The sequence below is a fragment of the Xenopus laevis genome, chromosome 8L (assembly GCF_017654675.1).
Source record: "Xenopus laevis strain J_2021 chromosome 8L, Xenopus_laevis_v10.1, whole genome shotgun sequence".
Taxonomy (NCBI): Eukaryota; Metazoa; Chordata; class Amphibia; order Anura; family Pipidae; genus Xenopus; species Xenopus laevis.
In genome coordinates, this window is record NC_054385.1 from 63,132,530 (window position 1) to 63,258,125 (window position 125,596).

A 125,596-nucleotide genomic window follows, 5' to 3' on the forward strand; every position below is an offset into this window, starting at 1 on the left:
TCTCAAATCTCCAAACAGTTTCAGCTACTGTTCCTCATGTGGTTTGTATTGTATATACCATTCATAATATGTTTTAGAGCCTCAAACATAAAAATTGCATATGGATACTGTACATTAGGCCTGCAAACACAATCAAATAATCCAATAAAATGCAAAAAAGGGCATAAGACAAGGGCCCATTGGTCATTCTTTTGTGTGGCAGACATCCCAGATTAGGTGTGGGAATTTAATATTGAAAATTACCATCAGCTGCTATACAGTATGCTTGCTTGTAGTTAGTAATGTGATATTTGCCTACGGTTAACAATGTCTCAAAGCAGTCCTGTTTGGTGCATTGGTAATACAGTATGTCCACAGTAATTTAAGAAATATATCTTGCCAGATGGCCTCAGAATTTAGAGGCTGATTTTGAACAGGTGCACTCTGTGAAACATACCAATAAGCTTTAAATGAATTGTAACACTTTGTAAGAAGTAAGAGTCAAACTGCAAGTTATAAGGACAAACAGTTGGCTCATTCTGTGTGGTCAACATTACAAGAGTGTCATTCTCAGCTTTAACTTAAATACCTACCTAAGGGCTATCATGCAGGAATTGTGCAGTGGCTCTGCACAAAAACACTCCAGTTAATACACTAGAACTCAAAAACACAATGCTACAATGAATACTAAAAATAATTTGTCTAGTTAGGTGTCAGAGTTTAGGAATGCAACTGTATGAAATTTATCAGTCAGCTGAGTAAATTTGAGGAGAATATTGACATTAATCTAAAATTTAAATGCATGCCAATAATAGAGGCACATAGAAAAAAATTAAAGGATAATTAAAACTTAACTAAAGACATAGAAATGCTGTACATGTATATATATATATATATATATATATATATATATATATATATATATATATATATATATATATATATATATATATATATATATATATATATATATATATATATATACACATATACATACACATATACATACACACACACACACCCAGGACCGGGTGCTGCAGCAGTGCTTCTCATACATCAAATCCACAGTTGTAAGCAGCGCACACCGGAGTTTAAAAAGTTTGTTTCTTTATCAAAAGATTAAAACCATAGTCGCAAGGATCGACGTTTCGGTCAGGATCTAAGACCGTTATCAAGATCCTGATATATATATATATATATATATATATATATATATATATATATATCACAAAGCAAGGCTGATTAGTATTAGTTTATGGTAGCTCTGAAACCAGTGCAATTAGAATGAAAATTCAATAACCAGTCCTATAGCATCAGTTTATTTGACAGGCAAACCTCATTTTCTGCTTGATAATTTGCACTTATAACAATAAGTTCAGTATATATAATAAAGCATTTCTAGCCATTTTAATTTTTAGGGTTTAGACAAAGATTTAACACCCATGTATAATAATCATACAGGAAGCTCCTGTAACACTTGACAATTGGAGGACTACAAAAATGATAGTTTTTTCACTCATGGACAAAAAGGTGCAATTCACAAATCTTTGCAATACGACCACAGAGACTTGTTTTATTTCACTCAGTGCTTTGTAATTAATAATCCCTTAGACACAGAAAGAGTAGGAAATGATGTCGGGTCCCCGGATAAGTGCCTCCTTCTGCACACCTATAGGAGTCTGTAAGTCAGAGACCTGAAAATTGTGTCCTTCCATGTCACAGGCATTGAAGCGAGTCGCACTGACAGTTACTCGCTGATAAAGTGTGAACGTGACAGGGAGGCCAGCAGCTGCAAGGAGGCTGCGGAGGAAGAGCTGGCGAAGAAAAGAGCGACACTTTTGGTGATCTTTGGGTGGGCAGTGAGCAAGTGCTCTGGGTGAAGAAAGGTCAAAGCCACGGCCAGATGGTGACGGTGGACGTGGGAGGCGCAGTATGGGTACCTGTGGGAGAAGAGGTGGGTCCTGGATGGGAGAAGAAAGAAAATGTAAGAGTACAGATATCTAGAGATGTTGAAAATGGTCTAAAACAATGGGTTGGGAAAGGGCTGTGAGGGCAACAATATTACTATTGTTTCCATGGGGCTCAGTGGTGTGGAGCCCTCCTTCTAACATTTGAATGGAAAAATAATGTACAATTTCCTATATTCCTATAGTTTGTAAAAGCAAGTCTAAATTGCTACAAGGAAACACTATGGAAATACTACAAGGGTGGTGGTGCAGCACTCCTTACGCAACATATTGGTGCAGGGAAAAAAGTTAGCTATTTATTGGCACCTCCCCCCAGTCTATTAATCGTTCCTTGTCCTTTTAAAGGGATGCATAAATGCAGTTTCATCTGCATGTAATATTGCACCTAACATTTAAATATTAAATATATGTACAATTTAAGCCACATCAGAAACACTCTGACCACATCTGCTTATACCACCCCTTTTTCAACTGCTTCAATTTCCCTTTGAGGCCTGTGATTTAGTACTGCCCTGCAAAATTGGGACCATAGGAAGGTATGTCCTTGATCTGCAAATATAAATATTATGTGTTCTAATGTTTCTTTAGAGTAGGCTACTGAGAGCCCAAGTATCCAAATGCTGATTAGACTACATTCCCCATAATTTTTTTTCCTGTACTGGGCTGAAACAAGAAGGAAGTGTGTAATTTGAGATGAGGAAAAAGGGTAAGTCACACAGATGATAGCATTTCTTTACCAGAATAATACATTAAGAGAAGAATCAGCTACAGGCAAGGACACTAAAAGAGAAGCAATTATCTGTAAAACTGCTGTAGGCACAAGTGTAGACAGTGATCCACAACTGTATCCATTATCCAGAAAACTGGATCCATTATCCAAAGAGCTCTGAATTACGGAAAGGCCATCTCCCATAGACCCCATTATAATCAAATATTCCAAATTTGTAAAAATTATTTCCTTCCTTTTTCTCTGTAATAATAAAACAGTACGCTGATTTTGTTTACAATAAGGATTAATTATCTCTTAATTGGAATCAAGTACGAGATAATTAATCCTTATTGTAAACAAAATCAGCGTATTGGGTTTATTTAATGATATATGATTTTCTAGTAAATTTAAAATTATGGAAATATCCATTATTCGGAAAACCCCAGGTCCTGAGCATTCTGCATAATAGGTCCCATACCTGTACAAGCAGAGCTGCCCATTGAGACAGGTGAAACAAGTGAGTGCATCAATTCGGTTTTGTTGACAGAGAACACAACTCCCGGGAAAGAGGACCAGGTACAATGTAGGGAAAAACAAGACACTACATTTTTTAGCTCTCCTCTTGATAAATCATTATTAATTTTTTCCCTTATAGTTAATGTTAATAGTAGTATGCTCTCTCAATCTTTTTTTTCTGCTGCAGTGAGAACCAGAGCGTGGCAGCAGCAATTGGTTGTAGGTGGATAAAATATAAGATAAAACTCCTTGTAGTTAATGCCCTGGCAAGAATTAAAGGGGTCCTTTACCCCAAAACTAATTTTTCTTCTGCATAGTAAAAAAATATAATTTACACTGTCTAGTTCCCATTCATTTAAGGAAATGTAAACATGTACTAGAAATTTATGGAAATGTTTTAAATTCCTTTTTTTTTTTTAAAGATTCCATGATATTAAGAAAATATGTACTGCTAATATGATGCATTTTGAACCAACAACGCTACCGGCTGGTCAGTTTTGTGACAGTGTTTTGGGTAAGGGCATATCTCTCAAGAAAGAAAGAGAATTTTTATGATGTTGCTCTCTTTGGGGAAAACACAAAAAAACTCGGAAACTTTCAATAAATCAACCCTAAACTTTTTAAAGCACATTCCTTCTGTCTTTAAAAGAGTATAATACACTGGCACATTCATGTTTTTCTCACAATATTTCTCCTTTAAAGAGGACCTGTCATGCAGACATTAAAAGCTATAAAATAACTGTTATAAAGTCATTTAAAAATCTGAGCTGTTAATCAAATATTGCCTGCCCCTCCTCGGGCAGACAATTACTTTCACTTTCCATTCAGCGCTTACTAGATGTCACTGCTCTCCCCACATTCCCCCTGTTCTCGTCAACATTTAATTGTGTAGCCAGGGCATGGGGATGGACATCAGGTCCCACATTCTGGTGCACAAACAAGATTCTGAGATGATGCAAGGCTTGTCTTAATAACAGTGTCCACAAAATGGCTCGAGCCTGCTTGTTATAATTATGAGTCCCAGACTGATGGAAACAAGATTCAAATAATTTATACAGTGTAATTAAAGTTCATTTTGTTTGACTAACATCATAAAGTAGGATTTGGAATAATTTTTCTGGGTGATGGGTCCCCTTTAACATCTTGGAATCTTTAGAAAACATGCAAATTACAAAATTGTTTACACTAGCACTCTGGAGAATTGTACATGTAGGTTTACATTCCCTTTAAAGATTTCCATTGGCTTTTATAGTTATGTGTCATGTCTACAGTTGCTGTTGAAAGCAGTATCTGATCTGACTGAGGTTTGCTATGAAAACAGTTGTCAGTTTTCTCCCAGGTCTTCTAATCAGCTTTTGGGTGGACGACCACGTGACCAGCACTGTAAGAAAGCAATGGAATCATGCAGAGAGAGTGCAGGGGAGAGGATGGTGTAGGAAGATGAAAGAGAGGAGCTACAAGGAGTAAGGGAATGGAGATGCACATCTTACGCTTTTCTCCTTCATACTGCGAACATCTGTCTCTTCCTTTACCGCTGCCTTCATTCAATCAATGCAAAGTTTTCCGCGTACAGGTTTGAGCAGAGAATCGGTGCAGTCACAATCACTCCCCCACCGAAAACACAAACTCTGCTGTTTAGTTCCTAGCTGTGGTATTTTATATTACCGCCATCTGCTGGGTAATGTCATAACAACACTACAGTGGAATAGGAAGCTATGTGCAAATTCAAAATACAGATACTTTTTTTTCCATGTTTATTTCTATTTTTTTTTTTTTTGTTTCAATATTTTTTATTGAAGACATTTAGTGTTATAACATTGCATTTTCCCCCCTATCACTATTCCAGATTAAGATATGAAACCATATATTCAAATTTGACATATATTCAAGGTTGAACATCCATTGTCTTGCACATTATGGCAACATTCACATCAGGGATGCCATTGTGATATCACTATGTTTGGGGCAATTGTGATGATTTATACAGTAAAGAAGTCATAAGTAAAAACTGGGGTGAAGGAAAATAAAAATAAAAGGTAAATAAACAGATGGTACCTGCTCTGAGCCAAAGTAATTCTGCTAAACATTGTCTGACCAATTTTTCTGATGAGATCAGTCTTGTCCCCTTCTTAATAAGATAGTGTAGAACGGTTGAATATTTCTATATTTTTTTTTAATTGTTTTTATTGATGTAAGTACAATATATAAATGTAAAGGCAGCCTAGCAAAATAATATTCTTACTTAGGCAATGTAATTGAATGTACAGTGTAGTAAACTTTAACAACTTGTACAGTCGGAGTGGGGAGAAAACTATAAGGGAGAAAAGGGGTTTTCACAACCATCCTTCTGTAGGAAAGCATAGAATGTGGAGCTTGGGTCTGAAGCTGTGACGGGTGAATTTAGGATAATGGCTGAGCAGCTGATTTCAAGCCTTGACATTGTTGTAAACTGGGGGACAAAATTCTCTGAATTGCATCCTCTTTTGGAGGAGTCCCTACCAATGACTGGTCCTGTCAATTGTGTATTACTCAGTAATGGAGCACAGATCCAAGACTCTGGCTCCCACTGTTAATTCTGTCATTCTGTTTTGTCACCTCTATGTATTAATTACAGAACATGCATTGTAGGAGTTTGGGTTTACTTCCACATTGAAATTCTTTCTGACTGATGGGGTCATAGATACCTGACAACCAAATGTCATTTGAAGGGATGGGTCAACTTTATATAAAGGTTATTAGTATAGAACAGCTAATTCCAAGCAACTATTCAATTGCCCTTCATTTTTTATTTTTTTTGCATTACTTGCCTTCTTATTTCCAGCTTTCAAATGAAAACAAATTGCAGATTATCTCAGAATATCACACTCTACATCATACTATAATTTAATTGAAAGGTGAACAACCCCTTTAACATTTTAGATTGGTGTGAGGGAACTAATAGAAAAAGTACACATTCCACACACAAAGGCTCTGAACACAAAACACTTTATTCAAATACAAAAAACAATTAATTTACATAAAAATATTAAGATCTAGTCCTTTGCTCCACTTTTAGGTGTGAATAAAGGGGCTCATTTTTTAAGCAGGCCACCCGGGGCAGAACTCAGGGCCTGCTGGAAGATTGCATTGGGACATGTGAGTGGCCTGCACCCAAATTTGGAAACTACTAGTTCTGTTACTGGTTGCCACAGCCCCTTTGTTAAACAATCACTGTATGTGACTGGTGCAGTGTATAAGCCAGTATTACACTGGCCAAGTAAAGGATATGAAAGACAGGTTAATCCTGGCATCAGTCAGCCAAATGCTAGAGGGGCTGTTACATTCAAGGGCTCAGATCTATATCCTCATTTTTGACTAGAGCAAATAAACTGAAATGTACTGTATCTAGAATACCCTGGCTAACTTTCTTCATTAGCCTTATATAAAACCAAATGCTGCCTCTCAATAGTGGAAGGCTTTTTTTTTTGCTTTGTGTAAGCTTTGGTTTTATTTACTTTTTTTAAATAAACTTGTCTACCCAGAACTCCAACTATACTTCAATGAGCCTTCTTTTTTAATGCCGCTGATCGATCTCTGCAACTCAAATATATAGTAAATAGTAAATCATGTAAATGTAAAAGGAAGCTTATAAATAGTGATCCATTTTAATATGCCTGCACGATATATCTGAAAATGGATTATAGATCATTTGAAACCGCAAAGTTTGTTTTCTGAAAGCAGTAGTTTTAAGACTTTTTTCTGAAGCTCCTCAAACATTTTGCCAGGCTCCTGTTTAATCATTACAAGGTTACATTGGAATATCAGCCATAGTTCCAGAAGTATCTAGGACACTACATTCATATTCAGGCCCAAATCTTATCATAACCTTAAAATGGAGCAATCTGGGGGTATCTAGGAGAGTAAATAAGCATGTTCACCATATCTCATCCTAACTGTCCCTGTGGCTATGATCAAACATCCTGGAGCTGTTCAGTACTTTGAGATTCACCCCATCTCTTTTGAACCTGCAATGCATAACCAGCTTCCTCCTCTACTATGCAGAAAACGGCATCTCTTGACTGCGCCTCCATAGTAGTTGGAGCATTTTCTTTTTTCTGTACTCTTTCAAGTGATGCATCCTCCAAGTCTATCTGAACTTCTGTTTTACATTGTTCTTGCTCCTCATTACCATCTTTTGTACTATTTCTTTTTTTACAGCCTTCTTCCCTATACAAAGCAAATTCTTTTGCATTTTTATTTACATCACTGACTTTGTTTATACTTCCCCTGCACCGACTGCACTCCCTCCCAACCTGTTTTCTGTCCCTATCTTCTTCTTGTACAGCATCAACCTTTCTGACCTCAGGCTCCTTCCAGTCATTCTGAAGATTGTTTATTCCCCTTAGAAGTCCCATTTTATTTTTTATTGAAAAATCCAGATTAACTGTGAACCTCATTAGTCTTCTGGATTCCTCTGCAGTAAAGGGAAAATCTTGTGACAAGAATTTTTGAAAAATTTCTGGGTCTTCATCCAAGTCTAAGAGGTTTTTTAGACCAGTTTTTAAGGAAAAGAGCTCCTTGCTGTTCTCTTTAAAAACATCCCATAATAGGCAGCTGCAGAATGCTTCTTTTGAACCTCTCTGCTCCTTATCCTCTAAACATTGCAGTATCCAACTCAGGCGACAGGGCCACTGATTGCAAAGTACAACCCAAGCAGCTAGATCCTTGGGAGATAAATTGTCCAATGGGATTTTACATAGCATCATTAAGTTAACCATGACTGGAATAGTGTTAACAATCCTTTTCATTTGGCAAATGCTATCAGGAATATATTCATGCAGAACTTCCCTTTCACTGTACAGAGCATAAAATGTCTCCTGAATGCAGCGAAGTGTTTGAAAGTAATTTGTCTGTACTGCTGGTTCTTCTTCCTCTGCTAGCTCTTCTTTAAGCAATTTAACTGTTTCAGCAATACCTGTTTTGGTGACTCGAAGGGCATCATTTCTGCAGGGCCAGTCTATGAGATCTTCTGTCCTCTGAACAGCCTTTCTTAGAATCTGAAGTTTAGTCTTTTTACCCAAAGCTGGTACTGAAAAGGGCAAAGTAACTGTACGGTTAAGGAACATGTAACCATTGTCTGCCATGCCTTTGAGTGAGTTGGCATTCTCTAGGCAGGTAACAATAATACTAGGATCAACCACTAAGATGGAAATAAACGGTGCTCTTCGGTCAGACAGTAGTGTGTTCATAGCATCAAGCACACCTACTACCTTATCTGGTGCACAGAGCTCCAGACTAGTGATCTGAAGAACAACACGGATTTTTTGTTTCTGGAAGATCTCCATGGTCTGGACCATTTGGGTGATCAACTCAACCTCTTTTTTGACCTCATTCATGAAGCCCATCTGGGAACTAAACTTTTGGCTGTTGACTAGACGCTCAATTTTATGCTTCTGACTTATTAGGACACCCTTTATTAACTTATAGAGTGTCATAATAATACCTGAGCCAGATATTAATGTAGCAAGACTTCCAAATACAGTTGTGACCTTATCATCTCCCCCATGGGATGCTGAATTCACAGGCACAGTAAGAAGGAGTAACCCAATGATGAGTAGGAGTAAAACTATCACAAGCTTAATGCAGAAAGACTTCTTAAACTTCCACTCTGCAATGTCAGGTTCAAGACTCCTTCTCGGAGCAGTGCCCAAGACTTTAAAAACAGTGAGTGGGATTGCACCAAAATGTTTCCGGACACGGTCACAGAGAGTGGTTACTAAGCCAGCCCAAAGTCTGTCACTGCCGGCATACTGCCAAGCACTGAAGTTGACAAAAATGAATTCAATACTTTTTCGTTCCAGGTGGTGTTCCGTAATCACAGGGCAGTAGAAAAGAAGGTGCCAGAGCAGGTACATAAAGCCCCATCCCACTGGTTTTCTAGGAGTCTGTCCGGATATTGCCTCCTGCCTTTCTGTTACATACGTTGCCACCTCCCTCATACATTCTGCAAAAGACAGATTAGGATAAATATAACAGCAGGATATAGATCAGATAATGGGAATTGGAGTATATATATTGGTTAGACTTGTTATATTATTAATTGACTACTGACTGTATGTATGTGTTACTGTACTGTATATTATTCTTTCTGATCTCAGCTGGGACACTTTAGCCAAGCTGGGTTAACCTTGGCCTTGCATTGACTTTTGCTGGTGTGAGTGCATTTTTTACCCTCATGAAAAAAATCTCCCTTTTATTTTTTAAAATCGGCCTTTTATTTTTTATTGTTCAACCAAAGGGCTCTATTTTGGTGCTTTTAAATGGCTAGTCCACCTTTCAACTAACTTTTAATATGAATATGATGTAGAAAATGATATTCTGAGGTAATCTGCATTTTCATTTATCATTGTTCACATTTTTTTAAATCAATAAGCTTTTTGTTCAGCAGTTCCTAGCAACCAGCAGTATTTTGAATGATATGGTGGAGAATGAATAAGACTAACCAGAAAGATAAGAAGATTCTAGAGGGTACAGACAATAATGCAAAAACTATATATATATAAAAAAAAAGTTAACATGAGGACCAACTTAAAAGTTTCTAAGAATAATTCAATAATTGTGAACTACCCCTTTAAGGGTTTCTGTGTATTCTGTTATTATTAAAATATAAAATAGTTTTGCATGCCAAACTCAAATCTTTTGTAACAGTTAGAATTTCTCTCCGCTACATTGGCTCTTGCAGAGGATCATGAGTGATGGCTGCCCCATCAGCAAGGAGCACTTCTAGCTATGCAGAACTCTGCAGAAGGACCCTCCTTAGATACCAGCACCCCTCCTTCTGCATAAAAGGAAGACATACATTCATTCACTTTTACACATTTACACACATACATTTACGCACTACACACAATTTGACTTGTTTTGCCTACTTTTGCCCATATTTGCCTACATATCTATACACACAATCAAACAACTTTGTGGGAAACTTTTTTTCTCCTATGGTTTCTCACTTTCCTTATGTTAATCTGTATGTGCAAATAAGGGTTTCAATTTGGTTTGGGATTTGGCCAAATCCTTCAAGAAGGATATAGGATTCCGTTGAAATCCCCAATAAGTGGATTTTGTGCATTCCTAGTTGAATATTTGGAATTGGTATCAGGTTTTCCAAGCTAGCCTAACGATTGCCCCCAGAAAATACCCCTAAATTGAAAGAGTACAAAATATTCAAATATTGCATTGCTGTTTTTAACTGTATGTGTGAAAGGTTAAATATTAAATGAATGTGTATTTATACAGTGTATATGTCTCTCAATATCAGAAAGTGACATCTGGCTTTTATATAGTATTGGGACAAAGCAATAATAAACATGCCCCACCCCCTAAATTTCCCAGCACAAACCCCCTTATATTCCATTATGTTATCCATAAATTAAGTTAGCATACTTACTAGTTATTCGATCTAGAAGCATGTAAACTCGGCTTCCAAATGGGGCATATAAACCAACAGTCACTGGTGTGGAGATTTGGCATAATGACTTGGAGAGGCAGGCACAGTAGATATCATCTTCCCCCAGTTTTCCTGCAGAAAGGAACAACAAGGTTATGCAGAAGATTGGGAGGACCCTGGTCCTGTGACAAAATTACTAACCAACTAACTAACTTAAGCTATACTTAAATAATAATTTAGAGGCAAGCGAGGCAATTTTTATGTCACCTGTCCTATAATTTGCAAATTTGCAGAATTCACTAGCTGTACACATGCTATGGCAAAGTGAATAAGATCACATGACATCGAAGGCACTTCATATAATTACAGAAGAGAGTTAGCATAAGCTGTATTAATCCATATAGGCTCTAAATCAATTCTTGTAGTGTACTGTACTGCATTGCTACAGACACTGCTTAAATATTACAAACAGATCCTTCTGTGTTGCATCATATGAAAAACGTGTTGCAATATGAAAACAGTGTGCACCATTTAGTCAAAATAGCGTTAACAAATCTTAATAGTTTTTCTAATGTAGCCATATTTATTGCATAAGAAAATATAGTTTGTTTTGCCTCCTTACAGTCACAGTGATCTAGTTGTTTGTATGGCAGAATTTTTGGCACCATAACATACTAATTACTAATGAACATGGTAAAGCCTGGTATAATAAGCAAATGTAATTGGATTTTGTAATTTTGCAATATTTTTTCTTAATTCCCCACCTTGTTTAAGCAAATCATACATCAAATCAAAAACAAATATCTATATACATGATAATTAAAGTTATTTTACCATGGAGTACCACTTCAGTTGCTGTGAATTTACTTTTTTGCATACAAAATATAATGTCTGGGTCACCATTCCAGCTATATCTTAGTGTTTTGACTTCTGTTTAACCCTCCTCTTGTTGGCTGACACTAGGGTACACATGATTTATATTTGTTTAGACTCATACAAGCTAGGAAGCACGAAATCAGCACATGGATAAAGGGAAGTGAGAACAAATAGATTTTAACAATAAGACTGATAAGTGACAACATAAAACAAGTAATTCAAAATACCTTTAATGTGCATTGTGACCCACAGTTGTTTCGAAGAGCAGTGACAGTGTTAATTATTTTGACTTTTCATTGCTGCAAAGCAAAAAGTAAATAGATGATTAATTTGATAATATTTGGTATGATATGACCCTACCACGATCTGAAATATGTAGGAGTGGCTGGTAAGCTGATTAAGGGTGGCCACACATATGTGTGTGTGTATATATATATATATATATATATATATATATATATATATATATATATATATATATATATATATATATATATATATAAATATATCTATCTATATATATCTATATATATATATATATAAATATATCTATCTATATATATATATATATATATATATATATAATATTGTAATCACATTGAAAATGTAATGCTTAATCATGGGCAGAAAGAAAAGTTTGTATTCGTTCAATTGTTATTGTCAGATTAAACTATATGTACCAATAGTCAAATAGTTATTAGCCCACTTGTCACCTTGGCTCCCTGTCACGCTTATATGGATGGCCACACCCTGATCCACCTCAGCCAAAGCCAAATTATATTAAACTCTGCCTGCTCCTCAGAAAGCCCTGCCCCATTTGTCACTCATACTTTTCCATCCCCACCTATGCTACTGGACCACAAACTGAAGTAGCTCCTCTATCTCTCGATGCATCTGATATTACTGCTCTTTTTAAGGAAAACTATACCCCTAACAATGTAGGTCTCTATAAAAATATATTACTTAAAACATCTTATATGTAAACCCTGCTTCATCTAAATAAATAATTTCATAAAAATATATTTTTTATTAGTATGTGCCATTGAATAATCCTAAATTAAATAATTACTATTTTAAGTACTAAGGGATGTCCCCTGTGATCATAAAATTCACAGTGCACACAAACAAACTAAGCATGTTAGGTCACAAGAGCCAATTAATGGACAAAGTTTTGTCTTTTACTCCAACACTTCCTGTTACAGTTAGAGCTGCATTATTTCTGGTAAGGTGTTTTCTTAGGGATTACACAGACCATGACAAAATGGTGGCTCACGTGAACAAATGTAAAAGGGCAATATTTACTGATATATATTGTTTTATTTTGTGGGTGTAATTATTTAATTACTTTTTCAGCAGCCCCAGTTTGGAATTTCAGCAGCTATTTGGTTGCTAGGATACAATTTACCCTAGCAATCAGATTGTGATGTGTATGAGAGACTGGGAGTTGAATAGTAGAGGTCCTGAATTGAAGTATATGGAAAATTATTTAAAAGTAACAACAACAGTACAATTATAACCTCAAATAGCAATATTTTTTTCCAGCCGCCATAAGTGACCCCATTCTCAGGTGGCAGGTGGCTCAATGTGTGCCATTTCCAAGGCGAGTATTTACTTTTCATCTTTAATTTTCTGGCTTAAAGAACAATAAAGTAATGCAATGCTTAAGTGATTCACTAGAAGAATTAAAATATGTGGGTGACTACCAGGAAAATACATTTAAGTTTCTGGGCAGGGAGGTTTCTCCTAGTTTAATCTCCCTAGGGCAAAACACTGTACAGCAAAACAATAAATTAGTAGTAACAAACAAGGGGTCACTGCAATAATAAGTAACAATAAGTGCATTATTAGAAATACAATTCACATAAATATGAAATATAACTACAATACAGATTAAGTGATCAGTTACAAGGAGATAAAAGGATGAAGGATCCTACCCCATAGGGCTTACAGTCTAAATGGGAGGGTAATTTACAGACACAATTCAGTTCATTTGTTTTCAGGCTGTGCACCAAAAATAAAGACCTATTTCCATTGTTTTTCCAAACTGTCTCTAGTGTTTCAGTGTAGCAGCTCCGTAATCCAGGTGCAGATTCGGAACTGTTAAAATTTGCAACATTAGTCGATACATTTCTCAGCAGCATCTGTGGAATATTAGCAACTATTGTATCAATTACAACATCTGCCTTTAATGAAACTTGTGGATTTTGCTCAGCAGGGTCAAAGATAAGAACTGTATCAACTAAATCTATCAATGTAGAACAGTTAAAAAGTTGGCGACCCCCTCCCGAGCTGCTTTAGAAAGTGAAAAATGAAACCTTAAACTCCAATATAAGAAAACAGTCACAAAGAGTGCCTGTAGCAAAGCACTGTGGGATAGCTGGTACAGTAGGGCAAGATGGAGAAACAGTTTATAATAATACTGCGCACCCTATGGCAGACTTTTGCCAGGGTATCTGTATGTTGTAGTTGAACAATTTCTATTGATCTTCCCTCACCATCACTAACAACCGCCCTGGACTACTGTGGCAGATACATGCCTACTACTCTCGTGATCCCCAGACAGACTGGGTAGCAGAATGACTCCAATGGCCCCCCTGACTTTTATTTGTTTTATCAGCAGAAAACCAATGTAGAATCAGATTTTAATTATATAACTCCCCATATAAATAAGAGAGATACCTAACTGAGATGAGCAATCCTGCATATTCATTTGTTTTGCAATGTAGTTATTTTTATTATAACATGCACATACCTGTCTGATTATTTTTTATGATTCTTCACTTAACTATCTGTGGTTAAATAATGACTCCCACCAAGTGTCTTATCTTGTATGTCCTTCTTCCTCAGCCTGTGGCCTCAATTAATTTCCAGTAATAACTATGAGCTTCCTGTTTGCTGAATTTATTCCTCTATACCATCTCACATCTAAAATATATATTCAGGTGTATGTTTTTAATATTTCCTGTTACAGATTTCCTGTGGGAAACCACATGGAATCAATAATAAAACCACAGATAATTAACTGCAGAATAAAAGAAGACAAGATAACCTGACTGGTATGTTCAGGTCACTATAAAAATATCAGATGACAACCCAAGCCAGCCTGTGTGACATTAAGTCATTAATCAGTCATGCTTATTTTGGCAGATTGCACACGAGAATTCCCTCCCCTGGCCTTGCGGGTACCTGTGAAATTTCAAGAAGCACTGATGCTAGCATGTGGCCCTTAGAACCTGCGTAATGCTAGAAATTATCAGCTGGAGCTGAATCTGGAGCTGTGGCATGTTGTTTAGGGTGGCGGGAAAAAGAATCCATATATCTCCACCTCTCATATGATTAGAAATCTGCCACCCCCAAACCTTCTAATTGTTAATACCATTGTTCTTATTTTCATCTAATAGGTTTTGTCTCTATTAATGCCCTTACAGTAACATGTAATTTGTAATGTAATTGTTATTTCAGTAAATTCCAAACAAATCTCATGACATGCCCAAGCTAATAATTACATCATTCTCTAATGTTTGCATCTTGTCTGACTGGTTGGAAAGATATTGTAATAAAATAGTTATAGATTGCTTATTAGAGGAGCTGAGGAGGCACAGGATACATAATAAAATATAGATTCAAACCCAAACACCATCCAACATGATACCCAGGTTTAGCTTCCACTGATAGTGGAACCCTTTCAGTGCTTTCCAACTGGCAGCCTGCGGGCCACACATTAAAGTCTGCCAGCTGTGTCTGCTAACCATGTGTAGGCTTGTAAAGGTATCACTGCAGATATTAACTGGCCCCTGCATTATTTAAACCTTAAATTCAGACTGTACTCCCATGTATTGTCCACACATGTAATACCCCTGCATTGTTCACACTTGTGACACCTCTATTGTTCCCACCCTAAAGCCCTGTTCATACCTCAGTCCCAAACGGAAACTGCCTACTTTGTTAATTTGTTCACACTCATACAAACTGCTGAAGGGACACCAGCACCGTGTCACTGTATGTAGTATATCTTAGATGGATAGTTTCCCTGTCTCCTGCTCTGTTCTGCTTCCCTATGCTCCCTGTGTGTGCCATACTCTGCCTGTGTGTGCAGAACTCTGCCTGCACTATGCTCCCTGTGTGTGCCATACTCTGCCTGCCCTAGGCTCCCTGTGTGTGCCATACTCTGCCTGTCCTATTCTCCTTGTGTGTGCCGTACTCTTCCTGCCCTATGCTCCCTGTGTGTGCCATACTCTGCCTGTATGTATATGCAAATCCCTGGCAAGGGTTTCCAGACTGCTTTGCGCCCAACCCACAAGGTTAAATAAGGTGGTTGAATCACACACAATATTGACTACTCTCTGTTCTACCTGCCCTATGCTCCTTGGGTGTGTCATACTCTGCCTGTGCGTGCCCTGCTCTGCCTGTGGAACATAAGCCTGGTATTTGTTCTGGGGGTTTGTTAGCATTTTAAAATTATTAAAATTATTGTTAGGGGGCCCTAAGGTGTTTAATCATGTACTGCAGGGGGAGGAGTCAGGCGGGGGGGGCTAAGGCCCACTGGGGCTTTTGTCGAAGGGCCCTCTCTGAGCCCCTGTGGCAAAGCCTTGCACACTCCTACCTTTCTTCTTTCGGCGATCAGGCAGGAGAGGGGGTTGGGGGAAGCAGTGGCAGATTCGAGCTGGGACCGGGTCTGGGCCCACTGGGTTTTCTCTCAGTGTCCCGTCGGCCCAGTCTAACTCGAGGGGGGGTGCTATCTAGACTATCTCAGACTATCTAGACTCAGTGCCCATTCTGAAACTGTCCCCTCTCCTTGCCATGTACAGTGGATGCCATGGATGCAGTCAAAGAGGCTATAGCCTTTGTTTCATCCAACAAACACCAGGTCCTGACAGTCTCCAGTTTGACTGGTATAAGCAGGGGAATAACTACAGAGGAAGCAGGGGGCCCAGGAAGAGGGGGGCCTGCACTGTTGGGTCTACTTCCTCTATAGCTAACAAGAAATCCCCCCTTTATCCACCCGCCCTCTTACCTGTGACAGGGAGGCAGAGTGCGTCTGCAAAGTGTGGAGGGTGGGTGGGGTATGTGCAGGGTCCGGGCGGTGAGTGGGTGGGTTCCAGGCAGAGAGTGGGCGGGGTGTGGCAAGGAAGTGGGAAGAGCCGGGAAGTGGGCAGGTGTGCACTGGGCCCCTCTGAAGATTTTTTGGCAAGGGGCACGGAGTACTCTTGTTACGCCACTAGGTATAAGGCCTAATGAACATTTTTCTCCCTGACTCCATAAAACCCTCCTGAGTGCTACTGGACTTTACCAAGTTCCCCCTTAATTTATAATAATGCACTTACCATGAAAAAAGGCAAATATTACATTTCACTCATCAATACTGACACCAAGGTACTTGCAAAAATCCTGGCCAAAAGAAACTAGTAATTAAGAATCGATTAACCTTGATCAAACTGGCTTCATGCCAAATATACCTACTAACATAAATATCCGCAGGTAGTTGACTAATATACTCATGGACCATATAAACAGAGGCTCTCAAGTTGTAGTCTTAATAAACACAGTCTGTAAATATGTTGAATGGTCTAACCTTTGGAATGTTATGAGAAAATTTACACTGGGCATACAATTCATAAAATGGGTATGCTTACTGTACAAATCACCCTCAACAAGATTAAGAGTAATAGATACATCACACCAGAACTCAGCTTTCTAGGGGTACTTAAGAGTGCCTATTCTCATGCCTCCTTTTTGCCCTAGCTATAGAGCCCCTTGCCATCCAAATATGACACAAGGGCTCTGACTGATGGGTGGCATTGTTGAACACATATCATTACACACAGGTAATGTCCTAAATACCCCAGGCATATCCCTTTAAGCTGTTTTTCATGTAGTAGGCAACTTCAGAATTTTCTAGGTAGACAATAGGGAAAACTCTACATATTCCCTGTAAACAATGACATTGATACATTCATTACATTTCCTTCAACAGCTTTGAATGGAGCGGAATCATTTAAATATTTAGGAACCATTTATAGCAACCTAAATGCTTATCTTCCTAGCAATCTCTACTTCAAACTACAGGATATAAAGTAGAAATTATTGATATGGGCCAAACTACCTGATTACCTCTGGAGTGGAATTAATTTGCTAAAAATATTTTCCCCCCACATTATATACACACTTGTATATATTTCATAATTCCCATGTCCATATTAACATACCTACTTTATCACATTAGACATGGCACTTACAGTCCTCCTCTGGGCAAACAAACCCTCAAGGCTCACCAGGACCAATTTTAGGGCACCAATTATTGCAGGAAGCCTGGAATGCTTTCCGATTGGCCAGAGACCAAATTAGACACTCACAAACTCAAGATGTACTTGTCTTATGTCTTTAATTCACAGTTCCAAGGGACCACTATATCTCTTAAATACCCCAGGACAAATTTCACCCTGAGAGGTGCCTCCTCCAAAAAACAAAATACCACTAATTACTCACTTTTAACTATAAAATCCCAATTTATTGCTGCTAGTACAACGTAGCAAAGGGACTTGCTGGTGATAGATGGTGCTTATTTGGATGAAGCAACTGATAAAAATATGACTAGTTGGTGTCAACTAGAGATAGACTAGTACAATTCATGTTCATACATGGGTTACAACCCCTTATCTTATTTTGCATGGCCCTGAAGCAAACTACCTCCATTCCATATTGCAATGCCCAATGAGAGAGACATTGAGAAAGACCTTTTGGGCAAAGCTACTAGCATGTATACAGGGCAATATACCCCTGCCTAACATACTTTTACCCAAGGTTTGTCTGATTGGAATTGTGGATGATCTGATCCCAAAGAATGAAACCAGAATCCTCTGGCACTATCTTGCTATATCCCAGGAAATATATTCTGATTCACTGGATGGCACAGTCCCCCAGCACTTACCTAATGACAGAATCTGATCAGATCCTTACTCCTCTTAATAGGCACCCCAGGGGCTGCTCCTAAAAATATGATAAGATCTGAAGGGATTGGATTAAGGCTACCTCCAAAAGAGTATGATACCTACTCCTCCCACTGGCTCTGATTTCCTCACTATTGCGAAAATGAGAATTTAATATAAGCTTCCTCATACTGAAGTAAGAAACTTTCTAAATACAATCAATTAAAAATTATGCGTTGTTTCTAATACAACCTAGTAGATGTATTAGAGCTCACTGAAATGACTAATTCCAGTAAAAACAAATCTAACAAAATAACTGCCTTTTGCACAAATTCTGCATGTAGAGAGACAGGATTTCTGGTGATTTTAATAGAGTGAGCTCTAATACATCTTCTAAGCAAAAGGAGCCCCCCTATAAGATAAATTGGATTTAAATGTTAATGAATATCTGACACCCAACTGCTGCATGAAGACAAAATTAAGAGAAACAGATGCTGAGAGAGGAACAGTGAATATAAACTTGATTATTTCAGAAACAATGCTGAATTTTTAATTGATTTTAGAAAGTTTCTTATTTCAGTATGCTGAAGCTAATATTACATTTTTCATTTTCGCAATAGTTCCCCTTTAAAGAGGGCTACCAGTCCTAACTCTAATATCTGTATATCTTGACTAAAGCTGATTTGGAAGTACTAGATTAGACTCCCTATGATTGAGAGAGTGAGTGAGGCTCCAATATACTGTTTGAAAAAGCCTGTTTATCTGTGCCCCCCTCAGTATTAATTACACACCCATTGCAACTCAGTTTCTGCCGATAACATTCCATAAATTAAATCAAGCATGTAAAGTGCTATGCAAGGCCCAAGACAGATAAGCTATAAACTGGACTACTTACCATTTAACTTATGTTCAAGATGTTTACTTTCCATGTGCCACTGATGCTTACTGACTGACGCTACCAACCTATGTGAGGAGTAGGTGACTGCCAGTCTGCCATCCGAAGTGTTTTAATTCCAGAATATCTATCTTCCAAATTGTGTGTCTTTTATAAATGACGACTCATAGCAAAGCCATGCCCATCTTTTAATATCTCTCCACCCTATGACTTTACTAGTATCTGTAAGCGGTTAAGCAGGTTTGGCCTGACTCAACACCCACTGAGATTGAGATTTTCTTATGGTTATATTACATTAGTGATACGTCAATATTTGTAGCACTACTGACTTCATGTAATGTTGCAGATATGTCATATTGACTTATATGGTAGACAACCCCTTCGACGCATTGTTGTCTCACTGAAAAAGAGAGGGATTACTGTCAGGGCCCGAAGGCTCCGTTGTAGTGAGGACCAAGGAGGAGACACAACACCAAGTTCGCAGTACAAAAAGGGTTTATCAGAAGAATAGTCGTAATCAGGCAAATGGTCAATACAGGCGGCAAGAATCAGAATCGATGAAACAGGCAAGAAGTCGGTACACGGTAAACAAGAAGAATCAAGAAATCACACCCAGGAACTATACGAAATAGACCTATAATTGGGCAAGGACAGAAAGGGAACATGGGAATAAATAGTCCAAAGTTGGCGCCAAAACTTGACGCCGTGACGTCATGACGCTGACGCCGGCGTCCTCACGTTGACGTCCTGACGCCGACGCACGTTTTGACGCCGGCGTCCATTCCGTCGCCGGCGCCCAATCCTGGGGCAACACGTTTCCGTCGCAGGCATATCACAACCAGGAAGAGCCGCATGGTGGAGCAGGAAGTCGCCATCTTGGACGTTTCGTGAGGTGAGTTCTTTATTTTCCATTACAGTACCCCCCTCCTTAGGGGGGACCTCAGGACCACCGAGGCTAGGAGAAGAAGGGAAAAGTCTGTGAAACTTACGGACCAGGATGGGTGCATGAACGTCCGAGCTTTTCACCCAGGAACACTCTTCTGGACCGAACCCCTTCCATTCGATAAGATATTGAAGAGAGCCCCGGGAAATACGAGAGTCTAAAATCCTTTTGACCTCAAATTCCTTGTGATCTTCAACCAAAACAGGAGCTGGAGAAGAAGAAGAAGAAGAAGAGCAAGACATGGCAGGTTTAAGCAGGGAAACATGAAAAACATTAGGTATCCGCATCTCAGGAGGAAGTTGAAGGCGAACAGCCACAGGGTTGATGATTTCGATGATAGGGAAGGGGCCGATGAATTTAGGACCAAGCTTGGGTGTCGGAATCTTGAGACGGATGTTGCGTGTAGAAAGAAAGACTTTATCACCAAGACTGTAAGGAGGAGAAGAAATCCTTCTATTATCGGCAAACCTCTTCTGCACCAGGGAACTCTTGTCCAAGTTTGCGGCAGTAGCGTGCCAAATAGCTAACATGTGGGCAGCTTGGTCATTGGCCGCCGGTACATTGGTAAGAAGAAAGTCTTGGGAGAAGGCCAAAGGATTGAGACCATAAACGCAGAAAAAAGGAGACTTTTGGGAAGAGGAATGCAGAGCGTTGTTGTGGGCAAATTCCGCCCAGGGGAGAAGATCCGACCAATCATCCTGACACAGGGACACGTGGCAACGAAGAAACTGCTCCAAAGCCTGATTGACCCGTTCTGCGGCTCCATTGGACTGTGGGTGGTAGGCTGAAGAAAATTGAAGGGAGATGTTAAGGGCTTTGCAAAGAGATCTCCAGAACTTGGAAATAAACTGGGAACCCTGATCAGACACAATTTCAGCAGGAAACCCATGGAGACGAAATATATGTTTGATAAAAAGTTCAGAGAGTTCGTGAGCAGAAGGCAATTTCCACAGTGGCGTGAAGTGAGCCATTTTGCTAAATCTGTCGATCACCACCCAGATGACAGTGTGACCAGACGAAACAGGAAGATCGACAATGAAGTCCATCGCCAAGTGAGTCCAAGGTCCGGATGGAATGGGAAGTGGCAGGAGTAAACCCTTAGGGGGAGAATGTCCGGACTTGGAAACAGCACAGGTGGAACAGGACAAGACGAAATCTTTGACATCTTTCCTAAGGGTCGGCCACCAGACCAAACGAGATAGGAGCTCAGTTGTTTTCTTAATCCCAGGATGACCAGCCTGTTTGGAACTGTGGGATTGAGATAAAATAGCGTGCCGAAATTCCGGAGGGACAAAAGCAACACCAAGAGGAGTCTCTTCCGGAGCCGAAGACTGAGCCGAAAGTAACTGGGAGGCACAAGAGGGAAACAAGGCAGCAATAATCTTGGTAGAGGGCACAATGGGTACAGGAACTTCAGGGCAGGTATCTTCAGGGGCGAAACTTCTGGAAAGAGCGTCAGCCTTTCTGTTTCTGGAACCTGGATGAAAGGTGATTATAAAATTAAAACGAGAAAAGAAGAGTGCCCACCTGGCTTGCCGGGGATTGAGGCGTTTGAGGGTTTGAATGAATTCAAGGTTCTTGTGGTCGGTGAAGATTGTCACTGGAGTAGAGGAACCTTCAAGCAAATGTCTCCATTCTTCCAAGGCCAACTTAACAGCAAGTAGTTCCCGATTGCCTACATCATAGTTCTGTTCTGGGGAAGAAAATTTTTTAGAGAAAAAGGCACAAGGGTGGAGTTTACCATCGGAAGAAGATCTTTGAGATAGGACTGCTCCAGCTCCCACATCAGAGGCATCAACTTCAATGAAGAAAGGTTGGAGAGGTTCAGGGTGTCGAAGAATTGGAGCAGAAGAAAAGGCTTCCTTGAGGGTCTTGAATGCTTCGAGAGCTTGTGGAGGCCAGTGCTGAGGTTTGTTCCCTTTACGGATCAGGGCAAGGATTGGATGGATCTTGGAAGAAAAGTTTTTGATAAATTGTCTATAATAGTTGTCGAAGCCAATGAATCTTTGAACTGCCTTGACACTGGTAGGAAGGGGCCAATCCAAAATTGCAGAGACTTTGGCGGGATCCATCTTGAAACCTTGAGGAGAAATGATGTAGCCAAGAAAAGGAATGGAAGAAACTTCGAAGGTGCATTTTTCTAATTTGGCAAAAAGATTGTTTTTCCTCAACCTGGAAAGAACTTCACGAACTTGGCAACGATGAACAGAAAGGTCTTTGGAAAAAATAAGAATGTCGTCTAAGTATACGACCACACATTGTCCCAGAAGATCACGGAAAATGTCATTGACCAATTCTTGGAAGACTGCAGGTGCATTGCAAAGACCGAAGGGCATGACGAGGTACTCGTAATGGCCATCACGTGTGTTAAAAGCAGTCTTCCATTCATCCCCCTCACGAATCCGAATAAGATTATATGCCCCTCGTAGATCCAGTTTGGTAAAGAATCAAGCCCCCTTGAGTTGATCAAAAAGTTCAGAGATGAGGGGAAGAGGATATCTGTTCTTTACAGTGATTTTATTTAACCCCCTGTAGTCAATGCAGGGCCGTAGACTACCGTCTTTTTTTTCAACAAAGAAGAATCCTGCTCCAGCAGGGGAGGTGGAAGGGCGAATAAAACCTCTTTGAAGATTCTCCTGAATATAGGACTTCATAGCAGAAGTTTCTGAAGGGGAGAGCGGGTAAGTGCGGCCACGGGGTGGAATGGAGCCAGGTAAAAGTTCAATAGGACAATCATAAGGACGATGAGGTGGGAGAGTCTCAGCGGACTTTTTATCAAAGACATCGGAAAAAGCTTGGTACACTGGAGGAAGAGAAGAATTTGAAGACACTGACGAAATTTTGACAACAGGAACAGCAGGTAAGCAGTTGTGTGTACAAAACGGGCTCCAGCGGGAGATTTGAGAAAAGGACCAGTCAATAACCGGATTATGAACACACAACCAGGGCAATCCCAGGACAACGGGAGTAGAAGGGCAGTCGATAAGAAGAAAAGATAGTCTTTCCAAATGCATGGTGCCCACCTTGAAGGAGAGTTCCTGAGTAGACTGTGAGATGATGGCAGAAGAAAGGGGGCGGTCATCAATCGCCAGGACTCGAAGAGGAGTTGCCAGGGGTTGAAGCGGAATGGAATGCTTAACAGCAAAGGCACGATCCATGAAGTTGCCTGCAGCACCGGAATCGAGGAAGGCCTGAGAACATATCTTCTTGGAGCCGAACTGGAATTGAATAGGAAGAAGAAAACGCTGATCAGAGGAATGGGGAGGAGAACAAATTCCACCCAGGTAAGTCTCCCCGAGCTTACCTAGGTTCTGGAGTTTCCCGGCTTCACTGGGCACTCCTGGGCGAAATGGGCTCTTCCGCCACAATAGAGGCATAACCCAGCGGATCTTCACCGAAGCTTCTCTTGTTCGGATAGGCGTGCCCGTCCGATCTGCATTGGTTCTTCAGGAGGCAGTGAAGAAGTAGCAGGTGGCACAGGAGAAGAATAAAGAAGATTGGAGGCCGGACTAGGAAGTAAGGGTCTTTGGAAGCGTGGGGCCAGGGTGGGTTGGAACCTGGAAAACTTCCTAGTACGTTCCCTGTCAAGTTCAACTTGGAACTCCCTCTGTCGGGTGTCGACCTTCACAGCCAATGCAACAAGGTCCTCCCATCGAGGAGGAATCTCACGAGAGACAAGATCGTTCTTAATGCGCATCGCCAAGCCGTTGTAAAAGGCAGCATGGTATCCGTCATTATTCCACGAAGTCTCTGCCACGAGAGTTCGGAAATCGATAGCGTATTCCGAAACAGAGCGAGTCCCTTGCTGCAGCTGGAATAAACGAGCAGAGGCAGACGTAGCCCGACCAGGGGCATCGAATACAGTGCGGAGGTCCCGGATGAAGGCCCTGGCATCGTCAATTACCGGATCCTGCTTCTCCCTGCTTCTCCCTTGCAGGCGGGTAATAATATAGCCCACCTTCGCTCGTTCCGAGACAAACTGACCAGGAAGCAGGGTGAATTGGATTTCACACTGGTTGATGAAACCACGGCATGAATCCGGATCACCACTGTACAAAGGAGGTGCTGGAATACGAGGCTCGGAAACCTGGAGCGGAGCAACCGGAACTGGCATAGGGACTGGATCCGCAGGAGACAGGGCAGACAACTTCTCCAGAATTGCTTCAAGGGCCTGGCCGAAGTGGGTTTGCTGGGCTTCATAGGAATGCATACGGGAAGCCAATCCACGAACGGCTCTGCCGACGTCAGTAGGGACTTGGGGCTCCTCAGAAGGGTCCATGGCCCAATTATACTGTCAGGGCCCGAAGGCTCCGTTGTAGTGAGGACCAAGGAGGAGACACAACACCAAGTTCGCAGTACAAAAAAGGTTTATCAGAAGAATAGTCGTAATCAGGCAAATGGTCAATACAGGCGGCAAGAATCAGAATCGATGAAACAGGCAAGAAGTCGGTACACGGTAAACAAGAAGAATCAAGAAATCACACCCAGGAACTATACGAAATAGACCTATAATTGGGCAAGGACAGAAAGGGAACATGGGAATAAATAGTCCAAAGTTGGCGCCAAAACTTGACGCCGTGACGTCATGACGCTGACGCCGGCGTCCTCACGTTGACGTCGACGCACGTTTTGACGCCGGCGTCCATTCCGTCGCCGGCGACCAATCCTGGGGCGACACGTTTCCGTCGCAGGCATATCACAACCAGGAAGAGCCGCATGGTGGAGCAGGAAGTCGCCATCTTGGACGTTTCGTGAGGTGAGTTCTTTATTTTCCATTACAATTACTAGGGGCAATACTGAGTGCACAGAGGTGCAAATAATGGGCAGCCATTCCCTAGGCAGATAGCCTTTCAAACTGGCAAATTACCAGGGTCAGATCTGCAGATCAATCTATACACGTAATACTGAAGTGGCATATCAATACTACAGGCTTACACTTCACAGGTAATGGATGTAGAGTGATAATTTTGGTGCATTCAATACTTTTACAGAACTTTTATGCACATTTCAATACTGGGAATATGTAAATCAGACTAAATCAAGAAAGCAAATGAATGGTAAATGAGGAAATTAAGCCTATGTTGCTTATTGCACAGAGATGAACTAGTGGTTACATAATTCACCTGGATGTAGTAGGAGGAAATGGAATGGCAAGTCAGATATTTTTAGGATCAGGAAGATTGCACAATAATTATAACTGCAATAGAAGAATTCACACTAGAATTTATTTTTTGGAAGCATAGTTCCTTTTAAAGTGAATAGTCTACCCCCCCTTCCTCATTAGGCTGACAGAGTCCTTGATTCTCTCCAATTCTTTGTTCTATGTTGAAGTGATGGACTCTGGGACTTGAATTTCCTCTGTTTTCCATATCCTGTCTCGGGGAAACCAGGAACTTCAGGTCTCAGACTTGGGAGCAATGATGTTCTTTTCTCCCCTAAAAAACATTTATTGATGCACCCAGTTTCTGCAGCATAAATGAGAAGTAGTGTTACCTCGCCCAACAGCAAATTTATTTAAGCTCATCTACATTTAGGGACTAGGTAAGCATTAAAAAACATAATTTATTAAAATTAGTAATAGATGGTTGTATACAGATAATTGGTTTCTGATAACATTGTTCCTAGTGTGTGTGAATGTGATAGGTACCTTAGATTGTGAGCTTCATTGGGGCAGGGACTAATGTGAATGATGTACTGTATAATCTCTATAAAGTGCTGAAGAACAAGTTAAATATAAATAAACTACAGTGGAGCCCCCATTTAATGTTATTCAGGAGACCAGAAAAAATGATGTAAAATCTGGGTAAATGTAAAATTGGGGAAATGTATTATGCACTGGTGAGACCACAGGAAAATAGTGTAAAATACAGGAACATGTAAAATCAACTTTCTGTAAAAGACTGATCTATTTATTGCAGAATTGTTTGCCACCAGCAGAGGGAGGCATCACATTATATAACAGTTTTTTTCATTACTGTTTAGTACCTCTTATTCCATTCTCTACTCCCCATAGCTTTCTCCAGCATTAAAATTAACCCCTGCTATTGTAAATGCCTGGAAAGGCTCACAGATATTACTGCAGTGCTCAATGGCATAATGGGGTGTGACCAAAAACTTGTGAAAATATACACAGGGAGGTTAAAGTCCATGCTGTTCAAGGCCTTTGGCTGGTTTCCACAATGCTTACTTTTTCATCTATTGACCTCAGCCTGAATCTAATTATGCCACAATACTTCCATTCATGGCCAGGAAATTGCACCAGCCACTGATTGAATATTCCCCTAACAGAAAAATGTAATACTGTCATCCTTACATATGTATTTTTTTGCTAGTCAATTAATAGAAATGAATAGCTGATTAATGGAGAAAAAATGGAACACATGGGATGCCAGTTGTTAATATTGGTAATTTTTACTCTGGTCTGCATGTCTCTTCTTTAGAAAATGGACCACTTTGGGTATGTTGCTGCAGAAAGCAGCAAGAGCATGTTTTTGCTGGTTTATTTATTGTTAAAGAAGCAGAATGAAAGCTTGGCGTTAAATGTAAGCAGTTTTATTCAATGGGGTTTGTCTACCAAGTTGGCACCCACCCTCAATGTTTTTATTTTCCTTTGCCTTTAAATGCAGATCCCAATAGTCCTCTTACAGCCTTAAATTCCATGATTCTTGGTTCTCTTTAGGTTGTAGATAATGCCCCCTTATACGAAGATCATTGATAACCTCTGCTTACCCCCTCCATAATTAGCACATGATCAGACCAGAAATGCCAGGAGAGAAAACAATCTGTCTGCCATTAGCCTGATATCCTAGAATCTAAATCTGGCCACATACAGTATCTCTTCCTTGAATGCATGCCCCCAGGGTGTGCCTTCTAAACTTGGTGGCTAATTACTAGTCACTATTAAATGGATGAGCCCAATGGTAGCATTGGGTTAAAGGGAGGCTCCCAGTGCTAAGGTTGAAATATGTAAGAAGATGGCCACAAAACATTGGGAATATATTGAAGTCATAGTCAGATGCTTGTACTGAAGATTTAAGGTGGCCATACACGTAGAGGTCCACTCGTTTGGCGAAATCTGAGCTCTCCCTGTTATGCCCACATTGAGGTGGGCAATATCAGGCTGATCCGGTTGTGGGCCCTATGGCCCAACAATTGGATCATAATGTAGGCAAAACAGGCAGTTGAATCGTGGGACCACATCAACAACCTTGTACGATCGACATCTGGCTGACTTTCCGCGAAGATATCGTTCGGGAAGTCCGTCAGAGGGCCCCACGCACGGGCCGATAAGCTGCCTGTTGGCAGCTTTTATCGGCCCGTGTATGGCCAGCTTTACCCTAATGCAGAATCTATAGTACTCATAGCATGTATTTAGCAACTGCAGCTGCAATATATGAAATATCTGTATCTAATGTGTGCTGTCAACTGTAAACCATGTAGTAAGTAGTTATTTTATATGTTAATGATCAAATGTAGGGTTAGGATTGCACTTGTCACTTATTTAACTACATTAGTACACTTAGTACAGTCGGTTAAAGTGGAAACAGACATTCCAACAAGTTTATCAATTTATAGAAAACTCTGGCTGTTGATGTTGCCAGTTAATGTATTATGATAAACATACTAGCTTGATTCCTTTATAGAGGGTATCATACAATTTGTATTCAATGCTCTATGTGCTTCAACATTTGGTCAGCGCCCCCCATGGTTACTGAAAAATGAACGCATTGTAAAATCAATCATCCTTGCAGTCTGCAAGTATTGTATATGCCATAGTGGAAACCTGTAGTTGTGGACTTCAAAGTTGTCAAAATCTGTGAAACTGGGTATAGCCAGTTTTGTCAGGTGCATCCTGTTACTGTCTCTGTATCTTTGCTTTCCCCTCCCACCACCAGTGCTTCTATTCTGCAGGCATTCCAACTTCCATTGCTTGGGTAGAGTTGAGAGTAGAGTCTTACACAATATCCATTGTCTGGATGTGATTTCAGTGTTGTGTTCCCATTCAAGCAGTTGGTTTGCCTCTTATCGCTTGATTTATCTTAGTCACGCACTTCACAGAAATGCAATCCGGGAATTAGCTATATAATTACTGTACATTCTTATTGCTGTAAATTCACAGAAGTGACATACTAACATACATTATAGGAAGTCCCTAGATGTGTCTCTGTAGTGCCCTCATATTCAGCAGCAGTACCAGAGCAGCTCTTGAGTTAATGTTTGTAGAGGGTTAATGTGTATTCATAAGGGACAGAGGGCCTACTTGTGCTTATGTAACACAGGGAGAAGATAAAGGAGTTTACTGCTATGATTATAAACCTAGTACGCAATAGTATACACACAGTAGCTCGCCTTGGGTGGCAGCATCAAACGAGTTGCCTGGGCCAGCAATCTTCAGAATCACTCCTGCCCTTGAAAAATAATGACAATATCAGTTTTGCATGGATAGAAACCCAGGAAGGTCACTTTATTTGGCAATAATCTTTCCAACTGGGTTTGCGATGATCTAAACTGCAGAACTAGAAGAATCCATGCATGAATACAAGACTGCAGGGTAGAAACGTAGCATTTATTGCTGGCTGTGCTCTGCATTCTCTCTGCACCTCCTCCCTTCCACTTCCTGTTTTCAAATCCTTTCTCAATATCCTCCTGAAACACTGTGCTGTGCCCCTCTTCTGCTAAACCTTCATTTAGTCTCTGCTGCAAAATAGCCGGCCTTACAGTTTGTAGCAGTTTGTACACACAATACACGCCACTCCTTGTGTAAATAAATGGTGCAATATGGCCAGGACATCATTCTTCCAGTCTGAAAAAAGGTAAATGCAACTTGTTATGGCTTGATGGTAAGCAATCAGCTATGCTGCATCATTAATGGTGATGGGAAAGGCTCCATACAGTCACCCAGGAGGGGATTCATTCTCACTAAGTTTTGATCCCTTGCTGTTACCTATCTGTAGAAAAGAGCCCCTTGTATCAACAAGGGCTGTCCACCAGCAAGCCAAATTAAAGTTTTGTGGCTGCTCAAGAACTCTCCATTGACCTCTGGATGACATTTTCATTTTATTATTTCCTGGACCCTGGATATGCAGTGTAACTGGCTAACAATATGGAATCTGTTGGGCGCTGGTCTGAGAATATATCTGAGAGATGAACCCCCATCTTTTCTGCACAATTGCTAGCATCTAATGTCAGTGTCAGGAGGATGCCTGTCTTCATGCCCAAGGAAAGCGTTAGTTAATATTGTTAACCTTTGCTTTCTATGTTAACCTGATATAGCACTTGCTCATGGCTTTAACTGGTATATGGGTTATAGCAAATGGTGCCTAGAGTAGTTGAATCCTGACTAATAAAGGCTTCCATGTTAATGTTGGACACAGTTGAAGACATGAATGTAAATGTGCACCACAGTAGGGTATGTCCGATGACCTATTCAATTATTAGCATGGCCAGTGGAGTAACTTTAAAGGAAGCAGACCCGCTGTTGCAAGGGGGGGTTAGGGGGATAGAATGGTCCAAACTGCAGGGTCTGCTTCCTCTACTGTCTTAGAAAACACCCCCTCTCTAGTCGATTCTCTTACCCAATGCAAGGAGAACATCGGGGATGCAAACCGGAGTGTGGGTGAGGGAGGGCCCAGGAATGATCTTCTGTGCAGCTGGCTCCTCTAAAAGGAGGGGGCCTAGTGTGGAGTTGTTAAGCCACTAAGCATGGCCCTGTTGGTGCCAGATCTGCCTACCTTTGGAACTATTTGGTGGATGACAGATAAAGAGTTTGCTGTTTATATGGATCCATGATACAAGGTGCTACAACAGGCATATCCAAAGTGCGGCCCGAGGGCTAATTACAGCCCTTTATCAAATTTACACCAGCCCTCAGCCTCCTTCATGAAATTAATAATAATGTGGCCCGCCAAGATAGTACGATCAGGAATCATGTAGATGTAGCAGTAATATTTGGGTACATTAGTGAAATGATCTGCCACTTGGTCTATACTGCTGCCTGTGTGCTGAAGGTGTTAGCTATAGATGCGTACTGGCACGTAGTGATGCGCCGCTCTCACATACTTCTTTACTTTACTGTACTGGCACGTCACTACTTCTATTGCACCTTCAGCGCTAAAGAAGTATGTGAGAGCGGCGCGTCACTACGTGCCAGTACGTATCTATTGCTAACACCTTCAGCATACAAGTGGCAGATCATTTCACTAATGTGCCCAAATACTACCGCTACGGCTACGCGATTCCTTGTTTAAATGAGTTAAATGGTGTTAATGGTTCAAAGAATGTCGGGCTAAATGGTTGGCCCCCACACATTGTCACCTCACCAAATCTGGCCCTCGTTGCAAAAAGTTTGGACAAGGTCAGTGTCTGGGATCCCTCTGCATAGAACTTTCCCACCTTTACAGTGTGAGGTGGGCACACTGCACAGTCGGTTAAGGCAAGACATTTTGAAAGATGAAATAGCTATTGAAAACAGTGTCTGCCTTTCCCTTTCTATTCTCTGTCCTGATGGTTCTGACCTTTGAAACAATGTAAAAGAAGCCAGCCAATAACACACCTGTCTTTGTTGGAGAAGTGCTGACGTTTGCAACATTATTTAAAATAATCCCAGCCAGACATAGAGAAAGGCACAAGAAAGCACTGCTTTAAAAAGCAAATACAATTACTAGTAACTTTAAAACCATGACAAATTTGTAATAAATGTATATTTAATTCAGCTTTCCACAACCCCTAGCCAATGCCATCTCCATTTTATCATAACCTGCTTCTAAATTCTAACTCTTATTCCCGCTCACTGTTATGCACTTTCACTTAGTACAAAGTGGTGTAGGCACAATCATTCCACATTTGAGAAGCAATAAAGGGAAGTTCACAAATGAATTTGCGTTGCACAGACTGTATTCTTAAAAGTAGTTTCATGTTACTGTATATTGACTTTTGAATATTTTTGCTTTTCTGTATATCAACACTAGAACTGCAGGTGGATTACTAAATTAAGCAGTCAGACAATGGTTTGAATATGAAAATAAGAGGACCTGAGCAGCAAACTTGAAAAGAAATGAATTGTCAACATTAAAAGGCTCCTCTGACATGTCTATTGCTGGGTGTGAAGGAAATAGGGAAATGTGATGTAGAACACTATAGAATAAAGATGGCCATACACTATAAGATCTGCTCGTTTGGCGTCCTTGCCAAACAAGCGGATCTTAACCCGATATACCCACTAACGGCTGGGCGATATTGGGTGAATCCGAAATTCGGCCCTGGGGCGAACAATCGGATTACAATACTACGAATGGGCTCCGACGGGTCGCAGGACCGCATCAACTAGCCGATGCAGTCCTGGATCGTATAAAAAATCAAACTTGACCGATTGATATCTGCCCGATTTTTGGCCTGATATAGATCGGGAGGACCCGTCAGGAGCCCCCACATATGGGCAGATAAGCTGTCGAATCAGTCTAAAGGACCGATATCGGCAGCTTTAATCTGCCAGTGTATGGCCACCTTAAGACCCACAGTTAAAGACAAATTGCCTTTTTAACTATTGATAACTAAAAGTAGATTTTCTGTTGACAACCAGAGAGCTTCTCCATTTTGTACCTCTTACAAACTGAGCAATTAATTAATCTAATAGTACAACTAAAATCGGTCTGCTTTCTTGGTAGTTATAGAGTTTAAAGGGATACTGTCATGGGAAAAACATTTTTTTTCAAAATGAATCTGTCAATAGTGCTGCTCCAGCAGAATTCTGCACTGAAATCAACTAACAACACTGGTCCAATTAGGAAATGCTCCTTTTACCATAACTTTTTTGTAATCTATCCTTCAGCCAGTTCTCCATCTAACTATAACTATTATGTCCCAAGCCAATATTCTTTAATTTAGCCAGTAACCTTCTGTGTGGAACTGTATCAAATGTTTGAGCAAATGCTATGTAGATCACATCCACTGCCACCCAGTGTCTAGGCTTCTGCTTACCACCACATTGAAGGCAATTGAATGTGTCTGGCAAGATCTACTACTCATAAAACAATGGTAGAACAAACTTATAGTATTGTGATTAGAAATGTATTTAAGTATCTTATCGCATATTACCCTCTTCAAAAGCTTTCCAACCACTGCTGTCAAACAAGATCCCTTTTATAATACTGGCACCAATTCTCCGGCACCATGCCAGGCCACAAAGAATTCTGAAAGATTAAGTGAAGTGAAGTAGTTTGGCAACCACAGAGCTGAGCACTTTTAGCATATTTGGTTGAATATAATCAGCTGGAGCTTAATTTACATTCACATATTTTGCTCTCTTTTTAATTTCCTTCTTTGCCAACCAGTCACCCATGCTTAAATTAATGGCTTTATTAAAATGTAGGGAAGCAGCAAATTCTCTTTTTTGGGATTGGGCCAAAAACTAGTATGATCTCTATGCATATCCCCCATTGCTAAAGTTAAAGAATGCCTTGGCAATATCTTGTTATTTCAGACAACTGTATTTACTGTATAAAGAAATAGTCTAAAATATCTGACACATACCCCATCTGATGTATATAGGCCTGGATGGATCTTTTAGTTATATGCAAATTTAACAAGTTAGGGGCAAATTCACTAAGCGCCAAAGCGCCTAACGCTAGCATTAATTTGCTAGCGTTGGGCATTTTCGGTACTTCGCAAATTCACTAACGAACGCTGGCGTAAATTCGCTAGTGTTACTTCGCACCCTTACACCTGGCGAATTTTTGCTACGGACGCAACTACGCAAATTCACTAACGCGCGCATTGTACTGAACGCTACCTTTTACGCTAGACTTCCTTCGCCACCTCAGACCAGGCGAAGCGCAATAGAGTAGATAGGGATTGCTTCAAAAAAAGTTCAAAGTTTTTCTAAGTCCCAAAAAACGCTGGCGTTTTTTCTATATTATGGGTGATAGGCTGAAAAAGATCGAAAACATTTTTGGGGCTCCCCTCCTTCCCCCCTACATTTCCTAACTCATGGCAACTTAACTATACAGTGGGCACATGTGTAGGGCAAAAAAAATAAAAATGTATTTGATGTTTTGAAGGTTTGCCAGGCATTTGTAGTGATTGTACATATTCCTCCATTGAAATTTGAATTTGGCGCCGTATGCAAATTAACCATCACTAGCGTAACTTCGCTTCACTTAGCAAATCATTGCTAGCGCAACTGCGCAACCTTACGCTACCCCTGGCGCAACTACGAATCTTAGTGAATTTGCTCCTAAGTCTCCAACAAGATTCTGTGACGACTGCACATATGAGTTCAGTGACAGGAATGCAATCATACTTGGTCATATGTTGTCCAAAAAACACATACTTTAACACTTATGGAACTTCATTTGTAAATACCGCATTCAGCCTCTTATGACCTTAACTGCAGCCTTATCTCACAAGATACACAGCTTTAATTGCACAGCCATATTGTCAGTTCCATATACTGAGTGCAATATATAATTTCTTTAACAGATAGCTGTGCGCCATAAATTGTACATTCGTCTATTTACATTCCTTTACTTCTCATAAATACACTCATGCTAACCTACTGCCCAGGATTAAAAATGTGGCACAAGCTGCATATTGTAACATTGTTATGTGCAAGAGAGACACAAATTTAATGCTTGCTCCCCAGATCTTCACTCTCTAGGTGATTGTCTTTGGCAGTGGTGTCCAACTTCTGTGGTACTCAGCGCCGGATTTCTTTGCCGGCCGCCCCTAGGCCGCGCGGTCCGACCAGGCAGCCGCATGGTCCTAGCGCCCTCCTACACTTTCCCTTACCCGCGCAGGCTAAAAAACGCCGGCGCAGCTGGTGTAATTGAATGGGGACGCACACGTCCCCATAATGCGGCTGGGCAGCATGCCGCCCCTATTTTTTGCCGCTTGCTGCAAATCCGGGCCTGGTGGTACTGAGGGCTGGAATTTTTCTGGTATGTGTGGTGGAGGGCAAACAATGAAAGCCAGTGTTAGCCACTCCCCGTTTCTAAACCATGCCAATTTTAAACCACTCCCATGTTATTACAAAAATGTTAAGACCACGTCCACATTAATGGTGTTAGCACACAAAAAAACAAATGGTTGGTGCTCACTGCAGGGATATCACTCATCCCTCACATGTGAAAAAGTTTATATTTGATATACCCTTAAAGGAACAGTAACACCAAAAAATTAAACTGTTTTAAATAATCAAATTGCTACACAGCAGTTTATTTATATAAACAATAGCAAACACAGCAGTTTTACCAGTGCAGGGCAACATTGCATTACATTTTTCATTACTACTACATAACACTTTTTTGATGTTGCTGTTTCTTTAAATCCATATGCCTCCTTCTCCTTGTGGATAACAGAGCAGCCCCCCCAGCACATAATTAAACAACTTGAGGACCCCTAACAAGTATTTCCAAATGCTAACCAATCCCCACCAGCTTCACCTACTACAGGCAGAGTATGGTACACACAGGCAGAGCAGGCAGAGAATGGCACACACAAGCAGTGTAGGGCAGGCAGAGTATGGCACACACAGGAAGCATAGGGCAGGCAGATTATAATACACAAGGAATTATAGGCCTGGCAGAGTATGGCACACACAGGAAGCATAGGGCATGCAGATTATGATACACAAGGAAGTATAGTGTAGGGCTGGCAGAGTATGGCACACAGGGAGCACAGGACAGGCAGAGTATGGCACACACAGGCACTCTAAAATGAACAGTTTGCCAGTGCTGCTCCTACAGTCTAAATGAGGTGGGAAATGGTGAACAATGTGGGCACTAACAGCTTGGGGGGTGATCAATGCAGGGCATTACAATTACAGGTTTGAAGAGTGGGGGGGGCCTTAGAGGTATGAACAATATAGGGTCTTAAAGGTGTGAACAATACAAGGGATTACAAGTGTGCACAATGCAGGCCTTTTACAGCTTTTACAGGGGCCAGTTGATCTCAGTTCTGATACTTTTAAAATATTATACAAAGGTAAGCAATCAAAGCAACCAGACTTCAGTGGAGAGCCACACAAGGGGGGATGTGGGCTGGATGCGGTCCATGGGCTGCCAGTTGGACAGCAGTGGTTTATGGCATCTTACAGCAGCCCTTCTGGCATTTGCTAGAAGATTTGGGAAATATGTAACTGCTGTAGTGCTAATGGGAAAATGGTTTATCTTTCGAATGTTTTGTAAGTGCATATGGACTGTATTTAAAAGTGTCTAACACTAACACTAGTCTCGGGTACTCCCTTGCTGTGTGTAGCTTACTAAGGTAAAGGTTTGTGTGAGTCTATGGAGTACATAAGATATATTTATCTCACAAAAGGGTAAGCTACAGAAGCGGATATAATACAAGCTGCTACACTACAATCCCACTCCCCTCACCCCTCCTGTTTGTTTTCACATATTCCTTTCCACACAAGAAGAAACGAAAGTAATTTCAGCAGCAGCAGCAGCAGCAGAGACACTGCAGAAGTAACATGGCCAGCTTCCCTCCTATCTACAATCCAGTAAGTGTGCTATCCCCAAACTATAATCTCTTTTAAATTTTCTACAGGGACCTAGATTAGGTTAGGAATATCTGCTGTGTGACCCAAAATTAATTAAGAACTAGTTATGCACTTAATTTATTTTGTAGAAAGAATCTCATATTATTAAAATTCAGTACAGAGGTCCTTCTGAAACTGCATGGGGACCCACAGTTTAAGAATCTCAGCACTAGAAGGCTTCTGCCCAAGCTCTTGACAATGGGGCCCCTTAACTGACTCTTTATATCCTTTCACCTTCCCCGCCTTTCTGGCATGCCATGATGCAACTCTCTGATAAAGTAATGGCATAAAATTGAGCATGTCTTTACAGTGACAGCATGAATAACTAAGACCAAGGGTGTAACTATGGATGCCCAGGCCCAGATGGTGAAGGGAGTGGTTACGTTGGCCCTTCTTATTGGAGCCCCCCACTGCTGAATCTATTGTATCTATAGTTATGCCACTCAATAGGACCTTGCCAGCATATACTAAGAAATATATTCCAAGAATTTCAGAAAAGATGGCTACTACACTCCGCTGTTCCTCATCATATCCACATCCAGGGGCGTAACTACAGAGGAAGCAGACCCTGCGACTGCAGGGGGGAACAAATAGAAGGACTGACTCTACCTAACCTCCCATTTACATCAGAGTGCAAGGTTCACCTCTGCCTCTAGGGAGTAGATCCCTGCATTTCTTCTTAACCCCTTGCTTCCCATATGTAATTTCCAAATCTGATTCTAGTTCCTTAATTTAATCTGTAATCTGGTACCTTGTCTTGCTTTTCTTTCTTGCTAATTGGAACTTAGAGCAGCAACATCACACTTACAGCTATTGTGACATGTCTCAAGAGGAGGCAGATGTCATCTATACTTAGGGTTGCCACCTGGCCGCTAAAAATGATGGCTGATCCCAATGTTATTAATAGGGAAAAAAGATAAATATATAGGAAGGCCGGTATTTTTTTTCCAGAAAAGGTGGCAACCCTATCTATACTATACTACACCCAAAAACATTGTTTTAAAAATTGCCAGCAAAAGAAAAATTAGACATATCTTATTTACATATACAGTATATGAAGAAAAGAAAAGCACATCTCCACACAAATGTAGCACATTTGTAACTTATAAGAATAGTACAGGAAAGGTGCAGATAAATGAATACAGAGGTTTGTTCTTTGTTCCTCCCAACCCCCTACTTCCTACATGAATAGAAACGAAAGTAACTGTACATTCAAGATAACAGATACAACATGGCCAGCTTTGCTCCTATCTACAATCCGGTATGTACATTGCATTGCTGGATCTCTCTCTATCTGTTATAAAATGTAACAACGCAAAATGATTTCTTAGTGAATTATCAGCCCGAAAGATTGTCTACAGTTCTTATGAATAACATATTCAATGTATAATATATCATTAATGGATTAACCTATGTGGTGTCATTAGCAGTAAATAGTGGACTGTGACTGTAATGGTTACTGTACTTGCTTCTTCTGTTCTATCCTGCACTGCAGTGACCCTGAGCTTTTTGCTCCTGTGTGCACGTTGAATTCAGCAGCCATTGGGTCTGCTTTCTCTGTTTTTACAGCACTGCCATCTCTCATTTTTAAGCTACAATAAAGGAAGTTTTCACATAGATATAAATACTGTACAAGTGATAGTTAATCTATACATTTACATATATGTAAAGCCATATGTGCATTTCCAGTGCACACAGAAACAGAAGAAGCTAAATAGAGAATTAAGGGAAGTACACTAGTTAAATAACAAAGCAGGCAAAATTGGTCAAAGGTATCTAACCCCCAAAAACAAATGACTGTAAACGGACTCAGGGTGTGACGCTGAAATATTTGCATATTTGCATCACCAGCCTTTCAGCTCAACAGCTGTATTTAAAATCAGTCTGTCTTTTTTTGGGGAGTTTGGTATCGTTGGTGTGGGCGACTGTAAAATATCCTGGATAGTTAAAATGGCAGTTGTGCTGGATGTCGTCCTTTAAAGGAATGGTAAAAATCAAAGTGTTTTAAAGTCATGAAAATATCATGTACTGGTAAAACTGGTGTGTTTGCTTCAGAAACACTACTATAATTCCTATAAACAAGCTGCTGTGTTGCAATAGTGCGCAATAGATCTTGCCAGACTAACTTAATTTTTTTTTATGAGAAGGGTCCTCGATTCTGGGATAGCAGTGGATGTGATTTACTTAGACTTTGCTAAAGCATTTGATACAGTGCCACACAGAAGGTTACTGGTTAAATTAAGGAATGTTGGCCTGGAACATAGTATTTGTACCTGGATAGAGAACTGGCTAAAAGATAGACTACAAAGAGTGGTGGTAAATGGAACATTTTCTAATTGGACCAGTGTTGTTAGTGGAGTACCGCAGGGCTCTGTACTAGGTCCCTTGCTTTTCAACTTGTTTATTAATGACCTGGAGGTGGGCATTGAAAGTACTGTTTCTATTTTTGCAGATGATACTAAATTGTGCAGAACTATAGGTTCCATGCAGGATGCTGCCACTTTGCAGAGTGATTTGTCTAAATTGGAAAACTGGGCAGCAAACTGGAAAATGAGGTTCAATGTTGATAAATGCAAGGTTATGCACTTTGGCAAAAATAATATAAATGCAAGTTATACACTAAATGGCAGTGTGTTGGGAGTTTCCTTAAATGAGAAGGATCTAGGGGTCTTTGTAGATAACAAGTTGTATAATTCTGGGCAGTGTCATTCTGTGGCTACTAAAGCAAATAAAGTTCTGTCTTGCATAAAAAAGGGCATTAACTCAAAGGGTGAAAACATAATGATACCTCTTAATAGGTCCCTGGTAAGGCCTCATCTGGAGTATGCAGTGCAGTTTTGGACTCCAGTCCTTAAGAGGGATATAAATGAGCAGTTTAACTAAACTGGTAAGAGGGCTGGAAGACTTAAATTATGAGGGTAGACTGTCAAGGTTGGGGTTGTTTTCTCCGGAAAAAAGGCGCTTGCGAGGGGACATGATTACACTTTACAAGTACATTAGATAGAGGACCTTATAGACAAATAGCAGGGGACCTTTTTACCCATAAAGTGGATCACCGTACCAGAGGCCACCCCTTTAGACTAGAAGAAAAGAACTTTCATTTGAAGCAACGTAGGGGGTTCTTCACAGTCAGGACAGTGAGGTTGTGGAATGCACTGCCGGGTGATGTTGTGATGGCTGATTCAGTTAATGCCTTTAAGAATGGCTTGGATGATTTTTTGGACAGACATAATATCAAAGGCTATTGTGATACTAAGCTCTATAGTTAGTATAGATATGGGTATATAGAATTTATGTGAAAATATGGAGGGATGTGTGTGTATGGATGCTGGGTTTTCCTTTGGAGGGGTTGAACTTGACTTTTCAACCCAATTTAACTATGTAACTATGAAATTGAAAAAAGGCTATATGGCACAGGTTAAATAGTGGATAACAGATAACACCATTATGTTCTATAGAGCTTATCTGCTGTGTAACCTGAGCCTTTTCTCCTTTGAGTTTCTGCCCCCATTGCTACACAGCAGCCTACTTATATAAACAAAAGTAGTGTTTCAGACACTAACACACCAGTTTTACCAGTGCAGGGCAACACTACATTATATTTTTATAACTTTAAAACATTTTAATTTTTTGATGTTACTGTTCCTTTAAGACTGTAGCACAGCAATGTCTGTAGGAGACGTTAATGGGAAACCCTTCCTAAAATGTAACAAGGAAGATGCGTTGGAAAGACAGAATCATTTGTAATGCTGTACTGGGAGTGTCTAAATTTGGTCGGCTTGTGCATATAGGATAGATTGGCAAAACTGTGAAAATGTTCTGCCAATCCATCAGACTTTCTCCCAATCAGTTTGCCTTTAAGCGATCTTTTGAAGTACATTTCTTAAATGAGGCGTACCCTTACCTTGTCCAATGTTCTTTCAGTATACACAATATGCTACAACCACCGGCTAAGTGCAATATTTAGTGCCATTGACCTTGATGACTATCAAGGGTCGAATTGAAAATTCGAATTTCAAGTTTATTTTAGTGTAATTCGACTAGGGAATAGTCCAAATTCGATTCAAGTTTGCGGGTTGATCCTATTCACCAACATTTTAAGAATTTGATTTTTTTTTTTAAATAAATTTCAATTGATCATAAACTCTAAATTCAACCCTTGATAAATCTACCCCCTTGTGTCTCATACTTACTTTTGTTTTTAGATTGTAAGCTTAATGGAGCAGGGACATATTTCTTCCTTATATGTTGTATTTTCGTGTGTAATCTGTATGTTTTATATTGATACACACTTTTATTATACAACACTGCAGAACATATTAGTGCTTTATAAATACCTGTTCATAATAATAATAGTGTCTTTGAGGTTACCATCATCTTTTGATGTCATTGTAGAGTGTGCCTTTCCAGAGTGCAATACTTGGAGGAATTTGTGATGGCAAAAAAGTGACTATTCAGGGTTTTGTGCACAGCCACTGCACAAGGTAAGTGGTGAAAGGAAAGAGTGTTTTGCATTGAACAGTCTTGCTGAAAGAAAAGTTACACTGTAAAGCTGGTCATACATGGGCCAATATAATCTGCTGAATAGGCATCTTCCACCTTATTGGTCAGATATGGGTCTCTCCCAACCTTCTGCCTCACAGATATCACTCTATTGAGTAGGTTAGAAATCCATGTTGATGCTGATCTGATCATTGGTACAGGGCCCAGATGCAGACCAACAGGAATTCTTTGAACAAGGACCATATCAATGTGTTCTCATATGATGAGAAGGGTGACATTTTTGTTTGAAGAGATTACAACTGGAGACTAAACTTCCTTTGCCTGATCTTTGGCCAGATCTGGGCAGCCCTTCAGGAGGCACCCATACATGGTGTAATAAGCCAACTTGATCTGAAGGGGCTGAGCTGACAGCTTTTTTTGGCCGATGCATGTCAGCATAACTTACAGGATAGAAAGGAGACTTCATTCAAGAAGAGAGAACTATGCACTTGATTTAAAGGATAGTTCCGTAAAAGGAAAGAAGAACACTTTTTATGTTTTATTACAATTTCTAGTTTTTCAAAAATAGACTCTGCCCAATTAACTTTCCTTAAAGGGGAGGTTCACCTTTTGGACAATAGAGCTTTAAAAGTCCATGCCATAAAAAACATTTTTGTAATCATCTCTGCAAAAACTCTCTCAGTTCTCTCCTCTGTTATGGGATCGGCAACATGCTCTGTGTAAGAGATCTCAAATCCATTTGTTGGCAAGATTGAGCCAATCGGATCATAAATATGCAAATGAAGAAGGAAGGAAAGCACAATAGAGCAGATTCAGTCCTTTCCTTCCTTATTTGGCAGCCTGCATCTCTTACACAGAACGTGTCCCCGGATCACTTAACAGAGGAGAGAACTGAGAGAGTTTTTGCAGAGATGATCCACAGCTTCTATGGTATGTATCTCTGAAAGCAAACATTTTAAGTAATAAAGATAAATTACAAAAAAAAATGGGCTGTTAAATTAGCTTTATTGTCCAAAAGGTGAACCTCCCCTTTAAGTAACAAGCTGTCATGAAACCAGGGCAGAGAAACCATCTCTAAATACGAGGGAACTTCTTGTTTCCACGAAAAGTGGCATTTCTATTATTTCTAACTATCTTTATTCTGTCCATCTGAAGAAACTTCTGTAGGGATCATTTTGTAAAAAGAGTATGTATACTTGCACTAGTGCAGCAACCAATAGCGCTGAATGGAATAATAAATGAAAATACGTTTTTTTGTGTGTTTTCAAAATTAGGCCTTTGTGACAAAGGACTGCAGGATGATTGGAGACTGTGGGAAGGGAAGACAATTAAAACTATTCTTTTTTTTAAGGTTTGCAGTGAACTTCGTTTGTTTCAACAATGACATTGCATTTCACTTTAATCCACGGTTTGATGATGGCCTTGTTATTGTATGTAACACAATGCAGAGCTCCAAATGGGGCTCAGAGGAAAGAAAAAAGCATATGCCCTTCAGTAAGAATGGCGCCTTTGAGATCACAGTACTTGTACTGGGACATGCTTTCCAGGTGAGACTTTTAGGTGATAGTTTGAAGTATGTATGTCTGTATGTATGTATATCTTTATTTGTATAGTGCTCCTTGAGGGCAGAGCACTGTACAGCAAAACAATCAATTAGTAGTAACATTGAATCATTGAAATAAAAAGTAACAATAAGTGCATTATTAGAAATACAATTCACATAAATATAAAATATAATTACAATACAGATTAAGTGCTCGGTGTCAAGGAGACAAAAGGCTGGAGGACCCTACCCTGTAAGGCTTACAGTCTAATACCCCTCCGAATTGTGTCTGTATGTTACCCTCCCATTTAAAGTGCTGTAGGTTACAGTGTGTGACACTGTCATATAAGTGCCAATTCCCAGTTCAGGTGTTATCCAGGTGCTCCCAGAGGTAGTCTTTGAGTTTCGTTTTAAAAACACTTAAGGTGGATTCTCTCCGGAGAGTTTCAGGAATGGTATTCCAAATATAAGGAGCTGCAAGACAGAAGGGTTTGATACGGGAAACAGCACTAGTAGTGGGGGGTACAACCAAGCGGTTGCTCTGAGAGGAGTGGAGGTTTCAGCCAGGAACATATAGAGAAACAAGAGATGAGATGTAGAGATGAGATGTAGTTAGGTGCAGAGGAATGAAGGGCTTTGAAGGTTCTGAGGAGGAGGAGATATTCTTTGTTTTACAGGAAGCCATGATAAAGACTTCAGCAGCGGAGGGGCCTGTACCCTTTTGGATGAGAGGAGGATAATACTGGCAGCAGTGTTTAATACAAACTGTAGAGGGGAGAGATGGTCACAGGTTTTGACAGTGGTGTTAATATGATCAGAAAAGCAGCGAGAGAGGAGTCAAAGATAACCCCAGACAGCGAGCTGAGTTGACAGGATTAATGAGCATGCCATCAATAGAGATAGTAAATAGCGGAGTAGGACCAGGCTTAGGTGGAAAGATGATAAGTTCAGTTTTTGTTAGGTTGAGTTTGAGGTGGCGCTGGTTCATCCAATTTGAGATGTGTTTATAAGTAATCGCTAGATTCCTGTTCATTACAGTTTATATAGCCTATTAAACCCACATCAATTATGAAGGAACCACTTTTTAGAATGAGCAGACAATTTTGCAAAGGGGGGGGGTTGATACTTTCTAATTCCCTAATGATCAGGTTTTAGTCCCATGTTCATAAGTAGTAATTTGCAGAAGGTAGTTCACTCCAAACTTCAGTCTTTCTTGATGTTCATTCAGATAGAAGTTTGTTTTTCCATTTAGCTGCCCATACCTGTACTCAATAAATGTTATCTTTTCCCAGTTTCTCAACGTGGGTTCCTCTCTTTTTTTGTTATTTTCACCAGTGACTTATTCTGGTTTCCGTCTTTGTCTTCTGTCTCATCACTTTTTTCATTCCTGTCTCATTCTAATTAGGTGTCTGTGAATGGGCAGTATATCTTGGAATACCGTCATCGTACTTCTTACCAAAGCATCCAGTCAGTCCAAGTCAATGGAGATGTCACTCTTAGCCAAGTTACCTTCTCTGGACCCTCTGTAAGTGAATAAGAATAACAGGTCCTGGAAATAGAGTAGCAGAGACTGAGCATTCATCAGAAGATGCACACCATGACTTTTAAAGCTCCACACCCTTGGACTGGTCTCCAGAAAGTAATCCCATAATAAAAGCAGTTACTATAGTTTTAATACATAAAGTAATGATGAAAGCAGTGGCTTTGGGTTGTCTGGGAGTAAACTAACATATTAAGTGACTCTGTTATGTGTATTTTTATGTATAGATTGTAAGACCATATGCAACACATACATTTTAAATGAATGCTCTTTCTATTACAATTTCAGACTCATATGTCACCATTGCCACCACCCTATTCTGTCACCCCGAGTTATGTGAGTATGTCCATGACCCTTATGGTTTGCCTTACATCTTGTCTTTGAATGTAGTTAGAATACAGATGTATAAAATATGACATATTCTGTAAACAGTGAATATGATGTTTTCCAGTTAAAAGGACAGTAAACCCAGTGGAGGCAGCTACCACAACGCTGCAGCCTCCCTCTTCTGCTGCAATCTTAAAACTTTAGTGATGGAGATGTTCAATGGGGGGCTGGAAATCTTAAAGTCTCTTAAAGTTACAGGTGGCGTCTTTTTGCCACCCCTGGTAACTAGCCACTTGCTGCTGCCTGAGGCAAGTTTCCTACCTTCCCTCATGTAGAAAAAAACCAGCAGAACACTGATTGTAGTGAAATAAGTGAGATTGTTGTTTATTTAGCCCATGTACATACAAGGTAAGGGCAACGTTTCGGACCCCACTGGGCCCTTTATCAAGCCTAGTGGTTAGATACAAACACAGTGTTTTATAGAGTGTACATTGGGAGTTGCATGTAACTCCTCCCTTTCAAAATGACATCATAATGAGCAACATGAAAAAAAAGTCTTTATAGTGTCCATTTTTATAATAAAAAATCAATTTGTGTAAGTCCATAAACCTGTGTACTGAATAATATAAACTTAGTATATGGCAGGAGCGGCCCTGAGTACACCCCCCTTTTTTTAATAAATATGGCTTGTGCTGAACACATTATATCCATTATTTTAATTGCAGAAATATATGTTTATATGTTTTTTGTTATTTCTTGAGCTAAATAATCAAACAGGGAAACTGAAGCCCTATTCACTGAAGTCAAGTTGACCAAGGGAGTATGTTGCCCCTTTTAGTAAAAGAAGGATACTTCCTAATTCCTGAAAACAGATGTATAATACAAATCACTTGACAACAGAAAACACGCATTTTTTGTGGCTACCATGGGCAATATATTTGCTGAAGACCTTGAAAAACCATAGAGAAGAACTGTAATCGATCTGCCATTTATATCAATTTAGATAAATAAAGTGCTTTTCCCAAAATTACTATGTCCATATGCAGGGGAACACATGACCAAACTTTCATCTGTAAGTGCCCTTAGAGGATTTTATATGTGGCCTAGCTTTAATTTTTTTGGATGGCACCCCAAACCGGATCTGTACTGGATGTGAACTGTACTTTGCTCTATTCTATTGTAATAAACCCATAGAAACTGATAAATCTGGAAAAATTCTATGGCTTTGACACCTCATTTCACTGCCTACTCCCTGACATTATAGCTCCACCACTTTTATGTCATCTGCTTGCACTGGGGTCATTGTTACCCCATTGGGTGCTCATGCAAATGGCCTAGCAGCCTATTCTGTATTAGTTTTACTTGAATTTACTATATTTTTAGAACTGACAATTATAGGTAGGTGGGACGTCAGTCCTATTCATCGCCCTACTGCTTACATATCCCCTCCCAAGGAGGTGTTTCTTCTACTTTATAGCTTATGCCCTAAATAAAAATTCTCTCATTTTGTTTTAGGCACAGAATTCATTTATGACTTCAGCATTCGCTGCTCCTGTGGTAAGATCTCAGCCTCAGATTTATTTCAGATTGATAAAGCTTATTTGAGGGGGGAACTATTTAAATACAAGGGTAATGGAGAAAAACGTGTTTGGAAATAAAGTACATAAAAAAGGGCATAAATTCAAAGGATGAAAACATAATTTTGGCTCGTTATAGGTCCCTGGTAAGGCCCTATCTGGAGTATACAGTGCAGTGTTGGTTTCCGCTACTTAAATGAGCTGGAGAGAGTGTAGAGACGTGCAACTAAACTGGTTGGAGGGATGGAAGACATAAATTATGAGGGTAGACTGTCAAGGTTGGAGTCGCTTGTGAAGGGACATGATTACACTTTACAAGTACATTAGAGGACATTATAGACAACTAGCAGGGGACCTTTTTACCCATTAGGGCTATTCCACACGGGGAGATAGCCAGGCGTTTGCGGTCGCGGCGACAAAGCGCCGCGCCAGTCGCCGCGACCGGCGCAGGCGACAGTTTTGTATGGGCGCCTATGTAAAAACGCCTGTGCTAACCACACGAGGCGATGCGCTTTTCAACAGTCGCCTGAAAATGCCTCGCCAGGGTTTTTCAGGCGACTTTTGAAAAGCGCATCGCCTCGTGTGGTTAGCACAGGCGTTTTTACATAGGCGCCCAAACAAAACTGTCGCCTGCGCCGGTCGCGGCGACTGGCGCGGCGCTTTGTCGCCGCGACCGCAAACGCCTGGCTATCTCCCCGTGTGGACTAGCCCTTAAGAAGATCACTGCACCTGAGGCCACCCCTTTAGACTAGAAGAAAATAACTTTTATTTGAAGCAACGTAGGTTGTTCTTTACAGTGAGGGCAGTGAGATTAAGATTAACAGCTCCATAGACTTCACTATATGACAATTTTAATTTAATCTGGCCTTTAAAATGCTGTATGAGAAATAATCATCCCACTATGTGTAATAAGTTTTATGGCATTGCTTTATGTTATTATACCTGCATTGAGATTTCCAGCTTGGCAAGAAGGTGGCAATACACTTCCAATTCCCCCTCCACAGACGTACACAGATTTCTGTGTTTCGAAACGCTCCGAGAAGAGATTATTTCCTAACCATTTTATAGTAATTAAATTTAGTTTCCACTTTTCTTTTTTAGGGTTCATGTCCATCAGCAGCTCCATTGTTTGGGGCATCTATGGTAAGTCAGAATCCTCTCATATCAGAGGAATATTGGAATAAAGAGATTTAGTTACACAGAAAGGAAAGTGTTTGAATAATCCAACCCATTATCCATGTATCAGCCTCTGTTTAGAAACAATATCTAACTGTTTGGGTTGTAGTCTGTATAATGTACTGTGTATTGGGACCACTATACCCAATGCCTTTGCACCATGAAGACCACATTAAATAACTAACCGTTTGTGATATAATGCTGTCAATCTACAGCTACACTTTCAGTAATAAGGCAAATGGCACACAATAAATTACTTTACACATGTTTTTCAGCTGGCAGTGAAATACTCCATACCCATCTGTGCCACATTTAAGGTCTTAAAATCACCTTTCACAAAGGATGATTGTCAGTTTCCTTTCATGATAGGCGACTTGGAGAGATGTCAGACATTCCTGAACTATTTCTTTATTCTGTATAAATGGGCTAAATTCCATGTTAACAAGCATACCAAATATTTGTCGTTTTTGAAAAAGTTAATACATATACAGAATCAAAAGGCAGCACAGAATGTGTATTGAGTCTGGACAATCCCAATTGTTTGGTTCTTTTTATGAGAAGGTGAGCAGGGACCTTGATTCTAGAATGGAAGTTGATGTGATTTACTTAGCCTTTGCTAAAGCATTTGATACAGTGCCACACAGAAGGTTACTGGTTAAATTAAGGAATGTTGGCCTGGAACATAGTATTTGTACCTGGATAGAGAACTGGCTAAAAGATAAGACTACAAAGAGTGGTGGTAAATGGAACATTTTCTAATTGGACCAGTGTTGTTGGAGTACCGCAGGGCTCTGTACTAGGTCCCTTGCTTTTCAACTTGTTTATTAATGACCTGGAGGTGGGCATTGAAAGTACTGTTTCTATTTTTGCAGATGATACTAAATTGTGCAGAACTATAGGTTCCATGCAGGATGCTGCCACTTTGCAGTGTGATTTGTCTAAAAAACTGGGCAACAAACTGGAAAATGAGGTTCAATGTTTGCACTGCAAAAATAATATAAATGTTATACACTAAATGGCAGTGTGTTGGGAGTTTCCTTAACAGAGAAGGAGCTAGAGGTTTTTATAGATAACAAGTTGTCTAATTCTAGGCAGTGTCATTCTGTGGCTACTAAAGTAAATTAAGTTCTGTTTTGCATAAAAAAGGGCATTAACTCAAGGGATGAAAACATAATTTTGTTGACTTTATATGTACCTTGTAAGGCCTCACTTTGAGCATGCAGTGCAGTTTTGGGCTCCAGTTGTTAAAGGAGAACTAAACCCTAAAAATTAATATGGCCAAAAATCCCATATTTTATATACTGCACTTATTGCACCAGCCTAAAGTTTCAGCATCTCAATAGCAGCAATGATACAATGTATTGTGAAGAATGGGAATCATTCACCGTGTGGTGACACAATAAACAGCATAATTGCAGTTAACCTGCTGTCGTGAATGATTCCCATTCTTCACAATACATTGGATATATACAGGGTGCCGGGGACGGAGCATCCAGGGAACCATCACAAGAAGTAAGGCATAATCACTAATCAGTGTAAAACCCTCTGTTATAGCAGCAATGATACTGAAGTTCAAACTTATCACAGAAGGTCACCGTCTTGGAAAGCGTCTGTGACATTCACATGCTCAGTGGGCTTTGAGAAGCTAAGGTTAGGGGCCGTTGCAAATGATCAAACTGAAAATGAGGTTGGTCTGTAATATAAGCTGATGCTACAGGGTTGACTATTAGATGATGATGCTTGTTGCACTAGTTTCTGAGCTGCCATGTATTAATTATATGTATTCATTATTAATCAGCCTTATATCATGAAATTTATATTCTATGGGTACTGTATATTTTGTGTCAGTCCCTAAGCTCAGAAACTTTTTTGGAGGCACAGATCTTTTCTGCTAAAGGACTGTGGTTGCCTTGGGCTGGTGTAAAAGCTCAAAACATAATGTACAGCATTACTAGCTTACTTCTTTAGTTAAGCTTTAGTTCTCCTTTAAAGGAGAACTAAACCCCCTTTAGCCAAAAGGTCCCCACTGCCCCAGACCTCCCTGCATATCCTCTGCACAGTCTTAACCCTGAATTGTGTCCCCTCTAGAAATACTGACAGCACATGCAGAGTCAGTGACGTGGAGCTCATGGGGACCATCTTCCGGTGCTTTCGATATTCTTTGGGTCCCTCCTGCAATTTCAGTTACTTTTGGCACACGCGCAGTTGTCGCAAGCTGGAAGAATGCTCCAACTGCGCATGCACCAATACAGCGTTCACATTATGAAGAATACTGAATCGCCGAAGATGGTGCCCGTGAGTTCCATTGCGCTGACTCTGCATTTGCAGTCAGAGGGGGACACAATTCAGGGGTAAGACTGTGCAGGGAGGGGGGCCAGTGTGGACTTTTGGCTAAAGGGAGGTTTAGTTCTCCTTTAAGAGGGATATAAATGAGCTGGATATTGCAGAGACTTGCTACCAATCTGGTTAGAGGGAAGGAAGACTTCAATTATGATGGTAGACTGTCATGGTTGGGGTTGTTTTCTCTGGAAAAAAGGCGCTTGCGAGGGGACATGATTACATAAAGAGAATCACCGTACCAGAGGCCACCCCTTCAGACTAGAAGAAAAGAATTTGAATTTGAAGCAACGTAGGTGGCTCTTCACAGTGAGGACAGTGAGGTTGTGGAATGCACTGCCAGTTGTACCTATGCTAATTAGGCATTATTGGTTTTGGTAGCTAGTGCCTTTTTATGATGTCCCTCTAATCCTTTCACTATCTAGAACCAAGCTCACTGCATTCATTTTAAAGCCTCTATGTAATTATCTTCTGTGATACTGAATTATAATAAATACAAGCATGTATTTGTCCTCTTTCACAGACTCAGAAGGGACCTATGACTGTACATAACCCGGTATGTATTTATATATTTGGAGGTTTGTGTTTGAGTAAAGGAAAAGGCATAAACATGTCATTATTCCTATATTTCTTACTTTGTAATGGAACAATTGACCATATAAAGCTCACCCCTCTAGCCATTATGTTAACTGTTTCACTGGCAGTTGAGTAGTTTTTCAACATTTTGTAGTCTTTCACTTTCTCCTGAGGAGAACATTTAGTTTGTCTATTACTATATCATTTTCTCAGTACAAAGTTAGCTTTCCTAATATACCTGAATTCCAAATATCCGACAAGATAAATTTTATAAATACAAAAATGTAATTAAATTTTTGTAAAATATACTGGCTTCATTTCCACTGTGTAGTCAATACAGAATATGTCTCGTATTATGGAGATTGCCGACTTGCAGATCAAAATCCCATCAGTACAAAAGAGAATGGCTATATCACTGCATCTGAGTTAAACCTATCTTCACTTCATGTACAAAACAAATGGTACATTTCCATAATATGTCCCCACAATCTATAATTTCAAAAATAGTGCTTGAGCTACCATGTGGCTTTGGTGTATGTTCTAACACAGTACTAAAAACAATTCTAAGAACTTGCACATGTGCAAAATGGCCAGGAAACAATTGTAGCATGATTGCTTCAGATCTGTAAATGGCTAGCAATAAAATAGAATACCGTGGAGTGCATGGTTTCCATATAAAGAGCCATAATTCCATAATATTGGTGTATAAAAAAACCAGTCAAGGATGTTGTCACAAAGCAGCTTTTACTGAAATCTATCAGATTTTTGCTTTTGTTTTCTAACTGTTGAAATCAAATTGCTGATTGGTTGCTCTGTGCAACATCACTGGTAATGCTTCACTCCACTTTTTAAACAGCTTGATAAATAAGCCCCTTCGTGTCTGTCAATTATAGGGTTAAATTAATTTCAAGAGGGAGTAAACATAGTTTTTTAATCTTACAAGTGTCTGTTGGTAGTTTTGCCTATCTTATCTTATATTGGAAGTCTCCTTGATAAGGCTTTTCGTACAACAGATGCTTTATATTGATTTATCATGTATGTGAAATACAGAATCTTAGGGCAAGGTCACATTTGGCGTTTTTACGCTGCGTTTTTAAACATCCAGCAGAGTGTAAATATTACAAATGAAGCCCTATTGAAAATAATGGAATACGCACTATAGCAATTCCCACGGGACGCTTGCGAGTCAACATCTGCTATGAAATGCAAGTATTTGCATTTTTCAGCAGAAGTGCCAATACACCAAGGAAACGCAATATTATTTTTAACTATGAGATCCACAGGTTTGGAAATATACTTTGATGCGTATTTTCAATATGGCGGCCATACTCTTGCGAGATGGATTGTGCGTTGTTTGCCGGTGATGTAATTAAGCTGCGAATTGACGATCAGTACGGCTACATTTTGCATGTATATTGTTTTTCCACTTGGCTTTTTTTTTTTTTACAAAAGTTTACGGAAATTCTTATGAATGGAATTGTCGGGAAAGAGAAAAAACAAATGCATTTTGGGAAAAGAAAACTACAGGCTGAAAAACGCATATTATCATGCATGTGGTTTCATTGGTGTATTTACGTTCAACCGCGTGTTTTTAAAAACACAACGTAAAACCGCCACTTGTGACCTCGCCCTTAATGGAAGCATTCAGCCACATAGAATAAAATGTATCCCAGAAGGCTTTATATGGGGTTTTGAAGTCACTGCTTTTTGTAGGCTGCTTGTTTACAATGTAGCCAACATTTGCAGATAACATGAGATGCACAAAATGACTTGTAAGTAACCTATAGTTTGATGCTATCCCAACAACAATGTTCTGTGTGGACAGTGTTTTTGTCATGGAATGCTGACTGCTGAACTGCAGGGGAGAGATGTGGGAACTATAATAATTAGTGATGTCTATAAGGAGTTTCCAGGTGGATTACATGCTGCTGGCAGCTAATTCTAAGTAGTAATCATTTGGAAAAGCTTTCACTCTTTTGTTTTTCCTACACGGAGTTGTTCCAAACTCTGTGCTGTTATGTTGGAATGTTATTAGTTCTAAAATACATATTATTAATAAGAATACATGTGTTTTAAATCTAGATAATGCCCTTTCAAGCTGCTCTACAAGGGACATTTACAAAGAACCGCAAAATCATCATGGTGGGATCTGTGGGTTATGGAGCAGACAGGTCTGTAAATACTCTGTGGGACATTCACTAAGATTCTTAGTTGCGCTGGCGTCCACTTCGCCAGGCGTATTTTCGCCAGGGCCCCGCAAATTCACTAAAATACGAAGTTGCGCTCAGGGGTAGCGTAAGGTTGCGAAGTTACGCTAGCATTAATTCGCCAAGCAAAGCGAAGTTACGCTAGCGATGGTTAATTTGCATACGGCGCCAAATTCAAGTTACAATGGAGGTATATGTAGCAGAACTACACAAGCCTGGGAAACCTTCAAAACAGCAAATAAAATTTATATTTTGCCCTACACATGTGCCCACTTTATAGTTAAGTTGCCATGAGTTAGGAAATGTAGGGGTGAAGGAGGAGAGCCCCAAAAAAAATTTCGATCTTTTTCAGCCTATCACCCATAAAAAATGAAAAAACGCCAGCGGTTTTTGGGCCTTAGAAAAAATGTTAACTTTTTTTGAAGCAATCCCTATCTACTCTATTTCGCTTCGCCTGGTCTGAGGTGGCGAAGGAAGTCTGGCATAAAAGGTAGCGTTCAGAATCATTCGCGCGTTAGTGAATTTGCGTAGTTACGTCCATTGCGCAAATTCACCAGGCGTAAGGGTGCGAAGTAACACTAGCGAATTTACGCCAGCGTTCGTTAGTGAATATGCGAATTAATGAAAATGCCCAACGCTAGCGAATTCACACTAGCGTTAGGCGCTTCGGCGTTTAGTGAATTTGCCCCTCTGTGTTTATCTATGTTGCAGATTACTAAAAAATCATCTGATTACAATTTCCCTGTATCTTAATATAATATTAATAGTAAAATGGGGAAAGATATATTATTAATAGTAAAATGGGGAAAGATATAATATTAATAGTAAAAATGGGAAAAGATCCTTTGGAAATAAATTACATATACAAGGGCAAAACATTTGTTCTAGGCTCTCTAAGGCCTACATTTGTTATATTTATGAAGCCTAACTCTTTGCGCTGCATTGTAGAAGCAAATTCAAGTTGGGGCGAAATTTAACAGAATGCTGTTTTCACTAACCGAATATTAGTCTAATCCCAATTGGCACCCTAGAAGTCAATTATAATCTTGCCATCTAAAAACCTGGTTGGGCTTATTAGCTAGATGACTCTTCATATTGCAAACCTCTCCAAATATATGCTAACAGCACGGCTTCCATCAAAGGCTTTTCTTTTCTCTGCAATCTCCTGCCCCATCAGCTAGATTGTGCAAAGCCTTATAGAAATACATTGCTTGAATTCTTTCCTATACTAGTGGTTGGGGAGGCAACTTGCCAATAACCGTAATAATGCAGAATTGTGATAACTTTAGTATAGTTTTATTTAATCAGTTTTGAATCCACTTAAAAAATATGATAAGGAGTCTTTTTGTCTTGCATAATAAAAAAGTATTTTTAAGTAACTTTACCATGTATATTACACACAATAAAAAAAATCAATGGTTTTAAAATGATTTGTAGATGTAATTACAATAAAAAGCATTATTTGTTTATCCCTTTCTGTTCTCTGGTTCTGACTCATGAAACAATATCGCTGAAATCAGTTCTCTGTTAATAAGCTGTTTTTTTGCTACATTGTTCCTTGAGTCAGAACCAGCAGTGTGGGGGATATAGACAGCAGATGATACTTTCAATAGCTATTGCATGTACTTATAATGTTAAAACCACTGTAATGGTTTTGTATTTAATATGTATTGGATGGCTTCTTGACCTTGGGTAAAGGGGTGCTATGGCTGTTAAAGATGAAGCCAGGCCTGGTCTCCTTCCACAAACCAGATAAATGTACAAATAACTGCAAATCTTAAATCCTGCAACCCTGCCAATGTTATTAACAGATTGCATGGGAAAACATGTATTGTCTCTCTGAGATATTTGTAAACTGTGGCAATACCTCAATCAAAATCACGAATAATATAAAACCCAGTTCATTTTTGGTGTGAATAAGAAAGAAACAATTATTGGTTACCATCATCTGTACTTTTCAGGTTCCACGTTAACCTCTTGAACAGTAGCACACGAAATATCTACCTCCATATTGCCCCGCGCTTCAAAGAAGGAGCACTAGTGCGAAACACTCAGGACAGGGGGACTTGGGGGCCCGAGGAGAGACATATGTCCTACATGCCTTTTGTACCAGGACAGCAGTTTCAGGTAAGATAACAGAATGTGGTCTATCAGCTGTGAGTATGCATTCTCATCCGGGTGTACATACCATTTGCGCTGTTGGAAGAATCTGACCCATTTTGCTAATAATTCGAGTAATGGCAAAATATTTGTCTAATGTTGCATATTTTATAATAAATATATATATATATATATATATATATATATATATATATATATATATATATATATATATAGAGTCAATGGGCAAAATATTTTGTTAGTCGCGCATATTTTTTTTCACTCATTGAAGTCTATGGGAGTTTTTTGTGGCGAAACCTGGTAAAACATTTCACTCTTCACTTAAAGCCTCTGGCCTAAACACTTTTCCAGCACTTGGTTCCTATGCCACTGCTTTGTATGTGCCAATCTTACATATGTTGTTCCATCTAGATGGAGATCAGGAACGAAGGAGGCTGCTTTGGGGTCTATGTTAACAGTGCAAAGGTGTTCACTTACGTTCATCGTTTACCTGCCAACCAGATTGACATGATGGAGGTGAATGGAGATGTTTCCTTATCCTACGTACAATTCTGATATGCCCTGGCTAAAATGGCACGAAGAGGGAAGAAAAAAAAAAAGCCATCAAATCTTTTCTAAATATTTTTTAAAATTTTAAAGAAATGAAATCCATTAACCAAAATGAAGATCCAATATGGTCCATTATATGCATTAGACAATATTTTTTACATAGGAATAATTTAAACAAATTCATGCTATGTCTAATTAATTAGTGATTATTTAGAGCTGGAAATAGTTCAATATAATTATAAAGAATTCTTATACAGGGAGTTATCAGGCTTGATGTTTAATTCCTTCATTATAATGTTATCATAGATATGTAGGACTTGCAATACATTGACAATTAAAACAGACAGAGGCTTGTGCCCTAGGAACAAACTATTGCATTTAAAGATCTATCCAATGGCACATCTCCTGAAGCCAGTTACAAAGCGAGTACAAAAATGGGACATGTAATCCAGAATGCTTGGGACCTGGGGTTTTCCAGATAATGGATATTTCTGTAATTTGGATCTTCACACCTCAGGTCGACTAGAAAATAATTTAAACAAGAAATAATCCCAGCAGGCTGGTTTTGCCTCAAATAAGGATTCATATCTTAGTTGGTATCAAGTACAAGATACGGTTTTATTAATACAGAGAAAAAGGAAATCATTTTTACAAATTTGAATTATTCGATAAAATGGAGTCTATGGGAAATGGCCTTCCCGTAATTCGGAGCTTTCTGGAGAACGGGTTTCCAGAAAAGGGATCCCATTACTGTATTGTATATTTTAGCAATATATAAAATGACTTATTCCAACCCTCTAAAGGCCTTCTTGAATCACTCCTGTCCACACTAGCCATTTCAGTTTGTATCCGACACTGCAAGGATTGATAAATACATTTGCAAAATCAACCCATGCCATTTCCAGTGGTTTTTTTTATGCTGTCAAGATATTGCAAATAAAGGCATTTTAATCTTATATTTTGTGTTTAATAGCGGAGGCAGGGTACCTAATTTCAACCTAGTGTTCTATAAGTGTCTTTGTTTGGGAAATTGACACTTACAGTAATACGCAGTGTTGCTTGGGGCCATTAATGTGCTGATAAAACAGAATTACAACACATTCATTCTTTCCATTCTTGTTGACTGCTATGACACTTATGGAACACACACACACACACACTATTGTACCAAAGGTTTCTCTACTGGAAGAGTGCAGCTGGTAAACTAGAGAGTAGCTAAATCAGGGCTGGGTGCAGGAGGCAAATGTACAGAGACTATAAGGGCCTGAATCCTTACATAGTAAGTTAGGTTGGGAAAAGAAAAAAAACAACACGTCCATCAAGTTCAACCTTTTAACTATTTTAAACCGCCTAACTGCTAGTCGATCCAGAGGAAGGCAAAAAAAAAAAAAAAACCCATTTGAAGCCTCTCCAATTTGCCTCAGAGGGGGAAAAATTCCTTCCTGACTCCAAAATGGAAATCAGACTCGTCCCTGGATCAACTTGTACTATGAGCTATCTTCCATAACCCTGTATTCCCTCACTTGCTAAAAAGCTATCCAACCCCTTCTTAAAGCTGTCTAATGTATCAGCCTGTACAACTGATTCAGGGAGAGAATTCCACATCTTCACAGCTCACTGTAAAAAAAAAAAAAAAAACCTTCAGAAAATGTAGGTGGAACCTCTTTTTTCTACTCGGAATGGGTGACCTTGTATCAGCTGGAAAGACCTACTGGTAAATAAAGCATTAGAGATTATTATATGACCCCCTTATCTATTTATAGTTATCCCTCATTAAGTGCCTTCTTCAGTGTGAACATCCCCAGTTTGGCCAGTCTTTGATAGCCAACATTCTCCATACCTTTTACCAGCTTAGTTGCCCTTCTAACCATTATTCCTGCTGAAGGGTAGTCTTGGGAATGTCCTGTTCAATGCAACAGGATGCACTATAAACTATAACTTGGTGGTAGCAGTCGGCAAAGAGACGGCTCACAGTTTCTCAATGAGAAGCAGATGCAGGCAGCAAACATTGCATTGCAAACCAGCAAGCATCACAACAGGGAAAGTTTTCACAACACACTCTTAAAAGTAATCTTCCATTTATATACGGTATTCTTTATCCTTTTGAGAATGGCTGAGAAGTGAGAGATTCTAAAAAAATATCAAAGTGCTGGCTGGAGAGTATAGCTCCATGTCTGCCTATATCAAAGAACTTGGAAATGGTATTCAATAATCTAGTTGATCCAGAGGAAAGCAAAGAACTCCATCTGAAGCCTCTCCAATTTGTTTCAGAGGGTAAAACCTCCTTCCCGATTCTGGGATGGCAAATGGATCAGTCCCTGGATCAACTGGGTGTCAAGAGCTTATTTCAGTAACTGTGCTGTATATGTAAAAACACACACTACAGCTACAATCCATAAAGGGATTTTGTTGCAGTAAAACATTTTTTTTGTCCAAAGCACACTAGTTTATAGTACTCCAGCAGGATTCTGCACTGAAATCCTTTTTTAAGAGCAAATAGATTTTTTTTATATTTAATTTTGAAATTAACCAGATATCAGATACCTGACAGCTCTGCTGAAAGATTAATTGCATTAAATCCCTATCCCCACCTAGTGGTATACATAAGAATAGCACACCCAAGCAGGAACCCCCCCCCCCCTTTATTATTGGGTGCTAGGGAGCAGTTTTAGCACTGCAAACATGATCCATGTGGTATAAAAAATGGCAAGGGGAGAAAATAGCCGTCTCAAAGCAGTTCCATCCTAAAGTGCTGGCTCCTTCTCAAAGCTCAGATTGAGGCCCAATGAACGGAGATCGCTGCCTATACAACAATTTTTACAGCTAAAAAATAAATAAAAATGTATCGGTTCAAGAATAAAATTATAAATAGTAGTAGAGATTGCAATGCTAGTGTAATAAAAAGTAAACCAAAAAAAATCATGACAGAATCCCTTTAAGAAACAAAATAAGCTTTATTTACATGTACATTAATGGAGATAATGTGGCATTTGTGCTGTCACAATCATTCTGTGGTCTTTGCAGGCATAAAGAGGAGGGCTGCCCACAGCCCTTTAAAAAGTCATTGCCTAAGTAAAACAAAGCCTTCCTGTGATAAAGATAAGTCCAGCCACACTGAATCAAATGTGAAAATTAGAACAGTGTTCTTTTGCAAACACACAGGTTATTACAGGGGTTACTTACACAAGTTTTTAAACAGTCAAAAGAATCCAACACAGCAATTTTTTTGCATGTTAATCACAGTTGAATGAGAAGTAACACTCAAAAATAATTAAGTTCATAATCATCCACCTTATGTTTTGGCTTTTGTACCAGCCAATGGCCGACACAGCCTTTTTGAAGTGAAGATCTGTGCCTCCATAGATGACCGCCAGTAGCTCCTCATTTTATTTCTGATGGCTTTCAGCACATCTTTGTGCTACTCAGTTCCCTCAGATTATGGATTAACGTATAATATATTAAATATTGAACGTTAATATAACTAGTGTGTATAAAAGGCCGATTAGTACATAAATCACATTGGCGGCTTAGAAACCAGCACATTCTGCATTCTAATTGATTAATAATCATCACCATATCATCAGCTGCTATGACACATGAAACCTCACTTTCTAGTGTTTTGATGATTTGACAATTCCTAAGCGTAGCTTCTCAACGGCAACTCAGAGCACACTATGTGCAGTATCATGGACACTCAAAAGATGCTCTAACAAGATCAGAAGATGGGGAGTTGCTTTGCATAAGGTGTTGTAACGTTTATTATCGTTAGCAGGTTTCTAAACCTCTGGGCTGGTACAATAATTTTAATTTATAAAATACAATACGAGTTTTCAGTTGTCATTTAAATTCATACACAGAGCTAGAACTAAAAAAAAAAAAAAAAAAAAAAAATCAGCCATTTTCGTACAATTCAAAAACACCAGTCCCATAACTCCACAAGAACACAACAGATATGGACCAGGAAGTGCTTCATAATCCACATAAAGTATCCATAATGTTATCAGGATTAGACAACGGTTAGATCTAGAGGCAAATTCAGACATTCTTCAGGTCTGCCATTTATTTCAACCTCTGGCCGCATCCCACACTACGTCCCATGGAATGTACCAAAGTGACTCGCAAAAATTACTTTTATTCGTACCCAGTTGTACAAAACAACAGACCTGCAGAGTTAATGGCGATGGTGGGGGCTTCTGGAACGTGAATGAGACCTCCTAGAAAACAAAAAAATCTCTTTAAGTTGTCAGTTTTGTTCTCACACAGTATAGACAACATCTTTAAGGAGTTTTAAAAATATATTTGAACAGCAACTGCATATTTCTTTGAAACATTTAAAATGTTTCCTAGTAGCTGGCCCTCAAGCAGGGAATATTTATTGAATAAAATGGACATCATTCATGGATAGGTACTACAAGGTACTACACAGATAACGTTAGACAGCACTATTCTAGATGAGCAGCAATGCCTTAAAGCAGATTTCTTACATAGACTGAACGCAATTTAAAAAAACAAAACAAAAAAGTGTGTTCCAGTTCAGTTGTTTTCAGATATTTCACCAGAAATAACTACATAGTTCCAGTAAAGGCAGCTGTTATAACTGATCCAATAGTTGTTAATATGCCACAGATGCTGCTGAGAAATATACCAACCATTGTAGCCAATTGTAACAGTTCAGAATCTGCACCTGGATTACCAAGTGGCCAGACAAACACCAGGGACAGGAACATTAAACTTTATACTTCAATTTTAGAAAAAATGGTAAAAAAATAAATAACTAAAAGATGGAAAATTTTGGAATGTGAACGACCTCTTTATGGTTCTTAAAGGACACGTCAACCCCCACATCAAGAATTTATTCAGTAAAAAGCCTAATTTCATTCTTCACATACCGAGTATTCCAGTCCTTCAAAAGCAATTCGCTAAGAAGCTTAGTTGATTTAAGCTTCCTGCTTCTTTCCTCCATGATCTGCCTCTCTCCCCCTCCCTTCTGAAAGAGCGCTGCTGTTTGGAGATATGCACATGCGTACTTTGTCTCAAACAATCTAGCACATGCGCAGTAGAGGGGAATCGGCTTCAGCTAAAACTTTCAGCCGCGTCATCAGTGACCTGAATACACGCCTATCAATTCTATCCACATATCAAAAAATAGCATTGATGGTTGCTGTACCGACTTCAGACTTGTAAGCTTGAACTCTCTGCTCCCCCTGCTCCTAGCAAATATTTCTTCTGCTGACTGCAGCGAGGGAGAGAGCAGAGAGTTTAACTATTACACTGCCTTTTACAACCAGGATAACCATGTAAGTGCAGCAATGCACAATACAACCAGGAAGCGTGCAACCCCGAAAAAATGGCCGCCGGGTAAATGCGTGCATAGATCGAGAAAGAACGCAGTGGTGCAGGGAGCAGGAGGGGAATTTAGAGGCGAAAGTAATGCGGTTCGGGTTGGCTTAAGGTAACCTATACAGGCATTCCAATACTGAAAAAAAGGTTAACATGTCCTTTAAAGGCAGAATCTTTTGTGGAGGAATCAGTGAATAGTATTAAAAATTCCTGAAATTATTGTTCAAATAGATGGGAAATAATTTGGGCACCAGCCCAGATAGATAAGATATTGGTGGGGCAACAATACACACCTGGGATTTTGTGCATGAATGGGCAAATATTACTTACAACCTGTAAGCAAAATAGGTACATATTTTCCACAAAAGGTATAATTGTTAATAAGGCACAATGAACAAATTATTTTTATATAGAATAATTTCATATTTTCATTACCGTTACTCTTAATAGCAGAGCCCAATTCTCTGTTCTTACCTCCTTGATGAACTGTATTCCCGGCCTACAAAAGGGGACAATGAAAATCAATAAATACAAGGAAATAGTGTATAGTTGCATATAAAGCTACATTTTGAAAGTTATTTGCCGAGATCAGACAAAAGGTCACACAGAACTTTGTTTAAGCATTCAGCTTAAACAGTTTTAAAACTCACTGTGTCGGGGTGAAGGAGACCTGCTGCGTGTATAATGTCTTTCCCATTCATCGCGTTCTCTCTCACGGCGCTCTCGCTCCCTATAAAAACATAAAAATGAGTATACGTCATAAAATTCCAATTTTTTGGCTATTAGTACAGGTAAGGGACCCGTTATCCAGATGCTTGGGATCTGGGGTTTTCCAGATAATGGATCTTTCTGTAATTTAGTTCTTCATACCTTAAGTCCAATAGAAAATCATTTAAACATTAAATAAACCAAATAGTCTGGTTTTGCCTCCAATAAGGACTACCGTATATACTAGAGTATAAGCCGTCCCGAGTATAAGCTGAGATACCTCCAAAAACTGGGAAAGCTTATTGACTCGAGTATAAGCCTAGGGTGAGAAATGCAGCAGCTTCTGGTAAGTTTCAATCAAAAAAATTGAGGGTTTCTGCTCCCATTGGAGGTGCTGGCGACTATTCTTGGACGCCAGCAACCGTTTTTGCGCTTGACCCGAGTATAAGCCGGGGCAGAGTTTTTCAGCATATTTTGGGGGCTGAAAAACTCATACTCAAGTATATACGGTAATTATATCTTAGATGGGATCAAGTTCAATGTATGGTTTTATTATTACATAGAAAAAGGAAGTCATTGTTAAAAATTTGGATAAAATGGAGTCTATTGGAGACAGCCTTTCCGTAATTTGGAGCTTTCTGGATAATGGGATTCTAGATATCGGGTGCCATAGCGGATAATGAACCTAATAAATTAATAGGATTGTTACAGTCATTTTTAGAAGGACCTTCCAGAAGGAGAAAAATCACTACTCACTTCATTCGAATCTTTCTTGCCATTGCTCTTAGTTCATCTTCACGTTCCTAAACCACAAGGGATGATTGACAAAATCATTAAACACCAGAGCCTCTTAGTTGAAAGCAAGAAAATACATTAAGGTAGGTAGGTGTGCGTGTGTCCTTGTCGGTCCTGTAGAACACAATAACTCTACTCCACAAAGACAATGTCCAGTGATTATAAAATGTTCACCTGTCGGGTATGTTCCTGCTGAATAATCTTCTCTTGAGCTGCCTTTTTATCCGCCTTGGCTGCAAAAAATAAAATTATTGCACCATGCATTAAAATTACTGAGAATAAAAGTTTTGGATTCACTATAATGTTCAGTGTCTACAGACTCATTTACAGAAAACGAGAACATTTATTTTAACCAATATTCAAACATTATTTTTTTTTACAAAAAAGCAGAACATATCAATGAAATGTCAATTTTTGATTCTGATATTCTAAAAGAATGAGCTGCTTATCAATAGGATCTCTATCATGTATGTTTTTACATGAAGGGAAAGGATTGACATAAAAATTAAAGGAGAGTTCTGTATTACAGACCCTATGCAGGAATATACACAAGTCAATGTATAAATAAATACATCTTAAAAAGATTTCCATGGAAATCTAAAAAGAACGGGTGGTGGAAGGCCCTGTCTGTGGAGGACAAAAAAAGCCTCCATTACATTATAGAAATTAACATGTCCCTACCCAATCCTCCTGGATGGGTTATTCTTCTGGAGGAGGGGTGTCACTGACTTCCTCCACTACTTTTTATTCCAGCTCGTTCAAGAACCTACTAGGAATAACTCACTTTTGGACCTGGCAATAACTAATAATACTGAACTCATCTCTAGCATTTGTGTAAGTGAGAATTTAGGGAATAGTGATCATAACATGGTCTCCTTTGAGATTCTGTTGCACAAGCAATTCTATAAGGGAGTAACTAAAACAATTTTCAGACGTGCAAACTTTGACAGTATAAGGGCATCTCTGCAACATATTAAGTGGGAAATGCTTTTCACAGGGTTAAACACAGAACAAAAATGGGAAGCCTTTAAAATGCTGCTTAATAAATATACTTGTCAGTATATTCCACATGTAAGCAAGGAACGTCGTTGCAAAGCAAAACCTTTTTGGTTCAATAGAAGTGTTGGTGTTGAGGTGGGTAAGAAAAGACCTGCTTTTAAGGCTTTCAGGTTAGCTGGGACAGCCGAATCATTTATAAGGTACAAGGAGGCCAATAAATCATGCAAAGAAGCTATAAGGCAAGCTAAAATTGCTATAGAAAAGGATATTGCAGCAAGCAGTAAAAAAAAAAAAATCCAAAATTATTTTTTAAATATGTTAATAATAAAAAAATAAAGCAGGAAGGGGTGGGACCTATACTATCAGAGGGGGGTCAGCTGGTTGATGAAAACAATAAAAGCGCAGATTCTGAACTCCTATTTTTCATCTGTCTACACAAATGAGGAACCAGTTAATTAAGGTTTCCTTCTTAATATTCCCAATTCTAGTAATACAACTAATGATGCATGGTACATACGTGAGAAAATTCAAGAGACTAGAACATGTTAAGATACACAAAGGCCCGGGGCCAGGTGATATTCATCCCAGGGTACTTAGCGAGCTTAGCTCTGTGATTGCCAAACCTCTTTACTTAATTTTTCAGGATTCATTGAGGTCTGGCATAGTGCCAAGAGACTGGTGAATTGCTAATGTGGTGCCTCTATTCAAAAAAGGATCCCGCTCTCAGCCTCAAAATAGGCCAGTTAGTCTGAGGTCAGTGGTAGGAAAGCTTTTCATAAAGGATAAGATACTGGACTTTATAGCAAATCATAATACTATGAGTTTGTGCCAGCAGCATGGTTTAATGTGTAATAGATCTTGCCAGACTAACTTAATTTCTTTTTATGAGAAGGTAAGCAGGGACCTTGATTTTGGGATGGCAGTGGATGGGATTTACTTAGACTTTGCTAAAGCATTTGATACAGTGCCACACAAAAGGTTACTGGTTAAATTAAGGAATGTTGGCCTGGAACATAGTATTTGTACCTGGATAGAGAACTGGCTAAAAGATAGACTACAAAGAGTGGCGGTAAATGGAACATTTTCTAATTGGACCAGTGTTGTTAGTGGAGTACTGCAGGGCTCTGTACTAGGTCCCTTGCTTTTCAACTTGTTTATTAATGACCTGGAGGTGGGCAAAGTACTGTTTCTATTTTTGCAGATGATACTAAATTGTGCAGAACTATAGGTTCCATGCAGGATGCTGCCACTGGGCAGCAAACTGGAAAATGAGGTTCAATGTTGATAAATGCAAGATTATGCAAAAATAAATAATATAAATGCAAGTTATACACTAAATGGCAGTGTGTTGGGAGCTTCCTTAAATGAGAAGGATCTAGGGTTTTTTGTAGATAAGTCTTCATCTGGAGTATGCAGTGCAGTTTTGGACTCCAGTCCTTAAGAGGGATATAAATGAGCTGGAGAGAGTGCAGAGACGTGCAACTAAACTGGTTAGGGGGATGGAAGACCGTCAAGGTTGGGGTTGTTTTCTCTGGAAAAAAGGCGCTTGTGAGGGGACATGATTACACTTTACAAGTACATTAGAGGACATTATAGACAAATAGCAGGGGACCTTTTTACCCATAAAGCAGATCACCGTACCAGAGGCCACCCCTTTAGACTAGAAGAAAAGAACTTTCATTTGAAGCAACGTAGGTGGTTCTTCACAGTCAGGACAGTGAGGTTGTGGAATGCACTGCCGGGTGATGTTGTGATGGCTGATTCAGTTAATGCCTTTAAGAATGGCTTGGATGATTTTTTGGACAGACATAATATCAAAGACTATTCTGATACTAGGGGTTGAACTTGATGGACTTTGTCTTTTTTTCAACCCGATTTAACTATGTAACTACAGACATGCAGAGATGCCAATTTCAAAAAGTTGGCCATTCCCATTAATAAAGAGAGAAAATTAATTGATTTTGCTGCAGGTCCTGAAATTAAAGGGTAACTATAACAAAAATGAAAATTTAATATAAGCTTCATCATACTAAAATAAGAAATTTTCTAAACAGAATTAAAAATTCTGATCTGAAATAAAGTTACTCTTCACTCATCCCTCATCAGCATCTGTCTCTCTTGACGTAAGAATTGGGAGCCTGATTTTGAATGACAGTTAGGCCTAATACAGCCTTGAAGATGTATTATAGCGCACTCTTTCAAAAAAATCACCAGAAATCAGTCTCCATATTTGTAGGGTCAGTTATTTTGTTAGATTTTGTTTGTGCAAGAATAAGTTATTTGAGTTAGCTCTAACATATCTGATAAGAAACTGAGCCCCCCAGAAGAGACACATTGGATCTACCTGTCAATCAAATGCTGACACACAACTCCTGCATGAATAGATACTGATGCTTAAATAAGGGGATAGTTAAGAGAAACTTTATTATTTCAGAATAGTACATCATTTTTAATTCACAATATTTAGAAATGTTCCTATTTTAGTATGATGAAACTTATATAAATAGTAATGTATCTGATGCTATGGCTCCAGCATCTCTTAAGTTACCATGAGTTTCAGGATTGAATATACATGTATAGTTGTTTCCTATTGGAGAATTTCAACTGACTTTTTTGTCAGATTCACTTATTTAGTTATACAAGTCAAGTAAATTAAACATGACAATTTCTACTGCTGCAAGACTAAATCACTAAAAATTTAATGAATGGATTCCATTATGTTATTTCTGCCTAACACTATAGCTTACAATGGCTATGAACTTTTCTCTTCAATTGGCCTGAGCAAATCTGCAGAATACCGAAACTCAAATGTATAAACCACAATTCTCTACTCTGAAGAGACTCTTGAATGAGAACAACATCTTATGGGTAATGTAAAATACCGATCCAAGCAGTAAGACAACAATAAACCATAAAATAGTAAAATTCTGCATGGGATCAGTCTATGAAGGTCAAAAACAGTAAACTGATGAAGCACTCATTGTGCTTTCCAAGCACAATAATTGTGAGCAAATGCCACCCCATAAACAAAAGAATCTTTGGAATTTTAATATCCTTACACTGTTTGTTCAGGGCTTTCTGCATACGGAGTTTCAGCTTCTCTTGTGGAGTGAGCTTGGCCTGGAATGAGTGAGAAAATGTAAATAATGAGAATCAGACAAGCACGATGCTTGTTATGGGATAGGTGAGGCATCCAGCAGAAAGTACCAACTTGACTAACAAACAGAGGAAGAAACTTTATTAACTAAATTTTAAAAAAAATCCACAGAACAACCTATGATAAAGCTTATAATTAGTCACTCACTTAGAATATTCGACACTGCAGAGTGTGTGTGTGTGTGTGTGTGCCTGCCAGGAGCTGGCATAGTTCTGCTGAAGAAAGCACTTGTCTGGGAATTTATTCTGTTGATTATCAGGGTCAACCAATTCTATTTGCTAGTGTTTTTTCATCCTGTTACTCCCTGAGAAAAGCCACTCCTCTACAGTCTATGTTGCAGGTCCTGGGAGGCTGCATGTATTCATCAGACCAACTCTATGCTATAGGACCACTATGGTTCATATCTACTGAATAAAACCCATTATAACCACTTCCAGAAAAGAGCAAGTGAATACAATTCTTCACCTATATATTTTGATGTAGACTTATAAACCATTTATAAATACTTAAAACGAGACCAGAGTTTCACATTAGCCTTTTATAAATACTTAAAGGAGACCAGAGTTTCAGAGTTTTTCACATACTGGCATGACTACAAGAGCTACCAGACTTTGTCAAAAGGAAACCTTAAAAACAGAACAATTTTTTGCCCTCTATCCTACAACAATACATTTACTGTTGCAGAAACAGTAACAGAGAAATATTTGACTGCATTGTTTTTATACATAGACATGCTTTTTTTCTCCTTGATAAACACCAAAACATTTCCTTATTTATGAAGTTTACTTAGTGCAAAGGGTGTTTGTGGTACATGTAGCAATAATTATTGTACTCCAAGATCTACATTTACTTTACTTCCCCTTAATGTAGATTATTAATGGAATTGAATTATTTTGATATCTAATTTCAGAAATACGTTACTTGTAAAACAGTTTGCTAGCAAAGCTGCTTTAGGACTACTGTGGCTACCCATAGCAATTTGATTTTTGCTTTAACTTAATAACCTGTCTTTTTTAGGCTTTTCTAACTTAAAAGGAATCTGGAACAAAGAGCTTCCCATCCACTTGTATTGAAAAAGCACACTGGATGGTTGAGCTGCTTATCTCTGCCTGCATACAAATGTAGGCAGAGAAAAGCAGACCATCCACCCCGCGTTCCCAGATTCTAAGTGAGCTTATCTGCTTGCCATTTGTAGTGGTAACAGAAATTCTCACTTGAAGAAATTCTGGATATCAGACAGACTAATGCACAGAAAAAAAGTGAAAACCTTTCAGTAACAACCATCAAAAAAGTCACAAAATGCAATGCTTTTATAACTCTAAGTTAATTGTTTGGTGATTTAAGCACCAATAAGTTTTCATTTCCTCTACACCCAAATATTTAAAATGTTATGTTTTTATGCATACGCCCTGCTCTCTAAATCGTTAGATCGCATCCTGCGTGAATTAAATAGGCGGTAAAATTCTTACTGACTTTGGCTGCTCCGCTCTCTCTGCAAGCAGGAAGCTCAGTCCTGGAGAAGAAATAAGAAGGTCTATAAGTCAGATCTCCATTTACTTTCCCCCTTTTCAGGTCCTTTCAAACAGTGCCATTTACAGCTTATTTTTGTTCCTGAATCATCCCACATTTTACTACAGACATTCTTTAAAGGGGACCCGTCACCCACACAAAATTATCCAAATCCTATTTTATCATGTTAGTCAAGCAAAATGAACTTTAATTACACTATATAAATTATTTGAATATTGTTTCCATCAGTCTGGGAACTCATAATTATAGCAACCAGGAAGGAGCCATTTTGTGGATACTGTTATTAAGGCAAGCATTGTATCATCTCAGAATCTTGTTTGTGCACCAGGGGACAGGGACCCAATGACCATCCCCATGCCCTGGTTACACAATTAAATCGTTAAGAGAGCTGGGGGAATGTAGGGAGAGCAGTGACATCTAGGAAGTGCTGAATGGAAAGTGAAAGTAATTGCTTGCCCCACCTCTATGCCTAGGCATAGAGGCAGGGTAGGCAATACTTGATTGACAGCTGATATTTTTAAATGAGTTTACAACAGCTATGAATGCTTTAATAAAAAAAAAGAAATAGGATTTCATATTTAAGTTTAAGAAGGACTTTTATTATACAGATTTTTATGTCTGGGTGACGGGTCCACTTTAATTCTTCTTCACTTTCATTTAGTAGAATTAAAAATTCCAAAACATTGGTCATTATACATTAAATTACCAAGAAAAAAATGTTGTCAGTTCAAATGTATTGTAAATATTGTTTATGGTGGATGCCACAAATACACATTTCATTGGTGACTATTTTTTTACCCATATACACTACCAGTCAAAAGTCTTTGAACAACTTATTTTGAGTATTTCTGGTAGAATTTTAACCATTGTACCCTTTAATTTCTAATTTAAGAATATGTAATAGGGCAATTGAAAAGTGTTGTGACTTATCTTACCTAAAACAATCTAGATCTAATTAGAAATGGTCTGGTAGACCTAGATAAACAAGGTCACATGACAAGTACATACGTTTCAATATCCTGCTTAAAAAAAAAACTGCACCAGATATTAATGAACAGAGTTGATGCTACTGTGAACACTACAGAAGGTAGCTATTTTAATGAGTTGAAGATGTAGCCTGTTCTTCTCTACCTAAAAATGAACTGCCATTTTTTAACTTTCGTCTTTGGATGAAGCTCTGAAAAGGGCTTAAACAGTAATAAAACATATTAAACTAGTAGTGTACAAGTATTTCATCACTAACACATCTTTCATTGTTTAAAAAAAAAAAAAATCACACACACACACACACACACACACAAAAACAGGAACCGGCCAACGTTTCGGTCTTTTTCTAAGACCTTTATCAAGACCCCAAAAAGACCGAAACGTTCCTGTTTTAAATTTATTTAATGAATATGGAGTTTTAAACTGAAAAATCCTGGTGTGCACCTTTTGTCAGTGGAATTTATAAATATATATATATATATATATATATATATAAATATATAAATATATATATATAAATATATATATATATATATATATATATATATATATATATATATATATATATATATAGAGGGCTAGGGCACACACATAAGGAGTTACACACCTGGGTGCAATACAGGAATACGATATATATAGACTTGCCATTGTGATTTACTTCTGGGGATACCCACTTACCTTTTCAACCGCTCTCCAAGTACTGGGGATACAGCACGTCTTGCACCCCTCTCCCTTCCTGGGGATGGGCTCCTGGACAAACTGCTTTGACTGCTGGTCCGTGGTCGCCCACCACTTTTCCCCCCACGACCATGACGGTCAGGTGATCGAGATCGACTTCTGAAATGAGAATAATATATTTCTGATTACCCCTCATATATATTAATATTCCTTAAGAGACAAAGCCTGTGTTTCATGGTTTGTTATTAGTCCTAAAAATCCAAAACCTTGCATAATTTCAGGGTATCCATGAAGGAGGAAAAACAGATCAAATACTGGGTGAGTATATTATATTATCACCAGTTAAATGATCTACAGCTGCAACCTATTTCATTACCATTTCTGCTTTCCATTAGAACCAAAGGATACAGTACAGGCAGTGGTAATAGTAACTTAAAGATCACAACTCTACTCCTTTACCTTGATCTACGCCTTCCTCCATAATATCGATCTCGGTCTCTGTCTGAAGATAAGGATCTAGAATATCTTTTGCTGTCTCTTGTACCTCCTGTTCCTGTGTGACGTCGTACAGGGCTGCGAGAGTACCTACGGGTACGAGAGTGTGACCCAGACCTACGTCGGGTGCCTACTCTTCTAGATCTGGAGCTGGATCGAGACCTAGAATATGTTCTTGATCTTGATGAGGAAGCTGATGATGACGATGAAGAAGAAGACGACGAGGAAGTCGTCCTTCTTCTAAGGATTGAAAAAAAAACGAAAAAAAATGAGAATGAAAAGTTAGACCAAAGACAATTTAAAAAATAAACAACAACATGCCAAAGCTCAAGATGGTTATGAGGAATTGCAACAATAGCAGACATACTGCCATTCTTCAGTTCCTGCAAATATCAAAGCTGTGCAGCTGGAATAAGGGGTCACATAATGCCCTCCATGGGATTTTGTGACTCTCCAGCTTGCCTAACAGTTGTGTTCCTTTTTGACCATTTAAATGCAGTATGGATTAAGAACATGTAGTATATCTGAAAAATAGCAGACTCTGTGGTAGCTTTAGCTTTTCTTGTTGAATACATTATAAAGAACAACTGAAGAAAAGAAAATGAACCCTGTGTGTAGGGTTGTTGTATGGGGCAAGACCGCTGCATATACAGTGCAAATAACATAAGAGAAGCAGAAAGATAAACTGGTACAGTTATAGACACTTAAAAAACCGAGATTATAGTGTAACTAATTTGCTATACCACCCCAGGCTAATATTATTATAGTTTTTTTTATGCACTACTGGTCTAATCATAGATAAATCAATAATGAGCAGGTAGCATTTTCTGGTCACCTCTTTAAAGGAAACTTTGTGTTCCTATGGGTTATTGGACCTGGGAAAATGTTGTGCCTTAAATATGTCCCACAGTTATATATATTTAGCTATATACACAGTACTTTTTCTTAATATAAGAAAAATATTAACCCATCCCCATCCAGTACTTTAAGACATAAATATAATTATATGGAATACAATCATTTTCCATTTTTAGCAGGGCTCCATTTAGTATGGAATCCGCCACAAACTGTTGTTTACCATCATACTTCATCAATTCAGTTTGCTACAATATAAGGACCTGATTACACAGATACTACAGAAAAACTAGTGCCCCCTTCCAATTACCGGTTGGGGTGCTCCGGCCCTTCTAATTCAGAAGATGCTGGGCCTCCCGCCCTCCCCAGTTAAGGTCGACCCATGACACATACGGCAGGGGAGAATCTAAAGTTACCGACCGGGAGGCATCTTTACGACCTGAAGAAGTCCCAGAACCATGTGTGTGCGTGGGCCGTTTGCTGGATGTGGCCGAAGAAGACTGAGCTGCAGGACCAGATGCAGACTCATCTTCACTGCCTCCAAAGCTGGTAATGAATGTAATAGCTTCTTCGCGTCCAGGGCTTGGGGTTCGGGAACACGAAACAGAGGAAGAGTCTGACTGGGACCTAAAGTGGAAGAATAATGAAGAATAATGAAAAATAATATGAATATTGAATAAACAAAGAAGCAATTAGAAACATGCTAAATATTGCTTTGATCACTTTTCTTCTTTTCCCTGCAGGTAAAGCTTGAACTAAAAGTATCTTGTTTTGTTTAGAAGCTTTTTATCTCCCCCACTAGCCAGATAGTTAGTACATTACTGCTGTGTTGTAAGGTGATGAGGCAACGCATGAGGTAAAAAATGCATTTGTATTCAACTTCAGCTCCCATTCACAGGTGCTTCTAATATAATAAATAATTTATGAATTAAACAGTGAATTGAGCTCCTAAGCCAGTACAAATCTGTGTGATACAGAAGCCTATTCACCAATATGTATTCCAAACAGATGTTTGAAACAGTTAAGCTAAATTAGCTAGTTGCTGCCTTAACTTTTTCATACTAAAGCAGGGCAGCTTTTGTGTATTAATAATTGTTTTACTGTAGATTCTGTAGAAGTCAGGTTTCTGTCCACATGGAAAATGTAAGTAGCAACCTAACTTTTTCCCCATACTAAGTGAGTTGGCCAGAGAAGCGTTATATTTGTTTTGTGAAAAGAATAATTTTCAAAAATATTTTTTTTAAATATAATGAATACTACAGGATGAATGAAAATATGTAACATTATCATGGTGACATATTTAGTCTACTTACCGCCTATAAGGATCATAAGTGGGACTGTCTCTTCGAGCATAGCTGTGAAAAAAAAAAAGTGGAGGAAAAATAAAGTGTCTAAAATCAACCATATTTGGAGCAATTGCAGTAGCTGTAACTATATAATAAAATGTGAATATAACACACATCCCCACAGTGGCCTTAAGATCCCCTTAAAACAATATTTTACCTATAACTCAGACTGGGTAGTTTATGCTCTAAAATGCCCATGTGGAATGGTGCATGCGGGACAAACGTCCCAGAATATGAAGGTATGAATTGGGGAACATAAAAGATTGTTCACCGCATACAACCCCACTGAAAAGAAAACACACACACACTCCTGTAGGGAGATATTTCCACTCAGCCAAACAAAATGCTGCTAGTCAAGAGTTGGATGAGGCTTGATAAAGGGCCCTGTGTGGCACGACACGTTGCCATGTTTTAAAGTCTGCAATGAGCCAATAAAAGTCACTTTTTGCATTACTAAAACGGATTTGTGTGCTACAGCTATTTTGGACTTTGTTGTAACTGTGCTGGCTCTTCGCAGGAGGCTTTATATGCGGTTTAGCACCAGACACCTGAAAAGGTCTATGGAGTAAAAGGTGAGCGCTCTAACTTTTGTGTGGAGTCAGAGATGGATGGTCTTGGAAGAGATGCAAAAGCCATTACGAGGGGGAGACAGAAAAAATATTTTATTTAAATGTGAAGCAAAATGGACAGACAGGTGGAATTCTATAGAACCACGAAGTACAAATGAGGCTTGGAGCCTAAAATGTTTTTTGTGAAATGTTAGAAATGGTTCTAGTTAAAAATTCTAACTGTATAGATCTATTACAGCATGAAAAAAATGTACCAATGCTTAAACAAAGTAGAAATTCCATAAGATTGGTGAGTGATGATACTAAGTAACTAAATTGTTTATATTCTTTACCCTATAGAAACATTGTATAACTAGAAGCTACATTTGATGTATCTATTTGGATAGTGCAAAAGTATCCATGTGGTAATTAAGTTAATGTAATCTGTCCTCTGGGCACTAGATGGCGCTGAGGACGCATTTGGGATTAATGGGAGATTAAAGGGTTTAAAAAGGTCACTGTAATTTGAGTGTTTAACTTGCACCAGAGGAAGGACCTCTGTGGTCCAAAACATGTAGTGCTTCAATAAAACGATTAAAGACTACATTGAAAGGCTCTCCGGTCCTTTTTCTTCTATCATATTTGGATCATTACCCTGAACAGACATTTTCAGTTTCACATACACACCAATGTATTTAGGAAATATTTCATACTAATGCTCTCAAATGTAGCCTGATAAGTTTCACACTGGCACAGCAAGCCATTACCTAGGTGGACTAATTTTTCTTCCTTTGAGGCGTTTTTCTCTGAATTCCCTCCTCTGACGACGAGACCTCCTGCCCTAGAAAAACATAAGGAAGCAACCTAATCATTTTTATGAATTTCGGTCAATGGCGGACTGGGCAATTTTGTCCTCTATGGCCATTGGAGGAAGGCTTGTGAGTCTTTTCCAGATGTGACGTCTGACAAACTCTTTAACAACTGCTCAAAATGCTTGTCAGAGGGAAGTGAATGGTAAGTCAAAGGCATTAAACGACTACTAAAAGACATGGTGGAAAAAACGAACAAAATATATATCTATCATTGTCCTGGATGAAAAGCTGGGAAGGACTGGTTTGTTTTGAAAGAAAAAAAAATGGAGTAAGGAAGGTAAAATAATTTGGGCAACAGAAATGGAAAAGCAGCTGAAGAAAATTGGGGTCTGATTGGTGTTGGGATCCATGCCATGTAGTCCTAGTCATTTTGTGGCATCCAGACAGAAGATTCCTTACAGAGTACATAGCTTTTTCCTCTTCTAAAGCTTTCGCATGTTTAATTGCTTCTGACTCCTCTTTATCTTTTCTAAGCATTCTACAAGAAATAGAAATAACAACATAAAACACTGAAAAACAGCCTATACACCAGCTTCCACACCTAAACAGAGAATTCTGTCTCTTTTATATTACTGTGGTCCAAGTAAGAAAAATGCCCCTTCAATTCTGCAACACCTTAGTAATGATAAAAATATACCGTATATACTCGAGTATAAGGCGTCCCGAGTATAAGCCGAGGTACCTAATTTTACCTCCAAAAACTGGGAAAGCTTATTGACTCGAGTATAAGCCGAGGGTGAAAAATGCAGCAGCTTCTGGTAAGTTTCAATCAAAAAATTGAGGGTTTCTGCTCCCATTGCAGGTGCCGGCGTCTCGTTTTAGGACGCCGGCGACCATTCTTGGACGCCGGCGACCATTCTTGGACGCCGGCGACCATTCTTGGACGCCGGCGACCGTTTTTGCACTTGACTCGAGTATAAGCCGAGGTAGAGTTTTTCAGCATATTTTGGGGGCTGAAAAACTCGGCTTATACTCGAGTATATACGGTACAAAAGGGGTCATTTACAGGTGCAATCTGCTTTATTTCTTTGCTCCGTCACCAGCACAGTGGCAATAGGTGCAGGTCTTTGCGCTACATTTTAGTAAAATTTATTATCAGCATAAGCTCTGTTTATCTTAATGTTGTAAAAGAAGAATCTTTGTATAGAGCTAGTCTTAAATATTTTATTTATAAAATGTAAATTTATATAATTTTCAGGTAGAAAATCTGTAGTCACTAGATTAGCAGATGTTGTGTCATTTATTAATGCCCTGGGTGCAATTGCAGTGTATCAGGCCCTTGTGCTGAACATACTTTTGCCTATTGTTTTAATTGGGAAATGTGTATTTTTTTTAATATTACATAACAAACAGGGCAAAATCTGAGACTGTGTTCAGGCAAACAAAAACTAGGATGTGGCTTTATTTTCAATCAACTCAGACCAGAAGTCCACTGAAAAGATCTCCACATAAGCAATCCCTATCTTTGCCCCAGCTAAAATTTCTTTGCATTGCTGATTATTTGCATTTTGTTTGACCAGGAAAAAGTATACACTTGTCAAAGGGCCATGCAGGGCTCAAAACATGTAGTGTGGAAATAAAAAACAATTAAATCAGCTAGATCTGCTGTTTCAGCCTTCTTGCTCCTATTTTATTTTTTTTATTTTTTTAACAAAGAATAGCCAATAATAATCTTCAACTGCTATTGTGCTGGTTGCCTTCTCTCCTTAAGTTTAACTCAAACTAAGGAGGCACCAAATTATTATTGTTTCACTCAAATATTGAATCCTAAACCCTAAATTGCATATCTTGATTTAATCATCATAAAACAAAAAATTGTCATCTTCAGTTGTCCAGTGCTTTAAAGCCTTGGATTTTGTTTTATCTGTTGGGTTACAGCACATTACTAAATCAAATGGCATATGCAGTTACAGAAATAATGTATGGATATAGTTTACAGCGATCACAGAATTCACTGAGCTATGACTGTGTGCATTTATATTATAAGCTTAAGAAACAATTTTTATGCAACTAACCTTACAAAGTCTCCTTCAGCCATCCCATAAGTAGTAGCTTGTTTATTCAGATCAGCAATTTGTTCATCTGTGATTTCATCCACGTCAACCTCCACGTCTGTCAATGGCAGAAGAAAAAAAAAAAAACTAAAACCACTAACTAACCAACAAGGCACATTTTGCAATCACAGCACCTTAAAAAAAAAACTGCAATCCTCAAGTACACAGATGTTTGGCACACCAAAATACAAGTAGGCGCTTACATAAAACAGCATAAAACATATATTCTAAAGTACAGGATACTTTATTCCTATTAATAAGGAGACAAAGTCATGATAAAACAAAGATGGGAACAAAGGGAAAGAAAATGGAGGATACATTAACCACAGTGAAGATACGAAAAGAGCGAATGGAAGATTAGTAGAAACCTACCAATGTCTGGGATAATCTCATCTTCATCAGACTTGCTCTCATCATCCGAATCTTCACCCTCCCCTTTCTCTGGGGAGTCCCCAAGGTCTTCAACGGTGCTGTCTTCATAGGTATACCCTATGGAAGCTTTCTTCTCTGAAAGCCTTCAAAAATGTACAGCAGAATTTAAAACTGAGTCAACTCAACAGAAATCAGAAAAATATATAAAATAAATACAATTATAGTAAAAAAACTATAGAAAAAAAGCAACAGATTTAATTTACTGCCATAAAAGCACTGCCAAAGGAAGCTATAGGTATTTTTAAAAAGTAGGATTGTTTTTTATTCCTTGGCCAACCCAAAACAGATTTACCCATACTATTACAAGTCATACAAAGATTCGGGAAAATAGCAGGATTCCAGATAAATCGAAACAAATCAGAAGCACTCCAACTTCATCATTCACAATCCACGGATTGGCTCCCACATTTCCCCTTCAAAAAAAACGCACACTACATAAAATACCTGGGAATCAAAATACCCTCACAGCATAAAAACCTATACACACTAAGTATAAGGAAAACAATAGACATCACAAATAAAGAAACACAACAATGGAAACATATAAATTTGACATTCATGGGTAGAATCCACCTAATCAAAATGGTATTATTTCCTAAACTTCTATACACATTACAAATGTTACCCTACTACATTAAACCGACATATCAAAATAATCATATAATTAGGACCTTTATCTGGAATAGAAAATGCCCCAGGATCAGCCTATTCAAAGTAGAACAACCTAAAGTTCTGGGGGGGGAACCAACCTTTCCAACATCAGAGAATACAACACAGCAGCATTGCTAAGATATGCAGGAGACTGGCTACTCAATAAAGATCAAAATACGATCATATCCTTAGATCAATATTTAAGCAAATATTATTCCCTCAATTACCTCTTACACACATCTACAACTAAGATTCCATTATCCATACAAGATAATCCTCTATTCACAGGCACACACAAAGCATGGCAATCAACCTTAAAAAAACAAAATCTATCACCACATATCTCCCCATATCTAACAGGGATAGGAAACAAACAATTCCCAATAGGCATACAAAACCCAATACTTCTCCAGCAATGGACTGCATAACCTTAACGACTTACTTGATGATAGTTACTCAATCACCCAAACAAAACTCATGGAAAAATACCCATTTACAACACCACATACATTCCTGAGGCTACAACTCATCCATTTTGCAGCTCGTACAACCAATCAGTTATCAGACAGAGAAAAAGATAACAAAGAAAATATGGAAAAACACTGAAACTAAACAAACAACCTCATAACTATATCAGACGATACGGATATTAATACTAGAAGATGAAGGAAACTCCGCCTTTAAATGGACAACAGACATAGCTAACATACTGTAACAATATCAGATATCCTCAAACACCACATGAAAATAATGAAATTACTCCCAGCGAGCAGATATCAAGAGATGGCTCTACAAATACTTCATAATTCATATCTAACTCCAATCAGAAGATACAAAATGGGAAATCGCTCCTGAGACAACTGTCTAAGATGCAGCACCCCAGGAGCTGATTTAATACACAACCTTTGGTCATGTTCAAAATTACAAACATTTTGGCAAGAGGTAACCAAATATGGTGAACAGATGGCTGGGAAACCCATCCAAATGCAAACTGAGTGGGCGCTATTAAGTAACACCATAAACTATACCCAACTATCAAAGCCAGAGAAAAACATGATTGGGAGACTAGTGCTAGCAACCTGGAAAATTATACTACAACAATGGATAATCCTGGACTCTCCATCTATATCGGTAGTCAAACAAAAATTACACCACCTATTTCACATGGATTGGTTGTAAGCAATAATCAGAAAAGAACAAAACACAACAAAATTCTTTAACACCTGGATAACATACATAACATCACTCCACAACATATCAAATACCTAACAGTTTATACCTTTAGACAAACCACATGGTACGACGAAGAAACCCTTAGAGAACACCCACTTATCACGGAGTCATCCCAATACCTAGATACATGGCTACAGGAACAAGGAAGGCTGGATTTTGCACCCCCCAGGAGTCATCAGATAAATAGATTATTGGCTATATATCCATCAAATCCTATGTAGGGTCAAATACTTAATTTTGAGCTGGAAATGTTACCATATTACTATATTACTGTTGTTCAAAAACTGTACAGAATCTGTAATCATTCTTATTCTGTACGAAACGGCATAATGAAAACCAGTTTTATTATGCGATATAAATAAATAACATATTTAAAAAAATAAAGGGGGAGGATTGTGTGGTCTAGAAATGCAGCCAATTATCAAAGCGTGTATTCTTACAAGCTAATTTTGAACATGCTAACTTTGACTACACTGCATCAGAGAAGATTTCTTAAAAAGCTGAGCTATGACCCCACACAGAACACGTAACCAATTTAACAGCAGTAAGAGGTCAGACAATCAGACTGTACAACCAAGCCAACATCATCAACACTACCACCTTCTACCAAAGATGAAACACTACAGCTTCAATGTTATATACTGAAGCAATACTTACTTCTTCTTCTCTTCTTCTCCTGGCCGATCTAAGCCCCCATACAGCTCATCAATATATATCTGGTACAAGCACTGTTCTTCAGAAACTAAAATGAAAGAAGATATAAGAAGATATTAGGAATGATCCGATTTCTGCTGTCCTTTCAGATATACAATGAAGGGAGTGTTCAACTTCCAACACTTTTTTTTTTTTATTTCAGTAGGTTTCAGATAGTTCACCAGAAATAAAGACTTTTTCCCAATTACTTTCTATGTGTGACAGTTCTTCTAATATTGAAGTGTAAGTTTAATTTTTCACCTTTCTAAAGCTGCTCTGGGAGGGGGGGGGGGTCGTCGACCCTCTAAACTGTTTTAAATTGATTAATTTATTTGATACATTTCTTATCTTTGTCCCTGCTGAGCTGAATCCCCGAGTTTCACTAAAGGGTAAGTAAAGTCTAAAATAGAATAAGACTAGAAATGCTGTATTTTTTATACTAAACATAAACTTACTGCACCAGAAGCATAATCAAACAAATGATTTATGTTTTCAAAGTTGGCCACAGGGGGGTCACCATCTTGTTACTTTTAAATAGCAACAAAATGGCTCAAGCGAGGTATATATTACCATATACATTACCATTATTAGTAATAGTAATGGACTAAATTGGTTGGGGTGTCCACAAACAAACCAATTGAAGTATATACACAGGAATTGGGACTCAACCCTCAGCCCATGTGCCCAAGAGATACTGTGGTATTGTAAATAATCACACATAAAAGTAAAAAGGCAATATTTATTCACCACCATGCCATAATACTCTGGTTAAAACCAACTTAAAACAAGCAGTGCTGCATGTGGAAAGAGGGATCCCTCTATTATAGATACTTTGCCCCATCCACCGATTCTGTGAATCAGGTGTAAGAAGATTACATATAATAAAATCCAATGCAAATTTCTACACAGTCGCCGACTGCTCTACAGGGAAAAACACAAAGCTGCTTGAGTTCTGCATGGCTGGGAAGTAAGGCAGGGGCTCCCCTTGCTGTTCATAAGGCATGATTGATTCCCTGCAGAGCAGTTAGGGACCGTCTGATAATTCCTATCCACAGCAGTAAATGAAGGGAGAATTGGATACAGTCAGGTTTTTTTATAAAAAAAACATTTTTTTTTTTTTTCAATTAAAGTATATTGGAGATAGGTTTCTTTTTCATTACAGAGACTAAAAATTGGATTTTATTTTTTTGCCTTTTAGTTTAGTCTATGCCTGAATTACTGAGCTGCCAGACTGAAACACCAGACTGGAACATTAAACTTTAAATGAGAACCCCACAAACATAAGCTTTTTGAAAAGTAAACAATTTTAAGCAACTTTGCATATTTTTTTAATTTATGTATATTGCAGACTTTTCATGATTCGAATGGCTTGGAACAGTTCCCTAAGCCTAGCCCCCTGCTCTCTGTCTGACTACTTTGCTGAGCTGGCCAACTACTGTTACTTTGTATGAGCAGCCATCTGTCCTCAGCCTGCACCCTCCAAACCCCACAATTCCCTGCACACATGATTTCAATAAAAAACTGAACATTACAGTGCAATGCATTGTGGGTTATGTAGTTCATGCATGCTGTCTGTAAACTGTGGCGAAGTTGTCACAATGTGTAACATCAGTGTTAAGTTCCTCCTTCCCTGCCAGGATTTCAAATGATGCAGAAAGAGAACTACTGTTAAACAGCTAGATTTCAGCTTCATACTTTTTGAAGAAACAGATAACTGTGATGGGTATATTAGGGGGTTCTGTGTTATGTGGGCCTCTATTACATTTTGGATTTGAAGCTGGAGGGTTTTTATTTCTGGAGAACAATCTGAAAACAACTGAACTGAAAAAGTGTTTGGACAACCCCTTTAATAAATCACCAACATTTTGCAGAAAACGGTGCAGTACAGAAAAGCCTGACACTAGCTACACACAAGATATAAAAGATGGAAATATACTTTGCAATTAGTGCAAACAAGTCATTCTACAGTGGTGAAAAAAATTTCCACAATTAAAAAAAACCGCCCACCAGCTGTAAGACATCAAAGCTACACAACATAATTTGGAAATTCTGGGCCAAAAATTTCAGACCCTGGGCCTTTCATGATAAGGAATTTCTCCATATGGATTATTATATAAAGTCTATAGGAAACTGCCTTTCTGTAATTCTGAGCTTTCTGGCTTTCCGGATAACCGATCCCACTCCAATACTTACACAGAGACAAACATGTGTCAAATATTATTCATGGCTCTCTATGAACTACATAATAAAAATGTATTTCGTATACAAGAAGTGGTTTATGTGTAGGTGCTGGATGAACAAATGCAAACTTGAACTGTTAATTTTTTTCTTTTTGTTTTTTTATTTATAGCAATATTAGTTGTATTAATTTTTTAAGGGCACAGCAAAACATGGCATTTCACTGCCAAGCCATTAGTAGATTTGTGGGCAGACAACAGACAGAAAGCAATCACAGGTACACTTACATGTACTTTCAAAGCCGAGTCCCAACAGCTGTACAGTACCAGAATTAAAAGGCGGAAGAAGTGGATAGCTTACAAACATTTAGACTGACCAGGTCAGTGTGTCCCTACTATCTTAAGTGATCGAACAAATGTATTTTCCAGGGTTCAAATGGTTGGAACATTTGATGATAAGCTTTGGTCTCATCAAATGGTTCTGCTAACTGGGTGTGAAATTCCCAGACTGGCAAATGAAATCTGTTCGAGGACTCAATTGTGCCTCAAACCAACTAGTCTTAGATTAGAAACTTGAAAACATGCATGAAGAAACCTTCATGTAGGGATGGCACTAATGGTCAATATTCTTAAAATCAATACACAGAAAAGGAGTGTGTGGCTATTCCTACACTAGTTATAAACTTTTTTGCAGGAGTACTTATAATACAGTAGAAATACTCACTTCCAGCAAAGTCATTTTGAACCAGTCCTCGATACCGCTCATAATTACATTTACGGTCATCAGATTCTTGTTCAGATGAGCTGTTTTGGGTTAAAAAAAATAAATGTTAGACAGATCAAAGACTAGAGGAATGTCGCAGTAATATCCATTTCTAGATATGTTGCTATCACTTTATCATTAATTCTCTTGTACATTCTGCCAAATGCTTCCTGTTTCCTCCTTTTTTTTTTTTTAAACTAAAATGTGAAATGTGTACTTTCTACTTACTGATCTGGCTTCTGTAATTATAAGCAGTTTCTGACTGGATGCAACGTTAAATGTAATTTTAGCGTTACCATTCCTCATTGAGTGTGATTGGTGCATGTCCACATGGTGCAAAATCATTGCAATGGAAGCTAAAGGAATAACGAGAACTGTAGAGTACAGTACTGAAAAAGTAATTTACTAATCTGGTCCCTTGAAAAGTATGTAGAATAAGCTTGCCAAATAAATGCTTGCTCCCGACTTGATGCTAACTCCCATTCATGATCATTAATCTTAAATCCAAAAAGAGTAAGAGAGAACAAAAAAGAGGAGAAAATCAAATACTCAGACCCATGAAAAGCTATGGTTTAGGTGGCCCCACACATGCATGGGTGTCTAAATGACCGATATGTCAGAAAATCATTCAGGGAAAAAAAAAGGAGATTTTGTGTACTCACCGTTAAATCTTTTTCTCTTGGTCACTTGGGGGACACAGGGACAGTGGGGTATAGCTGGTACCTCCAGGAGGGCAGGACACAACAGTAGGAAAAACTTAGCCCCTCCTCTACTGGCTATACCCCCAGCAGGCGGAGCTTAGATCAGTTTGTTCCAAAGTCAACAGGAAAAAATTTTTTATTAACTGTAAAACCTAATATCAAACATGTCTAACGGAAAAAATGAGGGCCTCAATCCAGGGAGGGAAGCCCTGTGTCCCCCAAGTGACCAAGAGAAAAAGATTTAACGGTGAGTACACAAAATCTCCTTTTCTCTAAGTCATCTTGGGGGACACAGGGACAGTGGGGACGTACCAAAGCTGTCCCCTTAAATCTCCGGGAGGGAGAATGAGGCCTAGGTAGAAGTAACCACCGCGGCTTGAAGCACCCTTCTGCCAAAGCGAGTGTCAGAAGCCGCAAAGGTGTCGAAATGATAAAACTTTGAAAAGGAGTGGACAGAGGTCCACGTAGCTGCCTTGCACAGCTGTTCTGCTGATGCTTGGTTCCTGAACGCCCAGGACGTACTCATTCCACTAGTAGAATGGGCCGTGAGTCTAGATGGTGGCGTTCTTCCACGTGCCACGTAGGCTCGTTGAATCGCTTGCTTGATCCAGCGTGAGATGGATGATTTTGTGGCCGCGCCTCCTTGGTGGGGGCCTGAAGGAATGACCAGTAAAGAGTCCACCTTGCGAAAGTCTTGTACTCTGTGCAGGTAAAACTTTAGGGCTCTGACTGGATCCAGGGTATGTAGAGCCCTCTCCTTAGGATTGGAAGGCGAGGGACAAAAGGTCGGTATAGTAATCTCCTGGTTTAGGTGAAAATCAGATACAACTTTAGGCAAAAAAGATGGAATGGTGCGTAGAACTGCCCTATGATGGTGAAAAACGAGGAAGGGTGGTTTGCATGACAGTGCGCTGAGCTCAGAGACACGTCTTGCAGAGGCAATGGCTAGAAGAAAGGTAGTTTTCCAGGTAAGCCAGAGAAGCGGTACTGATCCTAATGGCTCGAAAGGAGGGTCTTGGAGAGCTCGTAGAACTAGGGTGAGATCCCATAAAGGAGCTGGTGCTCGAACTGGAGGAGCCAAGTGTGATACTCCCTGCATAAAAGTCTTGACGTCAGGTAGGAGAGCAATCCGTTTCTGAAATAGAACAGATAAGGCAGAGACTTGTGACTTAAGAGAACCAAGGGATAGACCAATGGAGAGGCCCTCTTGTAGGAACTCAAGAATGTTCGGAATAGAGAATCGTTTAAACTGCTTCTTATGACTTACACACCATTGGTGGTAGGTAGACCAGACTCTATGGTAAGTCCTTGCCGAGACAGGCTTTCTGGCTGCGCACATGGTATTAGCCACTGACTTGGAAAAACCCTTCTGGGTTAGGATTTCGATTTCAAGAGCCAAGCCGTCAAACTTAGATTTGTTGGATTTGGGTGGCAAATCGGTCCTTGAGTTAGAAGATCGGGAACTTGAGGTAGGGTCCAAGGCTCTGCCACGGACATGTTGAGAAGGTCTGTGTACCAGGAGCGTCTCGGCCATCTTGGAGCTATGAGGATGAGAGTGGTCTGCTCTCGCTGAAGCTTCCTGAGAGTCCTGGGTACTAGAGGTAGAGGTGGAAATGCATAGGCCAGCTGGAATTGCCACTTGGCTGTTAGAGCGTCTGCTGTTATCGCCAGTGGATCTCTGTAACGAGCCATGAACGCTGGTACCCTTCGGTTGTGCCTGGACGCCATTAGATCCACTTCTGGAGTTCCCCACATCTGTGTTATCTCCTGAAAGATCTCGTCCTTCAATGACCACTCTCCTGGGTCTAGGGATTGTCTGCTTAGATAGTCCGCCTCCCAATTTAGCAGGCCTGGGATGTAAACGGCTGACAGATGGGTCTGGTGAGATTCGGCCCATTTGAAAATTAGATTGACCTCGTCTAGTGCCCCTCTGCTTCTTGTGCCCCCCTGGTGGTTGATATAGGCGACTGCGGTGGCGTTGTCGGACTGTATCTTTATGGCCTGCCCCTGTAGAATCTGTTGCCAATGGATTAGGGCTAACCGGATTGCACGAATCTCGAGCAGGTTGATCTGTAATCTCACTTCCAGTGAGTTCCATTGACCCTGAGCAGAGTGGCCCTCTAGAACTGCCCCCCATCCGAAGAGGCTCGCGTCCGTCGTGAGTATGCGCCATGTCGGCTCTCCCATGGGTTTTCCCAATGAAAGATGAGTGCTGTCTAACCACCAGAGGAGAGATGCTCTTGTCTTGCCGGATAGTTGAATCTCTTGAAAAAGGGACTTCCTCTTCCAAGACCTCAGAATATTCCACTGGAGTTCCCGCAGATGGAATTGGGCGAATGGAACTGCTTCTATGGTGGATACCATGACCCCTAACACCCTCATGCAGAACTTGACTGAGTGGTGGGGCCTCTGAAGAAGCAACTTCACTAAGGCTTGGAGATGACTGACCTTCTCTTGAGGTAGGTAAATCCTCTGTGTTTGTGTATTGAATTGCATGCCCAGGAAGACCATGGATTGGCTGGGTACAAGGGAAGACTTCTCTAGATTTAAGACCCAGCCCAGTTCCTGGAGTTTGTCCATGGATATCTGGAGGGATCTCTGAGCTTCCGAGAAGGAGGGTGCTTTGATTAGCAGGTCGTCCAGATAGGGTGTGATGGAGACTCCGGTATTGCGAATCACTGCAGTTGCTGCTGCCATGATCTTCGTGAAGACCCTCGGAGCGGACATTAACCCGAAGGGAAGACTTGTGAATTGGTAGTGGCAATTTTGGAAAGCAAATCGCAAATATCTCTGATGCGGAGGGAAAATGGGAACATGAAGGTAGGCATCCTTTATGTCTAGGGAAATCAGAAATTGCCCCGGGGACATGGCAGCAATTACAGATCTGAGAGACTCCATCTTGAATCTTCGATGACGAAGAAATTTGTTTAATTCCTTGAGATCCAAAATGGGTCTTACTGATCCGTCCTTCTTGGGCACTACAAATAGGTTTGAGTAATAGCCTTTGAAGAGTTCTGTGACTGGTACGGGAATGATCACCTGCGCCTTTGAAAGTGTTGATATTGCGCCCAGGAAGGCTGTCTTCTTGTCTGAGTTTTGTGGCAGTCTGGACATGAAGAAACGATTGGGGGGGGCTTGAAGCAAATTCTAGATGGTAGCCCTGGGTTACCACCTCGTGAATCCAGGAATCTTGAATGAGAGCTGTCCATACCTTGGAAAATTTGCTGAGCCTGCCCCCTATCGGACCTGTGACTGCCGAAGTGCAGCTGTAGTCATGCTGAGGCAGTCTTGTCCCCAGCCTTGGGGATGTGTTTCTTGTTTTGCCAGGAGGATCTCTGTTTACTACTGAAACGACCTCTGTTTGCGAAAGACTGTCGAGGTGGAGAAGATCTCGTGTGTTTGGCCTGGGAGCCACGAAAAATTCTTCCCCTGCGGAACGAGGGACGAGCCTTAGGTTGTGGAAGTAGGGTGCTCTTGCCCCCTGTTGCTTGGCTGATAATCTTGTCCAGGTCAGGACCGAACAGAAGCTTGCCCTTAAATGGAATGGAGGTTAGAGACTTCTTTGATGAAAGGTCTGCTGACCAAAGCTTCATCCAAAGCGATCTGCGAGCTGCTACAGAAAGTGCCGATGCTCTGCTGATGACCTGTAGTGCATCGAGTGAAGCCTCACATAAGTAGTCATTCGCTTCCTTAATTTTGGAAGCATATTGAGAAAGCTCATGGCGAGGTGTCCCGGAATCAATGGCAGTGAAAAGGGAGTCTGACCAGGACTGGACTGCTCTGCTGACCCATGCCATGGCGAGGACAGGTCGTATCGAGGTGCCTGAAGCTGAGAACACAGAGCGAAGAAGACTTTCCAGTTTCTTATCCATCGAATCCCTGAAAGATGAGGCATCTGGAACGGGAAGAGCTGTGTTCTTGGATAGCCGGGACACCGGAGGATCCACTGAAGGTGGCATTGACCACCTTTCTATAAGCTCCTTAGGAAATGGATAGAGTCTTTGAAACTTTCGATTTGTCTGAAAACGTCTCTCTGGAATGTCCCATTCCTGTTGTATGATCTGATCAAGTTGAGCATGAGCAGGAAAAACAGGTGAGGTCTTACTATGACGTTTAAACAGACTCTTAGTGGTGTCAGATGATACCCCTGAGTCCTGAAAATGGAGCGTCTCAAGCACAGAGGTGATTAGAGCATCTATAGACTCGGAGGAATTCCTGTGTGAATCCTCATCCTCCTTTTCAGAGTCTGAGGAGAGTTCGCCTTCTGATTGCCCGAATTCATCACCGGAATCAGGTAGGAATGGTGAAAAACCTCTAGGAGGAGAGTCGCTCTCTTCTTCAGATAGGGAAGGGGCTCTGCGTTTTGAAACCCTCCCTTTTGGCTTATCAAGGCGGGAAAGCAGTTTGTCTAGAGACTGTGCCAACAAAGGTATCCCAGAAGCTAATTGTGATGCCCACTCTGGAGTGGAAGGCAGTTTATGCGAAGGCCCTGGGGGAGGAGAGCTTGTAAGTGGAGAGGTAGGCTCCCCTTGAGCGCCTTGGTCTACCTGGGGAGGAGTAGGTGCTGGAGGTTCAGGACCAACCACAGGAGGTTTGCATTTAGTGCATAAGGGCTCTTTGTGCCCAGGGGGCAAACGTTTGCGGCATGTGGCACAGGCTAAATATCTGACCTGGGCAGAAGGTGCCCCCCTGGAAAAAGGCCTGTCACCAGATCCCTCAGACATGGTAATAGCACAATAAGACAGTATATGTAGATATAATATATAAATCTATAAATGTCTTAGCTCAGCCGTGCTGTTGGAATAACCAGCAGAGGAGGCTTTCCCTGGGGACTTGTGCAGCGAAGGCAGGCTGCTACAGTGTCTCCCTCACTTGTCCGTTCCCACAGAGGGGGCTCCAAGGGGCTATGGGCGTGAGAAACCGCTTCCCACAGAAGCGTTGCTGTTGCGCTATTCACTGCGCACTGTAACTCCGGTGCGAAAAAAACAAAATGGCGGCCGCAATCTCAGAGAGCGCGCAGATCGCGCGAGAATAGAGAGAGCGGCGCCAAACCAGGAGCGGCCATTTCCCTCCTTGGCGCTGCTACCGGGAAAGTGACCGGCCCCTCTCCTGCTTAATAAAGAGTCTCCCACACCTATCATTAAGTCCCATTACTTAATAGTGCAGCGCTGCCCTGCCCCCTGACAGTACCAATAATAAATGGAGTCAGTCAGGGAGCGCGCCTGTGGGAGGGGAGAGAGAAGCAGGCAGAGAGATAAGGGCTAACAGCCCTGCATCAGCGACGGCTGAGTTAGCCCTGCCCATAGGAGACAGCCTTCTCTTCTAATATGTAGAGAGAGAGGGGAAAAGAGCAGAGGAGTGGAGGACATAAGTATACTTACAAGTCCTGTGTTTTCTCCTCTGTCCTCCGGCCAGTCAGTTTCCACCTAAAAGAGGGGAGACTATTATGAGACTGGATGGTCTTGTACATAAGAACCCCGGAGTCAGGTCCCACGTTGTAGAATGCCTATGGGTAACCTCTGCTCAGTGTAGAGGGCCTGGGCATTCCCTGGTGTCAAGCAACTGACAAAAATGAAAATAATAAATAGAGCAAAAAATTTTTCGTCCTATCCTCCTGAGGACACAACAAAAACTGATCTAAGCTCCGCCTGCTGGGGGTATAGCCAGTAGAGGAGGGGCTAAGTTTTTCCTACTGTTGTGTCCTGCCCTCCTGGAGGTACCAGCTATACCCCACTGTCCCTGTGTCCCCCAAGATGACTTAGAGAAAAAAAAAAATGAACAGCCCAATGCTTGAATCCAGAAATGACAGATCAGCCCAATTTGGCTAAGCATGCAATTGCTTGGACAAATCAGGCAAAGATTTGTTAGCCTCCGCCTAGTGAATACAATCACTAACCTTTGATCCCAGGCAAGTGCTCCTCTTTGCAGAAAAACACTCTAGCCTGGGTATACTCCTTTGAAAGTCATGCATCTTCAGTGACATCCCTGCAGTACCTCACAGCTCTCCAAGAGTGTGCTTATTTGCAGTATATTAAAGATTTCTGATACTACATGAACACAAGTTCTATAAAGCCACAAGGGACCATCAGGGTAGTCACTGAAGATGGTGCTCACTACTGGAATTCGAACATTGACTCACCTTTTATTTTATGGGTTACAGATGATAGAATGTAACAGATTGTTACATAAATGTTAAGATGCTAATTTGTTTCTTTAAAGGAATTGTTCACCTTCAAACAACTACTTGGTTTCAGATAGATCACCAGAAATAACGACTTTTTCCAATGACTTTCTATTTTCTATGTGTGACAGTTTTTGTGTAAAGTGTAATTTCTCTCCTCCTGGCGGGGGGGGGGGGGTCGCCAATCCTGTAAACTGTTCTAAATGGATACATTTAGTTGATACATTTCTCATCTTTGCCCCTGCTGAGAAACTCTGGGTTTCATTACAGGCATCTGTTAGAATTCATACAATTGTTGCTAATACTCCAGAGATGCTGCTGAGAAATTGTAACAGTTTAGAGTCTGTACCTGAATTACTGAGCTGCCAGAGTCAACACAAACATTCACCTTTAAACTTAGATTTTGGAAAAAACGTAAAAAATAAATAATGGAAAGTAATTGAAAAAAGTCTTTATTTTTGGGGAACAATCTAAAAACAACTGAACTGAAAAAAAGTGTTTGGAAGGTGAACAACCCCTTTAAGTAGCTAACGTATGTTCTAGCTTTGCCTGTTATTTCCTTTTCCCCTCTCTCCCCAGTTCTTTCCCTATACTATTGGTTACTACCCAAAACTGATGATGAGTACTGTAAGCAACTGGTCTTATAATGAGGCTATCACTATGTAGTCTTTGTATGTAAAACTAAGATCAGGCTATCATACAAAGACAAATATTGGTTAGAAAATAAGATGTGAGAATTATAATGGAACATAACTTGAATTTTGTTTATTGCTGTGTATACATAAGTATATGGAACTGATGTTTCACTTGTTTGAAATCAATACAAATTATAAAAAAGATGGTGCTCACACATATACTTTGAGTGAATGTGGTTCATATTTCAAAACTAAACAACTATATATATCATGCTTTGCCTTACATTGTTGTTAGCAGAGGGGGTTTATATTCTGGAATATAATCAAGGTGAGCTCGCACATCAAATCGGTCGATCATGTTATTGGGGTCCCCTTGCCATGGCATCCTAGCAAAAATAAAGAATGTTAGCCACATCTCACAATGGTCGCTAATTCAACAAAACAGGAAAGTAGAATTCTTCCACCCAGCTCTTAGGGACGGGTCTGATAGTTTCAGATTAGTAAACCACAGAAATGGGAATATCTTTTATTGAGTGACCTCCCTGCTGTGTTTACATAGGGACAAGCATCATTGAATTCAAAGTTTACGAGCCACCTTTCAACATAAAAGCACTTCACCTGTGCTTTTTTTATTATCAATTTCCGAAGATATGTCTCAGAGCTGGTAGGGGGAAGCATACTGCTTATAAAGATCATGTTCATAATCATATTTCATGTTGTGAAAAAGAGCAATTAGAGACAATCACAATATGTTAAATTTACTAAACCTTTCCCTGTAACTTTTATTCTGAGATAGTTTTAATACTGTAATAACATTTATTTGGCACACAGAGTCCATAGTTTTTGGAATTTGCAAAATACAGAAACCTCAAAAGATTTGGTCGAACAGCAAACCAAATTTGAACCCTATTGTTTAGATTTCAGTAAACAAATGCATCAACTGAACAAAACTTTGCTGCTTTCATATATTTAGTGCTTGAAAGGTACATTCCTTTAAGTAAACTGACTGCTAAATACTAAAGATTTGGCTGAATCGGGATACTGAAAAAATTGCTGCAATTTACCCAAATCCTGAACTAAATGCTGGATTTGGTGCATCCTCATAAATGAAGTCAGGAAACTGATGAACCATGGTGCTGCAAGTTTAACATAGTGAAATCTGATACTTACATATTAACAGGACTCTCAGCTGCAAGAGCAACAGCAGAATCAAGGTGGATTTTACAGGATCTTCCATGTACCTGGAGGAACTGGGCGGGGTCTTTTTTCTGAGAGACAAGAGTTGAACAAAGCAAGAAATCTCTCAGATTAAGACTAATACACAAGCGAAAAGTGCTAGAATGGAATTGATGCTATTCCCACACATCGCAACTCCAAGCAACTTTAGCAAGAATCAATACTCAATCTGCCTAATGGATTGTAAAAACCCTACTATTACCACCAGCCTGCATATTAGCACATCAAACACAATCTGCAGCAGGCACTACTTAGCACAGGGGTCCCCAACCTTTTTTACCCATGAGCCACATTCAAATGTAAAAAGAGTTGGGGAGCAACACAAGCATGAAAAAGTCCCTTGGGGTGCCAAATAAGGGCTGTGATTGGCTATTTGGTTGCCCCTATGTGGATTGGCAGTCTACAAGAGGCTCTACTTGGCACTTTACTTAGTTTTTATGTGATTAAAACTTGCTTCTAAGCTTGGAATTCAAAAATAAGCACCTGATTTGATACCGCTGAGAGCAACATCCAAGGGGTTGGAGAGCAACATGTTGCTCACGAGCTACTGGTTGGGGATCACTGACTTAGCAGGTGCTCACCGGTAGACGGATGATGGTAAAATAAAACACTGCATAAATTGCTTTATAAATTAACCTTAATTTAAATAAAAATGAACAAAGGTATTCAAGTGCATGGAATTGGCACCATTACATACATTTTAGGTAATGCAGGCCCCTGTATCACTGCACATGCACAAAAAATAAAAAAAATAAAAAAAGAGAGGAAAAAGTATACTTTTGCAAACTATGTTTAAGGCTTCTTTTGGAATACACCAGGAGTGCCCATACTGTACTAATGTGAGATCTACTTTTAGCAATGTTATCCCATTATGATCTACATCCATAAAAGCATTGTTTGCATTCTGTTCCATGGAAAATATTACTTAAATGTTGATTTATGAGAAAATGTATATTGCTAAATTTAACAAACAACTTTAATGTATTTACTATCTATTGATCACAGCTAAATGTCTACTGGTAGATGCCAATCTACTTTTTGGGCACACAATATTAAAGGGCACATGTTGTACAAAAAATGTTCTCTCCATCAGAGGTGGAGGCTAATAGAGCTTGCACTCTGGTTGTGGGAAACTACATACCATGTTCTGGCACTGAAAATAGTGCCTACAGTGAGAATTAGCCTGCACCTCTGGTGGGGAAACAATTTTTGGTTGACAGGTGCCCTTTAATATCTTGAGTTCCAAGTGAAGCCTTAAACAGTTATGTTTATGAACGTATACTTTTAACATAAAAAAAAAAAAAAAATGTACTTCAGCAACAGTTTGACATAGGCAACAGTTTGACATAGGCAAATCTTCCCAATGTTTTGTCTGCATGGCATAAACAAGTACTTACAATTTTCTCATAATACTCCCTCCGACGTTCTGCCCGTCTCTTGTAGTCCACCATCATCCCCCGAAGCTTTCGCTCGTGTTTACGAGCTTCATGCCACATCCTTGAACCAGTCTTCATCCGACAACTGATTGGTAAGAAGAGGTAGATGTATTAATGGTTATATATGAATACAGTATGCTGTAATGTACAGAACAGTTACAAATTGGCACAAGCTTTTCAAAGATAATGATGCAATTACCATGTGTCAGTGACTTATAACATATATTGCAACCGAAAAGATACCGGCACACAAGGCATTGAAGTTGCAGGGAACACCCTTGCTTTTTTTAATATGTAGAATTGCAACGTTTCAGGGGCATGCCCCTTTGAGCACCGGGCTTATCTGATCAAGGGTGTGCGACTGTTCTAATTCCTCTTGTGAGACCTAAAAATGCAGTCACGCTGCTTTGGGTGGATCACTATGATCTATAATATGAAGAGCTTGTCTCATACAACAGTGAATTTAGACATTATTTAAATACAAAGGAGACGCATAATGGATTTTAACCAAACGCTTGATAAACATAGGTGCTCTGAAACTGTTCTGTGACAGAAAACACTTTAAACGCATTTGATGTATTTAAAAAGATGTATTTACAATTTCATGCACGGCTTTTGTGACAAATCACAGCTAGTGTAAAACAAACGAGATTTAAGTCACACACTTCAATAGAAAAGTAAGCCAGGTTATTAAGAAAAAAAAAGGACAGAGAAACACCAATCAATACAAGCGTGCCAGTACAGAACTTTAAATGGTCACTAAACCAAACAAAGCTGACCCATTCTAAAGAATGTTTTGTAGCACTCATGCAGAAAATGGTTTGTAGCAGCTGCTAGCAGGGTGGTTTAGTCTAAGCACTACAAAAATAGCAGCAGTCAACACTACAGCAGTCTTCTAAACATATTTCCAATATTAAAAACAAATATTGTTTAAATGCTTTGCGATTGCGAAGGTTTAATAATCCACTCAACAAGGCAGCTAGAAGTTAGAATGTAGGACAGCCTCTGAAAAGATCTATATTTTAAAAAGAAAAACAACAGAATTGAAATGTTTTATAGCTACCACGCTACCTGAAAATATGCAGAATAAGAATAATTGTTAAGGCCAAATAAAAAGTTGCCCATCATAGTAAAAGTGAACATAATGAAGAACATTCCTTTTAACGGTAATTCTATGTGGAAAAAAGCCTTATTGCAAAGTATTTTGCTTAATCTAGCCATACACCTGAAGATCTTTGACCTCGTACACACTGGGCCTGCTGATCCAATCAAAGGTTCGTAATGGGGGTGCAGTGACCTGTTTGAAATATCCGTATCAGTGCACCAATATGGTACTGATCCAGAGGGACTTTCTACATGGCTCAATTGGCATATCACCGATTTTCAACCATGTCAAATATTAATGAAGCTGTCCTGAGGGCCCCATACATTGGTCAATAAGCTGCTGACTCGTCTGATTGGCCCAAATTGGTACATTTTACCAGCCCACGTACATCCATCTTTAGGCCAATGATGTAATTAGCTGCATGTAAGCATACATTTATTTCCTCTGGGGGTTGTAAGCAGCTATTGCTGGTAAAGATAAATCAATGTTAGCATTATATGTCTCTATATAATCTCTTTGCCCTTTGAAAGAAACAGACTTTTTTTACTGTGTTTTTTTCTTTAAAAGGAAATTCTGCTATATTATAGCTGTGTGTCTGTAGTCAGAAGTTTCTTATGAAAATAGTAACAATGATCAAAACTTATTCCAGACATATTTTACTTGAATATAATGCTGAAACTTTAAGGCCCATGTGAGGCACCAGGCATTTGCCTTTCCAGCAATTAAAATAAATGGCAACCTGTAGCCATTGAACTAAAGTGCGATCACCTGTCACTGAGGTGACAATTGAAATTTGGCCTGAAAACAAGCCTTTTGTCATTGAGGGCAGAAAAAACAGCTCCAACTGTTACAATTCACTCTGGAAAGATCAATTCCTAGTTTGATCTAATTTACAACCACACCTTAGTAAAACCTTTGCTACTGGAATAACAAAACCCTGTTAATAGGAGCTGCAATTTTCTTAAAGAACCAAACCTATATAAAATAAGACGTTAATATACAGTTGATACTATATTGACACTACTTTATGCACATTTCACATCAATGTCATCATGTACCAGGACACATAGTTTGCAATTTGCCAGTATTTAGTAAAACTTGTGAAATAAAGACAGTAAAACATAGTGAGTCTTGTATTTTTGTTCTAAAAGGGGCATTTCTCTTTACAAACAATTATTGGGGGTGTTCAAGCACTATGAAAAGAAGGGGACAACTTTCCTAAATGTTATACTATAGGTGCTGATCATTTAGCCTGCTGCCATGCTTAAACATTAAAATCAATAAATATTTATGAGTTGATGTACTGCTAGACACAAAAGATGTATTCAATTGTGTGTTCAACCTGATCCCACCTCTAACACACATTAAAGGGGTGGTTCACCTTTAACTTTTAGTATGTTATAGAACGGCCAATTCTATGCAACTTTTTAACTGGTCTTCATTATTTCATATAGCTTTTTAATTATTTGCCTTTTTCTCCTGCCTCTTTCCAGCTTTCAGAAAAAAACAAATGTAATGTTATTACTTTTTTTTTTTTACTCATCTTTCTATTTAGGCCTCTCCTATTCATATTCCAGTCAGTACATGGTTGCTAGGGTAATTTGGATCCTGATTTGCTGAAATGGAAAACTGGACAGCTGAAGAATAAAAAGCCAAATAACTCAAAAACCACAAATAAACATTTGTAAATTGTACTCTCTACACCATAATAAAAGTTAACTCAAAGGTGAACACCACCTAAGGAACATTGCCTATATTTATAGCTTGTATGGCCACACATGTCCTGACTAATAAGAGTATAAAAAAGGTAAAGGTGGTGATCCCCATAGAATGTATAAACTAGCACACAGAAAACAGTACAGCCTAGAATGGCATTGATCTGTGCAGATGATCTAAAAACAAGCACTAGCTAAAACACAGTATTTTAAGCCACCCCCTCAATACTATAGATAGCATAGCGATTTCCAGCTGCAAATCCAAGCACTACTTTGCTCCCTCAGAAATACTGTTCCCATCACTCTGTTCTCCAGCATCAACCTGCTGCCTATGTCCCCTCACTCTCCCTATCATTGTGTGGCCCTAAACAGAAGCCACTACGGCCAAGCTGTACATATCACTCCTCCACTTACCTGATGCGCCCATGTGCCAAATACTATACAATGCACCCCCACCTATCAACATTCATGAGCCCTCACCTCTAACAAACCCTTCCTCGTGCAGTGCTGCACCTTTGTGGCATTTATACTCTGCTCCACCTCAAGTCTACATTCACAGCTCCTGCTCACTTCCCAGGATGGGCCGCAGCAGCTCCATACATTGGCTTTCAGGAAGTTCCGATGTCACAACCACGTGACCAAAAAAGTAGGCGGGAGCGTAATGCGTCACAGGGGAGGTCCTGGTTCCAATTCCTGGCTTTTATAGTGTTAGGCAGTGTTTACAATGAAAGAGTCTACAGGGCACCTTTGTACAGAGCGTACATAAAAGCTCTGCAAACACATAGCTCACGTGCCAGTCAGTGGATTGTAAAGCACAGCACCCCGACCACAAAGCATTAATCTCCATGCAGCCCTCACATCCACCATTTTCTACACGTATTTGCCCTCACCTCCACCATTTTCCACACACATTTGCCCTCACGTCCACCATTTCCCACACACATTAGCCCTCACCTCTAACAAACCCTTCCTTGTGTAGTGCTGCACCTTTGTGGCATTTAGACACTGCTCCACCACAAGTCTACATTCACAGCTCCTGCTCTCTTCCCAGGATGGGCCGCAGCAGCTCCATAGATTGGCTTGGAAGAGCTCGTGATGTCACAGCCATGTGACCAAGATGTGGGCGTGAGCAGGTGACATCACGCAGAGGCGTTACTCGCTTCTGTTTCGTGAAGGAACCACATGACAACCCAAGGGAAGTAGCTGCTTCGGCTCATCCAGAGGGAACCTGAGGCCTGAATATAACAGTGTGGTATGTAAGGGGCTGCTGTGTAGGAATATGAAGGCCGCAATCATAAACGTTGGGGACCCGAACAAGTTATTTACTTGCTGCCCCATGGATACAAGCGTGTAGAACAAACACTTTTGACCACGCCCCAATGTTTAGACAGTACCTTGGATTAGGATGTTTCTACTTGCGTTTATTTATTTTTCTTATAGTTTTTTTTAATTAAACAGTCACACTTCAATGTTGCCATATGAATTAACATATTCATGGTAAGTAAGCCTAAATTAAAGGGGAACTATCGCGAAAATAAAAATTTAATAGAAGGTTCATCTTGAAAAAAAGAAACTTTCCAAATGCAATCAATTACAAATTCTGCATGATTTCTGAAATAATCAAGTTTATGTTCCTCTCTCAGCTTCTGTTTCTGTTCATTGACAGTTAGATCCTATATATCTAATAGGGGGGCTCCTTTTGCCTAGAAGATGTATTCGAGCTCACTCTAATAAAATCACCAGACATCATGTCTCTCTACATGCAGAATTTGTGCAAAATTTGTGCAAAAGGCAGTTCATTTGTTTTTACTGGAATCAGTTACCGGAGTGAACTCTAAGGGCAGAGAGACAGACAAGAAGATTCGGGGAGATTAGTCTCCCGGCGACAAAATGCCTGCGGGCAACTAATCTCCCAGAACTGCCTCCCGCCGGCTACAATCTAAATCGAGTGCCATCCCACCAGCGATTTAGATTCTAGCCTGCGGGAGGCAGTTTGGGGAGATAAGAAGAAGAGGCGATTTGTTGCTGGGTGACCAAATCTCCCTGAATCTTGTCTGCCCTAATACATCGGCTTGGAAAGGGAGCCCCCCTATAAGATATATTGGATCATTCATCTGACACCCAACTGCTGAATGAAGACAGAATGAAGAGAAACAGATGCTGAGAGAGGAAAAGTGAATATGAACTTGATTATTTCAGAAATGGTACAGAATTTTGAATTGATTTTATTTATAAAATTTCTTATTTTAGTAAGCTGAAGCTTATATTAAATTTTCATTTTCGCAGTAGTTCTAATCCCTTTAAGATGTGGATTGTAATAAAGTAGATAGGCTTATAGCACGCACACTTGCAAATATGCTATCAAAAAGGTGGCTATAATGTCAAAGTAATTTTTTTATGAATGTTTGTCTCGTTTATTAAAATACACATATCTTTTGGCACAAACGCATTTTGTCTTAGTTATAGATGTTTGCTATAAACAGGTATACTTTTGTTCAGAACCGTCGTTTTTAAATGATGAAATCACAAATATCATTTTGTAGTGTATGAATTCATTTTGTAATATATCATTTTGTTTTCCTGATTTTTTTTTTTTTTTTTTTAGAGAGCAGAAAGATGTCTTCCCATGTATATCACACTGTGGTAAAGGGAGAAGCTTCTGAGACAGATGATGAGGAGGAGATGTATGTGACCTCAGTTACACCTGGAGCCTTCTCCAGCACACATGGATTGAAAATCCAAGGAGAAGCTTCAGAAACAGATGAAGAAGATGATGTAAATGAGAAGAGTGACATATCTACCAAAGGTTTGGAGAATATTCTCCCTCCATTAGTGGTCATCCGGAATGAGGTAGAAAATGTGCCTTTTGGTGCAGAAGAAAAACCGATAGTGAACATACAGCAGCAAGGACGTTACAGTACTTTGCTGCAGCAGAAACTTTTAGAGAGCAATGCACGCTTGTACCATGATGTCAACAACACCATCAAACATGTCTATCAAACTGCCACTGGTGAAATACGGACATTAACTAGTCAGCTGAGCAACTCTCAAAATGGCATCATTAATGCTTCCCATAGTATCAGACTTGCTCTTGACGATTTGAAAGGGGTTTCAGAAAAGATTGATATCATCACAAGCTGCAACCTTCTTCCTGATATTCGGATTAGTGTTCCTAATGCATAGGATAGGTGGTGCTAAAATGTTATTTTATATCACATGGTCAGAAGAGTCCTGCAATATAATGCGGAATTGTGATATCAGACCATGAACTCAATGCCTAAGTAGGATATGACAAATCTCTGGCTGGGTATGCAGTGTGGTATTGTTTTCCTCCAATAAAAAGTGATTGAAGAAATCTTAACTATTAGTTTTACTGTAAGTCCATCGTGACATCTGGATCTCCTGAGGAAATAGCTGCAAACTTGAAAAATATCCAATTATAAAAAAGGTAGATTATCTACTTGTATAATACTGTTTGCTGTATAACTTGATGCACACAGTGCTGCATTTAAGTCCTTATTCAGACATCCTCACTTTGAGAACACTTAATGCTCTTTTAATGGTTGTAAAAGTATTCAGTCTCCTGACCAACTGATACATTTATTTCCAAATATATACACTCGTTGTTACTTTTCATGAGCACCTGTGGGCTTGCTGCCACTCGAGGCAGCAGACTCGATGCTCTTCTTCTCTCCCCACACTTACTTCCAGGCCCGGACTGGCAATTTGTGGGTTCTGGCAAATGCCAGAGGGGCAGCTATAAGGTGCCATAGAAAGTCACTATTTAGTGGGCTGGTGGAGGCTATTTGGGCCTCTGTGTGGGCTGATTGGGCTTCTGTGTACCTGAAATGCCAGGGCCTATTTTAATTCTCAGTCCGGACCTGCTTACTTCCATTTATTGGAGCAGACAAGGAGTGGCGAGATTAGGAGGAACTTTGTCAAGAAGGATTATTATGGTCCTATTATGGACTAAAACATCCACAACAGTGAAATAAAATATTTAAAAATCGTAATCCAGGAGAGTGTGGGCCCTTTCTCGCTCATATTCAGGGAATGAATTCAAACTAAATTATTATTAACACATCTTTATAAAACTCTGCTTTAGGGACAATTTTATTAAATATGTATGTAATAACTTATCAGTACTAGAATTGATGCACCTGCCTATATTACAAACCTTTGTAGACAGTTGTAGAGCAAGAAAAGTCTCAAATTAGAGTTAAAGTAGGTGTGCAATGAACGGGACATGCTTTGGGCATACTTTTGTCTGTTGTTTTAATCAGTAGAATTTTCGAAAATGGACAGCACGGTTTTTATGAATAAAAAAGCCTTTATTGTAACTTGGCTACGACCAAAAGACACAGTTACGTTTCAAGCCACATCCTGGCTCTTTATCAAACTAACCGAATCAAAAAAAGTTTTAATCAAAAAAGATCTATGGTTTTTGTTACCTTGCTAATACCAAAAATGGAGTAGTTTCAATTTCATTCTCCTTCCCCAGGCCAACAATCAAATTATAACTGTCGCCAATGCAGGTCATCAGGAAGAGAACTGCACAAGCTAATGCAGTTCTTACCTGACAGGAAAATTAAACCCAATGAATATATGGATGAAATATACCAATTTTGTTCAGAAGGAATGGAGTCAGCAACTCTTATCAACCCATGTGTGGCCACCTCTACTTGGTTAAACCAAGTTGTACCAATTAACTTCTTTTTATTACCACTCATTACAAAAAATCATTTTATTCAAAATTACATATTAAAAGAGCTTTTACCCACTGACCCCATGAGAGAGAGAGAGAGTATTTTGGGTTATCGATTCAACAACGTTGAATCGATTGAAGTGAAATGGTAAATCCCAACAGTAGTAGGATGATGTTTTCCAACAGGAATATCCTACATGTATCTGAGGAGGCCAAAATGGGCAAACCTTTGCATCTGTTTCCACAAAACCCTACAAATGTCCAGAGCTGGTTTGCAAAAGTAAAGGTGGTGATTCTTGTATATGTATAAGGCTAAAGGCACCAGTTGGTTTCTCAACTCTAAAGTATGTATATCCATGATCTGTGTGCTCTAATAGGCACATCCACACAGATAAAGGGATTCTGAAGGCAGCCGATCAGCTTATATCCAAATTGTCCAGCTCATCTTTTGGATGGTAAAGGGTTGGTCTGCTTGCCCTTAGGATGTTTTCCCTGGATCCTGGACAACTGAGTGGGTTTTGGATAGTACTTGCTGCAGCAGAGAAAGTGGGACCAGCAGGTGGTGGCATTACACCTAAAAAGTAAACGCTGAAAAGGGTCCAGTCTCCCAAGCCCATACACAAAGCTTCTTTTATCTCATTGTTATCACTGTAGACAAGGGCTCTGCCATTCAGATTGTGCGTTTTTATACTACCTTGATACTTTTGTAGATTCTTTTTTTTGAAACCAAGTTTGTTCATCTAGAGAAGAAAAAGTAGATTTGTTTACATATTGTTACACAGGCTGCTTTATGTCCTATTGCTTTTATAGAAAGAAATCAGCAGGAATTCCTCTGTATAAAAGGAAATAAGGCTTTAAGCAGAGCCATTTCATCACCAAACGTATAATTTATAAATCGTGTAATAATGTGAAAATGTCGTCTGTATTTTCATGTGATTACACAATTTTCCGACATTTGAATACAAAAGGGGGGTTGTGGGAGCACTCCTAAGGCTAAGTAAAAATGTATTCAAGTATAATGGAAATGCTACTGACTTGGCCATATGAATCAGTGTACATTCCCTGGACCCCTGTCTAAGTAATTCAGTATATATGCAAGTGCATGTGTTCACAAAGACAGGGGTTTTTAGTTACAAAGTTATGATCATAAAGTTGATACGCCACCAGACCACATCAAGGTAAACCCCATCCTGTGGTCCCTAACTTGTTTACCTCTGGTTATAGTATAAAGGATCTTGTGCCTCTCTGTATAGTAGCATTAATTGAAGTAAATGTCTGCTGAACCTTGGTTTCATTCTGAGGGCTAGATCCTCGCCCACCACTAGCTTGCAGCTTTTAAGAGAGAGTTGAATATTATGGGGTAGAGTGCGCTAGTAATTGCAGATAAAATATTTCCAGGGACCTGTGTGGGTAGACAATATATAGAGTAGTACGCCCAAAAGAAAAACCTTTACAGACTTTCTATGGAACTACTCACATATTTGAAGTACAAATGCGTGTATATCGTCTTCGATGTAGTCCTGCAATACAGAGGCTTCAAATGGTGTTATATCGTCGGAACCGCAGGTGTCACCGTGCGATATATTTTTTCGCTTACCAGATCGTAGTGAAACGAAAGCTTATAGTCTAGCGTGTATTCCTCAGGGTGCGCTCCCTTGTCGGCGGATAGGGAACGGTATCGTCCACTTGGAGCAGCTGCTAGACCTGGTGATTACAGCTCGCCTCGTGTGCTGGCGTTCGTGCCGATCTCGGATTTCTCTGCCTTGCTAACACACCGGTCCAGTTTGTTAAGGAAAAACTTTTCAGCAATAGTTTAAGGATCAGTTTCAAATAGATTTTATTTAGTTAGTTCATATCTCCTGATATCTCCTGATACTTCCTCAGGGGCATTACACGTGTATTAATACACGTGTAATGCCCCTGAGGAAGTATCAGGAGATATGAAACGCGTTGGGCTTGAACTAACTAAATAAAATCTATTTGAAACTGATCCTTAAACTATTGCTGAAAAGTTTTTCCTTAACAAACTGGACCGGTGTGTTAGCAAGGCAGAGAAATCCGAGATCGGCACGAACGCCAGCACACGAGGCGAGCTGTAATCACCAGGTCTAGCAGCTGCTCCAAGTGGACGATACCGTTCCCTGTCCGCCGACAAGGGAGCGCACCCTGAGGAATACACGCTAGACTATAAGCTTTCGTTTCACTACGATTTGGTAAGCGAAAAAATATATCGCAGGATGACACCTGCGGTTCCGACGATATAACACCATTTGAAGCCTCTGTATTGCAGGACTACATCGAAGACGATATACACGCATTTGTACTTCAAATATGTGAGTAGTTCCATAGAAAGTCTGTAAAGGTTTTTCTTTTGGGCGTACTACTCTATATATTGTCTAACCACACAGGTCCCTGGAAATATTTTATCTGCAATTACTAGCGCACTCTACCCCATAATATTCAAATCTGAACACAGTGGACAGGTGGATCCACAAAAATCAGCGGTGCAGCTTTAGCATTTTTTAGTGTTCGCGCAAACCTCGACCCTACACAGTATAAAGTTTTAAGAGAGAGTGATTGGCCATTTTTAAAAAAAATTTAATAATGTAAAAATAGTGAAGGCAAAGTAAAATTGTATGTATAAGTGCACACTTGGAAAGTGTGTATATATGTGTGGGTATGGGTGCGAGTATAGGTAAGAATATAGATGTGAGCTAAAATAAGTAAAAAAGGACAAACTAAATTAGGTGTAGTAAGTGTAAATAGGTGCAAAAGTGTTACTAGATGCAGTTAAAAACATAGGGCCACCAGTTAAACGGGGTAGGTATGAGGTGCTACAAACCACATGAAGCTCAGCCACAGCTTCAGGCTACATTTCAATACAAAAGGGGGGTAATGGGAGCACTCCTAAGGATAAGTAAAAATGTGTTATGGAAGGGCTACTGATTTGGCCAAATGAATCAGTGCATCAGTATAAATGCAAGTGCATGTGTTCACAAAAGAAAAAAGCTGCAAAAGCTAATGGCGGGGGAGGATCTAGCCCTGATTGAAATCAACGCTCATGAGACACTTGTTACATTTGCTGCACCTGCCACTAGGAAACACTTTAACACTAACTTACACATATTACACCTATCACACTCCTCATTTAGCTTTCCCTTTTATTTCTTGTTCACATCCATACTCACACCTATACTCATATCTACATTCACACACATACAACATACACAAGCGTGCAACTATACATATTTACTTTGCCTTCATTTTCTTTCCATTATCACATTTTGGGCGTAGGTTTGGGCAGTCTCTCTCTCTCTCTCTCTCTCTCTCTCTCTCTCTCTCTCTCTCTTAAAAGCTGCAAAAGCAGGTGGCGGGGGAGGATTTAGCCTACAGGTTGAAACCAAGGCACAGGAGACATTTACTCCAAGTAATGGTATTAAGCAGAGAGGTAAAATACCTTTTATACTATGACCAGAGGTAAACAAGTTATGGACCACCATGTGGGGTTTACCTTGACATAGTATGGTGGCTTATCAATTTTATGATCATAATAAAAAACCCTGTTTGTTAAAATACATTAACTTGCATATTTATTGAATAACTTAGAAAGGGGACCAGGGAATGTGCATTGATTAATCGGCCAGGTCAGTAGCACTTCCATTGCACTTAAACATATTATAATTCAGCTTTAGGTGTGCAACCACAACCCCCCTTTTTTCGCCCACACTTGAGGCAATAAAAAAAACTGAATATAAATATATATACAGTAGAAACACCCCCCCCCCATTTTATGTTTTTCAGGGGACCAGAAAAAAATGGTGTAAAAACTAGGAAAATGTAAAATCAGGGAAATTTATTATGCATAATATATAGGTGGGACCACAAAACAACAATATAAAATAAGGAAAAACTTAAAATCAGGGGATGTATGGAGAAGGTGATGAGGGGCTGACCTTAGGCAAATTTTGTAGGAAAGACAAAAGGGCAGAAAATCTTTATCAACCTATGCTGTAAAAGTATAAAAAACATACTTTTTTTATTTTAAATAAAGTGTACTCATACATTTATTTCTTTTAAAGGGCTAGTATGTTGCGTAGAGAAAAGTACATTATCAAATGCGTCCTGCTGGAATAACTTTCTGAAAAGGTTACAAGAAATTAAGCATACTTACCTCTATGCACACATCTTCCACACTCATGTTTAGCAAAGACATTGTAGTCAGTCTGCGGGTCTTTTTGGCCTCCCATAGGTTATTACTGCCTCTCAGAAGCTCCATCTGTCTCTTCATGGAATAATCTAAGTTATTAGTAAAAGGCAAAAAGAAGTTTGCTTCGCTCACTGTAAAGTTGTCTTTTATTAGTTTGTGAAAGAGTTCAGGGTCACCATCTAGGTCTAGAAGATGTGTAATGTTCATTTTAATTGCATCTAGTTCTTCCAAGGATTTCTCATAGACATCCCACAAAAGAAGCTCAAAGTATGCTTGGATGTGTGCTCCATTTTGTTCCAAACTCATCTTCTGTTGTTCATCTTCAATGCACTGTAGGATCCAACTAAGGCGGCAGGGCCATTGAGTGGCAAGAAGTACCCACTCTGTTACTTTTTGTGGCTTTATTATATTTCTAGGCACGCTCCTAATCATTAGTCTAATGGTGATGGTAATAGTGTTCACCATTCTCCTAATATGAATGACATTATCTGTAATGTAATCCTTTAAAGTGTCATGAAAAAGGTATTGAAATGCTTGTGCTATCAAATCTTTGGTCTTTGGCAATTTATTTGACATCCCTGTTGGTTGCCCTGACCTCTCATGGCTGGTAACCATCAAAGGAATGTCACTGCTACCATTTAAAGAGCGGAGCCGAAGCAGCTGTTCTTTTTCATTGGGTATCTGTGAAGTGACTTGTATGATGTCTCCTTCTTCTTCCATGTCTCCAGTCAGTGCTTCCTTACCCTGAATGATTTGTCTTATAAGGAACAGTTTGGAGTCACAATCCATTTTAGGGATAGAGAAAGGCAGTGTAATTATCCGATTTAAAAACCGATATCCGTTATTTCCTACGCCTTTTAGAAGTTCTGAGTTTTCCACACAGTCTATAATTATGCTGGGGTCCACAGAAAGGACTGAAATAAATGGTGCGTTGGGATCAGACAGAAGGATATTCATTGCATTCAAAACTCCTACAATTTTATCTGGCAGGCATTTGTCCAAGTTAGTGATTTCCAGGACAATGCGAATTTTCCGTCGTTGGAAAATCTCTATCAGTTGTATGTAACGAGTGATGAGCCTAACCTCCCTCTTAACATCACTCATAAAGCCCAGTTGAGAGCTCATGTCTGTTCGATTCATTTTCTGTTCTACTTTGCCCTTTTGGGTGATAATTGTATTCTTGATCACCAGAACAGCTGCTCTTAGTACTCCAGCTGCAGAGATGCCGACAACTGTTGCTCCAACACCTTCAAAAGCTGTCAGCATATCCCCAGAAGCATCACCAATTGGAAAACCAAAGATCAATATCAAAGCACCAACACCAATTCCTAACATAATTACCATAATAGTCGCAAGCCATAAAGGAATACATAAAAATCTTTTACTGACCCATTCCTGCTTACGAGGATCATCTCTAATTATAATCTTGGTTTTTTTGCATACCACTCTGTATAAACTAATGGGAGCCAACCCAAAGCAATTTTCGATGCCATCACAGAGGGTAGTGACTAAACCAGCCCAAAGGTGATCACTACCTGCAAATTCCCAAGCACTGAATCTAATGAAAACATACTGTATATTCTGTCTTTCTTTGTGCCTTTCTGTAATGACAGGATGGTGAAATATCATGAGGAAGAGAAGTTTTAAAAGATCCTTTCCAGAACATGTCCTGGTCCTTAGTCCTGTTCTTTTTATTTCATCTTGTTCTTTTTTCCATGATTCTGCCCTTAGGTATGCTGCACAAAACACAAAGGGTTAAAAACTCTAGAAACTGGAACAACACACCTTCTTCAGGACAGTTCATAAATAAGTATATATTGCTAAAGAACAGTATGTTTTTTTTAAAGGCTGGCTGTTCAATATTCAATAATACTCAGTTTGGTTAAAAACAGATGTGGCTGCTCTGGATCATAAACATGGGACTGAACAGCAGCCGTGGTGTCCTACAGACAGCTATAATGAAAACCATACAGTGGCCCTTATGGGTTCCAATGTTGCCTGCCGCAACATGTGAGCACAATATGAGCAGATGTTTGGGGCAAGGTTAAACTATTGCAAAATTGATAAAATAACCCTAGGACAAAAGGAACAGTGTGCACATGGGTTATACTTTACAGCAGAGGTCTCCAACCATTTTTATCTGTGAGCCACACTTAAATGTAAAAAATGCAGACTTATCATATACAGAGATAGAAATAAAACTCACACACACACATTGATCAAGATTAGATAAGAATAATATTTTGTAAGAAAATTAATACATCCTCGATTGAACATAACGTAATGTCTAGCCGAGCTTTCCTTGGCAGACTTCTGAGAGGAACGTCAGATGGGGGACCCCGGGCTAAATACAGTGAACTCTCAAAGCCAGATCAATCGGGCAAGGTTCTACACAACATGTCTGCTTGTAGATAAAGTCCCGAAGCCCCCTTTGCCGAGTTCCTTTTTATATTGGTACAATAACAAAGTAATAGATCATTATCGGTTTCAACTTAAATTCCACACGTAGATATAATAATAATGGCTACGCACCCAGAACCATGGCCATCAGAATGACCTTGAAAATGAAAATAACCATGTAAATGAAAATAATTGCTGTATACCTAAGACTATAACCATGTGAATAAGATATGAGCTTCCTTCCTGATAAACATGTTTGTATGTTTATGAGTTAATTACCTAAACTCCTACTGTTCCCTGGTCTCCAAATAATGTTAATATATCTATATTGAGTACCTCAACTCCGGTTGTTCCCTCGACTCCAACTAATGTCAGTACATCCATTTTTCAACTAAGGAGCCATATTGAATGCACTTGATCATACTCCCATTCATACATGGCCTGCCATGTCACATTTGTATCACAATCTGTCTGACAATGAGCTTGTCGTCTCCCTGGCTCAGTTCACCTGCATTTCTCCACTTTACTGGCTCACTGTTCCTAACCTCAAGTGTGCTCAATGTCAGTCTGAGGCACTTGTGGGTCTCTCACAGCAGCATCATCCTCCTGAGACTGATATTGTTATAGCAGCAAACGAGGATGGACTTCCTATAAATAAGATATTGGACAGGCAGGTGTCCACCTACTTTGCGCCGTACAGTGTGCACCTTTGATTTTTACTCTTGCATATTAAGGTTTATTTTAAGCATGTAAATGTAAAGAAGGAAAAGTGTGGTCAAAACAAGAAGCTGTATTTATGTTAGTTGAAATAGTGATGTTAGGAAGACCATAACATTTTCGATCATGTGCCTTAAAGAAAATTACTTAATACTTTATGGCCTTTGAGTAGTTAAGTAGTGTTGGGAAAAGCAAATATGCAAGCTGCTATTCTTTGCCAAAACAAACTCCACTGAAGATAAGCATAAGTAACTCACATTCAACTTTACTCAGCAGGATATCTGTCCTTCTTCCCCATGGAGCATAAAATCCAACTGTTACAGGGGTAGTAACATAATAGAGAGCTTTGGCTAGAGAAAAGCAATATACGTCATCCTTAGTCTGGAAATCTGTAACAGAATAAAAGGATAAAAACACGAGGTACAAATGGAGGGGCAGAGAGAAAGATTATCATACATTAAACATTGGTTCTCCTATGGATAGACTGTTTAAAAAATCAAATTAACTGAGGCTTTATCTATGGCTATGCCATAGGTAAAATGTGAACATCATTTGGAGTGATTTAAAACCAATTAGTCAATTTGGAGCGGTTGAAGACAAATAAATGTTTCTTTACATACCAGGAACTCATTTCTGAATTGAATGTGCTTCTTTTGTAAATCTGTCTGGCACCATATCTGCCATATCTTTGCTGCAATACCAGGATATTTGGCTGGCAAGCGATATGGCAGTGGACATTGCTTTGCCAGAACTTGTGGTAGGCAGGCAGAGCAGGTGCGTGCCTAGTGCAAACCCCCTCAGTCACCACCACCGTTGCACCCTAGATATAAAAACTTTACTCATGTCAGATGTAGGTTTATCAAGTTATATACATCAGTGCTACAACTTTACACATTGAACAAATGAGCTCCATTATACTAGACATTACATTACTTATGATTTTGCGAAGCATCTGAGTATATTGTATCTGCATTATGCTGCATTAGACAGGAAAACAGAAACAGGCCTAGTTCACTGTCACATTTGCCTTCATTAATATTTCAATTAAATTATGTTGGTGGAAACCCAGTATGTGGTGGATAAAGACAAATATGCAAAAGGACCAACTAAACATTCTGGTAAACTAAAATTATTAGATGGAAAAAGCTGTTGGGGGAGATATGAGAATTGACTAGAGATAGAGATATGGTTGTAATACTGCTGTACTGTTTGAAAAAAAGAAGCCAATAAACATAAATAATGGAACAGTGAGTCAGTGGGTCGAAGTATAGAATAGTCGCAAGAATATAGGAATCAGAATTGCTAGCAGCCCAGCTAGGGATCCCAGCAAGCAAGTCAACTACTTACCTGGTTGCACCATGCTGCCTGTAGATGAACAGCCAGTTCATTAGCTATAGTTACCTAAGGAAAGAACCTATTTTGTTTAACTGAAATCACACAGTTATAGTATCTAACACTGTAATATCCCCCTGCCTCTAAGGCATCTAGTTGCCTTTACAAAGGATGTATTTCCCTCCTGTCCCATGTAATTCTGTACTATTCTGTAAGTGTATGTAGGAGACCTAAAGGATTAACATTCCCCTAGTTCACCTTGAATAACTTTGTGTGCTGATAGTCTGATACAATGTTGAATATGTCTTCTGTTGTTATTTTTTAATGGATTTTAAATTATTTAGATTTTTGTGCAGTGGCTCTTCAGTCTGAAATTTCAGCAATTATCTGGTTGCTTGGGTCCAGTTTACCCTTGGTAGCCATACACTGGCTGATCCACTCTGTTGGCCCAGTTGCCAACCATGGGATATGGGCCCACTTTGGTCACCCATACACAGGGGCAAGTTAGGTTGATCTGATTGTTGGCCCTGGGGCTTACAATTAGATCATGCGCTAACACCTAGGCCTGTCAGGTGAGGACTGCATCAGTGCACCCACCTGACCCATCAGATGCGATTTTCAAACCTCTCCAATTAATATCTGCCCAATTTTCAGCCAGATATCAGCATGATGGGGGGGGTTATCCATACACAGACCAATAAGCTGCATGTTGGCTTTTATTGCCATGGCCACCTTTACTAGGGAAGGCACCTCAAGTCTAGAAAAAAAGAAGCAGTGATCTATGATATGTATGATATGATACGATACATGTAAATGCATGCCTTTGTGTAGATCACAATGTATCCTTGTGTATCTTTATTCATCTCATGCTACTTGTATACACATAGCTGTTTGTTGTACAGACAGAGGGAACAAACTTTGCAATAAAATATATATATAGTTTAAGATTAAGTGCTACATGTTAAGAGACAAAGCAAAAGGAGGACCTTATCTATAGAGCTTGCATTAAATAGATACCCATTTAATAATTAGAAGGCTAATTGCAGTGTCTATTGATGGGATTAATGTCCATCAACAACCAATTAAATAGCAATTAAATAGCAAGCTGGCAAGAGTCAGAACAGAAAGGCAAACAATTCCAAAGGTATAAAAATAACAAATGACTGAAAAGTTGCTAATAGGGACATGCTACATACCCTAGGAAAAGGTGTTCTCCCTAGTTAAAGTCTTTAGCCCACTCCCTTGGGTTATCCAGCCTATTAAAGGGCAATAGTATGCAGCATACTACAATTATCTCACCCACAAACCATTCAGCATGCTGGTTAACATGCTGAATAATAAAATGTCAGCAGCATAAGTTTTATGGAGGTAGCGCTTACCCACGTTTAATGACCTTAAGGATTTAATGGAGAAACCGTGCCAGCATAATTACAACTTGCCCTGTGCACCAAATATTTCCATGTGCTGGTTGATGTAGCATACAGTTGATTAGCCACATGTTGCATTTGTAGTCAAATATGAAGGGAGCTGTAGCAATATGCCTAGGAATGCATGGCCCAACCATCTTGTGGATGTCTAGAATCTAAACAATATTACACAATATCATATGCCCTCTGCATTTATCTATATTTCACCACAGTGGGATTCCAGTTGGCCCAATGGCAAATTTCCTACCTGCCCTGTAGCTTCTGGGACTTGTGGAATGTTGCCACTACATTTCTTCATACAGTATCGCTGGATAGAAATATACATCAAAGAACAAATCTCCATGCCTAACCCTGCCAAACATCGTAGCCCATATAATTCATATACATAGATGAACAACAATTTGTTGCATACTCACCAAGCTTTCTATGTCAAGCTCACTGTTAGATGTGTCTGAAACAGGAAGTTGCTCCTTACTTTTTTATGTTAGTATGTTTATGGCACAATGATAAGGAGTCAGAGCGCTGGACTTTACTCTTTTGAACAATATGTGGGATTAGTGGAATAGAATGGAAGATAAACGAGGCAAGACTGTGTGTAACCATGTGGGTAGGTGTATGACACACAGCATTTAGATAAAATAAAATTACACAAGAGCACACAAAGAGAACATTTAGTATCAGGTGAAATATATGAGAACTATATAAGGACCAAGAAAATGCAAGATTTATTTTTCAGTGCAGGTTTGGGATCCATTATCCAGAAACCCATTATACAGAAAGCTCCACATTATGTGAAGGCCATCTCCATTTTAATAAAATAATTAAACATTTTTAAAAATTATTACTTTTTCTTCTTTAATAATAAAACAGCACCTTGTACCTGATGGCAATAAAACAACAGAATAGGGGCACAGGACACATGCTATAAAACCCCTGGTTTGATTCAATGTGACTCTGGGCAAGTCATATAATCTCTTGGTGTCCCAGGCATACTTATCTTCACTTTGTTTGCTGCAAAGTGCTTTGAGAACCATGAGAGGAAATCAGTATAAAATGATTCCCCTTGCTTTGCAGCACGTCTTTAAAATGCTCATTTGCTGTATGGCCTTCTAAATACTATATCACTTACTGCATCCAACATTCTTTTCCTGCTTTCATATAATCCCAATTATCATCTTCTGAATCTCCACATATCTGCAAGTTATTTTATTGAGAATTCTAGAATTCCAGACATTTGTTTTTATTTGTTTTGCAAAAACAGGCTTGCAGTTCCAGCATTTTCTGTTGACGGTATCAGTCTAACTAGGTGTTAACAATCTCACATTACACTATATGACCTGTAATCCACCTCCATGTCACAAAGTATATTCATTTACAGTTGCCAAATACATTTTTTCTGTCAACATTTACTTTGCCTTTCTTACTTTGTTCTGTTCAAATGTGTCCAAAGGTGTGTTTATTTCTCTTCAACTGCGGCTGTTCTCAGTCATCTACACATGGTTTGTGCAAATCTTACATCCAGTAACTACTGTAATGGCATCCTCATTTGCTTTATCAATCCTAAATCAGAGGATTTCAGACCTTTTGGATTTCAAAAGTTAAATATAGCATATTTATAAAAACAAAAATGTAACTAAAACTACATTGCAGCACAGGAAGAAAGAAAAAAGTTCTTTATTTGGCTGAAGCATTGTGGCTCCTATTAATTTTGGTACTACATCATGTAGCCCTAGTATTTGCTAAGACTGTAACCTTGCTATTCTTCAAGGGGTGAGGTTGGAGCAGCCAGGCAATTTAGGTGGCAGTTGAGCGTAAAATACTTATTAACGGTTATCTGTTCACAGATTGCAAAACTTGTCAATGTTTAACATTCCATACTCCTCTTTAAAAACCTGTAAACTATTTTTCCTGCAATTTAAAGGCCTTTAATTGGTGGGTTAATGCCCTGATAAAGCATACCAAACATTACTTGACTGTAAAAAGCTTAGGGACGCACGTTACTAAGATCCTTTCTAATTTTGTGCCGTGTAAAACTCCCCAGCAAGTCAGCAATCTAGGTTAAAGGAGCAGTTCACCTTTGAGTTAACCTTTAAATTAACTTTGAGTAAAATGTAGACATTGATATTCTAAGAACATTTTGGATGGCTTTTGAATTATTTGTCTTTTTGTATAACTGCTATATTGCTAGGGCCAATCAAGCTTACCAACCAGGCACTTGTTTATATAATAGCCTAGAAGACAAATAAAACATTTACAATACAATTGTAGCTCCTCAAATCAACCGTTTTTGTTTACCAGGATCAATGACCTTCAACAACCAGACAGCATTTTAAATTGCAATGTTGGACTACCTCAAAAATTAGGGACATTTCCAATAAATGCAAAATGCCGTTTCCTGTCTTGCCCTGTTTTGTCCACAAATGCAGTAACTGTGCTTTATTTCTTTTGCATTAAATCCCTTTACCATTCATGCTTTGAAACCTTTACTAGAGATTTTTACATTTAACAGAGATTTTTAGAAGGTGAAAAATATCAGGTTGACCGACTCAAATTTGTCCCAGTACCAACAGTAACAATCATTAAAAACACCCTTAGCAAATAGACCTCAGCCCTCTCTTTACTGTTAGTATATCTAGAGCCAGATTCAATTCATTGAGAAAAAAATGATCTCATAGTTTATCACGTGAAACTCATGGACGAGATTCAATTAGAGTTAGATAAAACTTTTATCCAAATTCAGTCCCAGCTTTTCCCCATAGACTTCAATAAAGTTTTTACATGATAAACAGTGAGATAAGTTTTTCTGAATTGAATTGCATCTCAAATTGAATCTTGTCCATGAGTTTTCACATGATAAACCTTTTCTCACTGAATTGAGTGACTTGTTGCTTCCCTCAAGTGGTTGGGAAAAAGCTATGCATACTGTATGTCATTCAATTGTTATACAGGGATGGGATCCATTATAAGGAAACCCATTTTCCAGAATGCTCTGAATTATAGATCCCAACTAAGATATAATTAATCCTTATTGGAGGCAAAACCAGCCTATTGGGTTTATTTAATGTTTACATGATTTTCTAGTAAAGTTAAGGTATGAAGATTAAAATTATGGAAAGATCTGTTATCCGGAAAATCCCAGGTCCCCAGCATTCTGGATAACAAGTCTCATACCTGTATTTACTCATATCCCACAAGGCAGTTGCTGTCTAAAATGTAGAAGTTGTCATTAACCTGCTGTATGAAATAGACGGTGAAATCTATAGCACTTGCCGTCAGAGACCAGACTTCAAAGCACCATAGTTTTTATGTTTTATGTTATGCTTGGCATTGATTGATTTCTGAAGCTAAAGACAAATGTTTAATTGGCACATGGAAACAATAGCGTAACTCTATATATGTGCCATTTATTTTACAGCAACATTTACACCATTTCTGGGAGCAAATTATTTTACATAATACAGACAAATATATACATACCACCAATTTTGTAAGTTCATGGCAAAAAGTAAAAACAAACCACAAGGAACGGATACACTTTGCCAAAAATGAGAATACCCCAACATTTCGGCAATATAGCCTTTGTCAAGGGGGATCCTCCCTTGAAATGTTGGGGTATTCTCATTTTTGGCAAAGTGTATCCGTTTGTTTTTCCTTTTTGCCTTGAACTTACAAAACTGGTGGTATGTATATATTTGTCTGTATTATTGTGTATGAATTATATTAGATAAGCAATTTATCTACCTGATGTACATTTTACTGCTATAAATCTATATAAAAGAAATTTACATTTTGTTTGTATATTATTTTGAGTGTGCAAACCCATTATATGCTATATTACTCCCCTTTCTATTCAGTTCTCTCCTATTCATATTCCAGTCTTTTATTCAAATCAGTTCATTGTTACTAGGGTAATTTGGACCCTAGCAACAAGATTGCTGAAATTGCAAACTGGAGAACTGTTAATAAAAAGCGAAACAACTCAAAAACCACAAATAAATAATGAAAACCAATTGCAAATTGTCTCAGAATATCACTACCTCATAGTGAAATTTAACTTAATTGTGAACAAACCCTTTAATGGTTTCTCAACATAAATAGCAGCATAACACTCCAGTGAGCTCATACATATAATTTAATTGTTTTGCCTGTGTCTCCACTACTGTAGGCAATAAAGTGCCAAAAAGTGCAAATATACAGAAGCAGCCATTTTAGCATGATTGCACAGGATTGCTACATGTAAAGTGTGTTACCTGTGTCAATTCCAGTACTAATAGCTAGAAAAGCAATTGTTGTTATTCATTTGACTGTCTCTACTGTCTTGCCTTCTGGAATGTATCTAGAGATGCATTCAGGATTAGAACCACTGCTTTCAATTGCCATTACATTTAGAAATTACACCCAAACCACTGAAAATGTTTGAAGAATGTATATTGGGAAATTGCTTAGAATCTCATTTTCAGCAGCATGGGATGCAGCTGCCAGGGGTCAAGGTTACAGTCACATTACCATGGAAAATCCCCTCTCTGCAATTGCCCTTGGACCAAAACCTGCTTCATTATATATGCAGATTACAGGATTTATGAGAGATAAATCCTAAAAGGACAGCAATGATCATGACATTTCCTAAACCACTGTATTATCCGTGTCCACTAGCTCAGGAATCACTTTGAGTGAAATACCTGCACTTGTATTCGCTTTGACACAGAAGGTAGAACACATTGTTTTTAAAATGAGGCCTGAAAACTTCCATTCATGTGAATAGCCTATAAATGCTAGTAGCTCTCGAACCCGAAGCTGAACATGTTTTCTCGGAAAAGTGGGCAGTACTGGCACCAGCTCAAGTTTTCAAGTTCATCTTTTAAATTGGTCTCCATTATTTAATTTTTATGTTATTTTAATTATTTGTCTTCTTCTTCTGAGTCAGTGGCGGAACTACCGGGGGAGCAGGGGGTGCGAGCGGGCCAGGGCCCGCACCCCCTCAGGGCCCCCCCTGCAGCCCATGCGCCACTGAAAATGCGGCCATATGGAGGGGGGCGGGGCCCGGTTGCACGTCACGCCCCCCTCTAGTGACGCTACTGTTCTGAGTCTTTCCAGCTTTCAAATAGGGCTCACTGATCCCATCTAAAAACAACTGCTCTGTAAAGATACAAATTTATTGTTATTGCTACTTGTAATTACTCCTCTTTCTATTTAGGCTCTCTCCTATTCATATTCTAGTCTCTTATTTAAGTCAATGAATGGTTGCTAGCTAGGGTAATTTGAAACCTAGCTACAAGATTGCGAAATTGTGAACCAGAGAGCTGCTGAATAAATAACAAAACATAAATTATAAAAAATGTAAACCAAATACAAATTGTCTCGGCAAATCACTCTCGACATCATACTAAAAGTTAACTCAAAGGTGAACAACCCCTTAAAAGTATGGGAATAATAGCTAAAACTGCCTCATATGAATACAATCTCCTTTATGTTATTCTTTTGTATGGAGTAAAGCATGTTCCAGTATCATTTAGTAAAATATATATATATTTTTACAAGTACATAATGATTCTTTGTATCCCCTTTGTATGCCCATAATTCTTATAAAAAGTAATTGCTAATATTTAATAGACTTAAGTTCAATATTGCAGCCCTTAGTGTTCATGTACAAAGCACTTGCAGCCACACAATGTTGTCTCCATGGTCAGATCAAAAATCCAAAATTAAAATACAGTGTAAAGCGCCGTCAGCCACAAGGTCTTCTTAGAGAGCAATATGAAAACTTTGTTTGTGCCCATTTTTTGCACTTTGCTCTGAATTTTTTTAATCAAATGTAGAAATCTATACATCCTAAATAATTTTGCGGATCATTCATTAAAAATAAGAATGAAGAAATCTGTCGAAACCATGGTTTTCCGTAATTATTAATGGCCTTGTTGCATGGTATTTGTTTTCTAAGATTCATCCATATTGACGCTTATGCGGAGAACAGAATTCAAATGCAGATACTTTTGTGAATTATTGCCAACTGCCAGTAGGAGTTGATGTTCAGCAATAGTTAAAGTGCCACAGGTAGTCTGATCTAGGTAGAAATCCATGTATATTCACAGGTAATAATAGAGGAACAGGGTCAATAGTGTACAGCTAGATTGAGATTTTGGAATTATTTACGAGCATGCTATACCACTGCACAACTCTCCACCAAGCATTAGAATATATGTCTCAGAATGAAAAATCTACACAGCTTATACTTTATATACATATTTATTCAGCTTTTCACATGGTGCCTAGTGTATATGAAACACAGCTGCACTGAGCTCATCATACTTACAAGCTGACCATGCTAATGTATCAAATTTCAGTTAAGAATCAATGTAGAGAAGCAAACCACATGTCCCATTAATTGAGAGCATATTTACCAAATGCTAAACAAATGGCTCAGTACAGTAAAATTCGAAGATTTCATCGTATAGCTCTACAAAGAGCTGCAGAGTTCTGTTTATCGTTATATGTATGAACCTATCTAAAGCTTATGGCATATTGCACAGTTTGTATTAGTTACTTTTCTCAGACAGATAGAAAGGCAAAACAGGGAGACTTTTTTTTTAAGCACTACATCATTTTGTAACTGCTCTACGAATGGCATAAAGATATCAGTGAAGAGATCCAGAAAATAAGCCTGCCTGTAGTTTTGGATATTATTCATGCCCTGTTACATTTCCATGGCACTTTCCATATAGCGTAAAGGAAAACAATTTACACTTTTCCTTTTGGTTGCTGCAACTATTCCTTAGCAAAGCCTTAGTTACAAAAGCAATGGCCGGTATGAGCATAAGATTTTAAGACAAATAAATTAACACATATTATACATTAATGAGTAAAATGAAAATTAGGAAATGATCTGAGAAGTATCATAGAACATACTAAATCTTACTGTGTGCACTGCTTTTAGGTGTTCATCCTACACTGTCGCGGTCATTCTTTTTACAGAAGTTATAGCAAAGGGCAATTGCTTTATGGTAGTGTCAAAGCTACATACCAAGCCCACACCAGCTCATTCACAAATGATTTCCAGTATACCAAGCATAAAATGTAATGCTGAATAAATCTGGCCATACCTGTCTGGTTTAGTTGGATAATTTAACCTCAACCATACTACTCCCTGTCAGGATCACCATCCCGTGGAATCCAGAAATCCCATCTGCTGTTAGACCTTATCCTCTTTACCCCATCAGATTAAGCTGATCACAATTATAAGTTTGGCCAAACCAAATCTAAAAACCTTAATGTTTTAAGGTTTACTAATCCTTTACGCAGCAATGGCACCCAAACAATTATGAATTGTTTTCACCACAAAGTTTTCCCTGACATACACAGTGCACCAGCAGATTATATTATTTTCAAACAAGCCTAAGAAATCGTCCGACATCCTTAGTAGAAAGCTATCAGTCAGCATTGTTGGACATGCAGTGTATGCACCTTCTGTGCAGAATCCATCACTGTACAATAGAACAAGATTAGGGATGAATTGAATGATTCTGCTAGCCTAAGGTGTCTACAAGTAAGAGGCAGACCAGCATGGTTTCAATGAATCATGTAGGTCTGTATACAAAAAAACTATTTTTGGAAGTTCAGATTGTGTTTATGCACCTTTTATATATAAGCCTAACTGAATAAGCTCATGTCATAAAGGCAGGGTACTTTTTACCTTTAAAGGAAAACTTGTAGAAACATGTTAATATTCTCACACAACATAAAGATGCAGGAATATTAGCATACTCCTCTCAGAAACGTTTATGCTTTACAGTTAAAAAAGCAGAAATTATAAAACAATAAATATATCGGATATTACCTGCATCATTTTAGTCACCTGGAGCAAAAAAAAGTTGATTCTATGTGTTGTTACCAATGAATGCAAGTTCTAAATGTACACATTCACAGGTTATGCAAAATAATTGCATTTACTAAACCAATATAAACCTTTTTAATTTTCTTAGCTAAAAAGGTATTTGAATATTTTGCATAGCGTGTGAATATAGACAAGATAGACACAAGGTTCCTACAATAGGTATACACAAATTTCTTTTAGCTGATAAAATGAAAAAAAACCCAAAACAAACACAATTGCACTGTGTCAGCTGTAGAACAAACAGAGAAAAAAGTGTTTCATGGACAACAAAATTCAAACCATTCTTTTTTTCTGACAACATCAATACATAAGGAGTAAAATAGGTGAGTGATAGAGGAGAAAAGGAAATGTAAGGAGGCACAGTAGAAATGAACTGTTAAAGAAACTGGTTGGCAAGGTCACATCTCATCATCAAGACCATAGTCTTCCTCTGGGTAGTCTCCCACTACCACATACTGTGGCTTCACAAATGCTCCATACTTCGGCATACACGTGAAATATTGCTTTCCTTCAACACTAGAAATAGAAGGAAGAGGCAAAGTTAGCTTTAAAGCAATATCACAGTGTTATGTAGTAACAAGTTTGCAAGCTTACAGACATTGAAAATAGGCACAGTCCTACAGTAAATGATGCTGTGTAGCAAGCTCTCATTAGCTCAGTTAACTTGGGACAGTGCTTTAACTTGAAAAAGTGTCATATACTTCCAGAAATAACACTTTCATTCTGTATCAATAAAGGTTTGGTACATGAATTACTGAACCTACAGTCTATATCTATTTGTACCCCTATGGCACACGAGAGAGATGCTTGAGTTTTGGACCCCATGACAAAGTTATTCCCTAAAGCAGAGCATTGACTCACATTTTGGACATACAGTGGTTTAACAAGTCTATCCCACAATATAGGAGGTTTCAGAAACATAAAATGACAGTCTGGGCCTCTAAACACAAAACTGTCTAGAAAAGATGACTTATGTTTGGACCTATTCAACCAACAGAACAGTGCATCATCTAAAGCTGGCCACAGACGCAAAGATCTGATCGTATGAATCGAGGATTCGTACGATTTTCGGACAGTGTGTGGAGAGTCCGGCGGAGATCAGTTGTTTGGTCAATCAGACGGGTTAAAAGATTTGTCGCCTGCCGATAATATCTCTGCGTGTATTGCCGATTGTACGGTTTTCAGTGGCAGACTGTCACTAGCTTTTGTCGGACATAAATTTCGTCCGATTGCTGTCAGGGGCAGAACATCGGCTGATCTGTTCTTTTATACTTTTTTTGATTGGAATGGTTAGTGGCAGGGGAGATGGGGAAATCTGATCATTCGTTGATTTGTACGATCGGATCTTTGCGTCTATGGCCAGCTTAAGCCCTAGTGAGGGTTTTCTTGTAGTTGCAGATATGCATTATTTGACCTCTAACATAATACTTTCTAAAGTTATCCTTAATACTTCCCTTTCATAGCTCCACAACATGACCTCTATATCCTACTGGGGTCACAGCTCACCTGCCATCATTTTTCCCAAGAGGTTCGTCGTATTGCACTCCAACCCAAAATCCAGGTTTAAAGTCTGTGAAACCTAAAAAAAAAAAAAAAAACCCCATTAATATGCATTTATCTCCACTAAAGCTAATACAACGAGATTTGTCAGCATTATGCCTAGAAAGATTTTCATTCATCCAGGTCATGATCAACAATATCTAGTAGAGTGGCTTCTTCAGCTCAATGGAGTGGTGGGGAAGTACCTAGCATTAAACCTTTAAGGATAATAAATTTACCAACAGCCAATTACAATCGTTCCATTGAAATATTAAGGTAGGTGTTGAATTCATTTAATTTGTTAAAATGAAATGTTTAAAAAGTCAGTTGGCACTCACCAACATACATGACTGTCCCACGTTTTGTTGGCTGACCGGCTACTCGAACTTCACATCTTGCCCCATGTGTGATGGATTTTGCGGCTAATCTTTCTTCCTCCAGCTTACAATCCTGTTCTGCTTGCTTTTGTTGTGTTTCTGCCTCATTGAACTTCCCTAACTTGTTCTTCTTCAGAAAGGAGCGTACAGAGTCTGCATGAAGGAAAATTTGTAAGGTAAAAAGAGGGATACAATTATTTACTGATACAGGGTTAGACATACAAATTCAAAGTCATTAACAATATTTATAAGTGGCAACATCAATCTACTTCTCAAACATGCATATAAAAGGAAAAAATGCATGCCATTCATTACTTTACTTAATCCAAAGACCAAAACTCGCTGACCCAACTGTATTCGAGACTAACTGCACTATCAGCGTGTGGCAAGACAATGGTTCTTCGAGCATTGGCAGCATGGTGGTCAGTGTTTAGATTTAAAGCACCAGGATTCAAATACCGACCAGGGCACTGTCTGCATGAAGTGAAATTGACCATAGTACAGTACCAAAGTATAAAAAGATCCTTATATCTTTAAGGCAGGGGGGCAGGGCCCGATAAACGATGTATAAATATCAAGTAGTACAGATATATCTGACCATTCAAAAGTAAGCCAGAACCCCAAGCAAATCATACTATATACATCTCAAACAAAACTGCCCCGACAGGTTTTCTGAAGGCTAGTGTCATTGAGGAATACTGCATGCAAGCTACTCAAAGGCAACTGATATTCTAAGCAAGCATATGACTAGTCACAGACATCAGTAAAGTGCGTAACAACTGCATCTCGATACATGGCAATGTATTCTATAGCTACAAACCCTTTCTGTGAGGTCAGCAACAACTGAAGAGGTGCTTGACTACTCTGACTGTCCTAGCACCAGATACATGGTATAGCTGGCTCATAACAGTATGGGGCCGGTTACCCAGAATGCTTGGGACCTGGGGTTTTCCAGATAAGCGATCTTTCTGTAATTTGGATCTCCATACCTTAAGTCGGCTAAAAATAATTTAAACATTAATTAAACCCAATAGGATTGTTTTGCCTCCAATAAGTATAGCTAGGATCAAGTACAAGGTACTGAATTATTACAGAGAAAAAGGAAATTGTTTTTAAAAATGTAAATTGTCTGATTAAAATGGAGTCTATAGGATATGGCTTTCCTGTAATTTAGAGCTTTCTGGATAATGGGTTTATTGGATAACAGATCCCATACTTGTACAGATTCAGTGAAGCCCATTTTGTTTAAAGAAAATTATATAAAAAAAAAAAAAAAAAAAAAAAAAAAAAAGAAAAGAAGGCAGAGGGAGGCCACTAGTCATTATGTCCCTTTCTAAAGGACCTACTGTATTTTTTCTTTAGTAAATGCAACAGGGCAAATCCATCCATTCATGTACTTCCCCCTTCTTCTCCACGATTGGCTTCTCAAGCACCATTGCAAGTGTATAGAATTTGCCTTCACATATTTTATAAAAGGCAGAGAGTACAAAAATCTGACAAAATTAAATATTTTATGTGGTTTTTTTTACTTATCCGTCATGCACCAAAGAAGTCACTGGCTTGTCTGTAAAAATCAAACAGTCCCAAATAAACTGCATTGTGGTTTGAGCTTCTATAATGGATATTATAATGCCCTGTTTTTCAGCTGTTAGCACTACCTCAGGATTACAAAGAAATCAAGGAGATGTACCTGTTCTTTTGTCATAACTGTTGTCTGAGATTTCATATTTTTCGACCCTAGAGAGGTCTTCATATTCTCCGATCCTTGCTCCACTCTTATCTATCACCTGCAAACAATTAAGCAAATAAGATCCAATTTATGAAACAATTTATTTTGTTAGCATATTTAAAGGGCATATACTGTATTAACACTTTAAGAAAAAACATTTTTTCTCCAATCTGATACGCAACATCCCATTTAGCTGCTTAAAAATTGGTCAATAAATTTTCAACTAAGCATATCCAAGGTATGGCTTACATCTTTGTTTTAAACATCTTTAAAACTTTAACATATTTTCTTCATATAAAAGGCAATACACGTGTTAATAAAAAATCAATTTCTGAATAAATTTCAGGATCCTAAAACACACCATTAATTGGCAGTAATAGTTCATAATATGCGATCTTTATATGAAAAAGGTTAGCATCTGACACTATGCTGTAATATAGGGTCAGAATATAAAAAAATATGTAAAATTCATATGTATCGTCTCATTTCATCAAATGAATGCAATACAGAAGTTTATCAGATTAAAAAAGTGATTAATGAAAACTGAAAACTTTTCAGGATGTAAAGAAAAGCTAAGTTGCATTTGCAGAATTCAAATGAACAATGCAGATGTAAAAGGATTGTTCACCATTGAATTTACATGATATAGAGAGTGATATTCTAAGACAATTTGCAATTTGTTTTAGTTTTTTTTGTAAGGTGTTATTTTTAGTTATTTAGCAGCTCTCCAGTTTAAACAGCTATCTGGTTGCTATGGTCCAAACTAACCTAGCAACCAAGTATTTATTTGAATGCGAGACTGAAACATGAAAGGAGAGGGCCTGACAAGAAAGAGTAATGAAAAGGATCTATAACAATAAAGTTGTAGCCTTGCAGAGCAATATTTTTTTTTAGATCTCAGGTTCAGTGACCCCTATTGAATGTTGGAAAGAATCAAAAGTAGTAGGCAAATAATTCAAAAACTATAAAAAAAAGAAAATATGAAGGCCAGTGGAAAAGTTTCTCAGAATTAGATATTCTATAACATATGGTGAACCCCCTTTAAAGGACAAGGATAGGCGAAATCACTGAGAAAGTACCAAAAGTTAGGCTTCTGTCTTTGCACACTAGAGTAAAAAGCCAAACTTTAACAGAAAAAGACTGTGGTACTGCATAAGGGCTTGTAGAATGTTGGATTCTTACATGTATCCTGCAGCCATCATCTACTGGATATGATCCCAAAAGTGCATCATCTTGATCAAGATTCAGAAGGAAGGCATTCTCTGTACCGTAGAGCTGCAAATCCATGCATGATGCTGGGGACCCAACCACTAACTCCAGCTTACACTATAAAAATGAGAAGGGTATTTAGTATTTATGCTGACAAATTATGTACAGTGAAAACCGGCATTAAGGCTAATGTCAAACAAGGGCTTATATTCACCTGCTGAAAAATGCAGACCAAGAATTAGCCCCTATGTTGCCATCTCCTTACTTCCATGCATTCTTATGTGGCTGATTTCAGCACCGAAACGAGAGTTTGCATTTCTGCTCTGAAATACACCATGTGTGCCTGCACCCAGGCAGATGAAATGCATCCGGGTGCAGACAAGGAAGGAAGGAGATGTCAGCGGAGTGGGCATGAAAAAGCAAAGGCCAAGATGAGCCCTCATGTGGCATTAGCCTAACTTTCCATAAGTTTTACAGTGCAGTGATATCAATGATACGCCTACCATGTGGCTGAAATACACAACGTATTCGTTAACAAATAAGCAATTACACTTAACTCCTCTTACATGCCCATGTAGACACACAACACATTGTGGAGAGCACCAAAAATGTTGTTTGCGCTCAGTCTATTATTAACTTGGTTCCATCCCACTGAATTGCGCAGTGCACAAAAAAATAGTCTGCACACATAGAAAATACTAGGGGAATGTCAATTTAAAAAAGTCACTGACTGTAAACCATTCTAAATTAATACATTTCTTATCTTTGGCCCTGCTGAGCAGAATCTAGGCGTTTCATTAAAGACGGCTGTTAGAATTGATACAATAGTTAAAATTCCACAGATGCTGCTGAGAAATGTATTAATTAATGTAGCAAATTGTAACCGTTCAGAATCTGCACCTGGATCACTGAGCTGCCAAACTGACAGGGTTATACATTAAACTTTAAACTTCAATTTTGGAAAAAGTGTAAAAAAATAAAACATGGAAAATAACTGAAAAACTGTCTTTATTTCTAGTAAACAATATGAAAACAACTGAAAGTTTTTGGAAGGTGTACAACCCAGGCCTGGATTCAGTGTCGGACTGGGACACCAGGGGCCCACCCAAAAACCTTAGAGCAGGGGCCCACTCTCAGTACTAATATTCTTCATCTCCTCAATCAACTCTATTCTCCTAGTCTGTTTTCTTTATTTTATAATCAATCTATCTATTTAGCCTCTTTGTTATGATAGACATAAGGAATGACCATGAAATAGACCAAACGTTTAGCAGAATGAGGGGCCACTGACACCTGGGCCCACCGGGAGTTTTCCTGGTATCCTGGTGGGCCAGTCCGACCCTGCGCTGGATTTGTGGAGAGGCCACCAGGGCCTGGGCCTACGGTGGCAGGATTTTAGGGGGTGGCATGTTGCCCAACCACACCCACATTTGTTCAGAAACACTGAGAATTCGCAGGGGATACATCTGTTTTTTTAAATTTCCCATGCACCAATACCTATTGAGCAAATATAAGGGAGGGGACGGGGTGACGAACGACAGCGGGCCTAGGGGCACCTGCTATGTAAATCCGGCCCTGGAAAAACACATTAAAAGATCTTTGAAGGTTTTGCAGCTGCAATCAATGCAATATCTAGAAAAAAAAACAGAACTGCCAAGTGTGGTAATGGAATAAAAAGGGCAGACATCCCAAGCCTAGTAACCAAACAGCAGTATAGTGCTGACAAATAACAGCCACCCACTGATTGGTTGCCATGTGTTACTAGACTTGTAGCAAACGTTGCACCATTTATTTCATCACCATCAAAGAGTAGAATTGTCTCTACATATGAACAGTCACATGGTGATCATTATACAACAGTCACCCTTTCATTTATAAGCCAGTAGCCTTGTTCATATGAACCTCCACACACAATCGGCTTTTGACACTTTCTGTACCACACCCACTTGCTCCTTAAGCGCCTCATGTCGACTACCTCCTCCCTAGTCACATGATTTTGTCACGCCACTTAACTGGATATGTAGAGACTCCTTTATAAAATGAGTCTGCGTTTTTCTCCCAAATATGTTTTAACGTCAGTACCCACAGCCTACACGCTATTTATTCCAAACCTTAAGCTCTGCCAAGGTGAGCCCCCGATCCAGTCTCTTCTCCGCAGTGAAGGAGTTAAGGCTGCTGCTGATTCGCACAGTCACGGTCGGACACGAGCTCACCGTTACGGAGCTCATGATGGATGCGGCAGCGGACCCAAACCTCCGGTATAAACCAAGAAGAACGTGACAACCAATTAAAAAGAGGGCGGGGAGCTGTCAGCAAATGGAAGAATTGTCTTCGGGCTGAAATAGCCAATAAGAAGCGGTTGAACAATTGCAGCCAATCGCAGATGGTTCTTTACGGCCTTGAAGCAAAGAGACCAATTAAAAAATGAGAGTAGGTTAAAGCGCAAGAACCCGCTTGCCAGAATATAACCAATAACAAGACAGCGGCAGTAACATAACCGGCGTACTGACAAGCGTAGCCTGTCACGTGTGACTGCATACAGCCAATGGTTTTAGTAGGGAGGATTCTCACGGCCATCTACAGTGTAAGCCAATTGCATATTATGTCGTCAACACGGAAAGCGTTCTGCGCAACCGCCGATATGGAAGGAAACCAATCAGAGTCGGACTGGGGAAGAAGTTGGTGTGTGTCGCTGACGGAGGTGCGGACTGTGGCGGCATATCGCGATCCCTACTGATGTCGCAAGCAGCCCCAGTCCGACACACAATTCAGCAAAGCACGACTGAAAGGAAACATTGGCTGCAATAAATTACTTTTTATTGTTGACAAATTACAGCATTCTGCAAGCGACAAAAATTGATGCAAGAAAAAAATAACTACAATAACTTATATGTTGGAATAAATAAATATATATTAGTCTCAGTTTGGTTTGCTGTAGTGTTGGTGCTTAACAGTCTCAACACTTTTGGATATGTGGCCTTAATTTGTGATGGCCTGACCCTGACACGTATTCAGACTTGGCTGATGTTTGAGATTTTGGGGTAACCTCCCCTTTCTCAAGTTAACGAAGGAAAACGTACAAGTGCCAGGTTAGACTATTAACAGGCCCACCTTTATATGCTATGCCTGGCAAAGAGCCAGCAAATGTAAAAACGTGGCAATGTGCCATACAGTCAGTTTGACATAGCAACACATACTAGGGTTGCCACATTTTCTGGAAAAATACCGGTCTATATATTTATCTTTTTTCCTGTTAACATTGGGATCAACCATCATTTTACATTTTAAACACAACTAGGGTTGCCACTTGACCCCTATAAATGATGCTTGATGCCAATGTTATTAAGGTAGAAAAAGATTATAGGATAGGAAGGCTGGTATTTTGTTTCTGAGCAACAAAACACAAACAAGAGCATAGCTAAGAACTGAGGACACAAGCCAATAATTGTACAACATGTTCATAGAACACACACAACCAACATTCTATTCTTGCTTTCTCTTGTGGCCTGTGTTCTCTGAAGCATCATGGACCAGGTCCAGATTTAAATTCAAATAGGCTCTGCCATTTCAAGTATACAGAGGCCCAAACAGCTTCCAACAGGCCCAATAAATAGTGACTGTCTATGTCATCTTATGTAATGTAAGTTACAGTAAGCAAAAGGGAAATATGCACTGAGAATGCGATATCTCAGTAACCAATGTGGCAGCCAGGGCTGACCATTGGGGGGGGGCAGTGGGTATTCCAGTTATAGCAGTGGGGGGGGGGCAAGAGCATGTGTGAACAACGCTAGCCTCAAGGTTTTAACATAATAGGGCATGACCTGGCCCGGATTTGTGGAAAGGCCTAGGCCTAGGGGGGCAGGATTTAAGGGGGCAGCATGAGGCCCAACCACACCCACATTGGTTCAGAAACACTAAGGATACGCATGAGATATGATGAATTAAACTTCCCGTGCGCCAATCCCCATTGCTTCAATAATTTGCGCGAATAAACAGGAGGGTACAAGGGGCAACGAATGACAGAAGGCCTAGGGGCGTCTGCTATGTAAATCCAGCCCTGGGCATGGCCAGGACAGATCAAGCATTTGACTATGCATGAATGTGGTTTTTTATTCACTGGTGCTCCCATTCTACTTGTTGATGGGACCCAATGCCAAGAGGGTCTAGGTGACCAATAGGTTGTTACAATAACAACAACTTAATAGAATGATGCCCCGTGGTTATTGATGGCAACCCTGGTGGCAGCCTCTACAAGGATAGTTTCTGTCTGGTGCATTATGCACCATTTACTACAGGTATGGGTTCGGTTATCCAGAATGCTCGGGACCTGGGGTTTTCCAGATAACGGATCTTTCTGTAATTTGGATCTTCTACTAGAAAATCATTAAATAAACTCAATAGGCTGGTTTTGCTTCCAATGAAGGATTCATTATATCTTAGTTGGGATCAAGTACAAGGTACTGTTTTATTATTACAGAGCAAAAATAAACCATTTTTCAAAATCTGGACTATT

At 39.3% G+C, this 125,596-nt stretch overlaps 7 protein-coding genes across 12 annotated transcripts; 2 read left to right on the forward strand and 5 right to left on the reverse strand.

Annotated features, from left to right (window-relative positions):
* Positions 1–1,282: 1,282 nt before the first annotated feature.
* Positions 1,283–4,812, reverse strand: gemin7.L (gem nuclear organelle associated protein 7 L homeolog). The gene is made up of 2 exons (XM_018230078.2): positions 4,662–4,812; positions 1,283–1,940 (listed from the first exon to the last, which is right to left on the reverse strand). Exons 1-2 carry the CDS (start codon positions 4,713–4,715, stop codon positions 1,587–1,589), a joined length of 408 nt encoding a protein of 135 aa, XP_018085567.1. The 5' UTR covers positions 4,716–4,812; the 3' UTR covers positions 1,283–1,586.
* A 1,630-nt stretch (positions 4,813–6,442) lies between these two features.
* nkpd1.L (NTPase KAP family P-loop domain containing 1 L homeolog) lies at positions 6,443–19,486 on the reverse strand. The gene is made up of 4 exons (XM_018230793.2): positions 19,295–19,486; positions 11,701–11,772; positions 10,598–10,729; positions 6,443–9,154 (listed from the first exon to the last, which is right to left on the reverse strand). The coding sequence occupies exons 2-4, from the start codon at positions 11,711–11,713 to the stop codon at positions 7,122–7,124; spliced, it is 2,178 nt and encodes a 725-aa protein (XP_018086282.2). The 5' UTR covers positions 11,714–11,772; positions 19,295–19,486; the 3' UTR covers positions 6,443–7,121.
* A 16,162-nt stretch (positions 19,487–35,648) lies between these two features.
* lgals9b.L (galectin 9B L homeolog) lies at positions 35,649–55,187 on the forward strand. 2 transcript variants are annotated; one of them, XM_018230079.2, is made up of 11 exons: positions 35,649–35,736; positions 40,171–40,259; positions 41,630–41,825; positions 43,227–43,346; positions 43,650–43,697; positions 45,204–45,245; positions 46,367–46,408; positions 49,302–49,334; positions 51,437–51,525; positions 53,523–53,688; positions 54,094–55,187. In XM_018230079.2, the coding sequence occupies exons 1-11, from the start codon at positions 35,707–35,709 to the stop codon at positions 54,235–54,237; spliced, it is 999 nt and encodes a 332-aa protein (XP_018085568.1). In that variant the 5' UTR covers positions 35,649–35,706; the 3' UTR covers positions 54,238–55,187. The 2 variants fall into 2 exon arrangements, with proteins under 2 accessions (XP_018085568.1, XP_018085569.1); XM_018230080.2 differs by lacking the exon at positions 35,649–35,736 and adding an exon at positions 36,932–37,036.
* A 1,978-nt stretch (positions 55,188–57,165) lies between these two features.
* LOC108698531 (CLK4-associating serine/arginine rich protein) lies at positions 57,166–94,650 on the reverse strand. Of its 4 annotated transcripts, none has more exons than XM_018230081.2 (21): positions 94,508–94,650; positions 90,695–90,818; positions 89,232–89,329; positions 88,346–88,447; positions 80,506–80,585; positions 77,569–77,653; positions 74,968–75,110; positions 74,557–74,653; positions 72,941–73,019; positions 72,437–72,510; positions 71,089–71,130; positions 70,196–70,402; positions 68,885–69,160; positions 68,426–68,584; positions 66,704–66,743; positions 65,133–65,193; positions 61,249–61,307; positions 61,036–61,082; positions 60,222–60,301; positions 60,046–60,070; positions 57,166–58,445 (listed from the first exon to the last, which is right to left on the reverse strand). In XM_018230081.2, the coding sequence occupies exons 2-21, from the start codon at positions 90,809–90,811 to the stop codon at positions 58,403–58,405; spliced, it is 1,914 nt and encodes a 637-aa protein (XP_018085570.1). In that variant the 5' UTR covers positions 90,812–90,818; positions 94,508–94,650; the 3' UTR covers positions 57,166–58,402. The 4 variants fall into 4 exon arrangements, 3 of the variants coding, with proteins under 3 accessions (XP_018085570.1, XP_018085572.1, XP_018085571.1); XM_018230083.2 differs by having other exon boundaries at positions 60,007–60,070; XM_018230082.2 differs by lacking the exon at positions 94,508–94,650 and adding an exon at positions 94,034–94,203.
* Positions 94,651–94,700: 50 nt separating this feature from the next.
* Positions 94,701–96,914, forward strand: bloc1s3.l (biogenesis of lysosomal organelles complex-1, subunit 3 L homeolog). 2 transcript variants are annotated; one of them, NM_001366827.1, is made up of 2 exons: positions 94,701–94,805; positions 96,161–96,914. In NM_001366827.1, exon 2 carries the CDS (start codon positions 96,170–96,172, stop codon positions 96,734–96,736), a length of 567 nt encoding a protein of 188 aa, NP_001353756.1. In that variant the 5' UTR covers positions 94,701–94,805; positions 96,161–96,169; the 3' UTR covers positions 96,737–96,914. The 2 variants fall into 2 exon arrangements, with proteins under 2 accessions (NP_001353756.1, XP_018085575.1); XM_018230086.2 differs by lacking the exon at positions 94,701–94,805 and adding an exon at positions 94,822–95,050 and having other exon boundaries at positions 96,159–96,914.
* A 1,368-nt stretch (positions 96,915–98,282) lies between these two features.
* Positions 98,283–109,070, reverse strand: LOC108698930 (NTPase KAP family P-loop domain-containing protein 1). The gene is made up of 5 exons (XM_041572829.1): positions 108,758–109,070; positions 106,930–106,983; positions 105,840–105,971; positions 102,430–104,201; positions 98,283–98,998 (listed from the first exon to the last, which is right to left on the reverse strand). Exons 2-5 carry the CDS (start codon positions 106,940–106,942, stop codon positions 98,675–98,677), a joined length of 2,241 nt encoding a protein of 746 aa, XP_041428763.1. The 5' UTR covers positions 106,943–106,983; positions 108,758–109,070; the 3' UTR covers positions 98,283–98,674.
* A 7,421-nt stretch (positions 109,071–116,491) lies between these two features.
* tbcb.L (tubulin folding cofactor B L homeolog) lies at positions 116,492–123,476 on the reverse strand. Its single transcript, NM_001091220.1, is given in 6 exon segments — positions 116,492–116,745; positions 117,736–117,808; positions 118,107–118,298; positions 119,836–119,932; positions 121,057–121,200; positions 123,195–123,476. Coding segments are annotated over 6 exon segments (741 nt in total). The 5' UTR covers positions 123,312–123,476; the 3' UTR covers positions 116,492–116,627.
* Between the last annotated feature and the right edge of the window lie 2,120 nt (positions 123,477–125,596).

Bases quoted from the DNA above. Each gene is read 5' to 3' on its own strand.
- lgals9b.L (XM_018230079.2), top strand. From the start codon at position 35,707: ATGGCCAGCTTCCCTCCTATCTACAATCCA. The intron at 40,260-41,629 runs GTAAGTGGTGAA...CTTTTTTTTAAG, and splicing joins GTGCACAGCCACTGCACAAG to GTTTGCAGTGAACTTCGTTT. The intron at 46,409-49,301 runs GTAAGTCAGAAT...CCTCTTTCACAG, and splicing joins CATTGTTTGGGGCATCTATG to ACTCAGAAGGGACCTATGAC.
- LOC108698930 (XM_041572829.1), bottom strand. The intron at 104,202-105,839 runs GTGAGTTACTTA...TGTTTTGTGCAG, and splicing joins CCTGCTGAGTAAAGTTGAAT to CATACCTAAGGGCAGAATCA. The intron at 98,999-102,429 runs GTAAGTATGCTT...TTTCTTCTCTAG, and splicing joins TGGAAGATGTGTGCATAGAG to ATGAACAAACTTGGTTTCAA.
- nkpd1.L (XM_018230793.2), bottom strand. The intron at 9,155-10,597 runs GTAAGTATGCTA...TGTCTTTTGCAG, and splicing joins GCTTCTAGATCGAATAACTA to AATGTATGAGGGAGGTGGCA.
- LOC108698531 (XM_018230081.2), bottom strand. From the start codon at position 90,811: ATGAAGACTGGTTCAAGGATGTGGCATGAAGCTCGTAAACACGAGCGA. The intron at 69,161-70,195 runs GTCGGTAACTTT...TTCAATCCTTAG, and splicing joins GGTCGTAAAGATGCCTCCCG to AAGAAGGACGACTTCCTCGT. The intron at 58,446-60,045 runs GTAAGAACAGAG...TTTGTTTTCTAG, and splicing joins GAATACAGTTCATCAAGGAG to GAGGTCTCATTCACGTTCCA.
- gemin7.L (XM_018230078.2), bottom strand. From the start codon at position 4,715: ATGAAGGCAGCGGTAAAGGAAGAGACAGATGTTCGCAGTATGAAGGAG. The intron at 1,941-4,661 runs GTAAGATGTGCA...TCTCCCATCCAG, and splicing joins GCAGTATGAAGGAGAAAAGC to GACCCACCTCTTCTCCCACA.
- bloc1s3.l (NM_001366827.1), top strand. From the start codon at position 96,170: ATGTCTTCCCATGTATATCACACTGTGGTAAAGGGAGAAGCTTCTGAG.